Source organism: Pongo pygmaeus, chromosome 16, assembly GCF_028885625.2.
Source record: "Pongo pygmaeus isolate AG05252 chromosome 16, NHGRI_mPonPyg2-v2.0_pri, whole genome shotgun sequence".
NCBI lineage: Eukaryota > Metazoa > Chordata > Mammalia > Primates > Hominidae > Pongo > Pongo pygmaeus.
The window spans coordinates 15770999-15915177 of record NC_072389.2 but is presented as its reverse complement, the minus strand read 5'-3'; positions in this window follow the sequence as shown (position 1 = coordinate 15915177).

Below are 144179 nucleotides of genomic sequence, written 5' to 3'. Positions count from 1 at the left end.
TTTGGAAAGGAATGTGGAATGGAACGGAATGGAATGTGGAATTGAAGGTGGAATGGAATGTGGAATGGGACGTTCAATGGAAAATAATGGAATGTGGAATGGAACTTGGAATGGTATGGAATACAACCCGCAATGGAACGTGGAAGGGAAATTTGAATGGAACGTAGAATGGAATGTGGAATTGAATGTGGAAAGGAATGTGCAACGGAATGTGGAATGGAAACTGGAATGGAATGGAACGTGGAATGGAACGTGTAACGGAATTGAATGCAACGTGGAATGGAATGTGGAATTGAGTATGGAATGGAATTGAATGGAATGTGGAATGAAATGGAAAGAAACATGGAATGGAATGTAGAACGAAATGGAATGCAACATGGAATGGAATGTGGAATAGAATGTGGAATGGAATGGAATGGAACGTGGAATGGAATGGAATGAAACATGGAATGGAACATGGAATGTAACGAGGAATGGAACGTGGAATGGAAAGTGCAATGGAGGGTAGAATGGAATGGAATGGAATGAGCAATGGAATGGAATGTATCGTGGAATTTAACGTGTAATGGAACGTGGAATGGAACGTGGAATGGGATGTGGAATGTAATGGAAAGGAATGTGGAATGGGATGGAATGGAACGTGCAATGTAAAGGAATGGAATGTGTAATGGGAATGTAAGGAATGTGGAATGCAAAGGAATACTATGGAATCTGAAATGGATTGGAATGAAATGGAAATGAATGTGGAATCGAATGGGAAGGAATGTGGAATGGAAAAGAATGGAATGTGGAATGGAATGGAAAGCAATGTGGAACGGAATGCCATGGAACATGGAATAGAACGTGGAATGGAATGTGGAATGGACGTTGGAATGGAATGGAATGGAATGTGTAATGTAATGGAACGGAATATGGAATAGAATGGAATGGAATGGAAAGCGAAATGCAATGGAATGGAAAGTGCAATGCAATGGAATGGAAACAAATGTGGAATTGAATGGAATAGAATGTCGTATGAAAAAGAACAGTATATGGAATGGAATGGAATGCAATGGAACGTGGAAGAGAATGTGGAATGGAATGTGCAATGGAATGTAGAATGTAATTGAATGGAGTGTTCAATGGAATGGAAAGGAATGTGGAATAAATGGAATGGAATTGAATGGAATGCGGAACGGAATTGAATAGATTGCGGATTGGAATGGAATGGAATGGTGTGGAATGTGGAATGGTATGGAATGGAATGTGGAATGGAATGGAAGGGAATTTGGAATGGAATGTAGAATGGAATGGAATGGAATCTGGAATGGAATGGAATGGAATGGTATGGAATGTGGAAATGAATGGAATGGAATGTGAAATGGAATGTGGAATGGAATGGAATGTGGAATGGAATGAAATGAAAAGGTATCGAATGTGGAATGGAATGGAACGGAATGTGGAGTGGGATGTGGAATGGAATGGAATGGAACATGGAATGGATCATGGAATGGAATGGACTGGAAAGTGTAACGGAATGTGGAATTGGTCGTGGAATGGAATGTGGAATGGAATGGAATGGAATGTGGAATTGAATGTGGAATGGAATGGAAGGGAATGTGGAATTGAATGTGGAATGGAATGGAATGGATGTGGAATGGAATGTGCAAAGGAATTGAACGGAATGTGGAACGGAATGTGGGTTGGAATGGAGTGGAATGTGGAATGGAATGGAATGGAAAGTGGAATAGAATGTTGACAGGAATGCAATGGAATTTTGAATGGAATGTGGAATGGAATGGAATGTGGAATGTAATGTGTAATCGAAAGTGTAATGGAGTGGAATGGGACGTGGAATGTAATGTGGAATGGAACGGAATGGTATGTAGAATGGAATGTGGAATGGAAAGTGGAATGTAAATTGGAATGGAATGGAATGGAATGGAGTGGAATGTGGAGTGCAATGTGGAATGGAATGTGGAATGGAATGGAATGGAATGTGGAATGGAATGTGGAATGGAATGTGGAACGGAATATAAAGTGGAATGGAATGTGGAATGGAATGGAAAGGAATGTGGAATGTAACGGAATAGAATGAGGAATGGGATGGAATGGAATGTGGAATGGAACGTGGAATGGAATGGAGTGGAATGTGGATTGGAATTGAATTCAATGTGGAATAGAATGGAATGGAATGGAATGTGAAATGGAATGTGTAACGGAATGCAGAAACGAATGTGGAATGGAATGAATTGGAACGTGGAATGGAGTGTAGTGGAACGAGGAATGGAATGCAATGGAACGTGGTTAGGAAGGTGGAATTGAATATGGAATAGAATGTGGAATGGAATCTAATGGAAAGTGAAATGGAATGTGGAGTGGAATGGAATGGAATGTCGAATGAAAAGTGCAATGGAATGGAATGGAATGTGGAATGAAACGGAATAGAACTTGGAATGGAACGTGGAATGGAATGGAATGAAATGTGGAATGGAATATGGAATGGAACGTGGAGTGCAATGTGGAATGGAATATTGTACGGAGTGGAATTGAATGTGGGATGGAATGTGGAATGGAATGGAATGGAATGTGGAACGGAATGGAATGAAATGTGGAATAGAATGGAATGGAATGGAATGTGTAATGGAATGGAATGGAATGGAATGGAAACTGGAATGGAATGGAATGGAAATTGGAATGAAATGGAAGGGAATGTGGAATATAATGGAATGGAATGTGGCACGGAATTGAACGGTATGTGGAATGGAATGTTGAATGGAGTTGAATGGAATAGAATGAAATGAAATGGCATGAGAAATGGAATGTGGAATGGAATGTGAAATGGAATGTGGAGAAGAATGTGGAATGGAATGAAGTGGAACGTGGAATGGTATGGAATGGAACGTGAAATTGAATGGAATGGAATGTGGAATGAAACGTGGAATGGAACGTGGAATGGAACGTAGAATAGAACGTGGAAAGGAATGGAATGGAAAGTGGAATGGAATGGAATGGAATGTGGAATGGAAAGTGGAATTGAATGCAATGGATTGTGGAATGGAAAGTGGAATGGAATGGAATGGAATGTGGAAAGGAATGGAATGGAATATGGAATGCAATGTGGGATGGAATGGAATGGAATGAGGAAAAGAATTTGGAATACAATGTAATGTGGAATAGAATGTGAAATGCAATGTGGAATCGAATGGATTGGAAAGTGGAATGGAATGTAATCGAATGTGGATTGGAATGGAATTCGTATGTGTGGATTGTGTAATGGAATGGAATTGAATGTGGAATGGAATGGAATGGAACATCAAATGGAACGTGGAATGGAACGTGGAAGGGAACGTGGAATGAAACATGGAATGGAATGTGGAATGTAAAGGAAGGGAATGTGGATTGGAATGGAATGCAATGTGCTTCGGAATGGAATGGAATGTGAAATGGAATGTAGAATGGAATGTGGAATTGAATGAAATGGAAAGTGGAATGGAATGGAATGGAATGTGGAAAGGAATGAAATGGGACGTGGAACAGAATGTGGAATGGAACATGGAATGGAATGTGTAATGCAATGCGGAATGGATTGTGGAATGGAATGGAATGCAACATGAAATGGATCCTGGAATGGAGTGGCATGGAAAGTGTAATTAAATGTGGAATTTCTCGTGTAATGGAACGTGTAATGGAACGTGCAATGGAAAGTAGAATGGAACGTGGAATGGAATGACAAATGAAATGGAATGGAATGTGGAATGGAATGGAATTCAATGGAATGTGGAATGGAATGGAATTTAATGGAATGTGGAATGTAATGTGGAATGGCATGCGGAATGGAATGTACTGGAAAGTGGAATAGAATGGAATGGAACGCGGAATGGAATTGAATGTGCAATTGAATGGAATGGAATGTGGAATTGAATGGAATGGAATGTGGAATGGAAAGGAATGGAATATGGAATGGAATGGAACGGAATGTGCAATAGAATAGAATTGAATGAGGAATGGAATAAAATTGAACGTGGAATGGAATGGAATGGAATAGAATGTGGAGTGGAATGGAATGGAATAGAATGGGATATGGAATGGAATGGAATGGAATGGAAAGTGGAATGAAATGTGGAATGGAATGGAATGGTATGGTTTGTGGAATAGAATGGAATGGAATGTGGAATGGAATATGAAATCGAATGTGGAATGGTATGTAGAATGGAATGTAATGGGATGTGGAACGGATTGGATTGGAATGTGGAATGTAATGGAATGGAACTGAATGTGGACTGCAATGGAATGGAATGGAACAGAATGTGGATTGGAATGGAATGCAGTGTGAAATGGAATGTGGGATGAAATGGAAAGGAATGTGGAATGGAATGGAATCGAAAGTGGAATGGAATGGAATGGAATGTGATTGGAATGGAATGTGGAATGGAATTGAATGGATTTTGGAACGGAATGTGGAATGGAATTTAATTTAATGTGGAATGGAATGTGGAATGGAAGATGGAATATTATGGAATGGAATGTGGAATGGTATGTGGAAAGGAATGTGGAATGGAAGGGAATGGAATGTGGAAAGGAATGTTGAACGGAATGTGGAATGGAATGGGGCATGGAATGCAATGGAAAGTGGAAAATAATGTGGAATGGAATGTGGAATGGCATGGAATGGAATGTGGAATGGAAAGTGGAATGGAATGTGTAATGGAATGTGGAATTGAACGGAATGGAAAGTGGAATTTAATGTGGAATGGAATGTCGTGGAATGTGGAATGCAATCGTATGGAATGTGGAACGGAATGTGGAATGGAATGGAATGCAATGTGGTGTGGAATGAGGAATGGAATGTGGAACACAATGGAACATGGAATGGAATGCAATGGAATGTGGAATGGAATGGAATGGAATGCAATATAGAATGCAAACGAATGCAAATGAATGTGGAATAAAATGCGGAATGGAATGGAATGGAATGTGGAAAGGAATGTAGAATTTAATGAATTGGAATGTGGATTGGAATTTTGAAGGGAATGGAATGTGAAATGCAATGGAATGGAAAGTGGAATTCAATTTATCGGAACGGAATGTGGAATGGAATGGAATAGAATGTGGTAGGGAATGTTTAATAGAATGCAAAGGAATGGGATGTGGAATGGAATGTAACGGAATGTGGAATTGAATGGAATGGAATGGAAAGTTGAAAGGAAAGGAATAGAATGCCAAGGAATGTAATGTGCAATGGATTGGAATAGAATGTGGAAAGTATATGAAATGGAATGTGATGCCATGTGGAATGGAATGTGGAATAGAATGCAATGGAATGTGGAATGGAATGTGAAATGGAATGGAATGTAAAATGGAATGGAATGGAATGTGGATTGGAATGGAATGGCATCGAAAGTGTAATGGAATAGAATGGAATGGAATGGAATGTGGAATGGAACCGAAGGGTATGTGGAATGGAATGGAATGGAATATGGAATGGAAAGGAATGGAATATGGAATGGAATGGAATGTAGTGGAATGTGGAATGCAACGTAAAATGCAAAGGAATGGAATTTGGAATGTGAATTGGAATGTGGAATGGAGTGTGAAATGGAATGTGGAATGGAATGTGGAATGGAATGTGAAACGGAATGTGGAATTTAATGTGGAATGGAATGAAACGGAACCTGGAAAGGAATGGAAGGTAATGTGGAATGTAATGGAATGTAATGGAATGTGAATGGAACGTGCAATGGAATGTGGAATGGAATTGAAAGGAAAGTGAAATGAAATGGAATGGAATGTGGAAAGTAATGGAATGGAATGGAACGTCAAAGTGAAAGGAATGGAAGGAGGAATGTGAAACGGAATGTGGCATGGAATGTGGAATGGAATGTGGAATGGAGTCGAATGGAATGTGGAATGGGAAGGAATGGAATGTGGAATGGAATGAGGAATGGAATGTGGAACGGAATTGAACGGAATGTGGAATGAGAAGGAATGGAACGTGGAATGGAATGGAATGGAATGTGGAATGGAATTGAAGGGAAAGGAATGTGGAACAGAATGCGTAATGGAACGCGGAATGGAATCGAATGCAATGTGGAATGGAATGGAACGTGAAATGGAATTGAATGGAATGTGGAATTTGAAACGGAATGTGCAATGGAATATGGAATGGAATGTGAAATGGAACGTAGAATGGAATGTGAAAGGGAATGTGGAATGCAAAGTGAAATGGAATGAAACGGAAATAGGATTGGAATGGAATGGAACGTGGGATTCAATGGAATGGAACGTGGAATGGAACGTGGAATGGAACATGGAATGGAATGGAACGGAATGTGGAATGCAATGGAATGGAATGTGGAATGGAATGGAATGGAATGTGGAATGCAATGGAATGGAATGGTATGGAATGAGGAATTGAATGGAATGGAATATGCAATGTAAAGTGGAATGGAATGGAATGAAACGTGGAACAGAACTTGGAATGGAACTCGTAGTGTAACGTGCAATGGAACGTGGAATGGAACGTGGAATGAAACGTGCAATGGAACGTGAAATGGAACGTGGAATGGAATGAGTAATTGAATGGAATGGAGTGTGGAATGGAAGGGAATGGAATCCGGAATCGAATGTGGAATGGAATGTGGAATTGAACATGGAATGGAATGGACTGGGACGTGTATTGGAATGCAATGGAATGTGTAATGTAATGGAAAGGAATGGAATGTGGAATGGAATGGAATGGAATGTGGAATGTGAAATGGAATGCGGAATGAAATGTGAAATGGAATGTGAAATGCAATGTGGAATGGAATGTGAAATGGAATGTGGAATGGAAACTGGAATGGAATGAAATGTAACGTGGTATGGAATGGAATGGAACGTGGAATGTAATGGAATAAAATGTGGAATGGGACGTGGAATGGAATGGAATGGAATGGAATGTGGAATGGAATGTGGAATGGAATGTGGAATGGAATGTGGAATGCAATGGAATGGAATGTGGAAAGAATGAAATGGAATGGTATGGAATGAAATGGAATGGAAATTAGAATGGAATGTGGAATGGAATGTAATGGAACGTGGAATGGAATGTGGAATGGAACATATAATGGAAAGTGGAATGGAACGAGTAATGGAATGGAATGGAATGTGGAATGGAATGTGGAAAGGAATGGACTGTAACGTGGAATGGAATGGGATGGAATGTGGAATGGAATGGAATGGAATGTGGAATGGAATGTGGAAGGGAATGTGGAGTGAAATGGAAAGTGGAATGGACGGTGGAATGGAATCTATTTCAATGTGGAATTGAACGTGCAATGCTAAGGGATGGAATGTGGAAAGGAATTTGGAAAGCAATCGAATGAATTATGGATGGGAATGTGGAATCGAATGGAATGAAATGTGGAATGGAATGGGAAATGGAATGTGGAATGGAGTGGAATTGAATGGAATGGAATGTGGAATGCAATATGGAATGGAATGGGATGCAATTTGGAATGGAACGGAATGGAATGGAACAGAATAGAATGAAATGTGTAATGGAATGGAATGGAATGTGGAATGGAATCTGGAATGGGACGGAATGGAATGTGGAATGGAATAGAATGGAATGGAATGTGGAAAGGAATGGAATGGAAAGGAAAGTGGATTGGAATGGAATGGAAAGGAATGGAATGTGGAATGGAATGGAATGGAATGGAATGTGGAATGGAATGTGGAAAAAATGGACCGTAACGTGGAATGAAATGAGATGGAATGTGGAATGGAATGGAATGGAATGTGGAATGGAAAGTGGAATGGAATGTGGAAGGGAAAGTGGAGTGAAATGGAAAGTGGAATGGACTTTGGAATGGAATCTAATTCAATGAGGAATTGAACGTGCAATGCTAAGGGATGGAATGTGGAAAGGAATTTGGAAAGCAATAGAATGAAATATAGATTGGAATTTGGAATCGAATGGAATGAAATGTGGAATGGAATGGGAAATGGAATGTGGAATGGAATGGAATTGAATGGAATGGAATGTGGAATGCAATGTGGAATGGAATGGGATGCAACTTGGAATGGAACGGAATGGAATCGAACAGAATATAATGGAATGTGTAATGGAATGGAATGGAATGTGGAATGGAATCTGGAATGGGATGGAATGGAATGTGGAATGGAAAGGAATGGAATGGAATGTGGAAAGGAATGGAATGGAAAGGTAAGTGGATTCAAATGGAATGGAAAGGAATCGAATGTGGAATGGAATGGAATGGAAAGGAATGGAATGGAATGTGGAATGGAATGGAATGGACTGGAATGGAATGGAATGGAATGGAATGGAATGGAATGGATTGGAAAGGAATGGAATGGAATGGATTGGAATGGAATGGAATGGAATGGAATGGATTGGAATGTGGAATAGAATTGAATGGAATGTGGAATGGAAAGTGGAATGGAATGGGATGGAATGTGGAATGGAATCTGGAATAGAATGGAATATAATGGGGAATGGAATGTGGAATTTAATATATAATGGGATGCGGAATGGAATGTAACGGAATGTGTAGTGTAATGGAATGCAATTGTATTGAATGTCGAATAGCATGGAATGGAACATGGAATGGAATGCAATTCAATGTTGAATGGAATGTATAATGGAATGTGGAATGGAATGGAATGGAATGTGGCATGGATTGGAATGGAATGGTATGGAATTTGGCATGGAATGGAAGGGAAGGTGGAATGGAATGTGGAATTGAATGGAACGGAATGTGGAATGCAATGTGGAATGGAACGTGGAATGGAAAGGGCAAAGGAACGTGGAATGGAAGATGGAATGGAATGAGGAATGGAATGAGGAATGGATTAGAATGGAACATGAAATGAAACATGGCATGGAACGTGGAATGCAACGTGGAATGGAAAGGGCAAAGGAACGTGGAATGGAAGATGGAATGGAATGAGGAATGGAATGGAATGAAATGTGGAATGGAAAGGAATGGAATGTGGAATGGAACGGAATGGAATGGAATTGAATGTGGAATGTAATGGAATTGAACGTGGAATGGAAAAGAATGGAATGTGGAATGGAACGTAATGGAATGGTATGTGGTTTGGAATGGAATGGAATGTGGAATGGAAGGTAATGGAATATGGAATGGAATGTGGAATGGAATGGAATCGAATGGAATCGAATGTGGAATGGTATGGAATGGAATGTGGAATGGAATGGAATGGAATGGAATGTTCAATGTAATGTGAAGTGGAATATGGAACGGAATTGAATGGAAAGTTTAATAGAAAGGAATGGAATGTGGAATGGAATGCAATGGAACGTGAAATGAAATGGAACGTGAAATGGAATGGAATGGAATATGGACTGTGAAATGGATTGTGGAATGGAATGTGAAATGGAATGTGGAATGGAATGTGGAATGGAATGCGAAATGGAATGGGGAATGTTATGTGAAATGGAATGTGGAATGGAATGTGGAATGGAATGAAATTGAGCGTGGAATGGAATGGAATAGAATGTGGAATTTAATGGAATGGAAAGTGGAATGGAATGGAACGGAATGTCGAAAGGAATGGAATATGATGTGGAATGGAAAGGAATGGAATGTTGAATGGAATGGAATGGAAAGTGGAATGGAATGTGGAATGGAATGCAATGGAATGCGGAATGGAATGATATGGAATGTGGAATGGAATAGAATGGAATGGAATGTGGAATGGAAGGGAATGTGACATGGAACGGAACGTGGAATGAAACGTGTAATGGAAAGTGCAACGGAACGTGGAATTTGAAGTGGAATGGATTGCCTAATGGAATGGAATCGAATGTGAAATGAAAGAGAATGGAATGAGGAATGGAACGTGGAAAGGCATGTGGAATATAATGGAAAGGAAAGTGGAAATGAATGCAATGCAATGGAATGTAGAATGGAATGGAATGGAATGTGGAATGGAATGGAATGGAATGTGCAATTGAATGGAATGGAATGGAATGGAATGTGGAACAGAATGGAATGCAATGTGGAATGAAATGGAACGGAATGTGAAATTGAATGGAATGGAATGCGGAATAGAATGGAATGGAAAGTGGAATGGAATGGAATGGAATGTGGAATGGATTGGAATAGAATGGTACGGAATGTGGCATGGAATGGAATGAAATGAGCAATGTAATAGAATGGAATGTGGAATGGAATGAAATGGAATTGTATGGAATGAGGAATGGAATGGAATGGAAAGTGGAATGGAATGTGGAATGGAAAGTGGAATGGAATGGAATGGAATGTGGAAAGGAATGGAACGGTATGTGGAATGCAAGGTGAGATGGAATGGAATGGAATGTGGAATGGAAAGTGGAAGGTAATGAAATGTGGAATGGAATGGATTGGAAAGTGGAATGGAATGTGGAATGGAATGGAATGGAATGTGGAATGGAATGGAAAGGAATGTGGAAAGGAATGGAATGCAATCTGGATTGGAAATGAAATGTGGAATGGAATGTGCAAAGGAAAGGAGTGGAATGAGGAAGGGAATGGAATGGAGTGTGGAAAGGCATGGAATGGAATGGGGAATGGATTACGGAATGTAATGGAATGGAATGTAGAATGGAAAGTGGAATGGAGTGGAATGGAATGTGGTATGGAATGGAATGGAATCGAATGGGATGTGGAAGGAAATGGAATGGAATGTACAATGAAACGTGGAATGGCATGGAATAGAATTTGGAATGGTATGGAATGGAATATGGAAAGGAGTGGAATGGAGTGTGGAATGGAATCAATTGGAATGTGAAATAGAATGGAATGGAAAAGAATGTGGAATGGAATGGAATGTGGAATGGAACGGAATGGAATGGAATGTGGATTGGAATGCGGAATGGAATGGGAATGGAATGGAATGGAATGTGGAATGGAATGGAATGGAATGGAATGTGGAGTGCAATGGAATGCAATGGAATGTGGACTGGAATTGAATGGAATGGAATGGATTGTGGAATAGTATATGGAAAGGAATGGAATGGAAAGGGGAATGGAATGTAGAAAGGAATGTGGAATGGAGTGTGGAATGGAATGGAATGTAATGTGGAATGGAGTGGAATGCAACTTATAATAGAATGGAATGGAACGTGGAATGGAATGGAATGGAATGTGGAATGGAATGGAATTTAATAGCATGGATTGAAATGGAATGAGGAATGGAATGGAATGTGCAATGGAATGGAATGGAATGTGGACTGGAAAGGAATGGAATGTGGAATCAAATGGAATGCCATCTGGAATGGAGTGGAAAGTGCAATGGAATGGAATGGAAACTGGAATGGAATGGAATGGATTGCAAACACGTATGCGATAGAATGAAATGGAATGTTGAAAGGAATGGAATGGAAAGTGGAATGGAATGAGGAATGGAATGGAAGGAATGTGGAATGAAATGTGGAATGGAAGGGAATGGAATGTGGAATGGTGTGGAATGGAATGTGGAATAGAATGGAATAGAATGTAGAATGGAATGGAAAGTATAATGGAATGCACTGGAATAAGGAATGAAATCTGGAATCGAATGGGATGGAATGTTGAATGAAATTTGGAATGGAATGGAATGGACGGTGGAATGGAATGGAATGGAACCGAATGGAATGTGGTATGTAATGGAATGTAATAATGTGGAATGAAATGGGGAATGGCATGGAATAGAATGTGGGATGGTATGGAATGGATTGTGGAATGGAATGGAATGGAATGTGGAATGGTATCGGATGGAATGTAGAATGGAATGGAATAGAATGGAATGTGTAAAGGAATGGAATGGAATGGGGAATGGAATGGAAAGGAATGGAATGTGGAATGGAATGCAATAGAATGGAATGGAAAGTGGACTTGAAAGTGGAATGCAAACGCATGGGAAGTGGAATGGAATATAGAATCGAATGGAAAGGAATGTGGAATGGAATGTGGAGTGGAATGGAAGTGGATGCGTAATGGAATGGAATGGAACTTGGAATGGAATAAAATTGAACGTTGAATGGAATGGAAAGGAAACTGGAATGGAATGGAATGTGGAATGGAACGTGTTATGGAAAAGAATGGAATGAGGGATGGAATGGAATGTAGAATGGAATTTGGAATAGAATGGAATGTGGATTTGAAAGGAATGCAATCTGGATTGGAATGGAATGTAGAACGGAAAGGAATGGAATGTGGAATGGAATGGAATGGATTGTGTAAGGGAACGCAATGGAACGTGGAATGGAATACAGTGGAATGTTGAATGGAATTTAATGGAATGTGCACTGCAATGGAATGGAACATGGAATGGAATGGAATGGATTGTGGACTGGAATGGATTGGAATGGAATGGAATGTGAAATGGAATGGAATGGAATGTGGAAGGAAATGTGAAATGGCATGGAATGGAATGGAATTGAATGTGGAATGAAATGGAATGGAAAGTGGAATGAAATGGAAGTGAATATGGAATTGAATAAAATGTAATGTGGAATGGAATGGAATGGAATGGAATGTGGAATGGAATGGAATGGAGTTTGGACTGGAATGCAATGGAATGGAATGGAATGGAATGTGGAATGTAATGTGGAAGGGAATGGAATGGAATGGAAGGGAAGGTGAAATGGAATGGTAAGGATTGGAATGCAATGTGAAATTGAATGGCATGGAATGTGAAATGGAATTGAATGGAATGGAATGTGGAATGTAATGGAATGGAATCTAGAATGCAATGTGGCAAGGAATGGAAAGGAATGGAATGGAATTTGGAATGGAATGGAATGGAAAGTGGAATGGAATGGAATGGAATGTCTAATGGAATGGAAAGGAATATGGAATGGAATGGAAGGTGGAAAGTAATGTGTAATGGAATGGAATGGAACGTGTAATGGAATGTGGAATGGAAAGGAATGGAACGGGGAATGGAAAGTGGAATGGGATGGAAGGGAATGTGGAATGGAATGTGATGTGGAATGGAATGGAATGTGAAATGGAATTTAATGGGTTGTTGAATGGAATGTGGATTGGAATGGGATGGAATATGGAATGGAATGTGAAATGGAATGTGGAATGGAATGTGAAACGGAATGTGGAATGGAATGTGGAACGGAAAGTGGAGTGGAATGGAATGGAATGTGGAAATGAATGTGGAATGGAATGCGGAATTGAATGGCATGGAATGTGAAATGGAATGGAATGGAATGGGGAATGCAATATGGAATGGAATGGTATATGGAATGGAATGTGAAATGGAATGGAATGGAAAGTGGAATGGAATGTGGAATGGAATGGAATGGAATATGGAATAGAATGTGGAAAGGAATGTGGAAAGGAGCAGAATGGATCGTGGAATGGAATGTGGAATCTACTGTGGAAAGGAAACTGAAACGGAACGTAATGGAATGAGGAATTTAACGTGCAATGGAATGAAATGGAATATGTAATGGAATGGAATGGAATGTGGAATAGAATGGAATGGAATATAACGTGGAATGGAATGGAAAGGAATGTGGAATGGAATGGAATGGAATCTGGAATGGAAAGGAATCGAATGTGGAATGGAATGTGGAATGGAATGGAATGGAATGTGGAACGGAATGTGGAATGGAGGGTGGAATGGAATGTGTAATGGAACGGAATGGAAAGCGGAATTGAATGTGGAATGGAGTGTGGAAAGAAAAATGGAATGGAACGGAATGGAATGTGGAATTTAAAGTGGAAAGAAATTGAATAGATTGTGGAATGGAATTGAATGGTATGTGGAATGGAATGTGGAATGGAATTGAATGGAATATGGAATGGAATAGAATGGAATGAAATGGCATGTGGAAGGGAATGTAAAATGGAATGTAGAGTAGAATGTTGAATGGAATGACATGGAACGTGGAATGCTATGGAATGGAACGTGGAATTGAATGGAACGGAATGTGGAATGGAACATGGAATGGAAAGTGGAATTTAACATAGAATGGAAAGTGGAAAGGAAGGCAATGGAATTTAGAATGGAATGGAATGGAATGTGGAATGGAAAGTATTAATGGAATGCAACGTAACGTGGAATGGACTGTGGAATGTAATGGAATGGAATATAGAATGGAATGTTGAATGGAAAGGAATGGAATGGAAAGAATGTGCAATGGAATGCAATGCAGTGGAATGGAATGTGGAATGGAATAGAATGGAACGTGGAATGGAACGTGGCATGGAACGTGGAATGGAACATGGTATGGAACGTGCAATGGAACGTGGAATGGAAAGTGGAATGGAAAGAGGAATGGAATTGAATGTAATGTGGAATGGAAAGGAATGGAATATAGAATGGAATGTGGAAAGGAATGGAATGGAGGGTAATGGAATGTGGAATGTAATGGAATGGAACGTGGAATGGAATGGAAAGGCATGTGCAATGGAATAGAATGGAATGGAATGAGGAATGCAAGGTAATGGAATGGAATGGAATGAGGAATGCAAGGGAATGGAATGTGGAATGGAAAGTGTAATGGAATGGAATGGAATGGAATGGAATGTGGAATGGAATGGAATGGAAAGTGGAATGGAATGCAATGGAATGGAATACGGAATGGAATGTAGAATGGAATTGAATGGAATGTAGAATGCAACGGAAAGGAATGGGGAAAGGAATTGGGTGGAATGTGGAATGGAATGGAACCTGAAATGAAATGGAATGGAAAGTGGAATATGAAATGGAATGTGGAATGCAAAGTGGAATGGAATGTGAAATGGAATATGGAATGGATTGTGGAGTGCACTATTGAATAGAATGTGAAATGGAATGTGGAATGGAATGAAGTGGAACGTGGAATGGAATTAAATGGCACATGAAATGGAATGGAATGGAACGTGAAATGGAATGTGAAATGGAATGGAATGGAATGTGGAATGGAATGGAATGGAATGTGGAATGCAATGGAATGTGGAATGGAATGGAATGGAATGTGGAATGGAATGGAATGTGGGATGGAATGGAATGGAATGTGGAATGGAATGGAATGAAACGTGGAATGGAATGCAATGGAATGTGGACTGCAATGTAATTAAATGGAATGTGGAAAGGAATGAAATGGAAAGGGGAAATAAATGGAATGGAATAGAAAGGAATGGAACAGAATGTGGAATGGAATGTAAAGGAATGGAACGGAATGTGGAAAGAAAAGGAATGGAATTTAATGTGGAATGGAATGGAATGGAATGAGGAATGGAATGGAATGGAATGCAATGTGTAATAGACTGTGGAATGGAATGTTGAATGGAACGGATTGTGGAATGCAACGGACTATAATGTGGATGGAATGGAAAGGAATATGAAAGGGAAAGGAATGAAATTAAATGAGGAATGGTATGTGGAACGGAATGGAATGGAATGTGGAAAGGAATGTGAAATGGAATGTGCATTGGAATGTGGAATGGAATGAAATGGAAAGTGGAATGGAATGGAATGGACTGTGGAATAGAATGGAATAGTACATGGAATGGAACATGGAATGCAATGTGGAAGGAATTCAATTGAATATGGAATGGAATGGAATGGAATGGAATATGGAATGAAATGGAAAGCAATGTGGAATGGAAAGTAACTGAAGGTGGAATGTAATTTGAAATGGAATGTGGAATGGAATGGAATGGAATGGAACATGGAATGGAATGGAATGTGGAATGGAATGGAATGGAATATGGAATGGAATGGAATGGAGTGGAACGTGGAAGAGAATGGAATGTAATGTAGAATGGAATGGAATTCAGAATGGAATGGAATGGAATCTGGATTTCAATGGATTGTATCGTGGAATGGAACGTGGAGTGGAACGTGGAAGGTAATTGAATGGAACGGTGAATGGAACGTGTAATGGAATGGAATGGAATGGAATTGGGAAAGGAATGGAATTCAATGTGGATTGGAATGGAAAGTAATGAGGAATGCGATTTCGGATGGAATGGAATGGAATGGAATGGAATGTGGAATGGAATGGAATCTGGAATGTAATTGAAAGAAATCTGGATTGGAATGGAATGGAATGTGGAGTGGAATGGAATGGAATGGAAATGATTGAGAAATGGAATGTGGAATGCAATGTGAAATGGAATGTGAAATGGAACGCGGAATGTATTGAAATGGAACGTGCAATGGAATGTGTAGTGGAATGCAATGGAAATTGGAATGGAACGTGGAATGGAACGTGGAATGGAATGTGCAATGGAACGGGGAATGGAATGGAATGGAATGTGGAATGGAAAATGGAGTGGAATGTGGAATGGAATGCAATGGAACGTGCAAATGAATGTGGAATGGAATGTGTAATGGAATATGGAATGCAACAGAATGGATTGTGGAATGGAATGGAATGGAATGTGAAATGGAATGTTGAAAGGAATGTGGAATGGAATGAGGAATGGGATGTAGAATGGAATAATATGGAAAGTGGATTGGAATGTGCAATGGAAATTGGAATGGAACGAGGATTGAAACGTCGAATGGAATGGAATGGAATGTGGTATGTAATGGAATGGAATGTGGAATGGAATGGAAAGTGGATGGAACATGGAATGGATTCTGGAGTGGAATGTGGAATAGAATGTAATGAAATGGAATTGAATGTGGAATGGAATTTGGAAAGGAATGTGGAATGGAACGGAATGGAATGTGGAATTGAAGGTGGAATGGAATGTGGAATGGGACGTTCAATGGAAAATAATGGAATGTGGAATGGAACTTGGAATGGTATGGAATACAACCCGCAATGGAACGTGGAAGGGAAATTTGAATGGAACGTAGAATGGAATGTGGAATTGAATGTGGAAAGGAATGTGCAACGGAATGTGGAATGGAAACTGGAATGGAATGGAACGTGGAATGGAACGTGTAACGGAATTGAATGCAACGTGGAATGGAATGTGGAATTGAGTATGGAATGGAATTGAATGGAATGTGGAATGAAATGGAAAGAAACATGGAATGGAATGTAGAACGAAATGGAATGCAACATGGAATGGAATGTGGAATAGAATGTGGAATGGAATGGAATGGAACGTGGAATGGAATGGAATGAAACATGGAATGGAACATGGAATGTAACGAGGAATGGAACGTGGAATGGAAAGTGCAATGGAGGGTAGAATGGAATGGAATGGAATGAGCAATGGAATGGAATGTATCGTGGAATTTAACGTGTAATGGAACGTGGAATGGAACGTGGAATGGGATGTGGAATGTAATGGAAAGGAATGTGGAATGGGATGGAATGGAACGTGCAATGTAAAGGAATGGAATGTGTAATGGGAATGTAAGGAATGTGGAATGCAAAGGAATACTATGGAATCTGAAATGGATTGGAATGAAATGGAAATGAATGTGGAATCGAATGGGAAGGAATGTGGAATGGAAAAGAATGGAATGTGGAATGGAATGGAAAGCAATGTGGAACGGAATGCCATGGAACATGGAATAGAACGTGGAATGGAATGTGGAATGGACGTTGGAATGGAATGGAATGGAATGTGTAATGTAATGGAACGGAATATGGAATAGAATGGAATGGAATGGAAAGCGAAATGCAATGGAATGGAAAGTGCAATGCAATGGAATGGAAACGAATGTGGAATTGAATGGAATAGAATGTCGTATGAAAAAGAACAGTATATGGAATGGAATGGAATGCAATGGAACGTGGAAGAGAATGTGGAATGGAATGTGCAATGGAATGTAGAATGTAATTGAATGGAGTGTTCAATGGAATGGAAAGGAATGTGGAATAAATGGAATGGAATTGAATGGAATGCGGAACGGAATTGAATAGATTGCGGATTGGAATGGAATGGAATGGTGTGGAATGTGGAATGGTATGGAATGGAATGTGGAATGGAATGGAAGGGAATTTGGAATGGAATGTAGAATGGAATGGAATGGAATCTGGAATGGAATGGAATGGAATGGTATGGAATGTGGAAATGAATGGAATGGAATGTGAAATGGAATGTGGAATGGAATGGAATGTGGAATGGAATGAAATGAAAAGGTATCGAATGTGGAATGGAATGGAACGGAATGTGGAGTGGGATGTGGAATGGAATGGAATGGAACATGGAATGGATCATGGAATGGAATGGACTGGAAAGTGTAACGGAATGTGGAATTGGTCGTGGAATGGAATGTGGAATGGAATGGAATGGAATGTGGAATTGAATGTGGAATGGAATGGAAGGGAATGTGGAATTGAATGTGGAATGGAATGGAATGGATGTGGAATGGAATGTGCAAAGGAATTGAACGGAATGTGGAACGGAATGTGGGTTGGAATGGAGTGGAATGTGGAATGGAATGGAATGGAAAGTGGAATAGAATGTTGACAGGAATGTAATGGAATTTTGAATGGAATGTGGAATGGAATGGAATGTGGAATGTAATGTGTAATCGAAAGTGTAATGGAGTGGAATGGGACGTGGAATGTAATGTGGAATGGAACGGAATGGTATGTAGAATGGAATGTGGAATGGAAAGTGGAATGTAAATTGGAATGGAATGGAATGGAATGGAGTGGAATGTGGAGTGCAATGTGGAATGGAATGTGGAATGGAATGGAATGGAATGTGGAATGGAATGTGGAATGGAATGTGGAACGGAATATAAAGTGGAATGGAATGTGGAATGGAATGGAAAGGAATGTGGAATGTAACGGAATAGAATGAGGAATGGGATGGAATGGAATGTGGAATGGAACGTGGAATGGAATGGAGTGGAATGTGGATTGGAATTGAATTCAATGTGGAATAGAATGGAATGGAATGGAATGTGAAATGGAATGTGTAACGGAATGCAGAAACGAATGTGGAATGGAATGAATTGGAACGTGGAATGGAGTGTAGTGGAACGAGGAATGGAATGCAATGGAACGTGGTTAGGAAGGTGGAATTGAATATGGAATAGAATGTGGAATGGAATCTAATGGAAAGTGAAATGGAATGTGGAGTGGAATGGAATGGAATGTCGAATGAAAAGTGCAATGGAATGGAATGGAATGTGGAATGAAACGGAATAGAACTTGGAATGGAACGTGGAATGGAATGGAATGAAATGTGGAATGGAATATGGAATGGAACGTGGAGTGCAATGTGGAATGGAATATTGTACGGAGTGGAATTGAATGTGGGATGGAATGTGGAATGGAATGGAATGGAATGTGGAACGGAATGGAATGAAATGTGGAATAGAATGGAATGGAATGGAATGTGTAATGGAATGGAATGGAATGGAATGGAAACTGGAATGGAATGGAATGGAAATTGGAATGAAATGGAAGGGAATGTGGAATATAATGGAATGGAATGTGGCACGGAATTGAACGGTATGTGGAATGGAATGTTGAATGGAGTTGAATGGAATAGAATGAAATGAAATGGCATGAGAAATGGAATGTGGAATGGAATGTGAAATGGAATGTGGAGAAGAATGTGGAATGGAATGAAGTGGAACGTGGAATGGTATGGAATGGAACGTGAAATTGAATGGAATGGAATGTGGAATGAAACGTGGAATGGAACGTGGAATGGAACGTAGAATAGAACGTGGAAAGGAATGGAATGGAAAGTGGAATGGAATGGAATGGAATGTGGAATGGAAAGTGGAATTGAATGCAATGGATTGTGGAATGGAAAGTGGAATGGAATGGAATGGAATGTGGAAAGGAATGGAATGGAATATGGAATGCAATGTGGGATGGAATGGAATGGAATGAGGAAAAGAATTTGGAATACAATGTAATGTGGAATAGAATGTGAAATGCAATGTGGAATCGAATGGATTGGAAAGTGGAATGGAATGTAATCGAATGTGGATTGGAATGGAATTCGTATGTGTGGATTGTGTAATGGAATGGAATTGAATGTGGAATGGAATGGAATGGAACATCAAATGGAACGTGGAATGGAACGTGGAAGGGAACGTGGAATGAAACATGGAATGGAATGTGGAATGTAAAGGAAGGGAATGTGGATTGGAATGGAATGCAATGTGCTTCGGAATGGAATGGAATGTGAAATGGAATGTAGAATGGAATGTGGAATTGAATGAAATGGAAAGTGGAATGGAATGGAATGGAATGTGGAAAGGAATGAAATGGGACGTGGAACAGAATGTGGAATGGAACATGGAATGGAATGTGTAATGCAATGCGGAATGGATTGTGGAATGGAATGGAATGCAACATGAAATGGATCCTGGAATGGAGTGGCATGGAAAGTGTAATTAAATGTGGAATTTCTCGTGTAATGGAACGTGTAATGGAACGTGCAATGGAAAGTAGAATGGAACGTGGAATGGAATGACAAATGAAATGGAATGGAATGTGGAATGGAATGGAATTCAATGGAATGTGGAATGGAATGGAATTTAATGGAATGTGGAATGTAATGTGGAATGGCATGCGGAATGGAATGTACTGGAAAGTGGAATAGAATGGAATGGAACGCGGAATGGAATTGAATGTGCAATTGAATGGAATGGAATGTGGAATTGAATGGAATGGAATGTGGAATGGAAAGGAATGGAATATGGAATGGAATGGAACGGAATGTGCAATAGAATAGAATTGAATGAGGAATGGAATAAAATTGAACGTGGAATGGAATGGAATGGAATAGAATGTGGAGTGGAATGGAATGGAATAGAATGGGATATGGAATGGAATGGAATGGAATGGAAAGTGGAATGAAATGTGGAATGGAATGGAATGGTATGGTTTGTGGAATAGAATGGAATGGAATGTGGAATGGAATATGAAATCGAATGTGGAATGGTATGTAGAATGGAATGTAATGGGATGTGGAACGGATTGGATTGGAATGTGGAATGTAATGGAATGGAACTGAATGTGGACTGCAATGGAATGGAATGGAACAGAATGTGGATTGGAATGGAATGCAGTGTGAAATGGAATGTGGGATGAAATGGAAAGGAATGTGGAATGGAATGGAATCGAAAGTGGAATGGAATGGAATGGAATGTGATTGGAATGGAATGTGGAATGGAATTGAATGGATTTTGGAACGGAATGTGGAATGGAATTTAATTTAATGTGGAATGGAATGTGGAATGGAAGATGGAATATTATGGAATGGAATGTGGAATGGTATGTGGAAAGGAATGTGGAATGGAAGGGAATGGAATGTGGAAAGGAATGTTGAACGGAATGTGGAATGGAATGGGGCATGGAATGCAATGGAAAGTGGAAAATAATGTGGAATGGAATGTGGAATGGCATGGAATGGAATGTGGAATGGAAAGTGGAATGGAATGTGTAATGGAATGTGGAATTGAACGGAATGGAAAGTGGAATTTAATGTGGAATGGAATGTCGTGGAATGTGGAATGCAATCGTATGGAATGTGGAACGGAATGTGGAATGGAATGGAATGCAATGTGGTGTGGAATGAGGAATGGAATGTGGAACACAATGGAACATGGAATGGAATGCAATGGAATGTGGAATGGAATGGAATGGAATGCAATATAGAATGCAAACGAATGCAAATGAATGTGGAATAAAATGCGGAATGGAATGGAATGGAATGTGGAAAGGAATGTAGAATTTAATGAATTGGAATGTGGATTGGAATTTTGAAGGGAATGGAATGTGAAATGCAATGGAATGGAAAGTGGAATTCAATTTATCGGAACGGAATGTGGAATGGAATGGAATAGAATGTGGTAGGGAATGTTTAATAGAATGCAAAGGAATGGGATGTGGAATGGAATGTAACGGAATGTGGAATTGAATGGAATGGAATGGAAAGTTGAAAGGAAAGGAATAGAATGCCAAGGAATGTAATGTGCAATGGATTGGAATAGAATGTGGAAAGTATATGAAATGGAATGTGATGCCATGTGGAATGGAATGTGGAATAGAATGCAATGGAATGTGGAATGGAATGTGAAATGGAATGGAATGTAAAATGGAATGGAATGGAATGTGGATTGGAATGGAATGGCATCGAAAGTGTAATGGAATAGAATGGAATGGAATGGAATGTGGAATGGAACCGAAGGGTATGTGGAATGGAATGGAATGGAATATGGAATGGAAAGGAATGGAATATGGAATGGAATGGAATGTAGTGGAATGTGGAATGCAACGTAAAATGCAAAGGAATGGAATTTGGAATGTGAATTGGAATGTGGAATGGAGTGTGAAATGGAATGTGGAATGGAATGTGGAATGGAATGTGAAACGGAATGTGGAATTTAATGTGGAATGGAATGAAACGGAACCTGGAAAGGAATGGAAGGTAATGTGGAATGTAATGGAATGTAATGGAATGTGAATGGAACGTGCAATGGAATGTGGAATGGAATTGAAAGGAAAGTGAAATGAAATGGAATGGAATGTGGAAAGTAATGGAATGGAATGGAACGTCAAAGTGAAAGGAATGGAAGGAGGAATGTGAAACGGAATGTGGCATGGAATGTGGAATGGAATGTGGAATGGAGTCGAATGGAATGTGGAATGGGAAGGAATGGAATGTGGAATGGAATGAGGAATGGAATGTGGAACGGAATTGAACGGAATGTGGAATGAGAAGGAATGGAACGTGGAATGGAATGGAATGGAATGTGGAATGGAATTGAAGGGAAAGGAATGTGGAACAGAATGCGTAATGGAACGCGGAATGGAATCGAATGCAATGTGGAATGGAATGGAACGTGAAATGGAATTGAATGGAATGTGGAATTTGAAACGGAATGTGCAATGGAATATGGAATGGAATGTGAAATGGAACGTAGAATGGAATGTGAAAGGGAATGTGGAATGCAAAGTGAAATGGAATGAAACGGAAATAGGATTGGAATGGAATGGAACGTGGGATTCAATGGAATGGAACGTGGAATGGAACGTGGAATGGAACATGGAATGGAATGGAACGGAATGTGGAATGCAATGGAATGGAATGTGGAATGGAATGGAATGGAATGTGGAATGCAATGGAATGGAATGGTATGGAATGAGGAATTGAATGGAATGGAATATGCAATGTAAAGTGGAATGGAATGGAATGAAACGTGGAACAGAACTTGGAATGGAACTCGTAGTGTAACGTGCAATGGAACGTGGAATGGAACGTGGAATGAAACGTGCAATGGAACGTGAAATGGAACGTGGAATGGAATGAGTAATTGAATGGAATGGAGTGTGGAATGGAAGGGAATGGAATCCGGAATCGAATGTGGAATGGAATGTGGAATTGAACATGGAATGGAATGGACTGGGACGTGTATTGGAATGCAATGGAATGTGTAATGTAATGGAAAGGAATGGAATGTGGAATGGAATGGAATGGAATGTGGAATGTGAAATGGAATGCGGAATGAAATGTGAAATGGAATGTGAAATGCAATGTGGAATGGAATGTGAAATGGAATGTGGAATGGAAACTGGAATGGAATGAAATGTAACGTGGTATGGAATGGAATGGAACGTGGAATGTAATGGAATAAAATGTGGAATGGGACGTGGAATGGAATGGAATGGAATGGAATGTGGAATGGAATGTGGAATGGAATGTGGAATGGAATGTGGAATGCAATGGAATGGAATGTGGAAAGAATGAAATGGAATGGTATGGAATGAAATGGAATGGAAATTAGAATGGAATGTGGAATGGAATGTAATGGAACGTGGAATGGAATGTGGAATGGAACATATAATGGAAAGTGGAATGGAACGAGTAATGGAATGGAATGGAATGTGGAATGGAATGTGGAAAGGAATGGACTGTAACGTGGAATGGAATGGGATGGAATGTGGAATGGAATGGAATGGAATGTGGAATGGAATGTGGAAGGGAATGTGGAGTGAAATGGAAAGTGGAATGGACGGTGGAATGGAATCTATTTCAATGTGGAATTGAACGTGCAATGCTAAGGGATGGAATGTGGAAAGGAATTTGGAAAGCAATCGAATGAATTATGGATGGGAATGTGGAATCGAATGGAATGAAATGTGGAATGGAATGGGAAATGGAATGTGGAATGGAGTGGAATTGAATGGAATGGAATGTGGAATGCAATATGGAATGGAATGGGATGCAATTTGGAATGGAACGGAATGGAATGGAACAGAATAGAATGAAATGTGTAATGGAATGGAATGGAATGTGGAATGGAATCTGGAATGGGACGGAATGGAATGTGGAATGGAATAGAATGGAATGGAATGTGGAAAGGAATGGAATGGAAAGGAAAGTGGATTGGAATGGAATGGAAAGGAATGGAATGTGGAATGGAATGGAATGGAATGGAATGTGGAATGGAATGTGGAAAAAATGGACCGTAACGTGGAATGAAATGAGATGGAATGTGGAATGGAATGGAATGGAATGTGGAATGGAAAGTGGAATGGAATGTGGAAGGGAAAGTGGAGTGAAATGGAAAGTGGAATGGACTTTGGAATGGAATCTAATTCAATGAGGAATTGAACGTGCAATGCTAAGGGATGGAATGTGGAAAGGAATTTGGAAAGCAATAGAATGAAATATAGATTGGAATTTGGAATCGAATGGAATGAAATGTGGAATGGAATGGGAAATGGAATGTGGAATGGAATGGAATTGAATGGAATGGAATGTGGAATGCAATGTGGAATGGAATGGGATGCAACTTGGAATGGAACGGAATGGAATCGAACAGAATATAATGGAATGTGTAATGGAATGGAATGGAATGTGGAATGGAATCTGGAATGGGATGGAATGGAATGTGGAATGGAAAGGAATGGAATGGAATGTGGAAAGGAATGGAATGGAAAGGTAAGTGGATTCAAATGGAATGGAAAGGAATCGAATGTGGAATGGAATGGAATGGAAAGGAATGGAATGGAATGTGGAATGGAATGGAATGGACTGGAATGGAATGGAATGGAATGGAATGGAATGGAATGGATTGGAAAGGAATGGAATGGAATGGATTGGAATGGAATGGAATGGAATGGAATGGATTGGAATGTGGAATAGAATTGAATGGAATGTGGAATGGAAAGTGGAATGGAATGGGATGGAATGTGGAATGGAATCTGGAATAGAATGGAATATAATGGGGAATGGAATGTGGAATTTAATATATAATGGGATGCGGAATGGAATGTAACGGAATGTGTAGTGTAATGGAATGCAATTGTATTGAATGTCGAATAGCATGGAATGGAACATGGAATGGAATGCAATTCAATGTTGAATGGAATGTATAATGGAATGTGGAATGGAATGGAATGGAATGTGGCATGGATTGGAATGGAATGGTATGGAATTTGGCATGGAATGGAAGGGAAGGTGGAATGGAATGTGGAATTGAATGGAACGGAATGTGGAATGCAATGTGGAATGGAACGTGGAATGGAAAGGGCAAAGGAACGTGGAATGGAAGATGGAATGGAATGAGGAATGGAATGAGGAATGGATTAGAATGGAACATGAAATGAAACATGGCATGGAACGTGGAATGCAACGTGGAATGGAAAGGGCAAAGGAACGTGGAATGGAAGATGGAATGGAATGAGGAATGGAATGGAATGAAATGTGGAATGGAAAGGAATGGAATGTGGAATGGAACGGAATGGAATGGAATTGAATGTGGAATGTAATGGAATTGAACGTGGAATGGAAAAGAATGGAATGTGGAATGGAACGTAATGGAATGGTATGTGGTTTGGAATGGAATGGAATGTGGAATGGAAGGTAATGGAATATGGAATGGAATGTGGAATGGAATGGAATCGAATGGAATCGAATGTGGAATGGTATGGAATGGAATGTGGAATGGAATGGAATGGAATGGAATGTTCAATGTAATGTGAAGTGGAATATGGAACGGAATTGAATGGAAAGTTTAATAGAAAGGAATGGAATGTGGAATGGAATGCAATGGAACGTGAAATGAAATGGAACGTGAAATGGAATGGAATGGAATATGGACTGTGAAATGGATTGTGGAATGGAATGTGAAATGGAATGTGGAATGGAATGTGGAATGGAATGCGAAATGGAATGGGGAATGTTATGTGAAATGGAATGTGGAATGGAATGTGGAATGGAATGAAATTGAGCGTGGAATGGAATGGAATAGAATGTGGAATTTAATGGAATGGAAAGTGGAATGGAATGGAACGGAATGTCGAAAGGAATGGAATATGATGTGGAATGGAAAGGAATGGAATGTTGAATGGAATGGAATGGAAAGTGGAATGGAATGTGGAATGGAATGCAATGGAATGCGGAATGGAATGATATGGAATGTGGAATGGAATAGAATGGAATGGAATGTGGAATGGAAGGGAATGTGACATGGAACGGAACGTGGAATGAAACGTGTAATGGAAAGTGCAACGGAACGTGGAATTTGAAGTGGAATGGATTGCCTAATGGAATGGAATCGAATGTGAAATGAAAGAGAATGGAATGAGGAATGGAATGTGGAAAGGCATGTGGAATATAATGGAAAGGAAAGTGGAAATGAATGCAATGCAATGGAATGTAGAATGGAATGGAATGGAATGTGGAATGGAATGGAATGGAATGTGCAATTGAATGGAATGGAATGGAATGGAATGTGGAACAGAATGGAATGCAATGTGGAATGAAATGGAACGGAATGTGAAATTGAATGGAATGGAATGCGGAATAGAATGGAATGGAAAGTGGAATGGAATGGAATGGAATGTGGAATGGATTGGAATAGAATGGTACGGAATGTGGCATGGAATGGAATGAAATGAGCAATGTAATAGAATGGAATGTGGAATGGAATGAAATGGAATTGTATGGAATGAGGAATGGAATGGAATGGAAAGTGGAATGGAATGTGGAATGGAAAGTGGAATGGAATGGAATGGAATGTGGAAAGGAATGGAACGGTATGTGGAATGCAAGGTGAGATGGAATGGAATGGAATGTGGAATGGAAAGTGGAAGGTAATGAAATGTGGAATGGAATGGATTGGAAAGTGGAATGGAATGTGGAATGGAATGGAATGGAATGTGGAATGGAATGGAATTGGTTTGTATGGAATGTGGAATGGAATGCAACTGAATGTGGAAGGGAATGTGGATTGGAATGTAATGCAATCTGGAATGGAATGGAATGGAATGGAATGGAATGGAATGTGAAATGGAATGTGGAACGGAATGTGAAATGGAATGTAGAATGGAATGTGGAATGGGATGAAATGGAACGTGGAATGCAATGGAATGGAAAGTGGAATGGAATAAAATGGGAGGTGGAATGGAAGGTGGAATGGAATGTGCAATGGAAGGTGGAATGGAACGTGGAATGGAATGTGCAATGGAATGCGGAATGCAACATGGAATGGAATGGAATGGAACGTGGAATGGATCGTGGAATGGAATGGACTGGAAAGTGTAACAGAATGTGGAATTGGTCGTGGAATGGAACGTGGAATGGAATGGAATGGAATGGAATGGAATGGAACGTGGAATGGATCGTGGAATGGAATGGACTGGAAAGTGTAATGGAATGTGGAATTGGTCGTGGAATGGAACGTGGAATGGAATGGAATGGAATGTGGAATTGAATGTGGAATGGAATGGAATGGAATGTGGAATGGAATGTGCAAATGATTCGAACAGATTACAGAACGGAATGTGGATTGGAATGGAGTGGAATGTGGAATGGAATGGAATGGAAAGTGGATTGGAATGTTGACAGGAATGCAATGGAATTTGGAATCGAATATGGAATGGAATGGAATGTGGAATGTAATGTGTAATCGAAAGTGGAATGGAATGGAATGGGACGTAGAATGTAATGTGGAATGGAACGGAATGATATGTAGAATGGAATGTGGAATGGAAAGTGGAATGTAAATTGGAATGGAATGGAATGGAATGAAGTGGAATGTGGAGTGCAGTGTGGAACGGCATGAAACGGAATGTGGAATGGAATGTGGAATGGAATGTGGAATGGAATGAAGTGGAATGTGGAGTGAAATGTGGAATGGAATGTGGAACGGAATGGAGTGGAATGTGGAATGGAATGAAATGGAGTGGAATGTGGAATGGAATGGAATGGAATGTAGAATGGAATGTGGAATGGAATGTTGAATGGAATTCAATGGAAAGTGGAATGGAATGGAATGGGATGTAGAATGGAATGTGGAATGGAATGGAATGGAATGTGGAATGGAATGTTTTATGGAATGGAATGGTATGTTGAATGGAATGGAATGGAATGGAATGGAATTGAAAGGAAAGAGGAGTGGAATGTGGAGTGGAATGGAATGGAAAGGAATGTGGAATGGAATGGAATGTGGAATGGAATAGAATGGAATGTGGAATGGAATGGAAAGAATGTGAAAAGGAATGGAATGGAATGTGGAATGGAATGGAATAGAATGAGGAATGAAACGTGGAATGCAGAGGGAATGAAAAGTGGAATGGAGCGTGGATTTGAACGTGGAATGGAATGGAATGGAATGTGGAGTGGAAACTGCAATGGAACGTGGAATGGAACGTTTAATGGAATGAAATGTAAGGCGGAGTGGAAAGTGGAATGGAACTTGTCATGGAAGGTGGAATGGACCGTGGAATGGAAGGTGGAATGGAATGGAATGCAATGTGGAATGCAATGGAAAGGAAAGTGGAATGGAATGGAATGGCATGTGGAATGGAATGGAATATAATGCAATGGAATGTGGACTGGAACGTACAATGGAATGAAATGGAAGGTGGCATGGAATGCAACGGAATGTGAAATGCAATGGAATGGAATGTGGAAAGGAAAGTAATGTAATGCAATTGAATGGAAAGAAATGTGAAATGGAATGGAATGGAATCTTTAATGGAATGGAATGGAAGGGAATGGAATGTGTAATGGAAAGGAATGGAACGTGGAATGAAATGTGGAGAGGAGAGTGGAATGGAATGGAATGAAATGTGGAATGCAAAGGAATCGAATGAGGAATGGAATCGAATGGAATATGGAATGGAATGGAAAGTAATGCAATGTGGAATGGAATGGAATGGCATGGAAGGTGGAAAGGAATGTAATGTAATGGAATGGAATGTGCAATGGAATGGAATGGAATGTGGAATGGAATGTGAAATTGAATGGAATGGAATGGAATGTGAAATGGAATGGAATGCAATGGAATGTTGAATGGAATGGAATAGAATGTGGAATGGAAAGTCGAATGGAACGTGGAATGGAGTGGAATGGAATGTGGAGTGGAAAGTGGAATGCAACGTCGAGTGGAACTTTTAATGGATTGGAATGCAATGTGGAATGGAATGAAATGGAAGGTGGAATGTAATGGAATGGAATTTGGAATGGAATGGAACGGAATGGAATTGAATCGAAATGTGGATTTCATGGAATGGAATGTGTAATGGAAGGGAATGGAATTTGGAAAGGAATGTGGAATGAAATGGAATGGAATGTGGAAAGAAAAGGAATGGAACATGGAATGGAATGTGGAATGGAATGTGGAATGGAATCTGGAATAGAATGTGGAATGGAATGGAATGGAATGTGGAATGGAATGGAATGGAATGTGGAATGGAATGGAATGGAATACGGAATGGAAAGGACTGGAGTGCAATGTGGAATGGCATGAAACTGAATGTGGAATAGAATGTGGAATGGAATGAAGTGGAATGTAGAGTGAAATGTGGAATGGAATGTGGAACGGAATGGAGTGGAATGTGGAATGGAATGAAATGGAGTGGAATGTGGAATGGAATGGAATGGAATATAGAATGGAATGTGGAATGGAATGAAACGGAATGTGGAATGGAATATGGAATGGAATGGATTGGAATGTGGAATGGAATGGAATGGAACGTGGAATGGAATGTGGAATCGAATGTGGAATGGAACGTGGATTGGAAGGAAGTAGAACGTTGAAAGGAATGGAGTGGAATGTGGAATGGAAAGGAATGGGGTGCAATGTGGAATGGCATGGAATGGATTGTGAAATGGAATGTGGAATGGAATGTGGAATGGAACGTGGAATGGAATGGAATGGAATGTGGAATGGAATGGAATGGATTGCAATGGGGAATGGCATGGAATTGAATGTGGAATGGAACGTGGAATGGAATGTGTAATGGAATGTGGAATGGAATGGAATGGTATGTGGAATGGAATGAGGAATGGAATGGAATGGAACGTGGAATGCAATGGAATGGAATGTGTAATGGAATGGAATGGAGTGCAGTGGAATGTGGAAAGGAATGTTGAATGGAATTTGGAATGCAATGTGGAATGGTATGGAATTTGGAAAGGAATGTGGAATGGAATGTGGAATGGAATGGAATGGAATGGATTGTGGCGTTGAATGGAATTGAATGGAAGGGAATGTGTAATAGAATGAAATGGAATGTGGAAAGGAATGGAATGGAATGGAATGTGGTATGGAATGGAATGCAATGGAATGGAATGTGGATTGGAATGAAATGCAATGCAATTGAATGTGGAATTGAATGGAATGTAATGTGGATAGTAATCTTAAATGGCATTGAATGGAATGTGGATTGGAATATGGAATGGAAAGGAATTAAATTTTTAATGGAATGTGGAATGGAAAGTGGAATAGAATGTGGAAAGGGATGGAATGTAGAATGGAATGCAATGGAATGTGGAATGGAATGGAGTGAAATGCAGAATGGAATGTGGAATGGAATGCAGTGGAGTGAGGAATGGAATGGAAAGGAATGTGGAATAGAAGGTGGAATGTAATGAAATGCAGTGTTGAATGGAATGTAGAATGGAATGCAATGGAATATTGAATGGAATGGAGAGGAATGCAGAATGGAATGTGGAATGGAATGGAGTGGAGTGAGGAATGTAATGGAATAGAATGTGGAATGGAATGGAATGTGAAATGGAATGGAATGGAACGTCGAATACAATGGAATTGAATGTGGAATGCAATGGAATGCAATGTGGAACGGAACGTCGAATGGAATGGAATGGAACGTGGAATGGAATGGAAGGGAATGTTGAATGGAATGGAACGGAATGTGGAATGGAATGGAATGGAATGGAATGTGGAATGGAATGGAATGTAGAATGGAAAATAATGGAATGTGGAATGGAATGTGGAATGGAGTGGAATGGAATGTGGAAAGGAATGGAATGGAAGGTGGAATGAAATCTAATGTAATGTGGAATGGAACGAAATGGAATGGAATGTACAATGGAATTGAAAGGAATGTGGTATGGAACGTGGAATGGAATGTGTAATGGAATGTGGAATGGAATGAAAGGCAATGTGGAATAGAATGCAATGGAATGCGGATTGGAATGGAGTGGAATTTGGAATGGAAAGTTAAATGGAATGGAATGGGATGTGGATTGGAATGAAATGGAATGCGGAATGGAATGGAGTGGAATGAGGAATGGAACGTGGAATGGAATGGAATGGAGTGTGGAATGGAATGGAATGGAATGGAATGTGAAACGCAAGGGCATGGAATGTGGAATGGAATTGAATGGAATGTGCAAAGCAATGGAATGGAATGTAGAAAGGAATGTGAAATGGAATTTGCAATGGAATTGAATGGAATGTGTAATGGAATGGAATGGAATGTAGAATGGAATATGGAATGGAATGGACTGGAATGTGGAATGAAAGGACGTATGGAATGGAATGGAATGTGGAATGGAATGGAATGGATTGTACAATGGGGTGGAATGGTATGGAATGGAATATGGAATGCAATGGAATGGAATGGAATGTGGAATGGAATGCATTCCACATACCATTCCATCCCTTTCCACCTTCCATTCCATTCCTTTCCACGTTCCATTCCATTCCATATTCCATTCCACATTCCATTCCAAATTCCGTTCCTCATTCCATTCACTTCCATTCCACATTCCATTCCATTCCATTACTCATTCCATTCCACGTTCCATTCCATTCCATTCCATTCCACATTACTTTCGAAGTTCCATTCCACGTTCCATTCCACATTTCATTCCACATTTTATTCCACCTTCCATTCCAATCCCTTCCACGTTCCATTCCACCTTCCATTTCCCATTCCATTCAACTTTCCATTCCATTCCAATCCATTACACATACAATTGCATTCCATTCCATTCCATATTCCATTCGAGTCCACAATCCATTCCATTCCATTCCATACCCCATTCCATTCCATTCCATTCCTTTCCATTCCACTTTCCATTCCATTCCAAATTACATTCAATTCCACATTCCCTTCCATTCCATTCCACATTCTGTTCCAAAATCCATTCTATTCCAATCCACATTCCATTCCATTCCATTCCACAATTCACTCCATTGCATTCCACATTCCATTCATTTCCATTCCATGTTATATTCCATTTTCCATTCCACTTACATTTCCAATCCATTCCACGTTCCATTGTATTCCATTCCGCGCTTCATTTCATTGAATTCCACATTCCATTCCACATTCCATTTCACATTGCATTCCACCTTACATTTCACATTCCATTCCTTTCCGCATTGCATTCCATTCCATCCGGATTCCATTCCATTGCATTCCACATTCCATTCCATTCCACATTCCATTCCATTCCATCTCATTCCACATTCCATTCCTTTACATTCCACATTGCATTCCACATTGCAGTCCACATTCTGTTCCACATTCCATTCCACATTCCATTCCACGTTCCATTCCATTCCATTCCACCTTCCTTTCCATTCTATTCCACATTCAATTCCATTCCATTCCAAATTCCATTCCGTTCCATTTCACATTCCATTCCATTCCATTGCATTCCACTTTCCATTTCATTCCACTTTCCATTCCACATGCCGTTCTTCATTCCATCCCATTCCATTCCATTCCACTTTTCATTCCATTCCATTCCATTACACATTCCATTCCACATTCCTTTAAACCTGCCATTCTACGTTCCATTCCATTCCATTCCACATTAAATTCCATTCAATTCCACATTCCGTTCCATTCCATTCCACATTCCATTCCATTCCACTCCAAATTCCAATCCATTCCATTCCATTCCATTGCACATTTCATTCCATTCCATACCTCATTCCGTTCCATTCGATTCGACTTTCCATTCAATTCCATTCCACGTTCCATTCCAATACATACCATGTTCCATTCCATTCCATTCCACATTCCATTCCACATTCCATTCCGTATTTCATTCCCTTACATTCCACATTCCATTCCATGTTCCATTCCACGTTCCATTGCACTTTCCATTCCATATAATTCCACATTCCATTCCACGTTGAATTTTACGTTCCATTCCATTCCATTCCACATTCAATTCCATTCAATTCCACATTCCATTCCATTCCATTCCACATTCCTTTCCATTCCACTCCAAATTCCAATCCATTCCATTCCATTCCATTCCACATTCCATTCTATTCCATACATCATTCCATTCCATTTGATTCAATATTCCATTCCATTCCATTCCACGTTCCATTCCAGTACATACCACGTTCCATTCCATTCCATTCCACATTCCATTCCACATTCCATTCCGTGTTTCATTCCCTTCCATTCCAGATTCCGTTCCATGTTCCATTCCATGTTCCATTGCACTTTACAGTCCATTTAATTCTGCATTCCATTCCACGTTGCATTTTACATTCCATTCCATTCCATTCCACATTCAATTCCACATTTCATTCCATTCCATTCTACTTTCCACACAATTCCTTTCCATTCCATTCCACATTCCATTCCATTGCATTTCACTTTCGATTCCACATTTCATTCCATTCCACTGCACATTACTTTCCATTCCATTCCACATTCCATTTCATTCCACTCCACATTCGATTCCACATTCCATTCCACATTCCATTTCACATTCCCTTCCACATTACATTTCACATTCCACATTCAATTCCATTCCATTTCACGTTCCATTCCTTTCCACATTCCATTCCACATTCAGTTCCATTCCATTCCACATTCCATTCCTTTCCATTCCATTCCATTCCATTCACCATTCCATTCCATTCCAATCAATTCCACGTTTCATTGCATTCCATTCCACATTCCATTCCATTCGTTTCCATTCCATTCCCTTCCACATTCCATTCCATTCCATTCCATTCCGCAATCAATTCCATTCCACTAAACATTCCATTGCATTCCATTCCACTTTCTATTCCACATTCTTTTCCATTCCATTCCACATTCCATTCCATTCCATTCCAAATTAAATTAAATTTCATTCCAATTTCCATTCCATTCCATTTCACGTTCCATTCCATTCCATTCCATTCCATTCCAGGCCACATTCCAACCCATTACATTCCTAATTCCATTCCATTACTTTCCACATTCCATTCCACATTCCATTCTACATTCCATTCCACATTCCACTCTATTCCATTCCTTTCCTCATTCCTTTCCTTTCCATTCCACTTTCCATTCCATTACATTCCACATTCCATTCCATTCCACATTCCATTCCATTCCATTCCACATTCCATTCCACGGTCCATTCCATGTTCCATTCCACAATCCTTTTAACTTTCCATTCCATGTTCTATTCCATGGTCCATTACACGTTCTCTTCCATACCATTCCACATTCCATTCCATTCCTTTGCACATTCCATTCCACATTCCATTGCATTCCATTCCACATTCCATTCCTTTCCATTCCATTCCACATTCCTTTCCAATCCATTCCACCTTCCATTCCGCATTCCCTTCCATTCCATTCCATTCCATTCCAATCCATTGCATTCCACATTCCATTCCATTCCATTCCATTCCATATTCCATTCCAGTCCATTCCATTCCATATTCCATTCCATTCCATTCCATTCCACATTCCATTCCGTTCCATACCGCATTCCACTCCACATTCGATCCCATTCCACATTCCATTCTATTCCTTTCCATTCCAGTCCAAACTCCATTCAAATCCATTCCACATTCCATTCCATTCCTTTCCACATTCCAATCCATTCCATTCCACATTCCTTTCCACATTCCATTCCCTTCCATTGCACAATCCATTCCATTCCATTCCACATTGTATTCCATTCCATTGCAGATTCCATTCTACTTTCCATTCCACATTCCATTCCATATGTTTCCACATTCGATTCCACATTCTATTCCACATTCCATTCCACATTCCATTCCATTCCATTCCGCATTGCATTCCGCATTCCATTTTATACCATTTTACATCTCATTCCACTTTACAATCCATTCCATTACACATTTCATTGCATTCCATCCCGAATTTCATTCCATTCCTTTCCGCATTACATTCCATTCCATTCCACATTCAATTGCATTCCATTGTGCTTTCCATTCCATTCCATTCTGCATTCCATTCCATTCAATTCCATTCCACATTCCATTCCATTCCTTTTCTTTCCACTTTCCGTTTCATTTCATTACACATTCCAATCCTTTCCATTCCATTCCATTCCACATTCCATTCCATTCCATTCCATTCCACATTCCATTCCATTCCATTCCAATCCATTCCACAAGCCATTCCACATTCCATTCCATTATATTCCATTCCGATCCACATTCCATTCCATATTCCATTCCATTCCACATTGCATCCCACATTCCATTCTTCCATCCATTCCACTTTCTGCTACATTCCTTTCCATTGAACAATCCACATCCCTTTCCACGTTGCATTCCACTTTCCATTCCATTCCTTTCCACATTCCATTCCACATTGCATTCCATTCCATTCCACATTCCATTCTTCATTCCATTCCATTGCTTTCCACATTCCTCTGCATTCCATACCATTCCACATTCCACTCCATTCCATTCCACATTCCATACCACATTCCACTCCATTCCATTCCTCATTCCATTCCACATTCCAGTTCATTCCTTTCCACGTGCCATTCGACATTGCATTCCAATTTGCATTCCACATTCCATTCCTCTCCCTTCCACCTTCGATTACATTCATTTGCATTCCGCATTCCATTCCATTCCATTCCACATTCCATTTCATTCCATTTCAATTTCAATTTCATTCCATTGCATTCCATTCCAATTTCCATTTCATACCATTCCATTCCACTCCACAATCAGTTGTATTCCATTACACATTCCATTCCATTCCATTCCTCGTTCCAGTCCATTACATTCCAAGTTCCATTCCACATTCCATTCCACTTTCCATTCCATTCCATGCCACATTCCATTCCACTTTCCATTCCATTCCAATCCACATTCCTTTCCAAACCATTCCACATTCCATTCCATATTCCATTTCATTCCATTCCACATTCCATTCCAAATTCCATCGCACATTCCATTCCATTCCACATTCCACTCCATTCCATTCCATTCCACAATCCACTCTATTTCATTTCACATTATATTCCCCATTCAACTCCACATTCCACTTCATTCAATTCCGCATTCCATTCCACATTCCATTCCAGATTCCATTCCATGACATTCCACATTGCACTTCATTCCATTCCATTCCATTCCACATTCCCTTCCAAATTCCCTTGAATTCAATTCCACATTCCGTTCCTTTCCATTCCATTCCATTCGATTCCATATTCCACTCCATTCCTTTCAATTCCATTCCATTCCATATTCCATTCCACATTCCCGTCCATTTCATTCCACATTCCATTCCCTTCCATTCCATTTTATTCCACATTCAATTGCTTTCCATTCCATTGAACATTGCATTCCCTTCCATTCCATTCCAAATTCCATTCCATTCCATTCCACATTCCATTCCATTCCTTTCCACATTCCTTTCCACATTGCCTTCCATTCCATTCCACATTGCATTTCTTTCTATTCTATTCCATTCTGTATTCCATTCCATTCCATTCCACATTCCATTCCAATCCATTTCACTCCATTATATTGCATTAGATTCCTTTCCACATTCCTTTCAACACCATTCCATTCCACATTGCATTCCACATCATTTCATTTCATATTCCATTCCATTCCATTCCATTCCTCATTCCATTCCTTTCCATTCCACTTTCCATTCCTTTCCATTCCTTTCCATTCCACATTGCTTTCAATTGCATTCCATTCCACATTCCATTCCACATTCACATCCATTCAATTCCACATTCCATTCCTTTCAATTCCATTCCATTCCACATTCCATTCAATTCAATTCCGTTCTATTCCATATTCCATTGCATTCCACCCCACATTCCATTTCTTTCGTTTCTATTCCATTCCCATCCACATTCCATTCCATTCCATTCCATTCTGCAATCAATACCATTCCATTCCACATTCGATTCCATTCCATCCCTCTTTCCATTCCACACTACTTTCAATTCCTTTCCACATTGATTCCAAATTGGATTCAATTTCATTCCACATTCCATACCATTCCATTGCACTTTCCCTTCCAATCCATTCCATTCCACTCCACATAGCAACTAATTACATTTCTAATTCCATTCCATTCCATTCCAAATTCCATTGCACATTCCATTCAACATTTCATTCCATTCCACATTCGACTCTCTTCCATTCCATTCCACATTCCATTCCTATCTACTCCACTTTCCACTCCATTCCTTTCCACATTCCATTCCACATTCCATTCCATTCCATTCCACATTCCATTCCATTCCATTCCATCTCACATTCCATTCCATTCCATTCCACATTCCATTCCATTCCATTCCACTTTCCATTCCACATTCCTTTTCATTCCATTCCAAATTCCATTCCACATTCCTTTCCATTCCATTCCAAATTGCATTCCACATTACTTTCCATTCCATTCCACATTCCATTCCATTAAATTGCAGTCCACATTCCATTCCTTTACATTCCACAATCCATTCCATTCCGTTCCACTTTCCATTCCATTCCATTCCACATTCCATTCCAATTCATTCCACATTCCATTCCACATTCCATTCCACATTCCATTCTACATCCATTCCACATTCCATTCAATTCCATTCCACTTTCCACTCCATTCCATTCCATTCCACCTTCCATTCCATTCCAATACATATACCTTTCCATTCCATTCTACATTACAATCCATTCCATTCCATTCCATTTCACATTCCATTTCATTCAGTTCTACGTACCATTCCACATATCATTCCATCCCATTCCACCTTGCTTTATATTCCATTCCATTCCATTTCACATTGCTTTCCACATTTCATTCAATTCCATTCCACATTCCACTACGTTCCGTTCCACATTCCATTCCATTCCATTTTATATTCCGTTTGTTTCCATCCCATTCCATTCCACATTCCATTCCACGGTCCATTCCACAATCCATTCCACGTTCCTTTCTATTGGATTCCACATTCCTTTCCACATTAGATTCCATTCCACATTCCATTCCGTTCCATTGAATTCCATTCCACATTCCATTCCATTCCATTCCATTCCACATTCCATTCCATTCCAAATTATATTCCACATTCCATTGTACATTCCATTCCACATTCCACTCCATTCCATTCCATTCCTCATTCCTTTCCATTCCATTCCACATTCCATTCCATATTCCATTACATTCTTTCCAAATTCCATTCCACCTTCCATTCCAGGTTCAATTCCGTTGCATTCCACTTTCCATTCAACATTAAATTCCATTCCATTGCATTCTACATTCCATTCCAAATTCCATTCCATTGCTTTCCACATTCCTCTCCTTTCCATACCATTCCACTTTCCACTCCATTCCATTCCACATTCCATTCCTCAAGCAACATCATTTCTATCCACGTTTCATTCCACATTCCATTCCACATTCCATTTCATTCCATTCCAAATACCATTCCATTCCATTCCTTTCCTTTCCATTCCATTCCATTCCACATTCCGTTCCATTCCATCTCACATTACATTCCACGTTCCATTCCACGTTCCCTTCCACTATCCTTTCCATGTTCCAATCCCAGTTCCATTCCACGTTTCATTCCATTCCATTCAACGTTCCATTCCACATTCCATTTCACCCTCCATTCCACATTGCATTCCATTCCATTCCTCTTTCCATTCCACATTCCGTTCCATTCCTTTCCATTCCGCTTTGGATTCCATTCCATTCCTCTTTCCATTCCACATTCCTTTCCAACTTCCATTCCAATCCATTCCATTCCACATTCCATTAAACATTCCTGTCCTTTCCATTCCACTTTCCATTCGACATTCCATTCCATTCCATTCCACATTCCATTCGGCATTCCATTCCTTACCATTCCATTCCATTCCACGTTCCATTCCATTCCATTCCACATTCCATTACATTCGATTCCACATTTCATTCCACGTTCCATGCCATTCCATTCCATGTTCCAATCCACATTCCTTTCCATTCCATATTCCATTCCATGCCATTCCACGTTCCATTCCAAACTCCATTCCATTCCATTCCACATTTCATTCCATTCCTTTCCAGGTTCCATTAAATTCCATTCCACATTAAATTCCATATTCCATTCCATTCCATTCTGCATTCTATTCCGTTCCATTCCCTTCCTTTCCATTGCACTCCACATTCCATTCCTTTCCATTCCACAATCCATTCGACATTCCATTCCGTTGCATACCATGTTCCTTTCCGTTCCATTCCACCTTCCATTCCAGGTTCCATTCCACGTTCCATTCTACGTTCCATTCCATTGCATTCCACGTTCCATTCCGTTCCATTCCAAGTTCCATTCCATTCCATTCCATGTTCCATTCCATTCCATTCCATTCCATTCCACGCTCCATTCCTCATTCCATTCCACATTCCATTCCACATTTCAAGCCATTCCATTTCATGTTCCATCCCACATTTCTCGCCATTGCATTACATATTCCCTTCCACATTCCATTCCATTCCATTTCACATTCCATTCCATACTCCATTCCACAATGCATTCCATTCCGTCGCACATTCCATTCCATTACATTTGAAATTCCATTCCATTCCTTTCCATTCCATTCCACTTCCCTTTCCATTCCATTCCAATTTCCATACCATTCCATTCCATTCCACATTCTATTCCATTTCATTCCACGTTCCTTTCCACGTTCCATTCCACGTTCCATTACACATTCCACTTCACATTCCATTCTATTCCATACCACATTCCCTTCCACTTTCCATTCCTTTCCATTGCATCTTCGATTCCACATTCTATTCCATTCCATTCCATTTCACATTCAATTACACATTCCCTTACCTTCCACTCCATTCCATTCAACATTCCATTACGCATTCCATTCCATTCCGCATTGCCTTAAATTCCATCCCATTCCTTTCTACATTCCATTCCATGTTCCATTACTTTCCATTCCACTTTCCATTTTACATTCTATTCCATTCCATTCCTTTCCATTTCACATTCCATTCCACATTCCCTTCCCTTCCATTCCATTCCTTTCTACATTCCATTCCACATTACATTGCATTCCATTCCACATTCCACTCCATTCCGTTCCACATTCCACACCATTCCAAGCCAAATTCCATTCCTCATACCACTCCATTCCATTCCACATTCCATTGCCCATTCCATTCCTCATTCCTTTCCACATTTCATTCCATTCTTTGAAACATTCCACTCCCTTGCATTCCATTCCACATTCCATTCAATTCCATTGCACATTTCATTCATTCCATTTCAAATTCCATTCCATTCCTTTCATTTCCATTCTATCGCACATTCCTTTGCATTCCCTTCCACATTCCATTCCATTCCATTCGATTCCGCAATCCATTCCAATTCATTCCACATTCCATTCCATTGCATTCCATTCCACATTCCATTCAATTCCATTGCACATTTCATTCATTCCATTTCAATTTCCATTCCATTCCTTTCAGTTCCATTCTATTGCACGTTCCATTCCATTCCATTCCACATTCCATTCCATTCCATTCCACATTCCATTCCATTCCTTTGCATTCCGCAATCCATTCCATTTCATTCCACATTCCATTCCATTCCATTCCATTCCATTCCATTCCACTTTCCATTCCATTCCATTCCACATTCCATTCCACATTCCATTATATTCCTTTCCACATTGCATTCCACACTCCATTCCTTTCCATTCCACATTCCATTCCATTCCACTCCACATTGCATTCCAGTTTCCATTCCACTTTCCATTCCATCTTCCATTCCACGTTCTTTTCCACGTTCCTTTCCACTTTCCATTAAATTTTGCAGTCCACATTCCATTCTGCGTTCCCTTGCATTCCATTCCACATTCCATTCTGCGCCATTCGACATTCCACATTCCACTCTATTCCACTCTACATTTCACTCTATTCCACATTCCACTCTATTCCGTTTTACATTCTATTCCATTCCATTACAAATTCCACCCCTTTCCATTCCATTCCACATTCCATTTCATTATATTCCTTATTCCTTTCCATTGCATTCCACAGTCCATTCCATTCCATTCCACAATCCATTCCATTCCGTTCCACATTCCTTGACACCTTCCATTCCACGTTCCACTCTACGATCCATTCCATTCCATTCTAAATTACATTCCTCATTCCATTCCATATCAGTCCACATTCCAGTCCACATTCCACTCCTTGCCATTCCAGATTCCATTCCATTCCATTCCACACTCCGCTGCATTACCTTCCACATTCCATTCCAAAATCCACTCCATTGCATTCCGTATTCCATTCCATTGCATTCTACCTTCCATTACATTTGATTCCACATTCCACTACATTCCATTCCCCTTTCCATTCCACATTCCATTGCACTTTCAATTCCACATTCCATTCCATTCCATTCCATCTGCCACTTCATTCCATTCCTTTCCAGATTCCATTCCATTCCATTCCATACTCCATTCCATTCCATTCCACATTCCATTTCACAATCCACTTCGTTCCATTCCATTCCACATTCCACTCCATTCCATTCCACATTCCAGTCAAATCCATTCCATTCCACATTCCATTCCATTCCATTCCACATTCAATTCCACTTTCCAATCCATTAAATTGAATTCCACATTCCACTACATTCCATTCCCCTTTCCATTCCACATTCCATTGCATATTCCATTCCATATTCCATTCCATTCCATTCCATCTGACACTTCTTTCCATTCCTTTCCACATTCCATTCCATTCCATATTCCATTCCATTCCATTCCACATTCCATTTCACAATCCACTTCGTTCCATTCCATTCCATATTCCACTCCATTCCATTCCACATTCCATTCCATATTGCATTCCATTCCACCTTCCACTTCATTCCATTCCATTCCACCTTACGTTATAATTCATTTCAATTTCCATTCCATTCCATTGAATTCCATTCCACATTCCATTCCAAATTCCATTCCATTGCATTCCACATTCCATTCCACGGTCCATTCCATGTTCCATTCCACAATCCTTTCCGCTTTCCATTCCACGTTCTATTCCATGATCCATTACAAATTCCATTCCATTCCATTCCACATTCCATTCCATTCCTTTGCACATTCCATTCCACATTCCATTGCATTCAATTCCACATTCCATTCCTTTCCATTCCATTCCACATTCGTTTCCAATCCATTCCACCTTCCGTTCCGCATTCCCTTCTATTCCATTCCATTCCATTCCAATCCATTGCATTCCACATTGCATTCCACTTCATTCCATTCCAAATTCCATTCCATTCCATTCCATATTCCATTCCAATCCATTCCATTCCACATTCCATTCCGTTCCATACCACATTCCTCTCCAAATTCCATTCCATTGCACATTCCATTCCGTTCCTTTCCATTCCAGTCCAAGCTCTTTTCAAATCCATTCCACATTCCATTCCATCCCATTCCACATTCCAGGCCATTCCATTCCACTTTCCTTTCCACATTCCACTCCATTCCATTGCACAATCCGTTCCATTCCATTCCACATTGTATTCCATTCCGTTGCAGAATCCATTCTACTTTCCATTCCACATTCCATTCCATATGTTTCCACATTCGATTCCACATTCTATTCCACATTCCATTCCTCATTCCATTCCAAATTCCATTCCATTCCATTCCGCATTGCATTCCGCATTCCATTTTTAACCATTTTACAACCCATTCCACTTTAAAATCCATTCCATTACACATTTCATTGCATTCCATCCCGAATTTCATTCCATTCCTTTCCACAATCCTTTCCATTCCATTCCACATTCCATTCCATTCCATTCCACATTCCACTGCATTCCATTCCACATTAAATTGCATTCCTTTCCGCATTCCATTCCATTCCATTCCATTCCATTCCATTCCACATTCCATTGGATTCCATTCCACATTCAATTGCATTCCATTCCGCATTCCATTCCATTCCATTCTGCATTCCATTCCATTCCATTCAATTCCATTCCACATTCCATTCCATTCCATTTCTTTCCACTTTCCGTTTCATTTCATTACACATTCCAATCCTTTCCATTCCATTCCATTCCACATTCCATTCCATTCCATTCCACATTCCATTCCATTCCATTCCACTCCATTCCACAATCCATTCCACATTCCATTCCATTATATTCCATTCCGATCCACATTCCATTCCATATTCCATTCCATTCCACATTGCATTCCACATTCCATTCTTCCATCCATTCCACATTCCGCTACTTTCTCTTCCGTTGAACATTCTATTCCATTCTATTCCACATTCCATTCCACAACCCACTCCACATTGCATTCCACTTTCCATTCCATTCCTTTCCACATTCCATTCCACATTGCATTCCACTTTCCATTCCATTCCATTCCACATTCCATTCCACTTTCCATTCCACATTCCATTCCACATTCCATTTCATTCCATTCCACATTCCATTCCACATTCCATTCCATTCCACATTCCACTCCATTCCATTCCATTCCACATACCACTCTATTTCATTCCACATTATATTCCCCATTCAACTCCACTTTCCACTTCATTCAATTCCACATTCTATTCCACATTCCATTCCAAATTTCATTCCATGACATTCCACATTGCAATCCATTCCATTCCATTCCATTCCACATTTCCTTCCAAATTCCCTTCCATTCAATTCCACATTCCGTTCCTTTCCCTTCATTCCATTCCATTCCATATTCCATTTCATTCCTTTCAATTCCGTTCCATTCCACATTCCATTCCACATTCCCGTCCATTTCATTCCACATTCCATTCCTTTCCATTCCATTTCATTCCATTCCTTATTCCATTCCATTCCACATTCCATTCCTTTCCATTCCATTTCATTCCATTCCTTATTCCATTCCATTCCACATTCAATTGCATTCCATTCCATTGAACGTTGCATTCCCTTCCATTCCATTCCAAATTGCATTCCATTCCATTCCACATTCCATTCCATTCCTTTCCACATTCCTTTCCACATTGCCTTCCATTCCATTCCACATTGCATTTGTTTCTATTCCATTACATTCCATATTCCCATCCATTCCATTCCACATTCCATTCCAATCCATTTCAATCCATTATATTGCATTAGATTCCTTTCCACATTCCTTTCCACTCCATTCCATTCCACATTGCATTCCATACCATTTCATTCCATATTCCATTCCATTCCATTCCGCATTCCATTCCTTTCCATTCCACTTTCCATTCCTTTCCATTCCACATTCCTTTCCATTGCATACCATTCCACAATCCATTCCATTCCATTCCACATTCCATTCCATTTCATTCCACTTTCCATTCCGCATTCCTTTCCATTCCATTCCAAATTCCATTCCACATTCCTTTCCATTCCATTACAAATTGCATTCCACAGTACTTTCCATTCCATTCCACTTTCCATTCCATTAAATTCCAGTCCACATTCCATTCTTTAAATTCCACAATCCATTCCTTTCCATTCCACTTTCCATTCCATTCCATTCCACATTCCATTCCATTTCATTCCACATTCCATTCCACATTCCATTCCACATTCCATTCAATTCCATTCCACTTTCCACTCCATTCCATTCCATTCCACCTTCCATTCCATTCCAATACATATACCTTTCCATTCCATTCCACATCACAATCCATTCCATTCCATTCCATTTCACATTCCATTTCATTCAATTCTGTGTACCATTCCACATATCATTCCCTCTCATTCCACATTGCATTATATTCCATTCCATTCCATTTCACATTGCATTCCACATTCCATTCCATTCCATTCCACGTTCCATTACTTTCTATTCCACATTCCATTTAACATTCCATCCCATTCCGTTTTACATTCCATTTCATTCCATTCCATTCCATTCCACATTCCATTCCATGGTCCATTCCACAATCCATTCCACGTTCCATTCTATTCGATTCCACATTCCTTTCCACATTAGATACCATTCCACATTCCATTCCATTCCATTGCAATCCATTCCACATTCCATTCCACATTCCATTCCATTCCATTCCACATTCCATTCCATTCCACATTATATTCCATATTCCATTCTACATTCCATTCCACATTCCACGCCATTCCATTCCATTCCACATTCCTTTCCTTTCCATTCCTCATGCCATTCCATATTCCATTACATTCATTCCAAATTCCATTCCATCTTCCATTCCAGATTCAATTCCGTTGCATTCCACTTTCCATTCAACATTAAATTCCATTCCATTCCATTCTACATTCCATTCCAAATTCCATTCCATTCCTTTCCACATTCCTCTGCTTTCCATACCATTCCACTTTCCACTCTTTTCCATTCCACATTCCATTCCTCATTCCACATCATTTCTATGCACGTTTCATTCCACATTCCATTCCACATTCCATTTCATTCCATTCCAAATACCATTCCATTCCATTCCTTTCCTTTCCATTCCATTCCATTTCACATTCCGTTCCACTCCATCTCACATTACATTCCACGTTCCATTCCACGTTCCCTTCCACTATCCTTTCCACGTTCCAATCCCAGTTCCATTCCACGTTTCATTCCATTCCATTCAACGTTCCATTCCACGTTCCATTTCACCCTCCATTCCACGTTGCATTCCATTCCATTCCTCTTTCCATTTCACATTCCATGCCATTCCTTTCCATTCCCCTTTGGATTCCATTCCTTTCCTCTTTCCATTCCACATTCCATTCCAACTTCCATTCCATTCCAACTTCCATTCCATTCCATTCCATTCCACATTCCATTAAACATTCCTGTCCTTTCCATTCCACTTTGCGTTCAACATTCCATTCCATTCTGCATTCCATTAAACATTCCTTTCCTTTCCATTCCACTTTCCATTCGACATTCCATTCCATTCCATTCCACTTTCCATTCTGCATTCCATTCCTTTCCATTCCATTCCACATTCCATGCCATTCCATTCCACATTGCATTCCACGTTCCATTCCATTCCATTCCACATTCCATTCCATTCGATTCCACATTTCATTCCACGTTCCATTCCATTCCATTCCATGTTCCATTCCACATTCCTTTCCATTCCATATTCCATTCCATGCCACTCCACGTTCCATTCCAAACTACATTCCATTCCATTTCACATTCCATTCCATTCCTTTCCAGGTTCCATTAAATTCCATTCCACTTTCCATTCGACATTGCATTCCATTCCATTCCACATTCCATTCCGCATTCCATTCCTTACCATTCCATTCCACTTTCCATTCCAAATTCCATTCCATTCCATTCCACATTCCATATTCCATTCCATATTCCCTTCCATTCCATATTCCATTCCATTCCATTCTACATTCTATTCCGTTCCTTTCCCTTCCATTCCACATTCCATTCCATTGCACTCCCCATTCCATTCCTTTCCATTCCACAATCCATTCGACATTCCATTCCGTTTCATACCACTTTCCATTCCGTTCCATTCCACCTTCCATTCCAGGTTCCACTCCACGTTCCATTCTACGTTGCATTCCACCTTCCATTCCAGGTTCCACTCCACGTTCCATTCTACGTTCCATTCCATTGCATTCCACGTTCCATTCCGTTGCATTCCACTTTCCATTCCATTCCATTCCATGTTCCATTCCATTCCATTCCATTCCACGTTCCCTTCCTCATTTCATTCCACGTTCCATTCTACATTTCACACCATTCCATTTCATGTTCCATTCCACATTTCTCACCATTCCATTTCATATTCCATTTCACATTCGTTTCCATTCCATTTCACATTCCATTCCGTATTCCATTCCACAATGTATTCCATTCTGTCGCACATTCCATTCTATTACATTTGAAATTCCATTCCATTCCTTTCCATTCCATTCCACATCCTTTTCCATTCCATTCCAAATTCCATACCATTCCATTCCATTCCACATTCCATTCCATTTCATTCCACGTTCAAGTCCACGTTACATTCCACGTTCCATTACACATTCCATTTCACATTCCATTCTATTCCGTACCATATTCCCTTCCACGATCCTTTCCTTTCCATTCCATCTTTGATTCCACATTCTATTCCATTCCATTCCATTTCACATTCCATTCCACATTCCCTTACCTTCCACTCCATTCCATTCCACATTCCATTCTGCATACCATTCCATTCCACATTCCCTTAAATTCCAACCCATTCCTGTCCACATTCCATTCCATGTTCCATTACTTTCCATGCCACTTTCTATTCCACATTCTATTCTATTCCATTCCTTTCCATTTCACATTCCATTCCACATTCCCTTCCATTCCATTCCATTCCATTCCACATTCCATTCCACATTCCATTGCATTCCATTCCACATTCCACTCCCTTTCATTCCACATTCCACACCATTCCGAGTCAAATTCCATTCCACATTCCACTCCATTCCATTGCACTTTCCATTGCACATTCCATTCCACATTCCTTTCCACATTTCATTCCATTCTTTTAAACATTCCACTCCGTTGCATTCCATTTCACATTCCATTCAATTCCGTTGCCCATTTCATTCATTCCTTTTCAAATTTCATTCCATTCCTTTCAATTCCATTCTATTGCACATTCCACTCCATTCAATTCCACATTCCATTCCTTTCCATTCAATTATGCAATCCGTTCCATTTCACTCCACATTCCATTCCGTTCCGTTCCCTTCCATTCCATTCCACTTTCCATTCCATTCCATTCCACATTCCATTACATTCCTTTCCACATTGCATTCCACATTGTGTTCCATTCCATTCCACATTCCATTCCATTCCATTCCACATTCCACTCTATTCCACTCTACATTCCACTCTATTCCACATTCTACTCTATTCCATTTCACATTCCATTCCATTCCATTACACATTTCACCCCATTCCATTCCATTCCACATTCCATTTCATTATATACCTCATTCCATTCCATTCCACATTCCATTCCACAGTCCATTCCATTCCATTCCACATTCCATTCCTTTCCATTCCACATTCCTTTCCACCTTCCATTCCACGTTCCATTCTATGATCCATTCCATTCCATTCCAAATTCCAGTCCTCATTCCATTCCATATCAGTCAACTTTCCCGTCCACATTCCACTCTTTGCCATTCCAGATTCCATTCCATTCCATTCCACACTCCACTGCATTAGATTCCAATTTCCATTCCACTTTCCACTCCATTGTATTCCGCATTCCATTCCATTGCATTGCACATTACATTCCATTTGATTCCACATTCCACTACATTCCATTCCCCTTTCCATTCCACATTCCATTGCACATTCCATACCACATTCCATTCCATTCCATTCCATCTGCCAATTCATTCCATTCCTTTCCACTTTCCATTCCATTCCATTCCATATTCCATTCCATTCCATTCCACATTCCACTCCATTCCATTCAATATTCCAGTTGAATTACACTACATTCAACATTGCATTCAACATTCCATTCCACTTTCGATTCTATTCCATTCCACAATCCATTTTACATTCCATTCCACATTCCATTCCATTCCATTTCACATTCCATTCCATTATATTCCACATTCCATTCCATTACATTCCATGTTCCATTTCACATGCCATTAAACATTACATTCCACTTTCTATACAATTTTCCTCTCCATTTCACATTGAATTCCACATTGAATTCCACATTCCATTTCATTCCATTCCATTCCACATTTCATTCCATTCCACACCCCATTCACCTCCATTCCGCTCCACATTCCATTGCATTCCACATTCCATTCCAAATTCCATTCCTTTCCACATTCCATTCAACTTTCCATTCCATTCCTTTCCGTTCCACTTACCATTGCATTATATTTCATTGCACATATTAAAAAGCATTCCACATTCCATTTCATTCCGCTTTCCATTCCATTCCATTCCCCTCAATTCCATTCCACATTCCATTGCATTTCATTCCAGACAACATTTCATTACTAATTCCATTCCAATCCATATTCCATTAAACATTATCTTCCTTTCCATTCAATTCCATTTGACATTCCTTTCCATTCCATTCAATTCCACATACCATTCCATTGCATTCCACATTCAATTCCATTCCATTCCATTCCAAATTTGATTCCATTCCATTTCACTGGAATGTGGAAAGGATTGTGGAATGGAATGGAATGGAATGTGGAATGGAATGGAATGGAATGGAATCTGATGTGGAGTGGAATGGAACGAAATGTGTAGCAGAATGGAATGGAAACTGGTATGTAATTAAATGGAATGTGGAATGTAATTTAATGTAATATGGAATGGAATGTGGAATGTAATGGAATGGAATGTGGAATGGAATGTGGAATGGAATGTTGATTGGAACGTGGAAAGTTATGGAATGGAATGTGAAATGGAACAGAATGGAAAGGAATGGAATGTGGAATGGAAAGTGGAATGGAACGTTGAATGGAAAGTGCAAGGGAATTTGGAATTCAATGTAATGGATTGTTGAGAGGAATGGAATGGATTGGAATGGAAGGGAAAGTGGAATGCAATGCTATGGAATGGAATGGAATGTTTAATGGATTGTGCAATGGAATGCAATGGAAAATGGAATGGAATGTGGAATGGAATGGAATGTGGAATTGATTGGAATGTGGAATAGAATGGAATGCAATGTGGACTGGAATGGCATGGAATATAGAATGGAATTGATTGGAAATTGGAATGGAATGTAGAATGGAATGGAATGGATTGTAGAAAGGAATATGGAATGGAAGGTAGAATGGAATGTGGAATGGAATGGAATGGAATGGGAAATGCAACGTGGAATGGAACGTGGAATGGAAAGTGGCATGGAATGGAATGGACTGTGGAATGGAAGGGAAGGGAATGAGGAATGGAATGGAAGAGAATGTGGAATTTAATGGGAGGGAATGGAATGTGGAATGGAATGGAATTGAATGGAATCTGGAATGGAACGGTAAGGAATGTGTAATGGAATACGGAATGGAATGAGGAATGGATTGGAATGGAATGAGGAATGCAACATGGAAAGTAATGGAATGGAATTTAATGCAATGGAATATGTAACGGAATTCTATGGTATGTGGAATGGAATTAAATGGAATGTGGAATGGAATGGAATGGAATATGTAATGGAATTGAATGGAATGTGGAGCAGAATGGAATGGAACATGGAATGGAACATGGAATGGATCGTGGAATGGAATGGAATGCAATGAGGAATGGAATGCAATGGTATACGGAATGGAAAGGAAGGGAATGCTAAATGGAATTGAATAGAAGGGAATGTGGAATGGAAAGGAATTGAATGGAATGTGGAATGGAATGCAATGGAATGTGGAATATAATGGAATGGAACGTGGAATGGAATGGAGTGGAAAGTGGAACGGATAGTAATGGAATGTGGAATGGAATGGAATTGAATGTGGAACAGAAAGTGGAGTGGAACGTGGAATGGAACGCAATGGAAAGTGGAATGGAATGGAATGGAATGTGGAGTGGAATGGAATGGAATATGGAATGGAATGGAAAGGAATGTGGAATGGAAAGGAATTGAAGGGAATGTGGAATGGAATTGAATGGAATCTGATGTGGAGTGGAATGGAAAGAAATGTGGAGCAGAATGGAATGGAATGGAGTGTGGAATGGAATGGAATCTGTGTTGTAATGGAATGGAATGTGTAGAGTAAAGGAATGGAATGTGGAATGGAATGCAATGGAAAGGAATGTGAAATGGAATGGAATTGAATGTGTAATGGAATGGAATGGAATGCGGAATGAAATGTGGAATGGAACGTGGAGCGGAATGAAATGTGGAATTGAATGTGGAATGGAATGGAATGGAATGGAATGTGGAATGGAATGGAATGGAATGTGGAATGAAATGGAATGTTCACTGGATTGAGGAATGGAAAGGAATGGAATGTGGATTGGAATAGAATGGAATAGAACGTGGAATGGAATGGAAAATAATGTGAAACGGAAAGTGGAATGGAATGGAATGTGAAATGGAATGGAATGAAATGGAGTGTGGAATGGAATGGAATGTGCGTTGCAATGGAATGGAATCTGGAAAGGAATGGAATGGAATGTGGAATGGAATGGAATGGAATGGAATGTTGAATGGAATGGAATGAAAAGTGAAATGGAATCTGGAATGGAATGTGGAATGGAATGGAATGGAACATTGAATGGAATGGAATGGAACGTGGAATGGAACGTGGCATGGAACCTGGAATGGCTCATGGAAGGGTATGAAATTGAACGTGGAATAGAAGGTAAAAGAATGTGGAATGCAATGGATTGGACTGTGGAATGGAATGGAATGGAACATGGTATGGAAAGTGGCATGGAAAGTGGAATGGTAAGTGGAAGGGAATGGAATGGAATGTGGAATAGAATGGAATGAAACATAGAATGGAATGGAATGGAACACGGAATGGAACAGAAGTTGGAATGGAATTGAATGGAATATAAAATGGAATGGAATGGAATGTGGAATGGAATGGAATGGAACGCGGAATTGAGTGGAATTTAATGGGGAATGGAATGTGGAATGGAATGTGGAATTGAATGTGGAATGGAATGGAACAGAATGTGGAATTCAATGGAATGCAACAGGAATGGGATGTGGAATGGAATGTGGAATGGAAAGGAATTGAATGGAATGTGTAATGGAATGCGGACAGGAATGCAGAATGTAATGGAATAGAATGTGGAATAGAAAGGAATGGAATGTGGAATGGAACGTGTATTAGAATGTGGAATGGAATTTGGAAGAGAATGGAATGGAATATGGAATGGAAAGAGGAATGGAAAGGAATGGAATGTGGAATGGAATGTGGAACGGATTGTGGAATGCAATGTTAAAGAGAATGGAATGGATTCTGGAATGGAATGCGGAATGGTACGTGGAGTGGAAAATTGAATGGATGGAATGGAACGTGGAAAGGAAAGCGGAATGGAATGGAATGGAATATGGAATGGAAAGTGGAATGCAATATATAGGAAGGCGGAAAGCAACGTGGAATGGAATGGAATGGAAAGTTGAATGGAACATGGAATGGAATGGAATGGAACGTGGAATGGAATTTGGAATGGAACGTGGCCTGGAATGGAATGGAATGGATTTTGTAATGGAATGAAATGGAATGGAATGGAACGTGGAACTCAATGGAATGGAATGTGGAATGGAATGGAAAGAATGGAATGGAAATTGTAAAGGAATGGAGTGAAATGTGCAATGCAATGGAGTGGAATGGAATTTGTAATGGAAAGGAATGGATTGAAATGTGGAATAGAATACAAAGGAATGGTATGTGGAATGGAAGGGAATGGAAAGTGGAATGGAATCTGGAATGCAATGGAATGGAAGGGAATGGAATGTGGAATGGAATGTGTAATGCAATGGAATGGAATGTAGAATGGAATGTGGAATGGTAGGTGGAATGGAATGGAAAGGAATGTGGAATGCAATGTAGAATGGAATGTGGAAATGAATGCAATGGAATGTGGAATGGAAAGCGGAATGGAATGGAAAGTGGAATGGAATGGAATGAAATGTGGAATGGTATGAGGAATGGAGTGCAATGGAATAGAATGTGAAATGGAATGAGGAATGGAATGAGGTATGATATGTGGAATGAAATGTGGAGTGGAATGAGGAATGGAGTGGAATGGAATTTAATGTGCAATGGAATGTGGAATGCAACGTGGAATGGAATGGAATGGAATGTGGAATGGAATGAAATGAAATGTGGAATGGAATGTGGAATGCAATGCAAAGGAAAGTGGAACGGAACGGAAAAGAATGGGGAAAAGAATGTGGAATAGAATGCAAAAGAATGTGAAATTGAATGTGGAATAGAATGTGGATTGGAATGTGGGATGGAATGGAATGGAATGGAATTTGTAATGGAATGTTGAATGCAATAGAATGGAGTGAGGAATGGAATGTGGAATGAAATGTAGGATGGAATGTGGAGTGGAGTGGAATGTAATGGAATGCGGAATGGAATGTGGAAAGGAATGAAGAACGGAAAGCGGAATGGAATGTGGAAAGGAATGAAGAACAGAAAGTGAAATGGAATGTGGAATGTAAAGGAAAGCAATGTGGAATGCATTGTGGAATTGAAGGTGGAAAGGATTGTAATGTAATGTGGAATGGAATGTGGAATGGAATGGAATCGAACACGGAACGGAACATGGAATGGAACATGGAATAGAATGTGGAATGAAACGTGGAAAAGAATGGGCAATGGAATGTGGAATGTAACGTGGAATGTAATGTGGAATAGAAAGTGGAATGGAGTGGAATGGAATGTGGAATCGAATGTGAAATGGAATGTGGAATGGAACGTGGAATGAAATGGAATGAAACGTGGAATGCAATGGCATGGAACGTAGAATGGAATGTGGAATGGAATGTGGAATAGAACGTGGAATGGAACGTGGAACAGAATGGAATGTAATGAGGAATGGAATGTTTAAGGGATTGGAATGGATTGCGGAATGGAACGTGGAATGGAATGCCTAACGGAACGCAATGGAACGTTGAATTAAATGGAATGGAATGTGGAATATAATGTGAATTGGAATGTAATGCAATTTGGAATGGAATGTTAAATGTAATGGTATGGGATGGGGAATGGAATGTGGAATGGAATGTAATGAAATGCTGTATGGAATGTGTAAAGGAATGTGTAACGGAATGTGGAATGGAACGGAATGGAATGTGGAATGGAATGTGAAATTCAACATGGAATGGAATGGAATGGAAAGTGGAATGGAATGGTATGCAATGTGAAATGTAACTTGTAATGGAATGGAATGGAATGTGGAATGGAATGGTATGGAGTTTGGAATGGAAAGGAATGGAATGTGGATTGGAATGGTATGGAATTTGGAATGGAAAGGAATGAAATGTGGAATGAAATGAAGAATGCAGTGGAAAGGAATGGAAAGTGGAATGGAATGTGGAATGGAATGAGGAATGGAATGTGGAATGGAATGTGGAATTGAATGTGGAATGGAATGCGGAATGGAATGCGGAATCGAATGTGGAAAGCAATTTGGAATGCAATGTGGAATGGAATAGAATGGAATGTGCATTGGAACGTGGAATGGAAAGGAATCTAACGTGGAATGGGACGTGAAATTGACTGTGGAATGGAATGTGGAATAGAATGTGGATTGGAAGGTGGAATGGAATTTAATGGAATGTAATGTGGAATGGAATGTGAAATGGAATGGAATGGAATGTGGAGTGGAATGAAATGGAATGTGGAATGGAATGTGGAATAGAATGTGGATTATAATGTGGAATGGAATGGATTGGAATGGAATAGAATGTGGAATGTAATGTGGAATGGAATGGAACAGAATTAGGAATGCAATGTGGAATGAAATGTGGAATGGAATGTGGAATGGAGAGGAATGGAATGTGGAATGGTATGACAAATGGAATGTGGAATGGAATATGGAATTGAATGTGGAATGGAATGTGGAAAGCAATGTGGAATGGAATGTGGAATGGAATGGAACAGAATGTGTAAAGTCACGTGGAATGCAAAGGAATGGAATGAGGAATGGAACGTGAAATGTAATCGGGAATGGAAGGAGGAATGCAAAGCACAATGGAAAGTGGAATGGAAAGTGGAATTGAATGGAATGGAAAGTGGAATATAACGTGGAATGGAAAGTGGAATTGAACATGGAATGCAATGGAATGGAATGTGAAATGGAATGTGGAATGAATGTGGAATGGAAAGTGGAATGGAACGTGGAATGGAATGGAATGCAATGTGGAATGAAATGTGGAATGGAACGTGGAATGGAATTGAACGGAATGTGGAATGGAATGGAATGGAAAGTGGAATGGAATGTGGAATGCAATGGAATTGATTCCAGAATGGAATGGAAAGTTATGGTATGGAATGTCGAATGGAATGCAATGGAACATGGAATGAAATGAGGAATGGAACGTGGAATGCAATTTTGAATGGAATGGAATGGAATGTGGAATGGAAGGGAATTGAATGTGGAATTGAATGTGGCATGGAATGGAATGGAATGGAGTGGAATTGAATGGAATGTGGAATGGAATGGAATGGAACTTGGAAGAGAAAGTAATGGGATGTGGAAAGGAAAGGAATGGTATGGATGTGGAATGTAATGGAATGGAAAGGAAAGGAATGTGGAAATGAAAGGAAATGGAAGTGGCACGGTATGGAATGGAATGTGGAGTGTAACGGAATGAAAAGGAATGTGGAATGGAAAGGAATGGAATGTAAAGGAAGGTGGTACGGAATGTGAAATAGAATGTGGAATGGATCCTGGAATGGAATGGAATGGAATGTATAATGCAATGGAAAGTAATGTGAAATGGAAGGTGGAACGGAATGGAATGGAATGTGAAGTGGAACATGGACAAAGATCGTGGAATGGAATGTAATGGAACATGGAGTGGAACGTTGAAAGGATCTTGGAATGGAACACAGAATGGAAAGTGGAACGGAATGTGGAATACAATGGGCTGGAATGTGGAATGGAATTGAGTGGAATGTGGTATGGAATGTGGAAAGGAATGGAATGGAATATGGAATGGAGTCTGGAATAGAATGTGGAATGGAATGTGGAAAGGAATGGAAAGGAATGGAGAGTGGAATGGAATAGAATGGAATGTGGAATGGAATGGAATGGAACATGGAATGGAATGTGGAATGGAATGAAATTGAATGTGGAAATGAATGGAATGGAATGCGGAATGGAAAGGAATGGAAAGTGTAATGGGATGTGGAATGGAACAAGGAATGTGACGTGCAATGGAGAGTGGAATGGAACGCGGAGTTGAATGGAATGGAACGGAATGTTGAATGGAATGCAATCGAATGTGAGAAGGAATGGAATGGAGTGGAATATGTAATGGAATGGAATGGAATGGAATGGAATGTGGAATGCAATGGAATGGAATGTGGAATGGAAAGTAATGTGGAATGCAATGGAATGCAATATGGAATGGAATGCAATGGAATGTGGAACGGAATGGAATGGAATGGATTTCAATGTGGAATGGAATGGAATGGAACGTGGAATGGAATGTGGAATGGAATGTGGAATTGATTGTGTAATGGAATGGAATGGAATGTGGAACAGAGTGGAATGGAATGGAATGTGGAATGGAATGTGTAAAGGAATGTAGAATGGAATGGAATGGAATGTGGAAAGGAATGGTATGTAATGTGTAATGGAATGTAATGTGGAAAGAATGGAATGTAATGTGTAATGGAATGGAATGAAATGGAATGGACAGTGAAATAGAATGTGGAAAGGAATGTGAAAAAGAATGTGCAATGGAATGTGGTAGGGATTGAAATGGAACGTGGAAAGGAATCGAATGGGACATGGAATGGAATGGAAAGGAACGTGGAATGCAACATAGAATGGAATATGGAATGGGACGTGGAATGAAAAGTTGAAGGGAATGTGTAATGGACTGGAATGGAATGCAGTGTGAAAGGTGGAATGGAATGCAAACGAATGAGAATGAAATGTGGAATGGAAAGGAATGGAATGTGGAATGGAATGAATTGGAATACGGAACGGAATGTGGAATGGAATGGAATGGAATGAGGAATGGAATGTGGAATGGAATGGAAAGGAACGTGGAATGGAAAGGAATGGATTGAGGAATGGAAAGCAATGAAATATGGAATGGAATTGAATGGAAATCAATTTGGAAAGGAATGGAATGGAATGGATTGGAATATGGAACGGAATTTGGAATGGAATGTGGAATGGAACGGAATGGAATGAGGAATGGAATGTGGAATGGCAAGTGGAATGGAATTTCGAATTGAATGGAATGGAATGTGGAATAAAACATGGAATGAAATTGAATGGAACGTGGAATGGAAAGTGGAATGGAATGTGTAATTGAATGTGGAATGAAATGTGGAAAGGAATTGAATGGAATGTGGAATGGAATGTGGAATTGAGTGTGGAATGGAATCTAATGGAATGTGGAATTTAATGTGGAATAGAATTTAACGGAATGTAGAATGGAAAGTGTAATGAAATGTGGTACCCATTATAGAATGGAATGTGTAATGGAACGGATTGGAATGTGGCATGCAATGTGGAATGAAGTGTGGAATGGAACTTGGAATGGAATGCAATGGAATGTGGAATGGAATGTGGAATGGAATGGAATTGAACGTGGAATGCAATGTGGAATGGAACATGGAATGTAATGGAATGGAACGTGGAATGGAATGTGGAATGCAACTTTGAATGGAATGGAATAGAATGCAGAATGGAACGTGAAATGGCATGTAAAGGAAAGTGGAATGTACAGGGGAATGCAACCTGGAATGGAATGTTAAATTGAACGTGGGATAGAATGTGGAATGGAAAGTGTTATGGAAAGGAATTGAATCTGGAATGGAATGTGGATTTGAGTGTGGAATGGAACTTGGGATACAATGTGGAATGGAATGTGGAATAGAATGTGAATGGAATGTGGAATGCAGTGTGGAAAGCAATGTGGAACTGAGTGTGGAATGGAACGTGGAATGTAATGGAATTGAGTGTGGAATGGAACGTGTAATGGAATGGAATGGAATATGGAATGGAATGTCGAATGGAATGGAAAGGAATGGAATGGAATGGAATGTGGAACAGAATTTAATTGAAAGTGGAATGGAACGTGGAATGGAATGGAATGGAATGGAATGGACTGTGGAATGGAATGTGGAATGGAATGGAATGGAATGCAAGGGAATGTGGACTGGAACTTGGAATGGAATGTGGAATGGAACGCAAAATGGAATGGAATTGAACTTGGAATATAAATTAGAATAGAACGTGTAATGGAATGTGGAATTGAACGTGGGATGGAATATGGAATGGTATGTGGAATGGAATGGAATGGAATGTGGAACGGAATGTGGAATTGAGTGTGGAATGGAACGTGGAATGGAATGGAATGAATCGTGGAATGGAATATGGAATCGAATGTGGAATGGTACCTAGAATGGAACGTGGAATGGAAAGGAATGGAATGTGGAATGGAATTTGGATTGGAATGGAACGGGATGTGGAACGAAATGTGAAATGGAAAGTATAATGGAATGGAATGGAATGTGGAAAAGAATGGAACGAAATGTGGAATGGGATGTGGACAGGAATGGAATAGAATGTGGAATGGAAGGTGGAAAGGTTCCTAGAATGGAACGTGAAATGGAAAGGAATGAATGTGAAATGGAATGTGTAATGGAATGGAATGGAATGGAATGGAATGTGGAATGGAATGTGGAATGGAAAGTGGAATGGAATGGAATGGAATGTCAAATGGAACATGGAATGCAATGGATTGGAAAGTGGAATAGAAAGTAGAATGGAATGTGGAATGTAACGTGGAATGTAATGGAATGGAAAGTGGAATGGAACGTGGAATGAAATGGAATGGAACGTGGAAGGGAATGTGGAATGGAATATGCAATGGAATCGAATGACAAGTGGAATGAAATGTGGAGTGGAATGTGTAATGGAATGGAATGGAATGTGGAAAGGAATGGAATATAATATGTAATGAGATGTGGAATGGAATGGAATGCAATGTGGAATGGAATGTGGAATGGAATGGAATGGAATGGAATGTGTAATGGAAAGTGGAATGGAATGGAATGTAGAATGGAATGGAAAGGAACCTCGAATGGAAATTGGAATGGAATGGAATGGAAAGTGGAATGGAAATAATTGGAATGGAAAGTGGAATGCAACATGGAATGAAATGAGGAATGGAGCGTGGAATGGAAAGGGGAATGAAATGTGGAATGGAACACGGAATGGAATGGAATGGAATAGAATGTGGAACGGAATGCGGAATGGAATGTGGAATGGAACGTGGAATGGAACGTGGAAAGGAATGGAATGGATCTTCGAATGGAACATGGAATGGCATGGGGAATGGAACGTGGAATACAATGTGGAATGGAAAGGAATGGAATGTGGAATAGAATGTGCATTGGAATGGAAAGGAAACCGGAATGGAATGGAATGCAATGGTGTGGAATGTGGAATGGAATGGAATGGAACGTGGAATGGAACGTGGAATGGAAAGTAGAATGGAATGTGGAATGGAAAGTAATGGAATTTGGAATGGAAGGGAATGGAATGTGGAATGGGAGGTGGAATGGAATGGAATGGAATGGGATGGAATGGAATGTGGAAGCAAATGGAATTGAATGTGGAATGGAAAGGAACGGAATGCGAAATGGAATGGAATTTCATGGAATGTGGAATGGAAAGGAATGGAATGTGCAATGGAATGGATAGTGCAATGGAATGGAATATGGATTGGAATGTCTTTCGAAAGTGGAATGCAATGGAATGGAATGGAACGGAATGTGAAATGGAAAGCGGAATAGAATGTGTAATGGAATAAAATGGAATGAGGAATGGAATGAAATGGAAAGTTGAATAGCATGGAATGGAACGTGCATGGGAATTGAATGGAACGTGGAATGGAACGTGAAATGTAACGAGGAAAGGAATGGAATGGAACACGGAATGGAGTGGAATGGAATGTTAAATGGAAGGTGGAATGGAATGGATTGGAATGTGGAATGGAATGTGGAATGGAATGGAATGGAAATTGGAAGGCAATATTGAAGGGAATGTGGAATGGAATGGAATGGAATATACAAAGGAATGTGGAATGGAATGTGCAATGGAATGGAATGCAACGTGGAATGTATTGGAATGGAATGTGGAAAGGAACGCAGAATGGAATGGAATGTAAAATGGAATGGAACGTGGAATGCATCATGGAATGGAACGTGGAATGGAATATGGAATGCAAAGTGAAATGAAATTGAATGGAACGTGGAATGTAATGGAATGGAAAGTGCAAAGGAAAGTGGAATGAAATGTGGAATGGAACGTGGAATAGAACATAGAAATGAATGGAATGGAAAGTGGAATGGAAAATGCAATGGAATGGAATGGCGTGTGTAATGGAATCTGCAATGCAACGTGGAATGGAATGAAATGGAATGTGGAATGGAATGTGGAATGGAATGTAACAGAATGTGTTATGGATTGTTGAATGGACTGTGGAATGGAATGTGGAATGGAATGCAAAGGAATGTGGAAAGGAATGTGGAATGGAATTTGGAATGGAAGGTGGAAAGGAACAAAATGCAATGTGGAACAGAATGTGGAATGGAATGTGCAAAGGAACGTGGAATTGAATGCAATGGAACGTGGAATGGAACGTGTAGCGGAATGGAATGGAACGTTGAATGGAACGTGGAATGGAACGTGGAATGGAACGTGAAATGGAACGTGGAATAGAACGTTGAATGCAATGGGCAATGGAATGTGGAATGGAAAGTGGGATGGAATGTGGAATGGAAAGTGGAATGGAACGGATTGAAATCTGGAATGGAATGTGGAATTGAGTGTGGAATGGAACGTGGAATGCAACGTGGAATGCATTGTGGAACTGAACGTGGGATGGAATGCTTAATGGATTGTGGAATGCAACGGATTGGAATGTGGAATGGAATTTGGAATTGAGTGTGCAATAGAATGTGGAATGTAATGGAATGGAATGTGGAATGGAACGTGGAATGGAATGGAATGGAATGGAATGTGGAATGGAATGGAATGGAATGTGGAATGGAAAGTGGAATGGAATGGAATGAAATGTGGAATGAAATGTGGATTGGAATGCAATGGAATGTGGAATGGAATGGAATGGAAAGTGGAGCAGAATTTAATGGAAAGTACAATGGAAAATGGAATGGAATGGAATGGAATGGAGTGGAATGTGGAATGGAATGTGGAATGGAATGGAATGGAATGCAATGGAATGTGGAATGGAACGTGGAATGAATTGTGGAATGGAACGTGAAATAGTATGGAAATGATCGTGGATTGTAACGCAGAATGGAATGCAGAATGGAATATGGAATGGAATTTGGAATGGAACGTAATTGAATGTGGAATGGAATGTGGAAATGAGAGTGGAATGGAAAGTGGAATGTAATGGAATGGAATGTGGAATGGGACGTGGAATGGAATAGAATGGAATGTGGAATGGAAAGTGCAATAGAATGGAATGGAATGGAATCCAATTTGGAGTGGAATGTGGAATGGTGTGTGGAATGGAATTTGGAATGGGACTTGGAATGGAATGTGGAATGGAGTGCAATGAAATGTGGAATGAAATATGTATTGGAATGGAATGGGTTGTGGAATAGACTGGAATGGAATGTGGAATGGAACGTAGAATGAAATGGAAAGGAAAGTGGAATGGAATCTGGAATGGAATGTGGAATGGAAACTGGAAAGGAACGTGGAATGGAACGGAATGGAATGTGCAATGGAATGTGGAACGGAATGGAATGGGTTGTGGAATGAAATGAGGAATGTAATTTGAATGCAATGTGTAACGGAATAGAATGGAATGTGGAAAGGAATGTAATGTAATGTGCAATGGGATGTGGAATCGAATGGAACGCAATGTGGAATGGGATGTGGAATGGAATGGAACGCAATGTGGAATGGAAAGTGTAATGGAATGGAATGGAATATGTAATGGAAAGTGGAATGCAATGGTACGGAATGTCGAAAGGAAAGTAGAATGGAATGGAATGGAAAGTGGAATGGAAATTGGAAAGGATCGTGGAATGGAACATGGAATGGAATGTGGAATTGAGTGTGGAATGGAATGTGAAATGGAAAGTGGAATGGAACGTGTAATGGAATGTAATGGAATTGAATGTGGAACGAAATGTTGAATGGAACGTGGAATGGAAGGTGGAATGGAATGTGGAATGGAAAGGAATGGAATGTGGAATAGAATGTGGTTTGGAATGGAATGGAAAAAGAAAAGAAAAGGTATGGAATGTGGAATGGAAAGGAATGGAACGTGGAATGGAACGTGGAATGGAAGGTGGAATTGAAAGTGGAATGGAATATGGAATGGAATGGAATATGCAATGGAAGGGAATGGAATGTCGAATGCAATGTGGAATGGAATTTGGAATGGAATGTGGAATGGTAGAGAATGCATTGTGGAATGCAATGTGGAATGGAAAGTGCAAAGGAAAGTGGAATTGAACGGAATGGAACACGGAAAGGAACATAGAGTGGAATGGAATGGAACTTTGAATGGAACATGGCAGGCAACATAGAATGGAACGTGGAATGGAATGTGGAATGCAATGCGCAATGGAATGTGGAATGGATCGTGGATTGGAATGGAATGGAAACAGGAATGGGACAAGGAATGGAATGTAATGGAAGGTGGAATGGAATCTAGAATGAAATGTGGAATGGATCATGGAATGGAAAGCAATGGAATGTGGAACTGAATGTGGAATGCAATGTGGAATGGAATGTTTAATGGAATGGAATGGAATGCGGAATGGAATGGAATGTGGAATGCAATGGAATGTGGAATGGTATGGAATGGAATCTGGAATGAAATGGAATGCAATGTGGAAAGGAATGTGGAATGCAATACAGCGGAATGTGGAATAAATTGTGGAAAAGAAAGTAATGGAAAGGAATGTGGAAAGGAATGTGGAATGGAATGAGGAATGGAATGTGGAATGGAATGGAATGGAATGTGGAATGGAATGTGGAATGGAATGGAATGGAATGTGGATTGGAATGGAATGGAATGTGGAATGGAATGGAATGTGGATTTGAATGGAATGGAATGTGGAATGGAATGGAATGTGAAATGGAAAGGAATGGAACGTGGAATAGAATGCGCAATGGAATGTGCAACAGAATGTGGAATGGAAGTTAATGGAATGGAATGAAATGTGGAATGGAAAGAAATGGAATGTGGAGTGGAATGGAATGGTATGGAATGTGGAATGGAATGGAATGTGCAATGGAAACGAATGGAAAATAGAACGGAATGTGAAATGGAATGTTCAATGGAATGTGAAATGGAATGGAATGGAATGTGGAATAGAACGGAATGGAATGGAATGGAATGCGTAATGTAGTGGAATGGAATATGGAATGCAATGGAATGGAATGGAATGTGAAACTGAATGGAGTAAAATGTGGAATGGAATGCAATCGAATGTAGAATGGAAAGGAATGGATTGTGGATTGGAATGGAATGGTATGGAATGTGGAATGGAATGGAATGGAATGTGGAATGGAATGTAGAATGGAATGATAAATTCAATGGAAAGAATGAGGAATGTAATGTGTAATGGTATGGATTTGAATGAGGACTGGAATGTGGAATGGAATGGAACGGAATGTGGAATGAATTGGAGTTTAAAGTGCAATTCAATGGAATGGAATGGAAAGTGGAATGGAATGGAAAGGAATGCAATCTGGAATGGATTAGAAAGGATTGTGGAATGCAAGGGAATGTAATAAGGAATGGAATGGAATAGAATGTGGAATAGAATGGAATGGAATGGAATGCAAGGGATAGGATTGTGGAATGGAATGGAAATCAATGTGGAATTGAATGGAATAGAATGTTGAATGGAATTTGGAACGGAATGGCATGGAATGTGGATTGCAATGTGGAATGGAATTGAATGAAATGGAATGTGGAATGGAATGGAATATAATCGAATATGGAACCGAATGGAATTGAATGTGGTACGGAATGGAATGGAAAGCAGAAGGTAATGGAATGGATTGGAATGAAATGTGGAATGGAATGTGGAATTGAATGCGTAATGGAACGTGGAATGCAAAGGAATGGAATGTGGAATAGAACATGGAATGGAATGGAGTGGAACGTAGAATGGAATGTGGAATGGAGCTTGGAATGGAACGTGGAATGGAATGGAACGTGGAATGGAATGTGGAATGGAACGTGGAATGGAATGGAATGGAATGTGAAATGGAATGGGGAATGGAATTGAATGGAATATGGAATGGAATGTGGAATGAAATGGAATGGAATGTGGAATGGAATTGAATGGAATGTGAAATGTAATTTGAAATTTAATGTGAAATGTAATTTGGAATGGAATGTGAAATGGAATGTGGAATGGAATGGAATAGAATGGAATGTGGAATGGAATTCAATGGAATGTAGAATGGCATAAGGAATGGAATGGAATGGAATGTGGAAAGCAAAATGGAATGGAATGTAATGGAAAGTGGAATGAATGTGGAATGCAATGTGTAATTGAATGGATTGGAATGTGGAATGGATTGTGGAATGGAATGGAATAGAATGGAACGAAATTTTTAACGGCATGTGGAAAGGAATGTGGAAAGGAATGTGGAATGGAAAAGAATAGAATGTGGAATGGAATGTGGAATTCAATGTGGAATGGAATGTGAAATGCAAAGGAATGGAATGTGGAATGAAACGTGGAATGGAATGGAAAGGAACATGGAATGGAATGGAATGGAACGATGAATGGAATGTTAAATGGAATGTGGAATGGAAAGTGGAAAGGAAAGTGGAAGGGATTGGAATGGAACGTGGAATTTAATGTGGAATGGAATGGAATGGAATGTTGAATGTAGTGGAATGGAATGGGCAATGGAATGTGGAATGGAATATGGAATGGAATGCCAAGGATTGTGACATGGAATTTGGAATGTAAAGTGGAATATAATGTGGAATAAAATGGAATGGAATATGGAATGCAATGTGAAATGGAATGTGCAATGCAATGGAACAGAATGTGGAATGGAATGAAATGGAAAGTGGAATGGAATGGAATGGAATGGAATGTGGAAAGGAATGGAAAGGAATATGGAATGGAAATGAATGGAATGTGCAACGGAATGGAATGGAATGTGGAATGGAATTGAAAGGACTGTGGGTTGAAATTGAAAGGAATGTGGAATTAAATTGAATTGAAAGTAATTGAATGTGGAATGGAATTTGGAATGGAATGGAATGGAATGTGGAATAAATTGTGGAATGGAATAGAAAGGAATGGAAAGTAATTTTTAATGAAATGGAATGGAATGGAATGTTGAATGGAATGTAATGGAATGAGGAATTTAATGGACTTGAATGTGGAATGGAATGGAATGGAACATGGAATGCAATGTGTAACGAAATGTGGAATGGAATGTGAAGTGGAATTTAATGGAATGTGAAATGGAATGGAATGGAAAGGAATGAAGAATGGAATGTGGAATGGAATGGAATGGAAAGGAATGAAGAATGGAATGTGGAATGGAATGGAATTGAAAGGAATGAAGAATGGAGTGTGGAATGGAATGGAATGTGAAATTCAACGGAATGGAATGGAATGTGGAAGTGAATGGAATGGAATTTGGAATTGAATGGAATTGAAAGTGGAATGGAATGGAATGGAACTTGGAATGGAATGTGGAATGGAATGTGGAATGGAATATGGAATGGAATGGAATGGAATGTGTAATTGAATGGAATGGAAAGGAATGTTGAAGAGAATGGAAAGTAATTGAATGCAATGGAATGTGGAATGAAATGGAATGGAAGGCAATGTGGAATGGAAAGTGGAATGGAATGGAGTAGAAGGAGAAATGGGATGAGGAATGGAATGGAATGTGGAATGGAATGGAATGGAATATGGAATGGAATGTGGAAGGTAACTTGGAATGGAATGGAATGGAAAGTGGAATGGAATGTGGAATGTAACATGGAACTGAAAGTGGAATGGAATCTAACGGAATGTGAAATGGAATGGGGAATGGAATTGAATGGAATATGGAATGGAATGTGGAATGGAATAGAATGGAATGTGGAATGGAATTTGGAATGGAATGTGCAACAGAATGTGGAATGGATTGTGGAATGCAATGTGGAATGCAACGGAATGGAATGTAGAATGGAATGGGGAATTCTATGTGGAATTCAACGTGGAATGGAAAGGAATGGAATGTGGAATGGAAAGTAGAGTGGAACGGAATGGAATGTAGAATGGAATGTGGTATGGAACGTGGTATGGAACGTGGAATGGAATGTGGGATGGAACGTGGAATGGAAAGTGGAGTGCATTGGAATGGAACGTGGAATGGAATGTGGAATGGAATGGAATGGAATGTGGAATGGAACAGAAAGGAATGTTCAATGGAATTTGGAATCGATTGTGGAATGGAACAGAATGGATTGTGGCATGGAATTTGGAATCAAATGTGGAATATAATTTGGAATGGAATGGAATGGAATGTGGAATGGAATGTGAAATGGAATGTGGAAATGAACGGAACGGATAGTGGAATAGAGTTGAATGGAATGGGGAAAGGATTGGAATGGAATGGAATGTGGAATGTAATGGAATGGAAAGTGGAATGGAGTGTGGAATGGATTATGGAATTGAATGGAATGGAATGTGGAATGGAATGGAACGGAATTTGGAAAGGAATGGAATGGAATGTGGAATGGAATTCAAAGGAATGTGGAATGAATTTGAAAGGAATGGAATGGAATGTGGAATGGAATTTGGAATGGAATGTGGAATGGATTGTGCAATGGAATGGAATGTGGAATGGATTGTGGAATGGAATGGAAAGGAATGGAACGTGGAATGAAATGGAATGGTATGTGGAATGCAATGGAATGGAATGTGGAATTGACTAGAATTGAATGTGTAATGTAATGGACTGGAATGTGGAATGGCATGTGGAATGGAATGTGGAGTGGAATGTGGAATGGAATGGAATCGAATGGAATGTAGAAAGGAATGGAATGGAATGGAATGAAGAATGAATTGTGGAAAGGAATGTGCAATGGAATGGAATGTAGGATTCAGGGGAATGGAATGGAATATGGAATGGAATGAAATGGAATTTGGAATTGATTGGAATTGAATGTGGAATGGAAAGGAAAGGAAAGTGGAGTGGAATGGAATGGAATGTGGAATGGAATTGAAATGAATGTGGAAAGAAATTGAATGGAATGGAATGGAATGTGGAATGTAATTTGGAATGGAATGGAATTGATTGTGGAATGGATTGTGGAATGGAAAGGAAAGGAATGGAATGTGGAATGAAATGGAATGGAATGTGGAATGGAGTGGAATGGAATGTGGAATGGAATGGAATGGAATGTGGAATTGACTAGAATTGAATGTGTAATGTAATGGAACGGAAGTTGGAATGGCATGTGGAATGGAATGTGGAATGGAATGTGGAATGGAATGGAATGGAATTTAGAATGGAATGGATTGGATTGGAATGAAGAATGGAATGTGGAAAGGAATGTGGAATGGAATGGAATGTAGAATTCAGTGGAATGGAATGTAATACGGAATAGAATGAAATGGAATTTGGAATTGAATGGAATTGAATGTGGAATGGAATGGAATGGAAAGTGGAATGGATTGTGGAATGGAATGTGGAAAGGAATGTGGAATGGAATACGGAATGGAATGGAATGAAATGTGGAATGGAATGGAATAGAATGGAATGTGGAAAGGATTGTGGAATGGAATTGAATGGAAGGGAATGTGGAATGGAAAGTGGAATGCAATGGAGTGGAATGAGAAATGGAATGTTGAATGAAATGGAATGTGGAATGGAATTGAATGGAAAGGAATGAGGAATGGAATGGAATGGAGTGGAATATGGAATGGAATGTGGAATGGAATGAATGGATTGTGGAATGGAATGGAATGTATCATGGAATGGAACAGGGAATGGCACGTGGAAAGCAATGGAAAGGAATTTCTAATGGAATATGGAATGGAATTGAATGGAATTTGGTTTGGAATGATAAATTGAATGGATTGGAATGTGGAATGGAATGTGGAACTGAATGGATTGGAATGTGGAATGGAAAGTGCAATGGAATGGAATGGAATGTGGATTGCAAGGGAATTGAATGTAGAATGGAATGGAATGGAATGGAATGCGGAATGGTATGGAATGGAACGTGGAACAGAATGGATTGGAGCTTGGAATGAAAAGTGGAATGGAATGTAATGGAATGTGTATTGGAAGGGAATTGAATATGGAATGGAATGGAATGGAATGGAAAACAGAATGGCATGGAATGGAATGTGGAATGCAATGGAATGGAATCTAAAGTGGAATAAAATGGAATGTAATGTGGAATGGAATGTGGAACGGAATTGCATGGAATGGAAAGAGGAATAGAATGCAATGGAATGTGGAATGGAATCGAATGGAATGTGGAATGGAATGGAATGAAATGTGGAATGGAATGTGGAATGGAAACTGGAATGGAATGGAATGGGGAATGGAAAGTGGAATGGAATGGAATAGAATGTGGAAAGGAATGAAATGGATTGTGAAATGGAATGGAATGCAAAGGAATGGAATATGGATTGGAATGGAATGGAAAGCTGAATGGAAAGGAATGGAATACGGAATGGAATGGAATGGAATGGAATGTGGAATAGAATGGAATGGAAAGGAATGGAATTGAATGGAATGCAATAGAAGGTGGAATGGAATGGAAATTAATGTGGAATTGAATGGAATGAAACGTTGAATGAAATTTGGAATGGAAGGGGATGGAATGCTTAATTCAATGTGGAATGGAATCGATCGGAATGGAATGTGGAATGGAATGGAATATAATGGAATATGGAACAGAATGGAATTGATTGTGGAATGGAAAGGAATGGAATGTTGGATGGAATGAAGAAGGCAATTGAATGGGATGTGGAATGGCAAGTTGAATCCAATGGAATGGAATGTGGAATGGAATAGAATGGAATGTGGAATGGAATGTGGAATGGAATGAAATGTGGAATGGAATGGAATGGAATGGAATGTGGAAAGGTATGAAATGAAATGTGGAATGAAATTGAATGGATTGTGGAATAAAATGGAGAGGAATGTGGAATGAAATTGAGTGGAATGGAATGGAATGTGGAATGGAATGTGGAATGAAATGGAAAGGAATGTTGAATGGACTGTGGAATGGAATGGAATGGAATGTGGCATGGAATGTGGAATGGAAAGGAATGGAATGTGGAATGGAATGTGGAATGGAACGGAATGGAATGTAAAATGGAATATGCAATGGAATGGAATTTAATGTGGAATGGAATGTGGAAAGGAACGTGGAATGCAAAGGAATGGAATGTGGAACAGAACGTGGAATGGAAGTGAGGGGAAGGTGGAATGCAACTCAGAATGGAATGGAATGGATGTTTGAGTGCAATGTGGAATGGAATGTGAAATGGAACGTGGAGTAGAACGTGGAATGGATTGGAATGGAACGTGGAAAGAAATGTGGAATGGAATGTGGTATGGAATGTGGAATGGAAAGTGGAAAGGAATGTGGAATTTAATGTGGAAGGGAATGTGGAATGGAATGCAATGGCATGTGGAATGGAAAGGAATGTAACATGGAATGGAACGTGGACTGTAACTTGGACTGGAATGGAACGGAATGTAGAATGTAATAGGGAATGCAATTGAATGGAATGGAATGGAATGTGGAATGAAATTGAATGGAATGTGGAATGGAAAATGGAATGGTAAGTGGAATGGAATGGAATGGAATGGAATGTGGAATGGAATTTTCAAGTAATGGAATGGAATGTTGAATAGATTGTTGAATGGAATGGAACGGAAAGTGGAATGGAATGTGGAGTGGAATGGTATGTAATGTGGAATGGAATTTAATGTACTGGAATGTGAAAAGGAATGTGAAGTATTGTAGTATGGAATATGGAATGGAATGGGATGCAATGTGGAATGGAATTTGAAATGGAATGAGAAATTTATTGGAATGTAATGTGGAATGGAATGTGGAATAGAATGGATTGGAATGTGGTAAGGAATGTGCAATGGAATGGAATGGAACGTGGAATGGAATGTGAAATGGAATGTGAAAAGGAATGGAATAGATAGTGTAATGGAGTGGAATGGAATGTGGAATGGAATGGAATGTGGAATGGAATGGAAAGATGAAAGGAATGTGGAATGGAATGGATTGGAAAGTTGAAAGGAATGTGGAATGGAATGTGGAATGGAATGGAATGGGATGTGGAATGGAATGGAATGGAATGGAATGTGGAATGGAATCTGGAACAGAATGTGGAATGGAATTGAATGGAATGTGGCATGGAATGTGGAATGGAATGTGGAATAGAATGTGGAATGGAATGGAATGGAATGTGGAATGCAATGTGAAATGGTAGGTGGAATGGAATGGAATGAAATGTAGAATGTAAAGGAATGGAATGTAGAATGTATATGGAATGGAATGGAATGAAATGTGAAATGGAATGTGGAATGCAATGCGGAATGGAATGGAATGGAATGTGGAATGGAATGTAGAATAGAAGATGAAATGGAACGTGGAATGGAATGAGTGGTGGAATGTGGAATGAAATAAAAAGGGATGTGGAATGCAATGTGGAATGCAAAGGAATAGAAGGAGGAATGGAATGGAATGGAATGCAGAGCGGAAAGTAATGTAAAGTGAAATGGAATTCAATGCTACGGAATTTGGAAAGGAGTGGAAGGGAATGGAATGGAAAGTGGAATGTAATTCAATGCAATGGAATTTGGAAAGGAGTAGAATGTAATATAATTGAATGGAATGTGGAATGGAATAGAATGGAACTTGGAATGGAATGCAATTGAATGTACACTGGAATGAAATGCAACGTGGAATGGATTGGAATGCAACGTGGAATGGAATTGAATGGAATGGAATGGAAAGAGGAATGGAATGGAATGGAATGTGGAATGCAATGGAATGCAGTGGAACGTAGAATGGAATGGAATGGAATGTGGAATACAATGGAAAGCAATGTGGAATGGTAAAATGAATGCAATGGAATGCAATGTGGAATGGAATATGGAATGGAATGTGGAATGGAATGGAATGGAAAGTGGAACGTTACGGGGAAAGCAATGTGGAATAGAACGGAATGTAATGTGGAATGGAATGTGGAATGGAAAGTACAATGGAATGGAATGGAATGTGGAATGGAATGTGGAATGGAATGGAATGGAACGTGGAATGGAAAGTGGAATGGAAAGTGAAAAGGAAAGTGGAATGGAACGTGGAATGGAATGGAATGGAATGCAATGTGGAATGGCAGGTCAAGGAATGTGGAACGGTATGTGGAATGGAATGGAATGCTATGGAATGGGGAAAGGAATTGAATGGAATATGATATTGAAAAAACGGAATGTGGAATTGAATGTTATGGTATGGAATGTGGAATGGAATGGAAAGGTCTGGAATGTGGAATGGAATGGAATGGAATGGAATGGAATGTGGGACAGAATGGAATGGAATGTGGAATTTAATCGAATGGAATGTGGAATGAAATGGACTGAAATGTGGAATGGAATGCGGAATGGAATGCAAAGGAATGTGGAATGGATTTCAATGCAATGTGGAATGCAATGGAACGCTATGTGGAATGGAAAGGAATGTGCAGTGGAATTGAATGTGGAATGGAGAGGAAAGGAATGCAATGTGGAATGGAATGGAATGGAATGTGGAATGGAAGTTGGAATGTAATGGATAGTGGATTGGAATGTGGAATGGAATGTGGAATTGAATGGAAAGGAATGGAATGCGGAATGGAATGGAATGGAATATGGAATGGAATGGAATGTGGAATAGAATGGAATGGAATGTGTAATGGAATGCGGAATGGAAAGGAATGGACAGTGTAATGTGGAATGTAATGGATGTTGGAATGGAATGTGGAATAGAATGGAATCGATTATGGAATGGAATGTGAAATGGAATGGAATGGAAAGTGGAATGCAACGTGGAATGCAACGAAATGGAAAGTGGAATGGAATGTGGAATAGATTTGAATGGAATGCAATGTGGAATGGAAAATAATGGAATGTGGAATGGAATGGAATGGAAAGCAATGTGGAATGGAATGGAATGGAATGAAATGTGGAATGGAATGTAATGGAAAAAGGAATTTAATGGAATGGAATGGAATTTGGTATGGAAAGGAAATGAATTTGGACTGGAATGAAAAGGAATGCGGAATGGAATGGAATAGAATGTGGAGTGGAATTTCGAAATGAATGGAAAGGTGTGCAATGGAATGGAATGTGCAATGGAAAGGAATATGGAATGGAATGGAATGTGTAATCGAATGGAATGTGGCATTGAATGGAATGTTGAATGGAATGGAATGGAACGTGGAATGGAATGGGAAGGAAACGAATTGAAAGGAGAATTGAATGGAATGGAATGCAATGTGCAATTCAATGGAATGTAAAGGGGAAGGGAATGGAATGGAATGTGGAATGGAATGGAATGGAATGAAACATGGAATAGAATGGAATGGAATGCAATGTGGAATAGAAAGGAAAGGAATGTGGAATGGAATGGAATGAGGAATGGAATGGAAAGTGAAATGGAACGGAATGGAATCTGGAATTAAAATAATGGAATGTGGAATGGGAAGTGCAATGGAATGGTATGAAATGGAATGGAATGTGGAATGGTATGTAATGCAATGCAATGTGGAAAGGAATGCAAAGTAATGTGGAATGGAATGGAATGGAATTTGGAATGGAATGGAATGCAATGAAATATGGAATACAACTGAATGGATTGGAAGTTGCAATGCAGAGTGGAATGGAATGGAACGGAACGTGGAATGGAATGTGGCAAGGAATGGAATGGAATGGAATATGGAATGGAATGGAATGGAATGTGGAATGGAATCGAATTGAATGAGGAATGGAATGGAGTAGAATGTTGACTGGAATGTGGAATGGAATGCAAAGGAATGTGGAATGGATGGGAACGCAATGTGAAATGGAATGGAATGGAATGTGGCATGGAATGTGGAATGGATTGGAATGGAATGGAATGTGGAATGGAATGGAATTGAATGTGGAATGGAATGTGGAATGGAAAGGAATGGACTGTGGAATGGAATTTGTATTGGAATGGATGGCGGGTTGGAGTGTGGTATGGAATGTGGAATGGAATGGAATGGAATATGGAAGGGAGTGGAATGGAATGGAATGGAAAGTGGAATGGAATGTAATGGAATGTGGAATATCATGAAATGGAATGTGGAATGGAATGTGGAATGGAATGGAATGGAATGTGTAAAGGAATGTAGAATGGAACGAAATGGAATGTCGAATGGAATGTGGAATGGAATAGAATGTGGAATGGAATTTGTAATGGATGGAAAGGAAAGGAAAGTGGAATGGAATGGAATGTGGAATGGAATGGAGTGGAATGGAATGTGGAATGGAATGGAATGAAATGTGTAATGGAATGAAATGAAATGTAGAATGAAATGGAATGTGGAATGGAATGGAATGGAATGTTGAAAGGAATGGAATGGAATATGGAATGGAAAGTGAAATGGAATGGAATGGAATGACATGGAAAGGGGAATGCAATGGAACGGAGTGGAAAGTAGAATGGTATGGAATGTGGAATGGAATGAAATGAAATGTAGAATGAAATGGAATGTGGAATGGAATGGAATGGAATGTTGAAAGGAATGGAATGGAATATGGAATGGAAAGTGAAATGGAATGGAAAGGAATGACATGGAAAGGGGAATGCAATGGAACGGAGTGGAAAGTAGAATGGTATGGAATGTGGAATGGAATGGAATGGAATTGAATGTGGAATTGAATGGAATAGAATGGAATGGAATGTAGAATGGAATGGAATGGAATGGAATGGAATGGAATGGAATGGAATGGAATGGAATGGAATGGAATGGAATGTGGAATGGAATGGAATTGAATGTGGAATGGAATGAAATGGAATGGAAAGCAATGGAGTGGAATGTGCAATGGAATGCAATGGAAAGGAATGGAATGTGTAATGGAATGGAATGGAACATTGAATGGAATGGAATGGAACGTGGAATGGAACCTGGAATGGAAAGCGGAATGCAACTTGTAATGGAATGTGGAATATGGAATGGAATGGAATGAAATGGAATGTGGAATGGCATGTAATGGAATGTGGAAAAGAATGGAATGGAATGGAAATTGGAATGGAATGGAATGCAATATGGAATGAAATGTGGAATGCAATTGAATTGAATGGAATGTGGAATAGAATGAAACGGAATGTGGAATGGAATGGAATGGAATGAAATGTGGAATGGAATGCAATGGAATGGAATGGAATGTGGAATGGAATGGAATGGAATGTTGAAAGAAATGTAATGGAATGGGGAATGGAATGGAACGGAGTGTGGAATGGAATGGAATGGAATTTGGAATGGAACGGAATGGAATGTGTAACAGAATGGAAAGTGGAATGGAATGGAATGGATTGGAATGCAATTTGGAATGGAATGGAATGGAATGCAATGTGGAATGGAATGCAATGAAATGTGGAATGGAATGGAATGGAATGTGGAATTGAATTGAATGGAATGTGGAATGCAACGTGGAATGGAATGGAATGCAATGGAATTTAATGTAGAATGGAATTCAATGGAATACGAAATGGAATGGAATAGAATGCCTAATTTAATGGAATTAAATTTAACTAATTAAATTTAATGGAATTAAATTTAATTAATTAAATTTAATGGAATTAAATTTAATTTAATGGAATGGAATTGAATTGGGAATGGAATGGATTGAATGTGGAATAGAATGGAATGGAATGGAATATGGAAGGTAATGGAATACAGTGTGGAATAAATCGAATGGAATTTGGAATGGAATGGTATTTGGAATGGAATGGAATTGAATTTGGAATGGAATATATAGGAATGCACAACGGAATGGAATGGAATGTGGAATGGAAACGAATGGAATGTGGAATGGAATGAAATGGAAAGTGGAAAGGAAAGGAAATGAATGGAATTTGGAATGGAATGCAATGGAATGTGGAATGGAATGGAATGTGGAATGGAAAGGAAAGGAATGTGGAAAGGAATGTGAAATGGAATGGATCTTGGAATGGAATCTACAATGGAATGAAATGAAAGATGGAATGGAATGGGGTATGGAATGTAATGTAATTTGGAATGGATTGAAATGGAATGTTTAAAGGAATAGAATGCAATGCAATGTGGAATTGAATGGAATTGAAATTGGAATTCAATGCAATGGAATGAGGTGTGGAATGGAATGGAATGGAATGCAATGTGGAATGGAGTGCAATGGAATGTGATATTGAATGGAATTGAAAGTGCAAAGGAATGGAACAGAATGTGGAACGGAATGTGGAATGTATTGGAATGGAATGGATTGGAATCTGGAATGGAATGTGATGGAATATGGAACAGAAAGGAAAGAGGACTGGAATGGAATTGAATGTTGAATGGAATGGAATGGAATGTGGAATGCAATGGAATTGAATGTGGAATGCAATTTAGAATTGAATGGAAAGAAATGGAATGAAATGTGGAATGGAATGGTATGGAAGGTGGAATGGAATTTGGATTTGAATGGAAAGCAATGGAATGGAATGTGGAATGGAATGGAATGTATAATGGAAAGGAATGGAATGTGGAATGGAATGGAATGTATAATGGAAAGGAATGGAATGTGGAATGGAATAGAATGGAATGTGGAATTGAATGGAAAATGGAATGCAACGGAATGCAATGTGGAATGGAATGGAATGGAATATGGAAGGAATGGAATGGAATGTGGAATGGAATGGAAAGGAAGGTGGAATGGAATTTGGAATGGAATGGAATGTGGATTGGAACGGAATTGAATGTAGAATGGAATGGAATGGAATGTGAAATGGAATGGAATGGAATGTGGAATGGAATGGAATGGAATGTGGAATGGAATGGAATGGAATCTGGAATGGAATGTGGAATGGTATTCAATGGAATGGAATGGAATGTGGAATGGAATGGAATGGAATGCAATGTGGAATGGAATGGAATTGAATGTGGAATGGAATGTAATGCAATTTTGAATGGAATTTGGAATTGAATGGAAAGGAATAGAATGGAATGTGGAATATAATGGAATGCGGAAAGGAACGGAATGGAATGTGGAATGGAATGGAATGGTATGCGGAATGGAATGTGGAACGGTATTCACTGGAATGGAATGGAAAGTGGAATGAACTGGAATGGAATGCAATATGTAATGGAATGCAGGGCAGTTTGGCATGGAATGGAATGGAATGCGGAATCAATTGGATTGGAATGCAATGTCGAATGGAAAGGAATGGAATGCAATGTGGAATAGAATGGAATGGAATGTGGAAAGGAACGAAACCAAACGTAGAATGGAATTCGAAGTTGAGTGGAATGGAATGAAATGCAATGTGGAATGGAATGGAATGGAATGGAATGGAATGTGCATTGGAATGGAATGGAATGTGAAATGGAATGGAATGCAATGTGGAATGGAATGGAATCGAATGTGGAATGGAATGGAATGGAATATACAATGGAATGAAATGGCACGCGTATGGAATGGAATGGAATGTGGAATGGAATGGAATGGAATGTGGAATGGAATTGAAAGGAATGTGTAATGGAACGTGTAGTGGAACGGAATGTGGTGTGGAATGGAATGGAATGTGTAATGGAATGTTGAATGGAATGTAAAGGAATGTGGAATGGAATGGATTGGAATGTGGAATGGATTGTGTAATGGAATGGAAGGTGGAGTGTAATGGAATGGAACGTGGAATGGAATGGAATGGAATGTGGAATGGAAGGGAAGGCAAAGTGTAATGGAACGTAGAATGGAACATGGAATGGAATGTGGAACGAAATGTGGAACGGAATGTGGAATGGAATGGAATGGAATGTCTTGTGGAATGTGGAATGTTATGGATTGGAAAGGGGAATGGAATGTGGAATGGAATGGAATGGAATCGAATGTCAAATGGAATGTGGAAAGGAATGTGAAATGGATTGTGGAATGGAATGTGGAATGGAATGGAATGTGAAATGGAATGTGGAAATGAATGTGAAATGCAATGTGGAATGGAATGAAAGGGAAAATGGAATGGAATGGAATGCAATAGAATTTAACGTGGAATGGAACACGGAATGGAATGTGGAATGCAATTGAATGGAATGCGTAATGGAATGTGGAATGGAATGTGAGAGGAATGTGGAATGGAATAGAATGGAATGTGGAATGGAATGGAAAGGAACGAGGAATGGAATATGAAATAGAATGGAATGGAATGTGGAATGGAATGAAAATTTGGAAAGGAATCGAATGAAGAATAGAATTGAATGGAATGTGAAATGGAATGCGGAATGGAAAGTGGAATGGAATGTGGACTGCAATGGAATGGAAAGTGGAAAAGAATATGGAATGGAATGTTATGGAATGGGGAATGGAAAGGAATGGAATGTGGAATGAAAGTAGAATGGAAAGTGGAGTGGAACATCGAATAGAATGGCAAGGAAGATTGATTGGAATGCAACGGATCACGGAATGGAGTGGAATGGAACTTGCAATGCAACGTGAAATTGAACGTAGAATGGAACGTGTAATAGAAAGTGGTATGGAATGGAATGGAATGCGTCATAAAAGGGAATGTGTTGTGGAATGGAATGAGGTATGGAATGGCATGGAATGTTTAATGGCATGGAATGGAATATTTAATGGAATGCAATGGAATGTGGAATGGAATGGAATCGAATGTGGAATGGAATGGAATGCAATACAATGTGCAATGGAATGGAATGGAATGGAAAGGAATGTGGAATTGAAAGGATTATGGAATGGGTTGGAATTAGACGTGGAATGGGACGTGGAATGGAACGAGGAATGGAAATTGGAATGGAATGGGCAAGGGAACGTGGAATGGAACGTGGAATGGAATATGGAATGGAATGTTATGGGACGTGGAATGTGACGTTGAATGGAAATTGAATTGGATCATGGAATCGAAGGTGCAATGGAACCTGGAATGGAAGGTGGAATGGAATGTGGAATGGAATGGAATGGAATGTGGAATGGAACGTGGAATGCAACATGGAATGGAACGTGGAATGGAACGTCGAACAGAACGTGAAATGGAAAGCGGAATGGAATGTGGAATGGAATGGAATTAAAAGTTTAACGGAATGAAATCGAATGGAATGTGGAATGGAATGTAGAATGGAATAGAATGGAATGTGAAATCGAATGTGGAATGGAATGGAATGCGATGTGGAATGGATTGTGGAATGGAGCACATCGTGTAATGTAATGGAATGGAATGTGGAATGCAAAAGAATGGAATGTGGAATGGAATTTGGAATGGAACGGAATGGAATGTGGAATGGAACGTGGAACGGAATGTAGTGTAATGTGGAAATAAACGGAATGGAATATGGATAGGAACGGAATGAATTTCGGAACGAAATGGAATTGAATGTGGAATGGAATGGAACGAAATGTGGTATTCAATGGAAAGTATCGTGAAAGGAACGTGCAATGGAACGTGGAATGGAATGGAATGGATTGCGGAATAGAAGGGAATGTGATGTGGAATCGAATTTGGAGTAGAATGGAAAGGAATGTTTAATGGAATGCAATGTAATGTAGAACTGAATGGAATAGAACGTGGAATGGAATGGAATGGAAAGTGGAATGCAAAGTCGAATGCAATGTCAAATGGAAAGTGCAATAAAATGGAAAGGAATGTGGAATGGAACGGAATGGAATGTGGAATACAAAGGAATTGAATGGATTGTGGAATGGAATGTGGAATGGAAAGGAATGGAAAGTTGAATGGAACAGAATGGAATGTGGAAAGAAATGGAATGGAATGGGATATCGAACGAACTGGAACGTGGAATGGAATGGAAGGGAATGTGGATTGGAATTGAATGCAATGTGGAATGGAAAAGATTGGAATGAAACGGAATATGAAATGGAATGTGTAATGGAATGTCAAAAGGAATGTGGAATGCAATAAATTGGAACGTGGAATGGAAAGTAGTGGAACGTGGAGTGCAATGCAATGGAACGAGTAATGCAACGTGGAATGGAATGCGGAATGGAACGTGGCATGGAATGAAATGGAATGTGAAATGGAATGTGGAGTGGAAAGGAATGGAAGATGGAATGGAACGTAGAATGTAATGGAATGGATTGGGGAATGCAATGGAATGGGACATGGAATGGAATGGAATGAAACGTGCAATGGAATGTGGAATGGAACGTGGAGTGCAACGTGGAAAGGAATGTGGAATGGAAAGGAATGGAACATGGAATGAAATGGAATGGAATGTGGAATGGAATATGGAATGCAACGTGGAATGGAACGTGGCGTGGAACGTGGAATGGAACATGCATTGGAAAGTGGAATGGAACGTGGAATGGAATGTGGATTGGAACATGGAATGGAATGTGGTCTGGAATGGGATTGAATGTGGAAAGGAATGTGGAATGGAATGGAATGGATTTTGGAATGGAATGTAATGGAAAATGGAGTGGAATCGAATCGAAAGTGGAATGTAATAGAATGGAATGGGATGACATGTGAAATGGAAAGTGGAATGGAATGTGAAATGGAATGTGGAGTGGGATGTGGAGTGGGATGTGGAATGGAATGTACTAGAACGTGTAATGCTAAGGAATGGAAAATGGAAATGAATGGAATGGGATGTGGAATGGAACGTGGAATGGAACGTGGAATGGAACGTAGAATGGAACGTGGAAAGGAAAGGAATTCAGTGTGGAATGGAATAGAATGGAAAGATGAATGGAAAGTGGAATGTGATGCAATGGAATGAGGAATGGAACGTAGATTGGAATGGAATGGAAAGTGGAATGAAATGAAATGGAACGTGCAATGGAAAGGAATGGAATGTGTAATGGAAAGGAATGGAATGTGGAATGCAATGGAATAGTACGGAATGTGGAATGGAATGGAATGGAATGGAACGTGGAATGGAATGAGTTGGAATATGGAATGGAATGGGATGGAATTGGATGGAAAGTGGAATGGAATGGAATGGAATGTGGAATGGAATGGAAAGGAATTTGGAACGGAATGAAATGGAACGTGGAATAGAAAGTGGAATGGAATGTGGAATGGAATGTGCAATGGAATGAAATGGAACGAGGAATGTAATGGAATGGAATGTGGAACAGAAAGGAATGGAATGGAAAGCGGAATGGAATGGAATGGAATATGGAATACAATGGAATGGAAAGGAATGCAGAATTGAATGGAATGGAATGTGGTATGGAAGGGAATAGTATATGGAATGGAATGGAATGGAATGTGGACGAGAATGTGGAATGGAATGTGGAATAGAATGAGGAATGTAATTGAATGGAATGTGCAATGGAATGGAATATGGAATACAATGGAATGGAAAGGAATGCAGAATTGAATGGAATGGAATGTGGTATGGAAGGGAATAGTATATGGAATGGAATGGAATGCAATGTGGACGAGAATGTGGAATGGAATGTGGAATAGAATGAGGAATGTAATTGAATGGAATGTGCAATGGAATGGAATGGAATGTTCAATGGAATGGAATGGAATGTGTAAAAGAATTGAATGGAATGGAATGTGGAATATAATGAAATGGAATAGAAAGGAATGCGGAATCGAATGGAATGCAAAGTGGAATGCAATGTAATGGAATGGAATGTGAAATTGAAAGGAATGGAATGTGGAATAGAATGTGCAATGGAATGGAATGGAAAGTGGAATAGAATGTGGAAAGGAATGTGGAATGGAATCTGGAATGTAACTGAATGGAAAGTGGAACACAATGTAGTGGAATGGAATGTGGAATATAATGGAATGCAATGGAATGGAATGCGGAAAGGAATGGAATGGAATGTGCAAAGGAATGTACACTGGAATGTGGAATGGAATGTGGAATGGAATCTGGAATGGAAAGGAATGTAATGTGGAATGGAATGTGGAATGGAATGCGGAATGTAGAGCGGAATGGAATGGAATGGAATGTGGAATGGAACGTGGATTGGAATGGAATGGAACGTGGAGTGGAACGTGGAATGGAACGTGGAAGGGAACGTGGAATGGAATGAAATGTGGAATGGAATGGAATGGAATGTGGAATGGAATGTGAAATGGAATGTGGAATGGAATGTTGAATGGAATGTTGAATGGATTGGAAACGAATATGGAATGGAATGTGTAATGGAATCTGGAATGGAATGTGGAATGGAATGCGGAAGGGAACATGAAACGGAATGGAATGGAATGTGGAATTGAATGTGGAAGAGATGGTGGAAAGGAATGAGGAATGGAATGGAAAGGAAAGTGGAATGGAATGTGGAATAGAATTTGTAGTGGAACCTGGAATGGAAAGGAATGGAATGTGGAAAGGAATGTGGAATGGAATGGAATGGAATCTGTAATAGAATGGAATGGAATGGAATGTGCAGTGGAATTGAATGGAATTGAATGGAATGCGGAATAAAATAGAATGGAATGTGGAATGCAATGTAATCAAACGGAATGTGAAATAAATTCGAATGGAATGTGGAATGGAGTGGAATGGAATGTGGAAAGGAATGGAAAGGAAAGTGGAATTGAATGGAAGGAAATGGAATGTAGAATGGAATGTGGAATGGAATGTGAAATGTGATGGAATGTAATGTGGAATGAAAAAAATGGAATGTGGAATGGAATGGAATGGAATGTGAAAAGGAATGGAACGTGGAATGGAATGGAGGGGAATGTGGATTGGAATGGAACGGAATGTGTAATGGAATCGAAAGGAATGGAATGGAAAGTGAATTGGAATGTGGAATGAACTCTGGAATGGAATGTGGAATGGGATGTGGAATGGAAAGCAGAATGGAATGAATTGGAACGTGGAATGGAATGGAATGGATTGTGGAATGGAATGGAATAGAAAGTGAAATGGAATAGGGAATGGAATCGGGAATGGAATGTGGAATGCAATGGAATGGAAGGTGAAATGCAATGTGAAATGGAATGGAATGCAATGTGGAAGGGAAGGTGGAATTGAATGTGGAATGGAACGTGGAATGGAACGTGTAATGGAATGGAACGGAATGAGGAATGGAATGTTGAATGTATTGGAATGGAATGTGGAATGGAATGTGGAGTCTAATTGAATGGAATGTGGAATGGAATGTGGACAGGAATGAAATGCAATGTGGAATGGAATGTAGAGTGGAAAGTGTAATGGAACGTGGAATGGTATGTGGAATGAAATGTGGAAAGCAATGCAATTGAATGTGGAACGGAATGTGGAATGGAATGGAATGGAAAGTGGAAGGCAATGGAATGGAATGTGAAATGCAATGTGGAATGGACTGTTAAATGAATGTGGAATGGAATGTGTAATGGAATGGAATGGAATGGAATGGAATGAAATGTGGAATGGAATGGAAGGGATGTGGAATACACTGTGGAATGGGAAGTGGAATAGAATGTGGAATGGAACAGAATGGAAAGTGGAATGGAATGTGTAATAGTGTGTGGAAAGGAATGTGGAATCGAATGAAATGGAATGTGGAATGGATCATGAAATGTAACGTGAAATGGAATGGAATGGAATGTGGAATGTCTTGTGGAATGGAATGTGGAATAGAATGTGTAATGGAATGGAATGGAATGCGGAATGGAATGTGGAATGGAGTGTGGAGAGGAATGTGTAATGGAACGGAGTGGAATGTGGAATCGAATGTAGAAGGCAAAGTGAAATAGAAAGTAATGGAATGCGGAACAGAACGTGGAATGAATTGGGATGGAACATGGAAGGGAACGTGGAATGGAACTTGTATTGGAATAGAATGGAATGTAGAATAGAATGTGGAAAGGAACGTGGAAAGGAATGGAATGGAATATGGAATGGAATGTGGAATGGAATGGAATGTGCAATGCAATGAAATGGAATGTGAAAAGGAATGTGGAATGGAATGTGGAATGGAATGGAATGTGGAATGCAATGTGGAATGGAATGGAATGTAATGTGGAACAGAATGTGGAATGGAATGGAACGGAATGTGGAATGGAATGTGGAATGGAATTTGGAATGGAACATGGAATGGAATTGAATGAAACGTAGAATGGAATGTAGAATGGAACTTGGAATGGAATGTGGAATGGAATGTGGAATGGAATGTAATGGAATGTGGAATGAAACGTGCAATTGAAGGGAATGGAATGTGGAATGGAACATGGAATGGAAGGGAATGGAATGCAATGGAATGTGCAAAGAAATGTGGAAAGGAATGGAATGCAATGTGGAATGGAACGTGGAATTGAATGGAATGGAACGTGGAATGGATAGTGGAATGTAATGCGGAATGGAATGGAATGTGGAATGGAATGTGGAATGGAATGGAATGTGGAATGGAATGTGGAATGTAATGGAATGGTATGTGGAATGGAATGTGGAATGGAAGGTGGAATGGAATGGATTGGAATGTGGAATGGAATGGAATGTGAAATGGAATGGAACGTAGTGGAATGTAGAATGGAATGGAATGGAATGCTATGGAATGCGAAATATAATGGAATGGAATATGGAATGGAAAGCAGAATGGAGTGTTAAATGTAATGGAATGTGGAATGCAACATGGAGTGGAATGCAATGTGGAATGTAATGGAATGGAATGTATAAATGGAATGGTATGGAATGTGGATATGAATATGGACCGGAATGGGATGCAAAGTGGAACGGAATGTGGAATGCAATGGAATGGAACGTGGAATGGAACGTGGAATGGAACGTGGAATGGAATGTGGAATGGAATGGTATGGAATCTTTAATTGAAGGGAATGGAATATGGAATACAATGTGGAATGGAATGGAATGGAAAGGAAAGGAATAGGGAAGGCAATGGAATGGAATTTGGAGTAGAAAGGAATGGAACGTGGAATGGAACGCAGAACGAAACGTGTAATTCAACATGGAATGGAAAGTGCAATGGAATGGAATGGATTGTTGAATGGAAGGAAATGGAACATGGAATGGAAAGTGGAATGAAATGGGATGGAATGTGGAAAGGAATGGAATGGATTGTGGAAAGGAATGGAACGGAATGTGGAATGGAATGGAATATAGCGGAATGTAGAATGGAATGGAATGGAATGCTATGGAATGCGAAATATAATGGAATGGAATATGGAATGGAAAGCGGAATGGAGTGTTAAATGTAATGGAATGTGGAATGCAACATGGAGTGGAATGCAATGTGGAATGTAATGGAATGGAATGTATAAATGGAATGGTATGGAATGTGGATATGAATATGGACTGGAATGGGATGCAAAGTGGAACGGAATGTGGAATGCAATGGAATGGAACGTGAAATGGAACGTGGAATGGAACGTGGAATGGAATTTGGAATGGAATGGTATGAAATCTTTAATTGAAGGGAATGGAATATGGAATACAATGTGGAATGGAATGGAATGGAAAGGAAAGGAATAGGGAAGGCAATGGAATGGAATTTGGAGTGGAAATGAATGGAACGTGGAATGGAACGCAGAACGAAACGTGTAATTCAACGTGGAATGGAAAGTGCAATGGAATGGAATGGATTGTTGAATGGAAGGAAATGGAACATGGAATGGAAAGTGGAATGGAATGGGATGGAATGTGGAAAGGAATGGAATGGATTGTGGAAAGGAATGGAATGGAATGTGGAATGGAATGGAATATAGCGGAATGTAGAATGGAATGGAATGGAATGCTATGGAATCCGAAATATAATGGAATGGAATGTGGAATGGAATGTGGAATTGATTGGAAAGGAATGTAGAATGGAATGGAAATTGGAATGGAATGTGGAATGGAAAGTGGAATATAATGGAAAGGAATGTGTAATGGAATGGCATGGAATGTGGTCAGGAATGTGCAAAGGAATGTGGAATGGAATGGAATGGAATGTTGAAAGGAAAGTGGAATGCAATGGAATGGAAAGTTGAACGGAAAGTGTACTGGAATGTGAAGTGGAATGGAATGGAATGTGGAATGGATTGGAATGGAATGGTATGGAATGTGGAATGGAATGGAATGGAATGGTATGGAATGTGGAATGGAATGGAATGGAATGTGGAATTGAATGTGGAATGGAATGGATTGGAATGAGGAAGAGATTCTGGAATGCAATGGAATGGAATGCAGAATGGAATGGATTGGAATGGAATGTGGAATGGAAAGGAACGTAATGTGGAATTGAATGTGCAATGGATTTTAATAGAATCTGGAACACTATGAGGAATGCAATGGAATGGAATGTGGAAAACAATGGAATGGAATGGAATGAGGAATGGAACATGGAATGAAATAGAATGGAAGGTGGAATAGAAAGTGGAATGGAATGTGGAAAGGAATGGAATGGAATCTGGAATGGAATGTGGGATGGAATATGGGATGGAATGTGGAAAGGACTTTAATGGAGTGTCGAATGGAAAGTGGAATGGAATGTTGAATCGTTTGTGGAATGGAATATGGAATGGAATGGAATAGAAGGTGAAATGGACTGTGGAAGGGAGTGTGGAACGGAACTTGGAATGGAATGCAATGGAAAGTCGAATGGAACGTGGAATGGAATGGAAATGAACATGGAATGGAACTTGGAAAGGAACGTGAAATGGAACATGGAATGGAATGTTGAATGGAGCGTGGAAAGGAATTTGGAATGGAATGTGGAATGAAACATGGAATGGAATGGAATGGAAGGTGGAATGGAACGTTGAATGCAATGGAATGGAAGGTGGAACGGAATGTGGAATGTAATGTGGAATGGAATGTGGAATGGAACGTGGAATGGAACGTGTAAAGGAATGGAATGGAACGTGGAAAGGAATGTGAAACGGAATTTGAAATGGAACGTGTAATCTACTGTGGAATGTAATGGGGAAGGGAAAGGAATGGAATGTGGAAAGGAATGTGGAATGGAATGTGGAATGGAATGGAATGGATTCTGGAATGGAATGGAATGTGGAATGAAATAGAATGGAAAGTGGAATGGAAAGAAAAGGAATGCGGAATGGAATGGTAAATTATGGAATGTGGAATGGAATGGAATGGAATGGAAAGTGGAATGGAAAGGAATGGAATGGAAAGTTCAATGGAATGGAAAGTAGCGGAATAGAATGGAATGTGGAATGGAATGTGAAATTTAATGGAATGGGACGTGGAAGGGAATGGAATGCAATGTGGAACGGTATGGAATGGAATGGAGTGCAAGGTGGAATGGAATGTGAAATGGAATGTGGAATGGAACGTGGAATGGAGTGGAATGGAACGTGGAATGGAATGGAATGGAAAGTTGAATGCAACGTGGCATGGAAAGTGGAATGGAACGTCGACTGGAACGTATAATGGAAAGGAATGGAATGTGGAAGAGAATGGAATGGAATGAGGAATGGAATGGAATGGAATGTAAAACGGAATGGAACGGAATATGGAATGGAATGTGGAATGGAATGTGGAATGGAAAGTGTAATGGAATGTGGAATGGTATGTGGTTTGGAATGGAATGGAATTTGGAATGGAAAGCAATGGAATGAGGAATGTAATGTGGACTGGAATGCAAAGGAATGTGGAACGGAATGTGGAATGGAATGGAATGGAATGTGGAATGGAATGTCGAATGGAATGTGTAATGGAATGTGGAAAGGAATGCAATGGAATGTGGAATGCAAAGTTCAATGGAATTTGTTATGGAATGGAAAGGAATGTGGAATGGAATGTGGAGTGGAATGAAATGGAATATGGATTTGGATGCAATGGAATTTGGAATGGAATGTGGAATGGAATGCAATGGAATGCGGAATGGAGTGTGGAATAGAATGTGGAATGGAAAAGAAAGTAAAGTGGAATGGAATGTGGAATGGAAACTGCAATGGAAATTGGAATGGAATGGAAAGTATTGTTGAATGAAACATGGAATATAATGGAATTGAACATGGAATGGAATGTGGAAATTAGCTTTTAATGGAATGTGGAATGGAATGTGGAATGTAATGGAATGGAATGTGGAATGTAATGGAATGGAATGTGGAATGGAATGTGAAATGGAATGGGGAAAGGAATGGAATGGAATGTGGAATGGAATGTGGTATGTAATGCAATGGAATGTGGAATGGAATGGAATGAAATTTGGTATGGAATGTGGAATGCAAAGTGGAATGGAATGTGGAATGGAATGGCATGGAATGTAGAAGGGAATGTGGAATTGAATGTGGAATAGAACGGAATATATAGTGGAATGTAATGTGGAATGCAATGTTGAAAAAAAGTGGAATGGATTGGAATGGAATGTGGAATTTAAAGTGGAAAGTAATGCAATGAAATGTGGAGGGGAACGTGTAATGCTATGTGGAATAAAATAGAATGGAATGTTCAACGGAATGGAATGGAATGTGGAATGGAAAGTGGAACGGAATGTGGAATGAAATGTGGAAAGTAATGGAAAGGAATGTGGAAAGAAATGTGGAATAGTATCTGGAATCAAACATGGAATGGAATGGAATGGAATGTAGAATGGTATGGAATGGAATGTGGAACTGAATGTGGAATACAATGTGGAATTGAATGTGGAACTGAATGGAATTGAATGTGGAATGGAATGGAATGAAAAGTGGAAAGGATTGTGGAATAGAATGCAATGGAATGTGGAATGGAATGGAATGGAAAGTGGAAAGGATTGTGGAATGGAATGCAATGGAATGTGGAATGGAACGGAATGGAAAGTGGAATGGAATGTGCAATGGAACGGAATGGAATGTGGAATGGAATCTAGAATGGAATGTGGAGTCGAAAGTGGAATGGAATTCAATAGATTGTGAAATAGAATGGAATGGAATGGTATCGAATGTGGAATGGAATGTTATGGAATGTGGAATGGAATTTGGGATGGAATGGAATGGACCATGGAATGGAATGTGGAATGGAATGGAATGGAATGTGGCATGCAATGTAGAATGGAATGTTTAATGGAATGGAATGGAATGTGGAATGGAATGTGAAATGGAATCGAACGGAATGTCAAATGGAATGTGGAATAGACTATGAATGAAATGGAATGTGGAATGGAATGTGCAGTTGAATGAGGAATGGAATGTGGAATGTACCGGGGAATGGAACGTGGAATAAAATGGAATGGAAAGTTTAATGGAATGTGGAATGAAATGGAATGAAATGTCGAATGGATTGTTTAATGCAATGTGGAATGCAATGGAGTGGAAAGTGGAATGTAATTTGGAATCGAATGGAGTGGAATACGGAATGGAATGTTGAATGGAATGTGCAACTCAATGTGGAATGGAATGGAATGGAATGTGGAATGAAATGTGGAATGGAATGTGAAATGGAAAGGAATGGAATGTGGAATGGAATGCGGAATGGAATGTGGAATGGAACGGAATGGAATGTGGAATAGAATGTGGAATGGAATGTGGAAAGGAAAGTAGAAAGTAATAGAATAGAATGTGGAATGAAACGAGGAATAGAATGGAACGGAAGGTCTAATGGAACGTGGATTGGAAGGTGGAATGGAACGTGTGATGGAATGTGGAATGGAATGAAATTTGGAACGGAATGTGGAATTGAATGGAGTGGAATGTGGAATGAAATGAGGAATGCAACGGAATGGAATGTGGAATGGAATGTGGAATGCAATGGAATGGAATGTAGAATAGAATGGAGTGGAATGGAATGGAATGCTGAATGTAATGGAGTGGAATGTGGAATGCAATTCAATGGAATGAAATGTGGAATTGAATGGAATGGAATGTGGAATGGAATGGAATGGAATGTGGAATGGAATGTGGAATGGAATTTGGAAAGGAAAGGAATGGAATGTTGAATGGAATGGAATGGAATGTGGAATAGAATGGAATGGAATGGAATGAGGAATGGAATGTGGAATGGAATGTATTGTGGAATGGAATGTGGAATGGAATGCAATGGAAGGTGGAAAGGAATGGAATGAAAGGTGGAATGGAATAGAATATGGATTGGAATGGAAGAGAAAGTGGAATGGAATGGAAAGTGAAGTGTAACGTGGACTGGAATGTGAAATGTAATGTGGAATGAAATGTGGACTGGAATGAGGAATGGAGTGAAATGAAACATGGAAAGGAATGGAATGGAATAGTGTGGAACGTGGAACGGAACGTGGAATGGAAAGTGGAATTGCATGCGGAATAGAATGGAATGGAATGGGGAATGGATAGTGGAATGGAATGTGGAATGGAACGTGGAATTGAACGTGGAAATCATCGTGGAATGGAATGGAATAGAATTTGGAATGGAATGTGCACTGGAATTTGTTATGGAATGGAATGTGGAATAGAATGTGGAGTGGAATGAAATGGAAAATGGAATGGAATGCAATGCAATGTGGAATGGAATGTGGAAAGCAATGTGGAATGGAAAGTGGAATGCAAAGCAATGTAATGTGGAATGGAATGTGGAATGGAAAGTGCAAAGTAAAGTGGAATGGAATGCAAAGGGATGTGGAATGGAACGTGGAATGGAATGGAATGGACGTGGAATTGAGAGTGGAATGTAACGTTTAATGGAACTTGGCATGGAATGTGGAATGGAAGAGAATGGAATGTGGAATGGAGTGAAATGGAATGTGGAATGGAAAGTGAAAAGGAATGTGGAATAGAATGTGGAAAGGAATGTAATGTAATGTGCAATGGAATGTCGAATAGATTGTGGAAGGGAACATGCAATGGGAGTGAATGGAAAGTGGAAAATATTGGGGAATGTAATACAATGGAATGTGAAATGTAACGGTATGGAATGTGGAATGGAACGTGTAACGGAATGGAATGGAAAGTTGAATGGAATGTGGAATGGAATGTGAAAGGAAAGTAATGATTTGTGAAAAGGAATGGAAAGGAATGGTATGGAATGTGGAACGGAATGGAATGGAATGTGGAATTGAACGTGGTAAGGAATGTAGAATGGAACGTGGAAAGGAATGGAATGGATTGTGTAATGGAATGGAATGTTACGTGGAAGGGAAAGGAATGGAATGAGGAAAGGAATGGAATGGAAGGTGGAAGGCAATGTGGGATGGATTTGAATGGAATGTGGAGTGAAAAGTGGAATGCAATGGAATGTGGAATAGAATGTGGAATGCAATGTGGAATGGAATGGACTGGAATGTGGAATGGAATGTGGATTGGAAAAGAATTGAATAGTATGGAATGTGGAAAGGAATGGAATTGAATGTGGAATGGAATGTGGCATGGAATGGAATGAAACCTGAAGTGGAACGTGTAATGGAACGTGAAATGGAACTTGGAATGGAACGAAGAATGGAATGGAATTGAATGTGGATTGGAAGGGAATGGGACGCAGAATGGAATGTGTAATGGAATGAAATGAAACGGAATGGCATGTGGAATGGAATGTAATGGAATGTGGAAAGGAAAGGAATGGAATGTGGAATGGAATGGTATGGAATGTGGAATGGAATGGAATGGAAAGTAATGTTGAATGGAATGGAGTGGAATGTGGAATGAAATGGAATGGAATGTGGTATGGAATGGAATTGAATGTGGAAAGGAATGTAATGCAATGTGGAATGGAATGGATTGGAATGAGGAAAGGAATGTGGAATGGAATGCAATGGAATGTGGAATGGAACGGCATGGAAAGTGGAAAGTGGAAGGTAATGGAATGGAATGGAATGGAATGCGGAATGCAATGGAAAGAAATGTGGAATGGAGTGGAATGGAAAGGAATGAAATAGGGAATGGATTGGAATGGAATCTAATGGAATGTGGAATTGAATGGAATGCAGTGTGGAAAACAATGGAATGGAATGGAATTTCGAATGAAATGGAATGGAACGTGGAATGGAATGTGGAATGGAATGTGGAATGGAATGTGGAACGGAATGGAATGGAATTTGTAACAGAAGGGAAAGGAATGGAATGCGGAATGGAATGTGGAAAGGAATGTGGATTGGAATGGAATTGAATGTGGAATAGAATGGAATGGAATGTGGAACGGAAAGGAATGGAATGGAATGGAATGGAAAGTGAAATAGAATGGGGAATGGAATGTTAAATGGAATGTGGAATGGAATGTGGAACGGAATGTAATGGAACGTGGAATGGAGTGGAATGGAACGTGGAAAGGAATAGAATGGAACGTGGAGTGTAATGGATCGTTGAATGGAATGGAGAAGATCTTGGAATGGAACGTGGAATGGATCATGGAATGGAATGTGGAATGGAATGTGGAAAGGAATGTGGAATGGAATATAAAGGAATGTGGTATGAAATGTGGAATGGAATGGAATGTGAAATTGAATGTGGAATTTAATGCAATGGAATGAGAATGGAATGTGGAATGGAATGGATTGGTATGTGGAATGGAATGGATTGTGCTATGGTATGTTGAATGGAATGTCAAATGGAATGGAAAGGAATGTGGAATGGAATGGAATGGAATGTTGAAAGGAATGGAATGAAATGTAATGTAAAGTGGAATGGAATGTGGAATGGAATGTGGAATGGAAAGGATTGGAATGTGGAATGGAATGTGGAATGGAATGGAATGGATTGTGGAAGGGAATGTGGAAGGCAAAGTGGAATGGAGTGGAATGGAATTTGCAATGGAATGTGGAACTGAAAGTGGAATGGAATGGAATGGAAAGTGGAATGAAACACGGAATGGAATGGAATGGATCTAGGAATGGATAGTGGAATGTAAAGTGGAATGGAATGGAATGGAATGTGGAATGAAATGTGGAATGGAATGTTGAATGGAAGGTAGAAAGCAATTTAATTGAAAGTGGAACGGAATGTGGAATGGAATGGAATGGAATGTGGAATGGAATGGAATGGAAAGTTTAAAAGGAATGGAATGGCAAGTGGAAAGATATGTGGACTGGAAAGGAATGCACTCTGAAATGGAATGTGGAATGAACTGGAATGGAATTTTCAATGGAATTTTCAATGGATTCTGGAAAGGAACGTGGAATGGAATGTATTGTAATGTGCAATGGAATGTGGAATGGAATGTCGAAAGGAACGTGGAACTGAACGGAATGGAATGTAGAATGGAATGTGTAGTGGAATGTGGAATGGAAAGTGGAATGGAATTAAATGGAATGTCGAATGCCAGGTGGAATGGAATGGAATGGAACGTGGAATGGAATGGAAATGAATGTGGAATGGAAAGTGGAATGGAACGTGGATTGGAATGTGGAATGGAAAGTGGAATGGAATATGGAATATAATGTGGAATTCAAAGGAATGGAATGTGGAGTAGAATGTAGATTGGCATGGAATGGAATCCAGAATGGAATGGAATGTAATGGTACGGAATGTGGAGTGTAATGAAAGGGAACATATAATGGCACGTGGAATGGACCGTGGAATGGAATGTGGAATGGAATGGAATGGAATGTGGAATGGAATGGAGTGGAATGTGGAATGGAATGGAATGGAATGTGGAATGGAATGGAATGTGGAATGAAATGGAAAGGAATGAGGAATGGAAAGGAATGGAATGCGGAATGGAATGGAATTTTATGGAATGAGGAATGGAATGGAATGGAATGGAATGGAAGGGAATGTGGAATGGAATGGAATGGAAGGGAATGGAATGGAATGGAATGTGGAATGGAATGGAATGGAATGGAATGTAGAATGGTATGGAATGGAATGTGGAATGGAATGGAATGGAATAGAATGGAATGAGGAATGGAATGGAATGGAATGGAATGGATTGTGGAATGCAATAGAATGGAATGTGGAATTGAAAGTGGAACGCAATGGAAAGCAATGTGGAATGGAACGTGCAACGGAATGTAATGGAAATTTGAATGGAACTTAGAATAGAACATGGAATGGAACGTGGAATGGAAAGTGGAATGGAACATGGAATGGAATGGGGAATGGAGTGTTGAATGGAACGTGTAATGGAAAGGAATTGAACGTGAAATGGAACGGGGAATTGAATGGAATGGAATGTGAAAGGGAATGTGGAAAGGAATGTGGAATGGAACGTCGAATGGAACGTGGAATGGAATGGAATGAAACGTGGAATGGAAGGTTGAATGGGATGTGGAATGGAACGTGGAATGGAAAGTGGAATGGAGAGGAATGGAATGTGAAATGGAATGGAATTGAATACGGAATGGAATGAAATATAATGTGGAATGCAAAATGGAATCAAATGGAATGGTATGATTAATAGAATGTGGAATGGAATGGAAAGGATTCCAGTATGGATTGGAATGGAATGAGGAAACGAATGGAATGAATCGTGGAATGGAACGTGGAATGGAACATAAAATGGAACGCAGAATCGTATGTGTAATGCAATTTGGAATGGAATGGAATGGAATGTGCACGGGAATGGAATGGAATGTGCAATGCAATTTGGAATGCAATGGAATGGAATGTGGAATTGAATGGAATGTGGAATGGAATCTGGAATGGAATGTGCAAAGGAATGGAATGTGGAATGGAATGTGGAATTGAGTGGAATGGAATGTGGAATGGAAAGTGTAATCGAAGGTGGAATGAAACATGGAATTCAATGTAATAAAACATGGAATGGAATGTGGAATGGAATGGAATGGTATGTGCAAAAGAATGTAATCTACTGTGGAATGCAACGTGGAATGTAATGGACTGGAATGTGGAATGCAAAGTGGAATGGAATGGAATAGAATGTGGAATGCAATGTGGAATGGAATGGAATGGAATGTAGAAGGGAATGTAGAAAAGAATGTGGAATGTAAAGTAGAATGGAATGGAATGGAATGTGGAATGCAATGTGGAATGGAATGGAATGGAATGTGGAAGGGAATGTGAAATAGATGGTGGAATGGAATGTGTAATGGAGTGGAATGGAATGGAATGTGGAAGGGAATGTGGAATGGAATGTGGAATGGAATGAGGAATGGAAAGGAATGGAATGAGGCCGGGAATGTGGAATGCAAACTGGAATGAAATGTGGAATGGAATGGTATGGAATATGGAATAGAATGTGGAGAGCTATGGAATGGAATGTGGAAAGGAATGTGGTAAGCAATGCAGTGGAATGTGGAATGAAATGTAGAATGCAATGGAACGGAATGTGGAATGGAATGTGGAATGGAATGGAATGCAATGAGGAATGGAATGTGGAATGGAATGTGGAATGGAATGTGGAATGGAAGATGGAATGCAATGTGGAATGGAACGTGGAATGGAAGATGGAACGGAATGTAATGGAATGAGGAATGGAAGGTGCAATGGAATGGAAAGGAATGTGGAATAGACTGAAATGTGTTTTGGAATGTGGAATGGAATGGAAAGTTTAAATAGAATGGAATGGAATGTGCAACGGAATGTGGAATGTAATGGAATGCTATGTGGAATGGAATGTGGAATGGAATGGAATGGAATGTGGAATGGAATGTTCAATTGAATGTGGAATGGAATGTAATGGAATGTAGAAAGGAATGTGGAATGGAACGTAGAATGGAACGGAATGGAATGTGGAATGGAATATGGAATGGAATGTGGAAGGGAACATTTAATGGAAAGTGGAAAGGAACGTGGAATGGAATGGAATGGAAAGTGGAATGGAATGTGGAATGGAATGGAATGGAATGGAAGATGGAATAGAACGTGGAAAGCAATCTTGAATGGAACCTTGATTGGAATGTGAAATGAAATGGAATGGAATGTGGAACGGAATGGAATGCAATGTGGATTGGAATGGAATGTAGTGGAATGTGGAATGGCACGGAATGGAATGGAATGGAATGCGGAATCCGATGGAATGAAATGTGGAATGCAATGGAATGGAATGAAATTTAATGTGGAACGGAATGTAATGGAATCTAAAGGAAATTGGAATTGAATGCAATGGAATGTGGAATGGAATGTGGAAAGGAACAGAATGCAAAGTGGAATGGAATGTGGAATGGAATGTGCAAAGGAAATTGTTATAGAGAGGAATGGAACATGGAATGGAATGTGGAATGTAGCGGGAAATGTAATGAGGAATGGAATGTGGAATGAAATGGGCAATGGAACGGAAGGTAATGTGGAATGGAATGTGGAATTTAGCGGGAAATGTAATGAGGAATGGAATGTGGAATGAAATGGGCAATGGAACGGAAGGTAATGTGTAATGGAATGTGCAATGGAAGGTGGAATTGAACGTGGAATGTAATGGAATGGAACGTGGAATGGAACGTGGAATGGAATGCAATGTAACGTGGAATGGAATGTGGAATGGAATGTGGAATGGAACGAGCAATGTAACGCGGAATGGTATGTGGAAAGGAATGGGCAATCGAATGCGGAATGGAACGTGGAATGTAGTGGAATGGAAAAGGAAATGGGACGTGGAATTGAATTAAATGGAACGTGGAATGGAATCTGGAATAGAATGTGGAATGGAATCTGGAATGGAACGGAATGAAATGTGGAATGGATTTGGAATGGAATGAAATGGGATGTGGAATGAAAAGTGGAATGGGATGTGTAATGGAATGGAGTGGAATGTGGAAAAGAATGCAACGGAATGTGGAATGGGATGTGGACTGGAATGGAATGCAATGTGGAATGGAATGTGGAATGGAATGGAATGGAAAGTGGAATGTAATGTGGAATGGAATTGTGTGGAATGTGGAAAGGAAAGTAATGGAATGTAGAAGGGAATGTGGAATGGAATGTGGAATGGAACGGAAAGGAATGTGGAATGGAATGTGGAATGGAATGTGGAATGGAAAGTGTAATGGAATGGAATGTGGAATGGAAACTGTAATGTAATGGAATGGAATGTCGAATGGAACGTGGAATGAAACAGAATGGAACGTTGAATGCAACATGGAATGGAATGTGGAATGAAATGTGGAATGGAGCATGGAAATGAATGTGGAAAGGAATGTGGAATAGAACGTGGAATGCAATGGAATGGAAGTTGGAATTGAACGTGGAATGGAATGGAATGGGGAATTTAACGTGGAATGGAATGGAGTGCAACGTGGAATGGAAGGTTGAATGGAAAGTTGAATGGAATATGGAATGGAATGGAATGTGTAATGGAATGGAATGGATTGTGTAATAGAATGGAATGGAATGTGGAAGAGAATATAACAGAATGGTATGTGGAATGGAATGTAATGGAAGGTGGAATGGAATGGAATGGAATGTGGATTGGAATGGAATGGAAAATGGAAAGGAATGGAAGGTGAATTGGAATGTGGACTCAAATGTGAAATGGAATGTGGAATGGAATTTGGAATGGAATTTGGAATACAAAGGAATCTAATGTGGAATGGAACGTGGAATGGAATGGAATGCAAAGTGGAATGGAAAGTGCAATGTAACATTTAATGGAACATGGAATCGAATGTGGAATGGAATGGAAAGGAATCTGGAATGGAAGTGAATGGAAAGTGGAAATTAATGTGGAATGTAACGCAATGGCATGTGGAATGGAATGGAATGGAATGTCAAATGGAATCGAACAGATTTTGGAATGGAATGGAACTGAATGGTATGGAATGTGTAATAGAATGGAGTGGAATGTGGAATGAAACGTAGAATGGAAAGTGGAATGGAATGTGGAAAGGAAAATAGAATGGAAAGTGGAAAAGAATGGAATGGAATGTGAAATGGAACGGAATACAATGTGGAATTGAAAGTGGAATGGAATGCACTGGAATGTGGAATGCAAAGTGGACTGTAATGGAATGGAATGTGGAACGGAATAGAATGGAATGTGGAAGGCAATGTGGGATGGAATGGAATGGAATGTAGAATGGAAAGTGGAATGCAATGTAATGTGGAATGGTATGTGGAATGCTATGTGGAATGGAATGTATTGGAATGTGGAATGGAATGTGGAATGGAATGGAATTGAATTGTATGGAATGTGGAATGGAATGGAGTTGAATATGGGATGAAATGTGCAATGGAACGGAATGGAACGTGAAATGGAACATGGAAAGGAACGTGGAATGGAACGTGGAATGGAATGTAATTGAATGTGGATTGGAATGGAATGCAACGCGGAATGTAATGTGTAAAGGAATGGAAAGGAATGCAATGGAAGTTTGAATGGAATGTAATGGAATGTGGAATGGAAGGAAATGAAATCTGGAATGGAATGGTATGGAATGCGGAATGGAATGGAATGGAAAGGAATGTTGAAAGGAATGGAGCGGAATGTGGAATGCAATGTAACGGAATGTGGAATGGAAACGAATGCAATGTGGAATGGAATGGTATGGAATATGGAATGGAATGGAATGGAAATGAATGTTGAATGGAATGGAGTGGAATGTGGAATGCAATGGAATGGAATGAGGTATGGAACGGAATGTAATGTGGAATGGAATTCAATGTAGCGGAATGTTTAATGGAATGGGACGGAACGGAATGGAATGTGGAAGGGAATGGTAGGGAATGTGGATTGGAATGGAATAGAATATAATGTGCAATGGAATGGAATGGAACGTGTAATGGAATGTGGAATGGAATGTGGAATGGAATGTGGAATGGAATGGAATGTGGAATAGAGTGGAAGGGAAAGTAGAATGTAATGGAATGGAATGTGGAATAGAATGGAAAGGAATGGAATGTGGAATGGAATGTGGAATGAAAAGAAAAAAGGAATGGAATGTGGAATGGAATGTAGAATGGAAAGTAAAATGGAATGTAAAATGGAATGTGGAATGGAAGGAAATGGAACGTGGAATGGAATAGAAAGGAATGTGGAATGGAAAGTGGAATGGAATGTGGAAAGTAAAGGAATGTGGAATGAAATGTGTAATGGAATGGAATGGAAGGTTTAAATGGAAAGGAATTTAAGGTGGAATGGTATGTGGAATAGAATGTGGAATAAAATGGAATGGAATGTGGAAGGTAATGTGGAAACGAATGTGGAATGGAATGTGGAATGGAATGGAATGGAATGGGGAAGGGAATGTGGAATGTAAGGTGGAAAGGAATGGAATGGAATGTGGAATGGAATGTGGAATGGAATGCTATGGAATGTGGAATGGTATGTGGAATGGAATGCAATGGAATGTGGAATGGAATGGAATGGAATGAGGAAGGGAATGTGGATTGGAATGTGGAATGGAAAGTGTAATGGAATTGAATGGAATGTGTAATGGAAAGGGTAATGCAATGGAAAGTTGAATGGAATGTGGAATGGAATGGAATGGAATGTCTAATGGAATGTGCAATGGAATGGGATGGAATGTGGAATGCAATGTGGAATAGAATGTGGAATTGTATGGAATGCAACTTTGAATGGAATGTGGAATGGAATGGAACGCAATGTGGAATGGAATGTGTATTAGAATGTCCAATGGAATAGAATGGAATGTGGAATGGAATGGAATGGAAAGGGGAATGGACTGGAAAGGGGAATGAAATAGAAAGGAATGGAAATTGGAACGGTATGGAGTGGAATGTGGAATGGAATGGAATGGAATGGAATGGAATGTGGAATGGAATCGGATGGAACATAATGGAATGTGGAATGCAATGTAATGGAATGGAATGGAATGTGGAATTGAATGGAATGGGAAATGGAAAGGAATGGAATGGAATAGATTGGAAGGTGGAATGGAATGAGAAATGGAATGTGGAATGGAACGTGGAATGGAATGAAATGTACAGTGGAATGGAGTGGAATGGAAAGTGGAATGGAATGGAATGGAACTTTGAATAGAACGTAGAATGGAACATGGAATGTAACGTGCAATACAACGTATAATGGATTGGAATGGAATGTGGAATGGAATGGAGTGGAATGTGGAATGGGATGGAATGGAATGTGGAACGGAATGGAATGGAATATGGAAAGGAAGGAGGAATGGAATGTGGAATGGAAAGTGCAATGGAATGTGTAATGGAATTTGGTTTGGAATGGAAACGAAAGTGGAATGGAACGGAAGGGAACGAGGAATGCAATGTGGACTGGAATGCAAAGGAATGTGGAATGGAATGTGGAATGGAGTGGAATGGAATGTGGAATGGAATGCGAAATGGAATGTGGACAGGATTGCAATGCAATATGGAAAGGAAAGTGCAATGGAATTTGTTATGGAATGGAATGAAATGTGGAATGGAATGTGGTGTGCAATGGAATGGCATATGGAATGAAATGCAATGGAATGTGGAATAGAATGTGGAATGGAAAGTGAAATGGAATGGAAGGGAATGTGGAATGGAACGTGGAATGTAATGTAATGGAACGTGGAATGTAATGTAATGGAACGTGGGATGGAACGTGCAATGTAACGTTTAATGGAACGGGGAATGGAATGTGGAATTGAATGGAATGGAATGTGGAACGGAATGGAATGGAATGTGGAATGGAATGGAATGGAATGTGGAATGGAATGTGAAATGGAATGTAGAAGGAATGTGAAATGGATTGTGGAATGGAAAGTGGAATTGAATGGAATGGTATCTGGAATGGAATGTCTAATGAAATGCAATGGAATGTGGAATGGAATGAAATGAAATGTGGAATGGAAAGTTGAATGGAACGTGGAATGGAACGTGGAATGCAATGTCATGGAATGTGAAATGGAATGTGGAAGGGAAAGTGGAATAGAACGGAATATATTGTGTAATGGAATGTGAAATGGAATATGGAAGGGAAAGTGGAATAGAACGGAATATATTGTGTAATGGAATGTGGAATGTAATGTGGAAAGGAAAGTTTAATCGAACGGAATGGATTGTGGAATGGAACGTGGAATGGAATGCAATGGAACGTGGAATGAAACGTGGAAATAAACGTATAATGGAATGTGAAATAAAATGGAATGGAATGATGAATGGAATGGAATGGAATGAGGAATGAAGAGTAGAACGGAATGTGGAATGAAATGTGGAATGGAATGGAAAGGAATGTAGAAAGAAATGTGGAGCAGATTGTGGAATCGAAGGTGGAATGGAATGGAATAGAATGTGGAATGCTATGTAAAGGAATGTGGAATGGAATGTGGAATAGAATGTGGAAAGGAATGTGGAATTGAATGGAAAGGAATGTGGAATGGAATGGAATGGAAAGTGCAAAGGTATGTGGAATGTAATGCAATGGAATGTGGAATGGAATGGAATGGAATGTGGAAAGGAAAGTGGAAGGGAACAGAATGGCATGTAGAATGGAATATGGAATTGAAAGTGGAATGGAATGGAATGGATTGTTGAATGGTATGGAATGGATTGGTATGGATTGTGGAAAGGAATGGAATGGAATGTGGAATGGAACGTGGAATGGAACGTGGAATGGCATGTGGAATGGAATATGGAATGGAATGGAATGGATTGTGGCATGCAATGTAGAATGGAATGTGGAATGGAATGGAATGGAATGTGGAATGGAATGTGAAATGGAATGGAATGGAATGTCAAATGGAATGTGGAATGGAATGGAATGAAATATGGAATGGAATGTCGAATGGAATGTGGAATGGAATGTGGAATGGAATGGAATGGAATGTGGAATGAAATGTTAAATGGAAAGTGGAATGGAATGTACAACAATGTGGAATGGAACATGGAATGGAATGGAATGGAACATGCACTGAATAGTGGAATGGAACGCAGAATGGAAAGTGGAATGGAATGTGGAATTGAATGTGGAATGGAATGGACTGGAATATGGAAAGGAATGTAGACTGGATTGTGCAATGGAATGGTATAGAACGAGAATGACATAGAATGGAATGAGGAATGGAGTGTGGACTGCAAAGGAATGCACTGTGGAAGGGAATGTGGAATGGAGTGGAATGTGGAAAGGAATGTGTTGGAAAGTGGAATGGAATGTGTAATGGAATGTGTAATGGAATATGGAATGGAAAGGAATGGAATATGTAATGCAATGTGGAATGCAATGTGGAATGGAAAGTGAAATTGAATGGAATGCAAAGTGGAATGGAACGTGCAATGAAATGGAATGGAACGTGGAAAGCAAATTGGAACAGAACGTGGAATGAAAGGTAGAATGGAATGTGGAATGGAGCGTGGAATGGAATGTGGAATGGAACGTGGAATGGAATGGAATGGAATGTGGAAAGGAACTTGGAATGTAATGGAATGGAAACCGGAATGGAATGTGGAAAGGACAGTGGAATGGAAAGTGGAAAGGAATCTGGATGGAATGGAATGGAATGTGGAGTGGAACATGGAATGGGATGTGAAGTGGAACGTGGAATGAAATGTGAATGGCATGTGGAATGTACAGGAATGGAATGTGGAATGCAATGGAAAGGAATGTGGAATGGAATGAAATGGAATGTCTAATACAATGTGGAATGGAATGGAATGGTATGGTTAATAGAATGTGGAATGGAATGTAATGGAATCCTATATGGAATGGAATGGAATGGTATAGAATGAGGAATCGAATGGAATGGAACGTGGAATGGAACGTGGAATGGAACGTGGAAGGGAACTTGGAATGGAATGTTTAATGCAATTTGGAATGGAACGGAATGGAATGCAGAATGGAATGGAATGGAATGGAATGTGCAATGCAATTTGGAATGGAATGGAATGGAATATGGAATCGAATGGAATATGGAATGGAATGAAATGTTGAATGGAATGTGGACTGGAATGGAATGGAATATGGAATGGAAAGTGGAATGGAAAGTGGAATGAAACGTGGAATGGAATGGAAGAGAAAGTGGAATGGAATGTGGAATGGAATGGAATGGAATGTGGAAAAGTATGCAATAGAATGTGGAATGGAATGTGGAAAGGAATGAATTGGAAAGTGGAATGGAAAGTGGAATGGAATGGAAGGCAATGTGGAAGGGAATGTGCAATGCAATGTGGAATGTAATGTAGAATGGAATTGAATGGTACGTGGAATGGAAGGTGGAAATGAATTCAATGGAATGTGTAAGGGAATGCGGAAATCAATGTGGAATGGAATGTGGAATGGAATGCAATGGAATGTGGAATGGAATGCAATGAAATGTGGAATGGAATGTGAGATTGAAGGGAAAGGAATGGAATGGAACTTGGAAAGGGACGTGGAATGGAACGTCGAATGTAATGGAATGGAAGGTGAAATGGAAGGTGGAATGGAATGGAATGGAATGTGGAAGGTAAAGTGGAATGGTATGTGAAATGGAATGGAATGGAATGTGCAATGGAATGTGGAGTGTAATGGAATGGAATGTGGAATGGAATGGAATAGAATGTGTAATGGAATGTGTATTAGAATGGAATGCAACGAGGAATGGAATGTGCAATGGAATGTGTAATGCAACGTGGAATGGAAGATCGAATGGAATGGAATGGAAGGTGGAATGGAATGTGGAATGGAATGGAATGCAACGTGGAATGGAATGGAATGTGGATTGGAATGTTAAAAGGAATAGAATGTTTAAATGGAATGGAATGGAATGTGGAATGGAAGGTGTACAGTAAAGGAATGCTATGTGGAATGGAATTTGGAATGGAATGGAAAGGAATGTGGAATGTAATGTTCAACTGGATGTGGAATGGAATGTGGAATGGAACGTGGAATGGAATGGAATGGAATGTGGAATGGAAGGTAATGGGATGTGGAATGGAATGTGCAATGGAATGTGAAATGGATTGCGGAATGGAATGGAATGGAATGTGGAATGTAATATGGAATGGAAAGTAGAATGGAACGTGCAATTGAACGTGGAAGGAACATGGAAGGGAATGAAATGGTACGTGGAATAGAATGTGGAATGAAATGCAATGGAAGGTGGAATGAAACTTGGAACGGGACGTGCAATGGGACATGGAATGGAATGGAATCAAACGTGTAATTGAATGTGGAATGGAACGGAATGTGATGTGGAATAGAATGTTAGGGAATGTGGAATGGAAAGGAATGGAAGGAGGAGTGGAACATGGAATAGAAAGTGGAATTCAAAGTGGAATGCAACGTGGAATGGAATGGAATGTGAAATGGAATGGAATGTGGAATAGAATGGAATGGAATATAGAATTCAATGGAATGGAATGTAATATCGAATGGAACGTGGAATGGAATGGAAAGGAACGTGGAATGGAATAGAATGGAATGTGAAATGGAAAGTGGAATGGAATGTTATGGAGCGTGAAATGGAATGGAATGGAAGTTGGAATGGATTGGAACGGAACTTGGAAAGAAATGGAATGGAATGTGGAATGGAAAGGAGTTGAAAGTGGAATGGAATGGAATGGAATGTGGAATGGAACGTAATGCCATGGAATGTGGAATGGAATGTGGAATGAAATGGCATGGAACGTGCAATGCAATGTGGAAAGGAATGGAATGGAATGTGGAATAGAACGTGTAAGGGAAGGGAATGGAATGTGGAATGAAATGAAGTGGAATGGAATGTGGAATGTAATAGAGTGGAATGAAATGGAATCTGGAATGGAATGCAATGGAATGGAACGTGCAATGTATTGGAATGGAAAGTGGAATGGAATGCAGAATGGAAGGGAATGGAATGTGAAATGGAATGAACTGGAAAGTGTTACGGAATGTGGAATAGAATGGAAGTGAATGGAGTGGAATAGGGAATGGAATGGAATATAATGGAATGTGATATGGAAATAGAATGGAATGTTTATTAGAATGGAATAGAATGTTTATAAGAATGGAAAGGAATGGAATGTTTATTAGAACGGAATGGAATGTGGAATTTAATGGCATGGAACTTTGTATTGAATGTGGAATATAAAGGGATGGAACATGGAATGGAATGGAATGGAATGTGGAATGGAAAGGAATGGAATGGAATGTGGAATGGAATGGAATGCAATGTGGAATGGAATGGAGTGGAATTGAATGGAATGGAATGGACTGTGCAGTGGAATACAAATGAATGGAAAGTGGAATAGAATGGAATGTAATGGCATATGGAAAGTAATGCAATGGAATGGAATGTGGAATGGAATGTAGAATAAAATGGAATGGAATGTGGAATTTAACGTGGAATGGAATGCAATGCAACTTGCAATGCAATGGAATGGAAGGTGAAATGGAACGTGGAATGGAATGTGGAATGGAATGGAATCAAGCGTGAAATGGAATGGAATGGAACTTGGAATGGAATGGAACAGAACATGGAATGGAATGGAAGGGAATGAGGAACGTAAGGTAATTGAAACTGGAATGCAATCGAATGGAATGTGAAATGGAATGGAATGACATGGAATGTGCAATGGAATGATGAATGGAACGGCATGGAATGTGGAATGTAATGGAATGGAATTTAGTGATATGTGGAATGCAATGGCAAGGAATGAGGAATGGAATGTGGAATTGAATGGAATGGAATGTGGAATGGAATGCATTGTAATGTGGAATGTATTGTGGAAAGGAATGGAATGGAATGTGGAATGCAATATGGAATGGAATGGAATTGGAAGGAAAGGAATGTGTAACGGATTGTGGACTGCAATTGAAAGGAATGTGGAATGGAAAATGGAATGGAATGAAAAGGAACGTGTAATGGAATGGAATGTGGAAAGTAATGGAATGGAATGTGGAATGCAATGGAATGGAAAGTGGAATGGAATGGAATGGAATGTAGAATAGACTGGAATATAATGTGGAAGGGAATGTGGAAAGAAATGAAATGGAATGTGGAATGGAATGTGGAATTGAATGGAATGGTATGTGGAATGGAATGTGGAAAGGAAGAGAATGGAATGTGAAATGCAACGTGTAATGGAATGGAATGGTATGTGGAATGGAACGTGTAATGGGATATGGAATGGAAAGTGGAATGAAATGGAATGTGGAATGGAACATTGAATGGAATGGAATGTGGCATGGATTGTTGAATGGAATGTGGAATTCAATGTTGAATGGAATGGAATGGAATGTAGAATGGAATGTGGAATGAGATGAAAAGGAATGTGGAATGGATTGGAATGGATTGGAATGGAAAGTGTAATGGAGCATGGAATAGAACACAATGAAACGTGGAATGGAGCCTAGAGTTGAATGTGGAATGGATCGTGGAATGGAATGAATGTGGAAGAATTGTGGAATGGATCATTGAATGGAATGGAATGTGGAAGGGATTGTGGAATAGAATGTGGAATGGAATGGAATGGCACATGGAATGGAATGTTGAATGTAATGGTACCAAAAGTGGAATGGAATTTTTGGTAATGTGGAATGGAATGTGGAATGGAAAGGAATGGAATCTGGAGTGGAACGAGGAATGGAATGTGCAAAGGAAATGTATGGAATGTGGAATGGTTTGCGGAATGGAATGGATTGGAATGTGGAATGGAAAGTTGAATGGAATTTGCAAAGGAAATGTATGGAATGTGGAATGGTTTGTGGAATGGAATGGATTGGAATGTGGAATGGAAAGTGGAATGGAATGTGGAATGGAATGTGGATTGGAACGTGGATTCCAATATGGAAAGGAATGGAATGTAATGCAATGTTGAACGGAATGGAATGGAATGGAATGGAAAGGAGTGGAATGTGGAATGGAATGGACTGGAATGTGGAAAGGAATGGAATGTGGAAAGGAATGGAATGGAATGTGGAAAACAATGTGGAATGGAACACAAAATATAATGGAATGGAAAGTGGAATGGAATGGAATGGAATGTGGAATGGAATGGAATGGAAATTGGAATGGAATGGCCTGCAGTGTGTAATGGAATGGAAAGGAAAGTGGAACGGAATGCACTGGAATGTGGAATGGATTGGAATGGAATGTGGAATGGAATGGAATGTGGAATGAAAAGTAGAATACAATTGAATGAAATTTGGAAAGGAATGGAAGGGAATGGAATGTGGAATGGAATGGAATTGAATATGGAATGCAATGGAATGGAAATGTGGATTTGATTGCAAGGGAATGGAATTTGGAATGGAATGGAATTGAATATGGAATGGAATGTAAAGGAATGTGTATTGGAATGGAATGGAATGTGGAATGGAATGCAAAAGAATGTGGAATGGGATGTGGAATGCAATGGACTGGAATGGAATTGAACGTGAAATTGAATGGAATGGAATTTGGAATGGAATGGAATGCAATGTGGAATGGACTGGAATGGAATGTGGAAGGCAATGTGTAATGGAATGGAATGGAATGTTGTATGGAATGTGGAATGGAATGGAACGTAAATTACAAGGGAATTGAATGGAATGTGGAATGGAATGGAATGAAATGTGTAATGGAATGGAATGGAAAGTGGTACGGAATGTGGAATTCAATGGAATGGTAAGTGGAATGGAACACAGAATGTAATGTGGAATGGAATTGAATGGAATGTGGAATGGTAAGTGGAATGCAATGGAATGGACTGTAGAAAGGTACGTGGAATGGAATGTGGAAAGATATGTGGAAGGGAACGTGGTATGGAATGGAATGTGGAATGGAATATAGAATTGAATGGAATGCAATACAATGTGGAATGCAATGGAATGGAATGTGGAATGGAATGTGGAATGGAATGGAACACAATGTAGAATGCAAAGTAATGGAATGTGGAATGGAATGCAGAATGGAATGGAACAGAATGTGGAATGGAATGTGGAATGGAATGGAACGGAATGTGGAATGCAACATGGAATGGAATGTGTAGTGGAATTGAATGAAATGTGGAATGGCATATGGAATGGAATGGAATGGAATGGAATGTAGAATGGAACGTGGAATGGAATGTGGAATGGAATGTGGAATGGTAAGTGCTATGGAAAGAAATGTGGAATGGAATGTGGAATGGAAAGCAATGGAATGAGTAATGGAACATGGAATGCAATGGGGAATGGAATTGAATGGAATATGGAATGGTATGTGGAATGGAATGGAATGGACTGTAGAATGGAACATGGAATGGAATGTGGAATGGAAAGTGGAAAGGAATGGAATGGGATGTGGAATGGAATGGAATGGAATGTTTAATGGAATGGAATGGAATATTGAATGGAATGGAATGCAACGTAGAATGGAATGTGGAATGGAATGGAAAGTTTAATGGAATGTAGAATGGAATGGAGTTCAATGTGGAATAGAATGTTAGGGAATTGAATGTTGAATTGAAAGGAATGGAATCTGGAATGAAATGTTGAATGGAATGGAAAGGAATGTGGAATGGAATGTGGAATGGAATGTGGAATGGAATGGAAAGGAATGTGGAATGGAATGTGGAATGGAATGTGGAATTGAATGGAAAGGAATGTGGAATTGAATGGTATGCAATACGGAATGGAATGTGGAATGGAACGGAAAGGAATATGGAAATAAATGGAATGGAATGTGGAATGGAATGCAATGGAAAGTGCAATGGAATGGAATGGAATGTGGAATGGAATGCAATGGAAAGTGCAATGGAATGGAATGGAATGTGGAACGGAATGTGGAATGGAAAGTGGAATGGAATGTGGAATGATACGTGGAATGGAATGGAATGTGGAAAGGAATGTGGAATGGAATGGAATGTGGAACGGAACGTGGAATGGAAAGTGGAATGGAATGTGGAATGATACGTGGAAAGGAATGGAACGTGGAAGGGAACATGGAATGGAATGGAAAGTAATGTTCAATGGAATGTGGAATGGAATATGGAATGGAACGTGGAATGGAATGGAGTGGAATGTGGAATGGAATGGACGGGAATTTAATGGAATGTGAAATGGAGTGGAATTGTATGTGGAATGGAATGTGGAATGCAATGGAATGGAATGTGGAATGGAATGTTTAACGGAATGGAATGCAATGGAATGGAATGTGGAAATTAATGTAATGGAATGGGATGGAACTGAATGGAATGAAATGTGAAATGGAATGGAGCAGAATGTGGAATGGAAAGTGGAATAGAAGGGCAAGGAATGTGGAATGGAACGTGGAATGGAATGAAATAGAATGTGGAATGGAACGTGGAAAGGAATGCGGAATGGAATATGGAATGGAATGTGGAATGGAACATGGAATGGAATGGAATGTGGCATGGAAAGTGAAATGAAACGTGGAATGGAATGGAATATGGCATGGATTATGGAATCGAACGTGGAATTCAAAGTGGAATGGAAAGGAATGGAATGTGCAATTGAATGTGGAATGGAATGAAAGGGAAAGTGCAATGGAATGTGGAATGGAATAGAATGGAATGTGGAATGAAAGGTGAAATGGAATGTGGACTGGAAGGTGGAATGGAATGGAATGAAATGTGGAATGGAACATGGAACCTAATGGAAAGCAACGTGGAATGGAAAGAGGGGTAGAGAGAAAAGGAACGTGGAATGGACATGGAATGGAACGTGGAATGGAATGTGGAAGATGGAATGGAATGGAATGGAATATGTAATGGAATGGAAAGGAATGTGGAATGGAATGGAATGGAACGTAGCATGGAATGGCATGGAAAGTGGAATACAATGTGGAATGGAATGGAATGCAATGTAGAATGGAATGTAGAAAGGAAAGGAATGTGGAGTGGAATGGAAAGAAATATGGAGTGGAATGTGATGGAATGGGCAATGGAATGGAATGGAATGGAATTTGCAATTGACTGTCGATCAGAATGGAATGGAAGGTGGAATGGAATGGAGTGGAAAGTGGAATCAAACGTGGAATGGAAGGGAGTGCAAGGTGGAATGGAATGTGGAATGGAACGTCGTATGGAACATGGAATGGAATGTGGAATGGAAAGTGGAATGTAATGCAATGTAATGTGGAATGGAAAGAAATGGAATGTGGAATAGAATGGAATGGAATGTGAAACGGATTGGAATGGAATGTGGAATGGAATAGAATGGAATGTGGAAATGGAATGTCGAATGGAATGGAATGGAAAGTGGAATGAAATGGAATGCAAGGAAGAATCCAACGTGGAATGGAATGGAATGGAACGTGGAATGAAATGTGGAATGGAATGGAATTCAATGTGGAAAGCACCATGGAATGGATTATGGAAGGCAACGTCGAATGGAAAGTGGAATGGAATGTGGAATGTGGAATGGAACAGAATGCAATTTGGAATGGAATGGATTAGGGAAGGCAACGTCGAATGGAAAGTGGAATGGAATGTGGAATGTGGAATGGAACAGAATGCAATTTGGAATGGAATGGAATGGAATATGGAATGGAAAGGAATGGAAGGGAATGTGGAATGGAATTGAAGGCAATGTGGAATGCAAAGTGAATTGGAAAGGAATGCCATGTGGAATAGAATGTGGAATGGAATAGAATGGAATGTGGAATGGATGGGAATGGAATGGAATGTGGAATGGAACTTGGAACAGAATGGAATGGAACGTGGAATGCAACCTGGAATGGAATGTGGAATCTAATGTGGATTGGAACGTGGAATAGAATGTGGAAAGTGGATTGGAATGGAATGGAATGCGGAATGGAATGAAATGGAATGTGGAATAGAATGCAATGGGATGTGGCATTGAATGGAATGGAAAGTGGAATGGAATGTGGAATGAAATGGAATGCAAACTGTAATGGAATGTGGAATGGAATGGAATGTGGAATGGAATGGAAGGGAATGTAGAATGGAATAGAATGGAATGTGGAATGAAACGTGGAATGGAATGGAATTCAATATGGAAAGGATTGTGGATTGGAAGGGAATGGAATGGAATGGAACGTAGAATGGAATGGAAAGGAATGTGAAATGGAAAGTGAAATGGAAAGTGGAATGGAAAGTGGAATGGAATGTAATATGGAATGAAATTTGGAATGCAACGTGGTATGGAGTTGAATGTGGAATTGATTGTGGAATGGAATGGAATGGAATGGAATGTGGAATGGAATGGAATGGAATGTGGAGTGGAGTGAATGGAACGTGGAATGAAAGGGAATGGAATGGAATGTCGAATGGAATTGAAAGTGGAATGGAGTAGAATGTGGAATGCAATAGAATTGAATGTGTCATGGAATGGAATGGAATGCGAAATACCATGGAATGGAATTCAATGTGGCATGGAATGGAATGTATTACAGAATGCCATGGAATGGTATGGAATGGAATGTGGAATGGAATGGAATGGAACATAGAATGGAATCTGCAATGTGGAATGGAATGGAATGGAGTGTTTAATGCAATGGAATGCAATATGGAATGGAAAGGAATGGAATGAAATGTGGAATGTCATGTGGAAATGAATAGAATCGAATGTAGAATGGTATGGAATGGAATGTGGAATGGAACTTGGAACGGAATGGAATGGAATGTGGAATGGACTGGAATGGAATGTGGAATGGAGTGAATGGAACAAGGAATGAAATGGAATGGAATGGAATGTCGAACGGAATTGAATGTGGAATGCAGTAAAATGTGGAATGGAATGGAACGGAATGTGTCGTGGAATGGAATGTAATACAGAATGCAATGGAATGGAATTGAATGTGGCATGGAATGTAATGTAATGCGAAATGCCATGGAATGCAATGGAATGGAACGTGGAATGGAATGTGGAATGGAATGGAATACAACGTGGAATGGAAAGTGGAATGGAATGGAATGGAATGTGGAATGCAATGTGGAATGGAATGGAATGTGGAATGTAAAGCAATGGAATGTGGAATGGAATTGAGTGGAATGGAAGGTGAAATGGAATGGAATGGAATGTGGAGTGGAATGGAATGGAATGTGGAATTGAATGTGGAATGGAATGTGGAAAGCAATGTGCAATGGAAAGGAAAGGAATGTCATGGAAATTGAAATGGAATGGAATGAAACGTGGAATGGAATGGAATGGAATTTGGAATGGAAAGGAATGTGGAATGGAATGGAATGGAATGAAATGTGGAACGGAATGGAATGGAATGTGGATTGGAATGGAATGATGATTGGAATATGGAATGGAATAGAATGGAATGTGGAATGGAATGGACTGGAAAGTGGAGAGGAATGTGGAATGGAATGGAATGCAATGTTGAATGGAATGGAACGGAATGCGGAAAGGAACATGTAATGGAAAGTTGAATGGAATTTGCAATGGAAATGAAAGGAATGTTAAATGGAATGGAATGTGGAATGGAATAGACAGTGGAATGGAATGGAATGCAATGTGGTATGGAATAGAAAGTGGAATGGAATGGAATGGAATGTGGAATGGAATGGAATGGAATGTTGAATGGAATCGAATGTACTTAAATGGGGAAAGCAATTTGGAATGGAATGGAATGGAATGTGGAATGGAATGGAATGGAACGTGGAATGAAATGTGGAATGGGAATGGAATGTAGAATAGAATGTTGAATGGAATGTGGAATGGAAAGGAATGGAATGTGAAATGGAATGGAATGGAATGAGAAATGGAATGAAATGTTATGTGGAATGGGATGCAATGGAATTTGGATTGGAATGGATTAGAATGTGGAATGGAATGTGGAATGGAATTTGGAATGCAATGGAATGGAATGTGGAATGGAATGGAATGGAATGGAATGTGAAATGGAAAGGAAAGGAACGGAAAGTAAAATGGAAAGAAAAGGAATGGACTGGAATGGAATGGAATGTGAAATGGAAAGGAAAGGAATGGACTGGACGGTAATGAAAGGAATGGAATAGAATGGAGAGTGGAATGCATTGCAATGGTACGTGGAATGGAATGGAATGGAATGAAATGTGGAACGGAATGGAATGGAATGGATGGAATATGGAATGCAATTTGGAAGGGAATGGAATGTGGAATGGAATATAATGGAATGGAATGGAATCTGGAATGGAATGTGGAATGAAATGGAATGTGGAATGCAAACTGAAATGGAATGGAATGTGGAAAGCAATGGAAAGGTATGTGGAATGGAGTGGAATGTGGAATGCAATGGAATTCAAAGTGGAATGTAATGGAATGTGGAATGCAGTGGAATGGAATGTGGAAAGGAATATGGAATGGAATGTGGAATGGAATGGAATGCAGTGGAATGGAATGTGGAATGGAATATGGAATGGAATGTGGAATGGAATGAAATGTAATGTGGAATGGAGTGGACTTTAATGAAATGTGAAATGGAAAGGAATTCAATGTGGAATGGAATGTGGAATATAATGGAATGCAAAGTGGAATGGAACAGAATGGAATTTGGAATGGAATGGAATATGGAAAGGAATGTGGAAGGGAATGGAATGCAATGAAATGGGATGTGGAATGGAATGGAAAGTGGAATGGAATGGAATGGAATGGAATGTGGAATGGAATGGAATGGAATGTGAAATGGAACGGAATGGAATGTGGAATGGCATGTGGAATGGCATGTAGAAAGGAATGTGGAATGGCATGGAAAGGAATGGATTTTGCAATGAAATGGAATGGAATGGAATTGAATGTGGAATGGAATGGAATGGAATATGGAACGGAATGGAAGGGAATGGGGAATGGAATGGAGTGGATTGGTATGGAATGTGAAATGGAGTGGAAGGGAATGTTGAATGGAATGGAATGGAATGTGGAATAGAATGGAAAGTAGAATGGATTGGATTGGAATGGAAGGTGGAATGGTATGGAATGGGACGGAATGTGGAATTGAAGGGAACAGAATGTAAAGGAATGGAATGGAATGGAATGGAATGGAATGTGCAATAGAATGGAATGGAAGGTGGAATGGAATTTGGAAAGGAAAGGAATGGAACGTGGAAAAGAACGGAATGGAATGTGGAAACGAACGTAGAATGGAATGGAAAGGAAGTTGGAATGCAACGTGGAATGGAATGGAATGTAACGTGGAATGCAACTTGGAATACAACATGGAATGGAAAGTAGAATGGAATGTGGAATGTGGAATGGAAGGGAATGTCATGTGGAACGGCATGGAATGGAATGTGGATTGGAAAGGATTGAAATGTAAGGTGGAAGGGAATGGATTCGAATGTGGAATGGAATTGAATGGAATGTGAAATGGAATGTGCAATGGAATGGAATGCAATGTGCAATGGAATGTGGAATGGAATGGAATACTTTGTGGAATGGAATGGAATGGAAATTGAAATGGAATTGAATGGGAAGTGGAATGGAAGGCAAAGGAAAGTGGAATGGAATGGAATGGAATGTCCAATGGAATACGGAATGGAATGCGGAATGCAATGGAATGGAATGGAATGTGGAATGGAATGGAATATGGAATGGAAAAGAATGGAATGTGTAGGGGAATTTAACAGTATTTGGAATGGAATCTCTAATGGAATGGAATGGAATGGAATGTGGAATGGAATGGAATGGAATGTGGAGTGGAATGGAATGGAATGTTGAACGGAATTTCGAATGCAATGGAATGGAAAGTGGAATGTAACGGAATGCAACGTGGAATCTAACGTGGAATGGAATGGAAGGGAACGTGGAATGAAACGTGGAAAGGAATGGAATGGAACGTGGAAAGAACTGTGGAATGGATCATGGAAGGCAACGTGGAATGGAAAGTGGAATGGAATGTGGAATGTGGAATGGAACAGAATGCAATTAGGAATGGTATGGAATGGAATATGGAATGGAATGGAATGGAATGGAATGTGGAATTGAATTGAAGGCAATGTGGAATGCACAGTGAAATGGAATGGAATGCAATGTGGAATGGAAGGTGGAATGGAATGGAATGGAATGTGGAATGGATTGGAATGGAATGGAATGTGGAATGGAACCTGGAACAGAATGGAGTGGAACGTGGAATGCAACCTGGAATGGAATGTGGAATCTAACGTGGATTGGAACGTGGAATAGAATGTGGAATGTGGATTGGAATGGAATGGAATGAAATGGAATGAGGAATGGAATAGAATGGAATGTGGAATGGAATGGAATGGAATGTGAAATGGAAAGGAAAGGAACGGAAATTCGAATGGAAAGAAAAGGAATGGACTGGAAAGGAACGGAGTGTCGAATGGAAAGGAAAGGAATGGACTGGAATGGAATGGAATGGAATGGAATGCAATGGAGAGTGGAATGCATTGGAATGGTACGTGCAATGGAATGGAATGGAATGAAACGTGGAATGGAATGGAATGGAAAGGATGGAATATAGAATGCAACTTGGAATGGAATGGAATGTGGATAGGAATATAATGGAATTGAAAGGAATCTGGAATGGAATGTGGAATAAAACGGAATGTGGAATGCAATGTGAAATGGAATGGAATGTAGAAAGCAATGGAAAGGTATGTGGAATGGAATGGAGTGTAGAATGCAATGGAATTCAAAGTGGAATATAATGGAATGTGGAATGCAGTGGAATGGAATGTGGAATGGAATATGGAATGGAATGTGGAATGGAATGGAATGCAATGGAATGGTATGTGCAATGGAATATGGAATGGAATGTGGAATGGAATGGAATGCAATGTAGAATGGAGTGGAGTTTAATGCAATGTGAAATGGAAAGGAATTCAATGTGGAATGGAATGGAATGTGGAAAGTAATTGAATGCAATGTGGAATGGAATAGAATGGAATTTGGAATGGAATGGAATATGGAAAGGAATGTGGAAGGGAATGGAATGCAACGGAATGGAACGTGTAAAGGAATGGAATGGAATGGAATGGAATGTGGAATGGAATGGAATGGAACGTGGAATGGAACGGAGTGCAATGTGGAATGGAATGTGGAATGGCATGTGGAATAGAATGCGGAATGGCATGGATTGGAATGGAATTTGCAATCGAAAGGAATGGAAGGGAATGGAATGTGGAATGGAATGTGGAATGGAATGGAATGGAATGGGGAATGGAATGGAATGGAAAGGGGAAAGGAAGGGAATGGATTGGTATGGAATGCGAAATAGAGTGGAATGGAATGTGGAATGGAATGGAATGGAATGTGGAATAGAATGGAAAGTGGAATGGAATGGATTGGAATGGAACTTGGAATGTTATGGAATGGAATGGAATATGGATTTGAATGGAACGGAATGTAAAGGAATGGAATGGAATGGAATGGAATGCAATGTGCAACAGAATGGAATATAAGGTGTAATGGAATATTTAAAGGAAAGGAATGGAACGTTGAATGGAACGGAATGGAATGTGGAAACGAACGTAGATTGGAATGTAAAGGAACTTGGAATGTAACATGGAATGGAAAAGAACGTAACGTGGAATGGAACGTGGAATACAACGTGGAATGGAAAGTAGAATGGAATGTGGAATGTGGAATGGAATGGAATGTCATGAGGAATGGCATGGAATGGAATGTGGATTGGAATGGATTGAAATGGAAGGTGGAATGGAATGGATTGGAATGTGGAATGGAATTGAATGGAATGTGGAAAGGAATGGAATGGAATGTGGAATGGAATAAAAACGAATTTGGAATTCAATGTGTAATGTAAAGGAGTGAAATGTGAAATGGAATGGAATGGAATGTTAAATGGAACGGAATGGAATGTGGAATGCAATGGATTGTAGTGGAATGGAATGGATTGTAATGGAATGGAATGGAAAGTGGAATGTAATGGAATGGAATGTGTAATGGAATGGATTGGAATGTGGAATAGAAAGTGGAATGGAATGTAATGCAATTTGGAATGGAACGTGGAATGTATTGGAAAGGAATGGAATGTAGAACGGAATGGAATGGAAGGCGGAATGGAATGGAACGTGGAATGGAATGGAATGGAATTTGAAATGCAACGTGGAATTAAAGGAAAGGAATGTGGAATGGAATGTGGAATGGAATGGATTGGAAAGTTGTATGGAATAGAATGTGGAGTGGAATGGAATGGAATGTTGAGGGGAACGTGGAATGGAATGGAATGGAATGTGTAACTCAGTGGAATGCAATGTGGAATGGAATGGAATGGAAACTGAAATGGAATGGAATGGAATGTGGAGTTGAATGGATTGGAATGGGGAATGGAATGGAATGAAATAGAATGGAATGTGGAATGTAATGCAATGGAATGGAATGGAATGTGGAATGGAATAGAAAGGATTGAAATGGAATGTGGAAAGCAATGTAATGGAATATGGAATGGAATGTGGATTGGAAGGAAATTTGGAATGGAATGGAATGGAAAATATAATGGAATGGAATGTGGAATGGAATGTAATGCAATTTGGAATGGAATGGAATGTGGAATGGAATGTAATGCAATTTGGAATGGAATGGAATGAGGAATGGAATGGAATGCAACGTGGAATGGAATGGAATGTGGAATGGAAGGGAATTGAATGGAATATGTACTGGAATTGTATAGAATGGAATGTGGAATGGAATGCGGAATGGGATGGAATGGAATTGAATGTGGAATGGAATGGAATGGAATGTGGATTGGAATGGAATATGGAATTGAATGGAAAGTGGAGTTGAATGGAATGGAACGTGGAATGGAATGGAATGTGGAATGGAAAGGAACGTGGAGTGGAATGGAATGTGGAGTGGAATGGAACCTGGAATGAAATGGAATGGAATGCAACATTGAATGAAATGGAATGTAGTGTAATGTGTAATGGAATGGAATGTGGAAGGGATTGGAATGCAATGGAATGGAATGGAAGGTGGAATGGGATGGAATGCAACTTGGAATTTAATGCAATAGAACATGGAATGGAATGCAATGGAAGGTGGAATGGAATGGAATGGAAAGTGGAATGGAATGTGTTTGAATGTTATGTCGAATTGAATGGAACGTGGAATGGAATGGAATGGAACATGGAATGGAATGGAATGGAACATGGAATGGAAACGAATGGAATGTGGAATGGAATGGAATGCAATGGAATGGAATGTGGATTTGAACGTGTAATGGAAAGTGGAAAGCAATGGAATGGAAAGGAATGGAATGAGGAATGGAATGTGGAATGGAATGGAATGGAACGGAATGTGAAATGGAATGGAATGTAACATGGAACGGAATGGAATGCGATGGAATGGAATGTGGAATGAAACGGAATTGAATGTGGAATGGAATGGAATTGAATGTGGAATAGAATGGAATGAAATGCAATGTGGAATGTAATGGAATACAATGTGGAATAAATGAAATGGAAGATGGAATATAATGCTATGGAATGGAATGTGGAATAGAATGGAATGAAATAAATGTGGAATGTAATGGAATACAATGTGGAATAAATGAAATGGAATGTGGAAAGTAATGGAATGGAAAGGAATGTGGAATGGAATAGAATAGAATGAGCAATGGAGTGGAATGGAATATGGAATGGAATGGAATGGAATGTGGAATGGAAATTGGACTTGAATGGAAAGGAATGGAAGGGAATGTGGCATAGAATGGAATGTGGAAGCAAATGGAATATGGAATGGAATGGAGTGGAATGGAATGCGGAATTGAATGGATTGTAATGTGGAATGAAATGGAATGGAATGTGAAATGGAATGGAATGGAACGTGGAATGGAATGTGGATTGGAATTGAATCGTAAGTGGAATACAATGCAATGGAATGGTATGTAAGCTGAAACGGAATGGAAAGAAATATGTAATGGAATGTGGAATGGAACGTGGAATGGAATGCGAAATGGAACTTGGAATTGAGTGGAAAGGGATGTGGAATGGAAAGTGGAATGCAATGGATTAGAATGCGGAATGGAATGGAATGAAATGCAGAACGGAAAGTAATGCAATGTGGAATGGAATGCAATGCTATGGAATGTGGAAAGGAATGGAATGGAATGCAATGGAATTTGGAATGGAATGGAATGAAACTTGGAATGGAATGGAATGGAAAGTGGAATGGAATGGAATGGAACTTGGAATTGAATGGAATGGAATGTGGAATGGAATGAAATGGAATGTGGAATGGACTAGAATGGAATGTGGAAAGGAATGGAATGGAATGGAATTGAATGGAATGTGGAATGGAATGGAATGAAATATGGAATGCAATGGAATGCACTGGAACGTGGAATGGAATGGAATGGAATGTGGAATAGAATGGAATGGAATGTGGAATGGAATGAGGAATGCAATGGAATGGAAAGTAGAATGGAATGAGGAATGCAATGGAATGGAACGTGGAATGGAACTTGGAATGGATCGTGGAATGTAATGTGGAAGGAATGTGGAATGGAATGGAATGGAATGTGAAATAGAACGTGGAATGGACTGGAATGGACAGTGGAATGGGATGAGGACTGGAATGTAATGGAATGTGGATTGGAATGTGGAATGGAATGTGGAATGGAATGTGGAATAGAGCGGAATGGAATGTGGAATGGAAAGTGGAATACAATGTGGAAAGGAATGGAAAGCAACGTGGAAAGAAATGTGGAATGGAATGGAATTTAATGTGGAATGGAATTTGGAATGGAATGGAAAGGAATGTGGCATCGAATGTGGAGTGGAAAGGAATGGAATCAGGAATGGAATGAAATGGAATGAGGAATGGTATGTGGAACAGAATGGAATGGAATGTGGAATGGAAATTTGAATGGAATGGGGAATGGAATGTGGAGTGCAAAGGAATGGAATTTGGAATGGAATGCTGAATGGAAAGTGGAATTGAATGTAATGGAATGTGGTATTTGAAATGGAATGGAATGGAATGGAACGTGCAGTGGAAAGTGGAATGGAATGTGGAAACGAACGTGGAATGCAACGTGGAATAGGATGGAATGGAAAGTAGAATGGAATGGAATGGAAAGTGGAATGGAATGTACAATGGAATGGAATGGCATGTGGAATGGAATGGAATGGAACGTGGAATGGAATGAAACGTGGAATGGAAAGCAGAATGGAATGGAATGGAATGTGGAATGGAATGCAACTGATTGTGGATTGGAATGCAATGGAATGTGGAATGGAATGGAATGAAAAGTGGAATGGAATGGAATGAAATGTGGAATGGAAACGAATATGGAGTGGAATGGAATGGAATGGAATGTGGAATGCAATTTAATATGAGTGGAATGGAATGGGATGTGGAATGGAAAGGATTGGAATGTGGAATGGAAAGTGGAATGGAATGGACTGGGATGTGGAATGGAAAGGATTGGAATGTGGAATGGAAAGTGGAATGGAATGGACTGGAATGTGGAATGGAATGGAATGTGGAATGGAATGAAATGTAATGTGGAATGGAATAGGATGTGGAATGTAAAATGGAATGGAATGGAATAGAATGTGGAATGGAATGGAATTGAATGCGGATTGGAATGGAATGGAATGTGGAATGGAATGGAATGTAAAGTGGAATGGAATGCAATGCAAAGTGGAATGGAATTGAATGTGGAGTAGAATCGAATGGGATGCGTAATGGAGTGGACTGGAATGCGGAATGGAAAGTGGTATGGAATGGAGTTGAATGTGGAATGGAATGGAATGGAAAGTGGAATGGAATGGAATGTGCAATGGAATGGAATGGAATGTGGAATGGAATGGAATGTGGAATATAATGCAATGGAATGTGGAATGGATTGGAAGGGAATGGAATGTGGAATGGAAAGTGGAATGGAATTGAATGTGGAAAGGTATGTGGAATGAAAGGGAATGAAATGTGCAGTGGTATGTGGAATGGACTGGAATGGAATGGAATATGGAATGGAACGTGGAATGGAATTGAATGGAATGTGGAATGGAAGGGAAAGGAATGGAATGGATTGTGGAATAGAATGGAACGGAGTGTGGAATTGAATGTGGAATGGATTGGAACAGAATGAAATGGAATGTAGAAAGGAATGTGGAATGGAATGGAATGAAATGTGGAATGGAATGTGGAATGGAGTGGAATGTAACGGAATGGTATTTAAAGATATGTGGAATGGAATGCAATGGAATGTGTAATGGAATGCATTGGAATGTGGAATGTATTGTGAAATGGAATGGAATGGAATAGAATGGAATGGAATCGAATGGAATGGAATGTGGAATTTAATGGAAAGGAATTTGGAAAGTAATGGAATGGAATGTGAAATGGAATGGAATTAAAAGTGCAATGGAAAGGAATGTAATGTAGAATAGAACGGAATATAATGTGGAATGAGATGGAAGGGAATGTAGAATGGAATGGAATGGAATGTGTAATGGAATGTGGAATGGAAGAGAATGGAATGTGGAATGGAGCGTGGAATGGAACGTCGAATGGATCATGGAATGGAACAGAATGTGGAATGGATTGTGGAATGGAACGTTGAATGTAATGGAATGTGCAATGAATAGTGGAATGGAATGTGGAATGGAATGTGGAATGGAAGGTGAAATGGAATGGAATGGAATGTGGAATGCAATGTGGAATGTAATGGTTTCAAAGGTGGAATTGAAATGATTGGAATGTGGAATGGAATGTGGAATGGAATGGAATGGAATGTGAAATGCATTGTGGAATGGAATGGAATGAGATGGAAAGGAATGTGGAATGGATTGTGGAAAGGAAAGGAATGGAATGTGGAATGGATAATGGAATGGAATGGAATGGAATGGAATGGAATGGAATGGAATGGAATGTGGAATGGAATGGAATGTGGAAATGAATGGAATGGTATGTGGAATGGAATGTGGAATGGAATAGATTGGAATGTGAAATGCAACGTGTAATTGAATGTAATTGTATGTGGAATGGAACGTTGAATGGAATGGAATGTGGAATGGATTGTTGAATGGAAAGTCGAATGCAATTATGAATGGAATGGATCGGAATGCAGAATGGAATGTGGAATGAGATGGAAAGGAATGTGGAATGGAATGGAATGTGTAATGGAATGTGGAATGGAACGGAATGGAATGTGGAATGGAGCGTGGAATGGAATGTGGAATGGAAAGTGGAATGAAACGTGAAATGGAATGGAATGAAATGTGGAATGGAATGGAATGGAATGGAATGCGGAATGGAATGGAATTGAATGCGGAATGGAATGGAATGGAACTTGGAATGGATTGGAATGGAATGCAACGTGGAATCGCTTGAAACGGACTGTGGAATGAAACGTGGAGTGCAATGGAATGGAAAGTGGAATGAAATGTGGAATGGAACAGAATGGAATGGAAAGGAAAATGGAATGGAATGGAATGGATTGTGGAATGTAAAGTGGAATGGAATGTGTAATGCAATGGAATGGAATGTGGAATGCAATGTGGAATGTAATTGTATCAAATGTGGAATAGAATTGATTGGAATGTAGATTGGACTGTGGAATGGAAAGGAATCGTACGTGGAGTGGAACGAGTAATGGAATTTGCAAAGGAAAAGAATGGAATGGGCAATGAGTTGTGGAATGGATAGGAATGGAATGTGGAATGGAAAGTGGAATGGAATGTGGAAAGGAATGTGAAATGGAACGGGGAAGGGAATGTGGAATGGAATCTGGAATTGAGTGTGGAATGGAACGTGGAATTGAATGGAATGGAATGGAATGGAATGGAATCGAATGGAATGTGGAATGGAATGGAATGGAATGTGGAATGGAAAGGAATGTGGAAAGGAATTGAATGGAATGTGGAATGGAAAGTTGAATGGAACGTGGAATGGAATGGAATGGAATGGAATGTGGAATGGAATGAAATGGAATGTGGAATGGAATGGAATAGAAATTGGAATGGAATTGACTGCAGTGTGTAATGGAATGGAATATCAAATGTGGAATGGAATGCAATGGAATGTGGAATGGAGCGAAATGGAATGCGGAATGGAATGGAATGGTGAATGGAAAGTGGAATGGAATGGAATGGAATGTGGAATGGAATGGAAAGTTGAATGGAAGGTGGAATGGAATTGAATGGAATGTGGAGTGGAATGGAAGGGAAGGGAATGGAATGTGGAATTGAATGGAATTGAATATGGAATGGAATGGAATGGAAATGTGGAATGGAATGGAAGGGAATGGAATGTGGAATGGAATGGAATTGAATATAGAATGGAATGTAAAGGAATGTGGATTGGAATGCAATGGAATGTGGAATGGAATGGAATGCAATGTTGAATGGGATTTGGAATGCAATGGACAGGAGTGGAATTGAATGTGAAATGGAATGGAATGGAATCTGGAATGGAATGGAATGGAATGGAATGTGAAATTGACTGGAATGGAAAGTCTAAGGCAATGTGTGATGGAATGGAATGGAGTGTGATATGGAGTGTGGAATGGAATGGAAGGTAAATTACAATGGAATTGAAAGGAATGTAGAATGTAAAGTGGAATGGAATAGAATGGAATGTGTAATGGAAAGGAATGGAATGTGGTATGGAATGTGGACTGGAATGGAATGGAATGTGTTATGGAATATGGAATGGAATGTGCAATGGAATTGAACGGAATGTGGAATGGTATCGGGAATGCAATGGAATGGAATGTAGAATGGAACGTGGAATGGAATGTGGAATGATATGTGGAATGGAACGTGGTAAGGAATGGAATGTGGAATGGAATATGGAAATGAATGGAATGCAATACATTGTGGAATGCAATGGAATGGAATGTGGAATGGAAGGGAATGGAACGGAATGTGGAATGGAATGTGGAATGGAATGGAATGGAATGTGGAATGGAAAGTGGAATGGAATGTAGAACGGAATGGAATGGAATGTGGAATGGAACGTGGAATGTAATGTCGAGTGGAATTGAATGGAATGTGGAATGGTATGTGGAATGAAATGGAATGGAAAGGAATGTAGAATGGAACATAGAATGGAATGTGGAATGGAATGTGGAATGGACAGTGGTATGGAAACTAATGTGGAATGAAATGTGGAATGGAATGCAATGGAATGAGTAATGGAACACGGAAAGGAATGTGGAATGGAATTGAATGGAATGAGGAATGGTATGTGGAATGGAATGGAATGGACTGTAGAATGCAAAGTGGAATGGAATGTGGAATGGAACGTGGAATGGAATGGAATGGGATGTGGAATGGAATGGAATGTGGAATGGAATGCAATGGAATATTGAATGGAATGGAATGCAATGTGGAATGGAATGGAATGTGGAATGGAATGTAGAATGGAATGGAATGGAATGTGGAATGGAATGGAAGGGAATGGAATGTTAAATTGAAAGGAATTGAATATGGAATGGAATGGAATGGAATGTGGAATGGAATGGAATGGAATGTGGAATGGAATGTGGAATGGAATATGGAATGGAATGTGGAAATGAATGGAACGGAATGTGGAATTGAATGGAATGGAATGTGGAATGGAATGTGGAATTGAATGGAATGTGTTAAGAAATGGAATGTGGAGTGGAATGGAATGGAATGTGGAAATGAATGGAATGAAATGTGAAATGGAATGCAATGAAAAGCGGAATGCAATGAAACGGAATGTGGAATGGAACATGGAATGGAAAGTGGAATGGAATGTGGAATGAAACGTGGAATGGAATGGAATGTGGAAAGGAATATGGAATGTAATGGAATGTGGAATGGAACATGGAATGGAAAGTACAGTGGAATGTGGAAAGTTACGTTGAATGAAATGCAAATTAGATTGGAATGTATTGGAAAGTGGAATGGAATGGAATGGAATGTGGAATGGAACGTTTAATGTAATGCAATGGAAGGTGGAATGGAATGGAATAGAATGTGGAATGCAATGCAAACGAGTATGGAATGGAATGCAGTGTGAAATAGAATGGAATGGAATGGAATGGAATCTGAAATGGAACAGAATGGAATGTGGAATGGAATGGAATGTGGAATGGAAAATGGAATGGAATTTAATGGAATGAGGAATTAAATGTGGAGTGGAATGGATTGGAATGGAATGTGGAATGGAATGTGGAATGTATTTGTAATTTAATGTGGAATGGAATGGAATGAAATGTGGAATGGACTGGAAGGCAATATGCAATGCAATAGGGAATGGAATGTGGAAAGGAATATGGAATGGAAAGTGGAATGCAATGCATTGGAATATGGAATGGAATCTGGAAGGGAATGGAATGGAATATGCAATGGAATAGGAAATGAAATGTGGAATGGATTGTGGAATGGAATGGAATGCAATGTGGAATGGAATGGAATGGAATGGAATGGAATGTGGAATGGAATGGAATGGAATGTGGATTGCAATGGAATGTAACATTGAATAGAATCAAATGGAAAGGAAAGTGGAATGGAATGGAATGGAATGTGGAATGGAATGGAAAGTGGAGTGGATTCTGGAATGGAATGTGGAATGGAATGTGGAAAGGCATGTGGAATGGAAAGTAATGCGATTTTGAAAGGAATGTGGAATACAATGGAATGAAATGTGGAATGGAACGTGGAATGGGATGTGGAATGGAAAGTGGAAAGCAATGCAATCGAATGTGGAATGGAATGTGAAATGCAATGGAATGGAATGGAATGGAATGTGGAATGGAATGGAATGGAATGTGGATAGGAGTGGAATGGAATGGAATATGAAATGGAATGGAATGGAATATGAAATGGAATGGAATGTGATTTGGATTGGAATGGCATGCAAATTGGAATGGAATGGAAGGGAATGGAATGTGGAATGGAATGGAATTGAATTTCAATTGGGACGGAAAGCTATGTGGAATGGAATGGAATGGAATGTATAATGGAATTGAATGGAAAGTGGAATGGAATGGAATAGAATACAGAAAGGAATTTGGAATGGTATGCGGAATGGAATGTGGAATGGAACGTGAAATGGAATGGAATGTGAAATGGAATGAAAGGTGGAAAGGAATGTAATGGAATGCGGAATGGAAAGTGGAATCTAACGTGGAATGTAATGGAATGGAATGTGGAAAGGAATGTAATGGAATGCGGAATGGAAAGTGGAATCTAACGTGGAATGTAATGGAATGGAATGTGGAATGGAATGGAATGGAATGTGGAATGGAATGTGAAATGGAAATTGGAATGGAATGCAGTGTGAAATGGACTGGAATGGAATGTGGAATGGAACGCAATGGAATGTGGAATGGAATGAAATGGAATGTGGAATGGAAAGGAATGTGGAATGGAAAGTGGAATGGATTTGAATGGAATGTGGAATGGAAAGTGGAATGGAATCTGTAATGGAATGGAATGGAATGGGGAAAGGAATGGAATGGAATGTGTAAATTAACAGAATGGAATGTGGAATAGAATGGAATGGAATTTGGAATGGAATGTGGAATATCATGGAATGGAATGTGGAATGGAATGGAATGGAATGAGGAATGGAATGTGAAATGGAAAGGAAAGGAACGTCGAATGGAAAGTGGAATGGAATGTGGAATGGAATGGAATGGATTGTGGAATGGAATGGAATGGAAGAGTGCAATGAGGAATGGCATAGAATGGAAATTGTAATGGGATGTTTAATTGAATGTGGAATGGAATGTGGAATGGAATGGATTGGAATGTGGATTGGAATGTGGAATGGAATGGAATGGAAAGTGGAATGGAATGTGGAATGCAATGTGGAATGTAACGTGGAATGGAAAATGGAATGGAATTCAATGAAACGTGAAATGGAAAGTGGAATGGAATTTGGAATGTAATGAGGAATGTAATGTGGAATATAATGTGGAATGGAAAGGAATGAGACATGGAAATTAATTGAATGGAATTTTAATGGAATGGAACGGAATGTGGAATGGAGTGTTGAATGGAATGGAATCAGGAATAGAATTTGGAATGGAATGGAATTGAATATGGAATAGAATGGATTGGTATGGTATGGAATGTGGAATGGAATGGATTGGAATCTGGAATGGAATGTGGAATTGAGTAGAATGGAACATGGAATGGAAGGTGGAAGGGAATCGAATGGAATCTGGAATGGAAGGGAAGGGATGTGGAAAGGAAAGTGGAATGGAATGGAATGGAATCGAAAGTGGCATCAAATTCACTGGAATGTGGAATGGAAAGGAATGGTGTTTGGAATGGAAGGGAATTATATGAAAAGTTGAATGGAGTGGAATGGAATGGAAAGCAAAGTGGAATGTAGTGGAATGGAATGGAATGTGGAATAGAATGGAATGTGTAATGGTACAAAATGGAAAGTGGAATGGAATGGAATAGAATGTGAAATGGAATGTAGAATGGAGTGAAATGGAATGTGGAATGGAATGCTTTGGATTTCAGAATGGAATGTGAAATGGAATGTGGAATTGAAGGTGGAATGGAACGGATTGGATTGCGAAATGGAATGTGGAATGGAATGTGGAATTGAACGGAATGGAAGATGGAATGGACTGTGGAATGGAATGTGGAATGGAAAGTGGAATGGAACTTGTAATGGAATGGAAAGGAACGTGGAATGGAATGTGGAAAGTAATGTGGAATGGAACGTTGTATGGAATGTGGAAGGTAATGTGGAATGATAAGGAATGGAATGTGGAATGGAATGGAATGGAACATGAAATGGAATGGAATGTAACGTGAAAGGGAAAGGAGTGGAATGGAATGGAATGTGGAATGGAACATGGAATGGAACGTGGAAAGAAATGGAACGGAAAGGAATGGAATGTGGAATGGAATGTTGAATGGAATGGAATGGAACGTAAAGGAATGTGGAATAGAATGGAATATAATATGGATTGGAAAGGAATGCAAAGGAATGGAATGTGGAATGCAATGGAATGGAAATTGGAATGGAATGGAATAGAATGTGGAATGGAAAGGAATTGAATGTGGAATAAAATGGAATGGAATGCAATGTGGAAAGTAATGGAATGCAATGTGAAATAAATGAAATGGAATGTTGAATGTAATGGAATGGAAGGGAATGTTGAATGCAACTGAGTGTGGAATGGAATGGAATGTGGAACAGAATGGAACGGATAGTGGAATGGAATGTGGAATGGAATGGAATATGGAATGGAATGTGGAATGAAACGAGGAAAGGGATGGAGTAGAATATAGAATGGAATGTGGAAATGAATGGAATGAAATATTGAATGGAATGGAATGGAATGTGAAATTAAATGTGGAATGGAATGGAACAGAACTCGGAATGGAAGGTAACGTGGAGTGGATCGTGGAATGGAACGTGGAAAGGAACATGGAATGGAGCGTGGAATGAAATGGAATTGAACGAGGAATGGAATGTGGAATGGATTGTGGAATGGAAAGTGGAATTGAATGTGGAATGGAATGGAATGGAATGTGGAATGGAGCGGAATATGACATGGAAAGGAACGTGGAATGGAATGGAAAGGATGGTGGAATGGAACGTGGAGTATAATGTGGAATGGAATGGAATGGAACGTATAATGGAACGGAATGGAATTGAATGTGGAATGGAATAGAATGGAAAGGAATGGAACGTGGAATGGAAGGTGGAAAGGAAAGGAATGGAACGAGGAATGGAATGTGGAATGGAATCTGGAATGGAATGGAATGGAATGTGGAATGAAAAGGAATAGAATGTGGAAAGGAATGGAATGGAATATGGAATGGAACGGAATGGAATTGGGAATGAAATGCAATGGAAAGGAATGTGGAAAGCAATGTAATGTAATGGAATGGAATGCAATGGAATACGGAATGCAATGGAATAGAATGTGGAATGGAACATGGAATGGAAGGTGGAATGGTATGGAATGGAACATGGAGGGGAAAGTGTATGGAACGTGGAATGGAACGTGGAACGGAATGGAATGCAATGTGGAATGGAATGGAATGGAAGGAGGAATGGAATGGAATGGAAGTTGGAATGGAATGGAATGGAATGGAAAGGAATGTGGAAAGGAATGGAATGGAAAGGAATGTGGAAAGTAATGGAATGGAATGTGGAATGGAATGGAATGGAATATGGAATGGAATGTGGAATGGAATTGAATGTAATGTGGAATGGAATGCAATGGAATGTGCAGTCGAATGTGGAATGGAAAGGAATGGAACGTGGAATGGAAAGTAGAACTTAATGTGGAATGGAATGTGCAATGGAATGTGTAAGGCAATGGAATGGAATGTGGAATGGAATGTAATGGAAGAGTGCAAAGTGGAATGGGATAGAATAGAATGAGGAATGCAATGTGGAATGGAATGTGAAATGGAATGAAATGGCATGTGGAGTAGAATGTGGAAAGGAATGTGGAATGGAATGGAGTGGAATGTTGACTGGAATGGAAAGGAGAGGAATTTGGAATGGAATGGAATATTAAATGGAATGTGGAATGGAATGAAATGGAATGTGGAATGAAATGTTGAATGGAATGGAATGGAATGGAAAGTGGAATGGAAAGTGGAATCGAGTGTGGAATGGAACGTGGATTGGAACGAAATGACGTGTGGTAGGGAATGGAATGGATTGTGGAATGGAATGCAGCGGAATGTGGAATGGAACGGAATGGAATGAAATGCAAATTGAAGTAGAATGGAATGGAATTTTGAATGGAATGGAATGGAAAGGAATGTGGAATGGAACAGAATGGAATGTGGAAAGGAAGGCGGAATGGAATGAGGAATGGAAAGTGGAATGAAATGTGGAAAGGAATGAAGTGGAATGTGGAATGGAATGTGGAATGAAATGGAAAGAAACGTTAAATGGAATGTGTAATGGAATATGGAATGGAATGGAATGGAAGGTGGAATAGAACATGGAATGGAACGTGGAAAGGAACATGGAATGGAAAGTGGAATGGAACGTGGAATGTAATGTGTAATGGAATGTGGAAAGGAATGAGGAATGGAATAGAATTGAATTTGGAATTCAATGTGGAATGGAATGGAATACTATGTGGAATTTAATGGAATGAAATGACGAATGTAATGGAATGGAACGTGGAATGGAATGGTATGGAAAGTGGAATGGAAAGGAATGGAATGTAGAATGGAATGGAATGGAATGTCGAATGGAATGGAACGAGGAAAGGAATGGAATGGAATGAAATGGAATGCAAAATCGAATGGAATGAAATGGAAAGTGAAATGGAATGGTACAGAATGTGGAATGGAATGGAATGGATTGCGAAATGGAATGCAATGGAATGGAATCTGGAATGGAATGGAAAGTGGAATGAAATGGAATGGAATGTGGTAAGAAATAAAATGGATTATGCAATGTAATGGAATGGAATGGAATATGGAATGTAAAAGAATGTAACATAATTTAATGGAATGGAATGGAATGGAATGTGGAGGGGAATGCAATGGAATGTGGAATGGAATGTGGAATGGAATGCAATGGAAAGTGGAATGGAAATAGGAATGGAATGAAATGGAATGTGAAATGGAATGCAATGGATTGCAAAATGGACTGGAATGGAATGGAATGTGGAATGGAATGGAATGTAAACGAAAGGAATGTAATGTTTAACGGAATGCAATGGAATGTGAAATGGAATGGAATGTGTAATGGAATGGAATGGAAAGGAATGTGGAATGGAATGGAATGGATAGGAATGGATTGTGGAATGGAATGTGGAATGGAAAGGAATGGCAAGTGGAATGGAATGTGGAATGCATTGAGGAATTGAATGTGGAATGGAATATAATGGATTGTGGAATGCAAAGGAATGGAATGTGGAAATGAATGGAATGGAATATGGGATGGAATGGAATGGAATGTAATTGAATATGGAATTGAGTGGAACAGAATGTGCAATGGAAAGTGGAATGGAAGGTGGAGTGGAAAAGAATGGAACGTGGATGGGAAAGTGGAATGGAAGGTGGAACGGAACGTGGAATGGAATTGAATGCAATGTGGCATCGAATGTGGAACGGAATGGAATGGAAAGGAATGTGGAATGGAATGGAATGGAATTTGGAATGGAAAGTGGAATGGAATGTAATGGAATGTGAAATGGAATGGAATGGAATGTTGAATTTAATGTGGAATGGAAAGGAATGGAACGTCGAATGGAATGTGGAATGGATTGTGGAATGGAATGTGGAATGGAATGTGGAATGGAATGTGCAATGGAATGTGGAATGGAATGGAATGGAATGTGGAATGGAAAGAAATGGAATGTGGAATGGAATGGAACGTAATTTGGAATGGAACGGAAAGTGCAGTGGAATGGAATGGAATGGAATGTGGAATGGAATGCAATGGAATGTGGAGTGCAATGAAATTGAATGTGGAATGGAACGTGGAAAGGAATGGAGTGGAATGTGGAATGGAATGAAATGTAAGTTGGAATGGAATGCAATAGAACGTGTAATGGAATGGAATGGAATGGAATGTGGAATGGAATGGAATGCGGAACGGAATGGAATGTGGAATGGAAAGGAATGTGGAATGGAATGGAATGGAATGTGGAATGGAAGGGAATGGAATGAGGAATGGAATGTGGAATGGAAAGAAATGGAATTTGGTATTGAATGGAATGGAATGTTGTGTGGAATGTGGAAAGGAATGGAATGGCATGTGGAATACAATTGAACATGGAATATAATGGAATAGAATATGGAAAGCAATGGAATGGAAGGTGGAATGGAAAGTGGAATGGAACGGAATCTAATGTGGAATGGAATGTAATAGAATGTAAGGTTGAATATCATGAAATTGAATGTGCAATGGAATGGAGTGGAATGTGGAATGGAATGGAATGGAACATGGAATGGAATGGAATGGAATGTGGAATGGAATGTGGAATGGAATAGAATGGAAAGTGGAATGGAAAGGGGTAAAATAGAAGGTGGCATATAATGGAATGGAATGTGGAATGGAATTAAATGGAAGGTCAAAAGGAATGCGGAATGGAATGGAATGGAATGGAATGGAAAGTGAAATGGAATGGAGTGGAATGTGGAATGGAATGGAATGGAATGCAAAGTGGAATAGAATGCAGAATGGAATGTGGAATGGAAAGAAATGGAATGTGGAATGGAGTGGAATGGAAAGGAATGGAATGTGGAATGGAACTTGGAATGGAATGGAATGGAACATGGAAAGCATAGTACAATGGAATGTGCAATGGAATGTGGAATGGAATTGAATGGTATGTGGAAAGGAATGGAATGGAACTTGGAATGGAAAGGAACGTGGAATGGAATGGAATAGAAAGTGGAATGAAATGGAATGGAATGTGGAATGGAATGGAATGCCATCTGGAATGGAACGGAATGTGGAATGGAATCGAATGGAATGGAATGAGGAACGGAATGGAATGGAATGTGGAGTGGAATGGAATGGAATCTGGAATGGAATGACATGGAATGTGGTATGGAATGGAATGGAATATGGAAGAGCAAGGAATGGAATGTGGAATGGAAAGGAAATTGGAATGGAATGGAATGGAATGTGGAACGGAAAGGAATGGAATGTGGATTGGAATGGAATGAAATATGGCCTGGAATGGAATGCAACTTGGAATAGAATGGAATGGAACGGAACGTGGAATTGAAAGGAATGGAATGGTATGGCATGGAATGGAGTGAGGAATGGTATGGAATGTTGAATCGAATGGAAAGGAATGTTGAATGGAATGGAATGGAAAGTGGAATGGAATTAAATGGAATGTTAAATGGAATGGAATGGAATGTGGAATGGAAGGGAATGGAAAGTGGAATGGAATGGAATGTGCAATGCAATGGAATGGAATATGGAACGGAATGGAATGGAATTGAATGTGGACTTGAATAGAATGAATGGAATGGAATGTGCAATGGTATGGAATGGAATGTGGAATGGAATATGGAATGGCATTAAATGGAATATTGAATGTAACGGAATGGAATTTGAGATGCAATGGACTGTAATTTGGTATGAAACGGAAGGGAATGTGGAATGGAATGTGGAAGGGAAAGGAATGGAACGGAATGGAATGTGGAATGGACTGGAGTGGAATGTGGAACGGAATGGGATGGAATTTGTACTGGAATGAAATGGAATGTGGAATGGAATGGAATAGAATGAGGACAGGAATGGAATTGAATGGAATGTGGATTGGAATCTCATGGAATGCAATATGGGAAGGAATGGAATGTTTAATGGAATCTAATGGAATGTGGAATGGAATGTGGAACAGAATGCAATGGAAAGTGGAATGGAATGTGGAATGTAATGGAATGTAATGTGGAATTGATTGTGGAATACAATGGAATGGAATGTGGACTGGAAAGGAAGAGAATGGAATGTAGAATAGAATGCAATACAATGTGGAATGGAATGGAATGAAAGTGTAGTGGAATGTGGAATGTAATGGAATGGAATGTGGAATGGAATCTGGAATGGAATGGAATGGAATATGGAATGATGCGTGGATTGGAATGGAATGGAATGTGGAAGAGAATGTAGGGAAACGTGTAATGGAATGTAGTGAAATATGGAATGGAAAGTGGAATGTCTTCGAAAGAAATGTGGAATGGAATGTACAATGGAATGGAATGGAATGGAATGGAATGGAATGTGGATTTGAATGGAATGCAATGGAATGTGGAACGGAATGGAATGGAATGGAATGGAATAGAATGTGGAATGCAATGCAATAGAATGTGAAATGGAATGTGGAATGGAAAGTGAAATGGAATGTGGAATGGAATGTAAAGTGGAATGGAATGTGCAATGGAATGGAATGGAATGTGGAATGGAATATGCAATGGAATGGAATGGAATGTGGAAGGGAATGTGGAAAGCAATGGAAATGAATGGAATGTGGAATGGAAAGGAATGGAATGTGGAATAGAATGGAAAGAAATGGAATAGAATGGAATGGAAAGGAATGTGGAATGGAATGGAATGGAATGTGGAGTGCAAAGGACAGCAATTTGGAATGCAATGGAATGGAATGTGGAATTGAATGGAATTGAATTTGGAATGCAATTGAATGGAATGGAATATGGACTGGAATGGAATGGAAAGGAAAGTTCAGTGAAATTTGGAATGGAATGGAATGGAATGGAAAGTGGAATGCAATGTGCAATGCAATGGAATGGAGTGGAATGTGGAATGGAATCTGGCATGGAATTGAATGGAATGTGGAGTGGAATCGAAAGCAATGTGGACTATAATGGAATGGAATGAGGAATGGAATGAAATAGATTGTGGAATGTTATGTGGGATGGAATATGGAATGGAATTGAATGTAATGTGGAATGGAATGTGGAATTGAAAGTGGAGTGGAACAGAATGGAATGTGGAATGGAATGGAATGGAATTTGGAATGGGATGCAATGGAGATTGGAAAGGAATCGAATGGAATGGAATGCGGAATGGAATGTGGAATGGAATGTGGAATGGAATGGAACATGGAATCGAATGTGGAATGCAATGCAAAATGGAATGGAATGTGTAATGGAATGGAATGTGGAATGGAATGTGGAATGGAATGAAATGGAATGTGGAATGGAATGGAATGGAATGTGGAATGGAATGGAATGGAACGTGGAATGGAAAGCAGAATGGAATGGAATGGAGAGTGGAATGGAATAGAATGGAACGTGGAATGGAATGTGGAATGGAAGGTGGCATGGAATATGGAATGTCACATGGAAGGGAATGGAATGGAATGTGGTAATGAATTGAACGGAATGTGGAGTGTAATGGAAAAGAATGTGGAATGGAAAGGAATGCAATGGAATGTGGAATGGAATGGAATGGAATAGAACGTGGAATGGAAAGTAATGGAACGTGGAATGGGAAGAGGCATGGAACGGGGAGTGGCAAGTGGAAGGGAATGTAATGGAACGTGGAATAGAATAGAATGGAACGTGGAATGGAATGGAATGGAAATTGGAACGGTATGGAATGCAAAGGAATGTGGAATGGAATGGAATGGAATGGAATGGAATAGAACGTGGAATGGAATGGAATGGAACGTGGAATGGAAAGTGGCATGGAACAGGGAGTGGCACGTGGAAGGGAATGTAATGGAACGTGGAATAGAATAGAATGGAACGTGGAATGGAATGGAATGGAAATTGGAACGGTATGGAATGTGGAAAGGAACAGAATGGAATGTGGAATGGAATGGAATGGAATGCAGATTGCAATACACAGCAGTTTATAATGCAATGGAATGGAACGAGGAATGGAATGGAATTTAACGTGGAATGGAATGGAGTGGAATGTGGAATGGAACGGAATGGAATGGAATGTGGAATGGAATGGAATTGAATGTGGAATGGGAAAAAATAGAGTGTGGAATGCAATGGGAATAGAATGGAATGCGGACTGGAATGGAATGGAGAGTGGATTGGAATGGAATGGACAGTGGCATGGAATGGAACGTAATGTGGAATGGAACATGGGATGGAATGGAATGGAATGTGGATTGGAATTGAAACGAATGGAAAGGGGAGTGGAATGGAATTTGGAATTGAGTGAAATGGAATTTGGAATTTAATGGAATGGAATGGAATGTGGAACGGAGTGGAATGGAATGTGGAAAGGAATGTAGAATCGAATGGGATGCAATGTGGAATGGAATTTTTAATGGAATGGAATGAAATGTGGAAAGGAATGTGCAATGGAATGGGATGGAATGTTGAATGGAATGTGTAATGGAATGTGGAAAGTAATGGAATGGAATGTGGAATGGAATGGAATGGAAGGTGGAATGGAATGGCAAGGAAAGTGGAATGAAATTGAATGGAATGGAATAGAATGTGGAATGGAATAGAATGGAATGTTGAATGGAAAGTGGAATGGAAAGTGGAATAGAACGAAATGGAAGGTGGAATGTAATGTTGAATGGAGTGCAAGGGAATGTGGAATGTAATGGAATAGAATGGGGAATGGAATGGAGTGGAATGTGGAATGGAATGTGGAATGGAAAGGAAAGGAATGGAATGGAATATGGAATGGAATGGAATGGAATATGGAATGGAATGGAATGCAATGGAATGGAATATGGAATGGAATGGAATGGAATGCAATGTGGAATGGATTGGAATGGAATTGAATGGAATGGAATGTGGAATGGAAAGGAAAGTGGAATGGAATCAAATGGAATCGAATGTGAAATGATATGGAAGGGAATGTCAAATGGAATTAAGAACGGCATGTGGAATGGAAAGAAATCTGTAATGGAACGGATTGGAATTTGTAATGGAATGGAATTGAATGTGAAATGGAAAGGAATGGAATGTCGAATGGAAGGGAGTGGAATGGAATGGAATGCAATGGAATGTGGAATGGAATCTGGAATGGAATAGAATGGAATGTGGAAAGGAATGAGAAATGGAACGGAATGGAACGTGGAATTGAATGGAATGGAAGGTGGAACCGATTGGAAAGTGGAATGGAATGGAATGGTATAGAATGTGAAATAGAATGGTATGGAATGTCGAATGGAATGTGGAAAGGAATGTGGAATGGAATGTGGATTGGAATTTGTAAAGGAACAGAATGGAAAGCGTAATTGAATGGAATTGAATGTGGAATGGAAAGGAATGGAATGTCAAAAGGCATAGAATGGAATGGAAAGGAATGGAATGGAATGTGGAATGTAATGAAAAATGGAATGGAATGGAATGGAGTGGAATGTGGAATGGGATGCAATGAAAGGTGGAATGGAGTGTGGAATGGAATGGATTGGAATATGGAATGGAATGTGGAATGGAAAGGAATGGAATGTGGAATGGAATGGAATGGAATGAGGAATGCAATTGAACGGAATGGTATGAAATGTGGAATGCAATGGAATGGAAGGGAATGTGGAATGCTACGGAATGGGATATGGAATTCAATGGAATGGAATGGAATTTGGAATGGAATGGAATGGAATGTGGACTGGAATATGTAATGGAATGGAATGGAATGTGGAATGGAATGTGGAAAGGAACGTGGAATATAATGTGGAATACAATGTGTAATGGAATGGAATGGAAGGTGGAAAAGAATGACGAATGGAAGGTGGAATGGAATGTGGAATAAAATTTGGAATGGAACGGAATGGAATTTGGAAAGGAATGTGGAATGGAATGGCATGGAATGTGAAAAGGAATGGAATGGAATGTGGAATGGAAGGTGGAATGCAATGGAATGGAATGAGGAGTGGAATGTGGAATGGAACGTGGAATAGAATGAAACGTGGAATGGAATGGAACGAAATGGAATGTGGAATGGAATTGAATGGAATTTAATGGAATGTGGAATGGAGTGGAATGGAATGGAATGTGGAATGGTATGTGGAATGCAATGGAATGGAAAGTGGAGTGGAATGTGGAATGGAACGTGGAATAGAATGTAACGTGGAAAGGATTGGAATGTGGAATGGAATGTGGAATTCAATGTAATGGAATTTGGAATGGAATTGTATTAAATGTGGAATGGAATGAAATGGAATGTGGAATGGAATGTGGAATGGAATGGAATGGAACATGGAGTGGAACGTGGAATGCAACGTGCAATGGAACGTGCAATGGAACGTGGAATGGAACGTGGAAAGGAATGAGTAATGCAATGGAATGTAATGTGGAACGGAAGGGAATGGAATGCGGATTGCAATGTGGAATGGAATATGGAATGGAAAGTGGAATGGAATGGAATGGAACATGGAATGCAATGGAATGGTGAAAGGAATGGAATGGAAAGCAGTGTGGAATGGAAGGGACTGGAATGCGGAATGGAATGTGGAATGGAATATGGAGTGGAATGTTGAACGGAATGGAATGGAATGTGCAATGGAATGAATGCAACGTTGAATGGAATGCAATGGAATGTGGAATGGAATGGAATGGAATGGAATGTGGAATTGAATGGAATGAAAAGTGTAATTGTATGAAACGGAGTGGAATGTGGAATGGAATTGAATGGAATGTGAACTTGAATTGAATAGAATGTGGAATGGAATGGAATGGAATGCGGAACAGAATGTAATGGAATGTTGAATGGAATGTGGAATGCAATGGAATGGAGTGTGTAATGGAATGGAATGGAATGGTATGGGATTTGGAATGGAATGGAAGGGAATATGGAATGGAATGGAAAGCAAAGAAATGTGGAATGGAATGGAATGAAATTTGGATGGAAATTTGGAATGGAATGGAAAGGAATGAAAAGGAATGTGAAAGGGAATGGAATGGATAGTGGAAAAGATGTAAGTGGAAAGAGGAATGGAATCGAATGGAATGCAATGGAAAGGAATGGAATGTGGAATGGTATGGAATGGAATGGAATGGAAAAGAATGTTGAATGGAATGGAATGAAATGTGGAATGGAATGGAATATCGAATGGAATGGAATGTGGAATTGAATCTGTAATGGATGGAATGGAATGGAATGTGGAATGGAAAGCAATGTGGAATGGAACGGATTGGAACGTGGCATGGAACGTAGAATGGAACGTAGAATGAAACAAAAATGGAACATGGAATGGAACGTGGAATGTAATGAGGAATTCAAAGTAGTGGAACGTGGAATGGAAAGGAACGGAATGTGTAATGGAATGTGGAATGGAATCTGCAATGGAATGGAAGGCAGTGCGGAAGGTAATGGAATGGAACGTGGAAGGGAATGGAATGGAATTTGGAATGAAGGATAATGGAGTGGAAATTGGAATAGATTTTAATGGAATTAGGAATGGAAAGTAATGGAAAGTGGAATGGTAAGTGGAAAGGAATGGAGTGAATTTTGGAATGGAATGGAAAGGAATGTGGAATGGAATGGAATGGAATGTGGAATAGAACGGAAAGGAATTGTAGGGAATGTGGAATGGAATGGAATGGAACGTAAAATGCAAAGTGGAATGGAAGGTAGAATGGAATGGAAAGGAACGTGCAATGGAATGTGGAATGGAACATGGATTGGAATGTGGAATTGAAGGGAATGAAATGCGGAATGGAATGTCAAATGGAATGTGGAATCGAATGGAATGGAACGCGGTATGTAATGGAATGGAACGTTTAATGGAATGGAATGGTACGTGGAATGGAATGGATGGAATGAGGAATGGAATTGACTTCAAGATGGAATGGAATGGAATGGAATGGATTGGAATTTCAATGGAATGGAATGGAATGGAATGTGTAGTGGAATGGAATGGAAGGGGGAATTGAATGCAATTGAACGTGGAAGGGAATGGAATGGAACTTGGAATGGCACATGGAAGGGAATGTGGAATGGAATGTGAAATGCAATGTGGAATGGAATGTGGAATGGAATGGAATGTAAAGTGGAATGGAATGGAATGGAATGAAGATTGGAATGTGGAATTGAATGTGGAATGGAATGGAATTTGGAATGCTATTGTATGGAACGGAAAGTGGAATGGAATGGAATTTGGAATTGAATGAAATTGAATGTGGAATGAAATGCAATGGAACGTGGAATGGACTGTGGAATGGAATGTGGAAGGAAATGTGGAACGGAATTTGGAATACAAAGTTGAATTTCAAGGAAAGGAATATGGAATGTGGGGGAATGGAATGGAATTGGGAATGGAATGTGGAATGGAATGTGGAAAGGAATGGAATGTGGAACGCAATGGAATGGAATGTGGATAGAATGGAATGAAATGTGGAAAAGAATGGAATGTGAAATGGAAGTTGGAATTCAATGTGAAATGGAATGTGGAATGAAATGTGTAATGGAATGAAATGGAACGTGGGATGCAATGCAATGGAATGTGGAATGGAGTGGAGTAGATAGTGGAATGGAACATGGTATGAAAGTGGAATGTGATTGAATGAAATGTGGAATGCAATGGAATGGAGTGTGGAATAGAATGGAATGGAATGTGGAATGGAATGGAATTGAATGGAATGGAATGTGGAATTGAACGAAATGTGGAATCGCATGGAATATGGAATGGAATGGAATGGAATTGAATGTGGAATGGATTGAAATGGAATGGAATAGAACGTTGAATGGAATGTCGAATGGAATGTGGAATGCAACGTGGAATGAAAAGTGGAATGGAATGTTGAATGGAACATGGAAAGCAATGTGGAAAGGAAAGTGGAATGGAGTGGAAAGGAACGTGGAATGGGAAGAGTAATGGAATGGAATGGAATGTGAAATGGAAGGGAATGGAATGCAGAATGGGATGTGGAATGGAATGTGGAAAGGAATGTGGAATGGAACGGACTGGAATGCGAAACGAAATGTGGAATGGAATATGCAATACAATTTGGAATGGAATTGAATGGAACGTGGAATGGAATGGAATGGAATGTGGAAGGGAATGGAATTGAATGGAATGGAATGTGGAATGGAAAGCAATGGAAAGTGGAATTGAAAGGAATGGAATGTGGAATGGGATGGAATAGAATGGAATGGAATGAAATGTGGAATGGAATGGAACGTGAAATGGAATGGAATGGAATGTGGAATGGATTGTGGAAAGGAATGTTGAATGGAATGGAATGCAATTTGGAATTCAATGTGGAGCGGAATGGAATGGAATGTGGTATGCAATTGAATGGAATGTGGAATGGAATGGAATAGAATGATGAATGGAATTGAAGGCAATGTGCAATGGAATGGATTGGAATTGAATGTAACGTGAAATGGAATGGAAAGGAATATGGAATGGAATGTGGAATGGAAAGGAATGGAATGAGTAATGGAATATTTAATGGAATGGATGGGAAAGAATGGAATGTGGAATGGAATGGAAGGGAATGGATGGGAATGTGGAATCGAATGTAATGGAATGTGGAAGGGAATTTGGAATGGAATGCGGAATGGAATGGAATGGAATGTGGAATGCAATATGGAATGCAATGGAATGCAATGTGCAAGGGAAAGGAATGGAAAGTGGAATGGAAAGGAATGGAATGTGGAACGCAATAAAATGGAATGGAATTTGAAATGGAATGGAATATAAAGTGGAACGGAATGGAATGTAATGTGGAATGTAATGTAGAATGAAATAGAATGGAATGTAGAATGCAATGTGGAACGGAAAGAAATTTAATGTGTAATGAAATGTGGAACGGAATGGAATGGAATGCACAATGGAATTGAATGCAATGTGGAATGGAATGGAATGAGGAATGCAATGGAATGAAATGTGAAACTGAATGGAATGGAATATGGAATGTATGTGGAATGGACTTGAATGGGATGTGAAATGCAAAGGAATGGAATGGTATGTGAAATGGAATGTGGAAAGGAACGGAGAGGAATGGAATGTGGAATGGAACGTGGAATGGAATGGAATGGAAGATAGAATGGAATGGAATGGTATGGAATGGAATGTGGAAAGGAAAGGAATGGTATTTGGAATGGAATGAAATGGAATGTGGAACGGAATGTGGAACTGAGCAGAATGGAATGTGAAGTGGGATGGAAGGGAATGAAATACAAAGGAATGTGGAATGTAATGGAATGGATTGTGGAATGGAATGAAATGGAATGTGGAATGGAATGTGGAATGGAATGGAATGGAAAGGAATGGAATGTGGAATGGAATGTGTAATGGAATGGAATGGAATGTGGAATGGAATGTTTAATGGAATGGAATGGAAAGGAATGGAATGTGGAATGGAATGTAAAGGAATGTGGAAAGGAAGGGAATGGAATGGAATCTGGAATGGAATGGAATGGAAAGGAATGGAAAGTGGAATGGAATGGTGTGGAGTGTCGAATGTAATGGAATGTAACGTGCAATGGAGCGCGGAATGGAACATAGAATGGAACGTTAAAAGGAACGTGGAATGGAACATGAAATGGAACGTGGAATGAATGTGGAAAGGAATGGAATGGAATGTCGAATGAAATGGAATGGAATGTGGAATTGAAAGTGGAATGGAATGGAATGGAATTTGTACTGGAATGTGGAAAAAACGGAATGGAATGTTGAATGGAATGGAATGGAATATAGAATGGAATTGAATGTGAAATGGAATTGAATGGAAAGTATTGCAGTGTGGAATGGAATGCAATGAAACGTGGTATGAAAGGTGGAATGGTAGGGAATGGAAAGTGGAATGGAATTTAAAGGAATATGGAATGTAATGTAAAGGAAAATAATGGAATGTGGAATGGAATGGAATGGAATGTGAAAAGCAAAGGAATGGAATCGAATGTGGAATGGAATGAAATGAAATGGGGAATGGAATAGAATGGAATGGAAAGTGGAATGGAATGGAATGGAATGCAATGGAAAGTGGACTTGAATGTTGAATGGAATGGAATGTTATGGGAAATGGAATGGAATGGAATGTGGAATGGTATGGAAAGGAATGTGGAATGGACCAGAATGAAATATGGAATGGAATAGAATGAAGTGAAAGCTGGAATGGAATGGAATGGAATGTGGAATGGAATGTGGAATGGAATGTGGAATGGAATGTAGAATGGAATGGAGTGGAATGTGTAATGTAATGGAATGGACTGGAATATGGAATGAAATGTGGAATGGAATGGAATGGCATGCGAAAAGGAATGTGGAATGGAATGGATTTGAACGTGGAATGGAATGTGGAATGGAACGTGAAATATAGTGGAATTGAATATCGAATGGAATATTATGGAATGGAATGGAATGGAATGGAATGTGTAATGGAGTGGAATGGAATGTGGAATGAAATGGAATGGAATGGACTGTGGGATGGAATGGAGTGGAATGAAATGGAATGTGGAATAGAATGTGGAATGGACTGTTAAATGGAATGGAATGGAATGTGAAATGGAATGGAATGGAATGAGGAATGGAACAGAATGGAATGTGGAATGGAATGGAGTGGAATGTGGAATGGAATGGAATGAAGTGGAAGGTGGAATGGAATGGAATGGAATGTGGAATGGAATGTGGAAGGGAATGTGTTATTCAATGGAATGGATTGGAATGTGTAATGAATTTTGGAATGGAAAGGAAAGTAATGTGGAATGGAATGGAATGGAAAGTGGAATGGAATGTGGAATGGAACGTGGAATGTAACGTGGAATGGAACGTGGAATGGAATGCAAAGGAATGTGGAATGGAATGTTATGGAATGGAATGGAATGGAATGTGGAGTTGAATGTGGAGTGTAATGGACTGGAATTTTAAATGGAATGTAATGGAATGTGGAATGGAATGCAATGGAATCTGGAATGGAATGCAATGGAATGTGCAACCGTATGGTATGAAGTGGCAGGTGGAATGGAATGGAATGGAATGTGTAATGGAATGTATAATGGAATGCAGGGGAATATGGAATAGAATGGAATGGAAAGGAATGTGGAATGGATTGCGGAATGGAATGTGGAATGGAATGTGCAATAGAATGGAATGGAATGTGGAATGGAATCTGGAATGGAGTACAATGGAACGTGGAAGGCAACGTGGAATGGTTCGTGGAATGAAATGGAATGAAATGTGGAAAGGAATGTTATGGAATGCAATGTGGAATGGAATGGAATGGACTGTGGAATGGAATGTGGAATGGAATGGAATGGAATGTGGTATGGAAGGTGGAATGGAATGGAATGGAATGTGGAATGGAATGGAATGGACTGTGGAATGGAATGTGGAATGGAATGGAATGGAAAGTGGAATGGAATGGGATGTGGAATTCAATGAAATGGAAAGTGGAATGGAATGTGGAATGGAATGGAGTTGAATGTGGGATGGAATGGGAAATGGAATGTGGAACGGAATGTGGAATGGAATGCATAATGGAATGCAGTGGAATGCGGAATAGAAATGAATGGAATGGAATGTGGAACGGATTGCGTAATGGAATGTGGAATGGAATGCGGAATAGAATGGAATGGAATGTGGAATGGAATCTGGAATGGAGTGCAATGGAACGTGGAAGGCAACGTGGAATGGGTCGTGGAATGAAATGGAAAGAAATGAGGAATGGAATGTGATGGAATGCAATGTGGAATGGAATGGAATGGACTGTGGAATGGAATGTGGAATGGAATGGAATGGAATGTGGTATGGAATGTGGAATAGAACGGAATGGAATGTGGAATGCAATCTGGAATGGAGTGGGATGGAATGTGGAATGGAATGGAATGGAAAGTGGAATGGAATGGGATGTGGAATGGTGTGAAATGGAAAGTGGAATGGAATGAGGAATGGAATGGAGTGGAATGTGGAATGGAATGCAACGGAATTTAATGGAATTTGGAGAGGAATGTGTAGTGGAGAGCAATAGAATATGGAATGGAATGGAAAGAAATGTGGAATGGAATTGAATGGAATGTGAAATTGAATGTGGAATGGAAAGGAATCGAATGTGGAATGAAATGGACTGGAATGTGGAAATGAATGGAATGGAACTTGGAATGGAATGTGTAATGGAACGTGGAACAGAATGTTGAATGGAAAGTGGAATGGAACGTGGAATGGAACTTGGAATGCAATGGAATTGAATGTGGAATGGAATGTTATTGAATACAATGGAATGGAAAGGAATGTGGAATGGAATGTGGAACGGAAAGAAGTAGAATTTGAAATGGCAATAAATGGAATGTGAAATGGTACAGAATGGAAAGTGGAATGGAATGGAATGGAATGTGCATTGGAATGGAATGAAGTGGAAGTTCAATGGAATGGACGGGGATGTCTAATGGAATGTGGAATGGAATAGAATGGAATGGAATTTGGAATGGAATGTGGAATGGATTGGAATGGAAAGTGAAATGAAATGGAATGAAAAGTGGATTGGAATGTGGAATGGAACGTGGAATGGAATGTGGAATTGAAAGTGGAATGCAATGGAATGGAATGTGGAAAGGAATTTAATGTAACCTGGAATGCAATGTGGAATGTTACTTGGAATGGAACGTTTAATGGAATGTGGAATGGAATTGAATGAAACGGAATGAGGAATGGAATGCTATGGAATGGAATGAGGAATGGAATGTAACGGAATGTGCCATGGAATGGAATGGAATGGAATGAAATGTGGATAGAATGGAATGGAATGTGTAACAGAATGGAATGGAATGTGGAATGCAAAGGAATGCAAAGTAATGAGAAATGGAATGGAATGAAATGCAACGGAGTGGAAGGGAATATAGAATGGAAAGGGGAATGAATGGAATACAATGTGGAATGGAATTTGGAGTGGAATATGGAATGCAAAGGAATGGAATGTGGAATGGAATGGAATGGAATGTGGAATGGAATGTGGAATGCAAAGTGGAATGGAATGGAATGGAGCGTGGAATGGAATGTGGAATTGAATGGAATAGAATTTGAAATGTAATGGAATGGAATATGGAGTGGCATTGAATGGAATGCAGAACTGAATGTGGAATGGAATGGAATGGAACGTGGAATGGAATGGAATGGAAAGTGGAATG